The sequence below is a fragment of the Toxorhynchites rutilus genome, chromosome 3, assembly GCF_029784135.1.
Source record: "Toxorhynchites rutilus septentrionalis strain SRP chromosome 3, ASM2978413v1, whole genome shotgun sequence".
In the NCBI taxonomy this organism is placed as follows: domain Eukaryota; kingdom Metazoa; phylum Arthropoda; class Insecta; order Diptera; family Culicidae; genus Toxorhynchites; species Toxorhynchites rutilus.
Window position 1 is genome coordinate 243,322,307 of NC_073746.1, and position 118,858 is coordinate 243,441,164.

Sequence of the window (118,858 nt, forward strand, 5' to 3'; positions counted from 1 at the left end):
GACTACTCACAACATTGTGATTTGTCGAGTGTATGCTTGCCGTAAGCTTCCATCATTATTCTATGCCAGTGGTTTTCAACCTTTTTTGCTCCATTCCCTTCTTTACGAAAATTTACGAAAATCTGTAACATATCAGTAAAATAATGAAAGAATACAAACGGCTTTCATGTTTTATTCGCAACAAATATGATTTTGTACTTGTATCTGATTACAAAAAAGGTATATAGTCAGTATGGTACCTGCGCCTGAACGCCAAAATCGTAATTCTTGAGAACGTTGTCGAAAAGCACACCTCATGTCATCTCCGATATCCACTCTGTTACGGTGTTTTGTTTTCATCAGCTGCATTGTAGGAAATCCAGATTCACATAAATACTACTGTAAGGGGACCGGTTCTCGGGGTGCTGGACTGCATCCTCAATAATTCTTCTCCACAACCAAGTATTCCGGTGTTTGATTGAAAACACTCTTTTGATTATTACTTATTATTATTTATTACCCAAATTACAATAACATTTATCGGACTTATACTACACAATATAGAATTTTACAACCATGGCAACCTTTTGCCTTTGGTGGATGGATACAAAATAATCTTTTCTATAACATATATGGGTTTTCAGTCTTCCACAATACTTTTCATTTCTGATATCATTCTATTTCGCTCTCCTGCGCCGATGTTTTGTTATTTTCCCGTGTTGTTTACTAGAAGGTAGGCCCCTGCAGGATACCAAATTTACATCGAGGGAATCATCGATTCCTGATCACGTCCATGGCTGCTAGTACTACCTTCTACACCCAAACTAGCGTTGACAGAAAACATGTCATCTTTGGCAGAAATGATGCCATTTAGTGTGCTGGAGAGTCAAATGCGCAAATAATGAGCTGTTTTAAAAGCTTTAAAATGGTTTGTATGTGCAGACATCTCTTTCTGTTTTCTTTTCTCATTTCATTTGGGATTGTGCCAAAAAAATAGTCCATACGACGTCAATGGGGATCGAACCAAGGCCGGCTAGAATGCAAAGCTATTTTACACGACCACGCTAACCACATGGCTAATGATGCTTCAGCAGTTGTCCAGTAAATACGCGATAAGGAGGAGCATAAAGGAAAACAATATCTATCTCGGTCTGGGCCGTGTATGTGGCAAAGTATGTGGAAAGATTATTTGTCTTTTGTTTCGCTCGCTCGTATTAATCTTATATTGCTGTACCATGTATATTATACAAATGCTTACCAGTATTTGTGAGTCATGACATTTTCTGTTATGTTATGTCTCATTTAATATCATAAATCGGGATGACGAAACATGAGCTAAAAATCAATTTTGAGTGTAGTATCGAACAACTACACACAAGATAACAACACTCGTAACGCCTAATTCGCATATCAGGATAAAAATCGATCATTTGTAGATCGATGAGTTTGTTCTGAAATTGATCCGATACTTTCGTCACTGCCAGTCGGAAGAAATTTCAAACCATGTTCAAATCTTGTTCTTTGATATAAGGAAAATATGTTTCAAGTTTAACTTGTTGTAAAAATCTTGACAAATGCTGTACAATTTTCTTTTCCTGGTCTTCTGTACTGATTCGTCATCATCATTCACTGACGAAAGTCTCTCAAACTTTGTGAAGTTGTTCAATTGAACATTACATTTCAGATTTGGAAATGTTTGCCGGGGACCGCAAATTTTAGCGTATCCAATAAATTACTTTTTCTGGAAATTTTCGCTTATCATTGTCAAATTCAAAGCAAAGTAAATGTGCAATAGTCCCTTGCAGAATTCCCCCCTGACCGAATTCCCCTCTAGGGGGGAATTCCCCACCGGTTGAAAATCACTGTTCCATGCGAATCGGAAGCGATTTTTTTAGTTTATAGTTTATGACGATTGATATGACTTCGAACCTTTTACATTACTATGCCTGCTTCTTCTAAATGGAGCTATAGTTGCTAGAGGAACTTCGCCGTCTCAACGTAGTATTACTTGCTTCATTTCTATTAGTACTTAGTTGAGATGTCAATGCAAAATAACACGCCTTGAATTCATTCTGCCACGAGAGCACATTAGGACAATTCCTTTCTCGAGTTTTGCTCTTATCAACACATTCGGTGATCCGTTTTTATTTAGAAGAAAATATATGAGTGCGTTTTCTCACATTGAAAACCATTCCCACCATTCGAACAAAGATCAATTTCATTAACGCGAACAACAAATGGACTAACAACGCTTGTCATTATGTAATTGTAGAACATATGCGAATCGAATTTTCCGATTTTTTTTCCATTTTCCTTCAGAGTTTTCCGAAAATTTTAAATTGAAAAATTGAAATATTTGTATTATTTCTACGGAACCCCCTCTCCATTCCAGAGGAGGGAGGGTGTCATATCATCATAGAAACATTTCTCGTACCCAAAAACCCTCACATCCAAAATTTGGCTCGATTTGCTTGATTAGTTCTCGAGTTATGCAGAAGTTTGTGTTTCATTTGTATGGCAGCCACTTGCCCTTAGAGAGGGGGTAAGTGTGTCGAACCATCATAGAAACATTTATTGCTTCCTACAACCTCCATTATGCAACCTCCCCCTTTAAAATCTCCACATGCCAAATTTGGTTCCGTTTGCTTGATTGATTCTCGAGTAATGCAGCCCCCCCCCTTAGGGAAAGGGGAGGAGTATTAAACCAACATAGAAACATTTATTGCACTCTAAAATCTCCATATACCAAATTTGGTTCCATTTGCTTGATTAGTTCTTGAGTTATGCAGAAATTTGTGTTTCATTTGTATGGCAGCCCCCACTTAGAAAGGGGGAAGGAGTGTCGAACCACCGTTGAAACGTATATCGATCCCTAGAACCTCTATATGCCAAGTTTGATTCCAATTGCTTGATTAGTTCTCGAGTTATTCAGCCCCCTCCTGTAAATAATCGAGTCAAAAAAATAAATTTTTTTAATTTGTTTTTTATACTCATATTTTTCGTTTTTTGTATTGTAAGAGAAGAATCTAAATGTTATATAGGATACATCCAAATTAGTGGATTTAAATATTACTTCAGAGGTGAAAAACTTCGAAGTTTGTGGTTTTTAAGGTGTTTTTCTTAATTTTATTCAAAAAATACATCGTGAACATGAATATTTCTATTTGGTTAAGCTCTCTAACTACTCTACAATTTGTTCTTTGACACCCAACTTCTATCTTTTCTAATTTCGCTGTAATATCATTTGAAACAATTGCTGGTGAATATTCAACAAAAATCTACCAAAATTACGATTTTTACTCGTAATAGCCAATTTACTATCACTTTAACGTTGACCCATTTTATTTTCCTTTGAAATAAGTAATTTTTGTAATATTAAAAAAAATCGAAGTGTATATAATCGAGTCCAAAATTGTATATAATCGAACCATATATAATCGAGTCCGACGATTTGTTTGGGTTGCTTGTTGCATACTTTAGATAATTAGTTTGTCTCACCACAAATTGACAGTCTCGGTTTCAGGGGGCTGGGAACTTTACTGCAATCAAAGGTGGAAGGTGAAAAAATTGGGAACCCCTTATTTAAACCATTTTGTCTTCGACATTATGCAAACCGATGAATATAAATTTATGGATAGATAAGACCGAACACAAATTGAAAAAAAAACTTCATTGACAATCGATAGACACAACTATAATGGAGGATAAGTCGGTCATTGCTTCCCAATACCAAAAACTTATTGTTCCAATCATTTTAACATAAAGCACATAGTGCCGGAATCTGTATCCGTAATTTGGAAAACTCAGATAGAGTTTGCACTGACATTTTCTGCAAGCATTCGCAATATATTCTAACCTCATAGCGATAAAATAGTTCCATAATTTCAAATTGATCGTATATTTAGAAGATTTATTTGATGCTCAAATCTGACCCAATTAGACCCGATGTATGAATGGTCTAAATCTTCACCATCCCAAATAAAACGAACAAATGGCGAAACAGGCATTCCCACTTTTGCTATTTAGTTAATGACGAAGGCGTGTGAATCACCAACAGAAACATTTTTCCTCCGCCAACCGAACGATTGCGGAGTCTTGAGGGTAGATTCTATTTTTGAAATTGAAAAAAAAAAGATCTCAGTCTTTCAAAGTTGCGACAAAAACAAAATCGCGGCACGGTTTTGCAGAATTTCCACGAAATGAATGAAGTGACGATCATCAAAAATTCACAAATGGATAGTTTTAAACAGTTGAACGCATATTTTGAATTGATAGAAAAGGTAAGAATTTCACACGAACAGTTTTTCGTTTTCAGAACAATGTTCGATAGTACGAGTATAATTCTGCCAACGCTTGCACACTGCCTCTGTAGAGGGCCGGCGGGTGAAGACACCTTGATGGCCGCAATGATTCGCGCTCTATGGCATGAACCAAGAGCACTAGCGCAACCATGACGGGGACGATGCTTCGCCGGGTTCACATCTGTAACGCATTCGGAATGTCTTTATTTCCACCTCATCACGATTATGCTAGACTAACGGGTCAAACTGGGTGTGTAATGGCGTTTTCTGTTCTATTTTCTATATCTCCCTAGAAAACTGTTTTCAAAACAAAGCAAGTGGGTGCCGATTTTATCTCACATGAAACACAGAACACAAGTTGCTCCCGAATATTTCAGCAGAGTGTAGAAAATAAAACAGAAATGCGGAGTTATTTTTGAAACAGAACGCACGAGCCAAAGAAATGTCTGACTAAGATTTGATGTGGTTTGAATCGTTTCAGTACTGAAAAATAAATGACCGACAGAGGTCTGATGTGAAGGTTTTGCTAGAGAAGAAATGTTATGTTAAATCTGTTCGCAATATTTTTAAACAAAACCAAAATGGTTCTGCTCTTGCACAAATTGACATCCCTGCAGCTTACTAACGGTGCGATGGATTACCATTGCATTCTTTTGTTAATATGACCATCATATTTGTATAGAGAAAAAAAAACAGCATCAAACCATATCAGGAGGAACCAGTCAACATTAATTGTTTATCCTCGGAACAGGTGGCAAACCTTTCATTAATTGCATTTAGGCACTTCGACAGCAAATGTATTTTTTGCACCAATAATTCCAAGGCGGCCCTCACGAACATGAGAATCATGTCAGCGGTTGTAACGTTAGCCATTAATCAGCTGATACCGATATAGGTAGATCGTATGAGGTCGAATTTGAGGGTGCGGCTCTCCAAATTATGGATATTAAAGATAAACTCACAGGATTTAAAAGGCGTTCGCCTTAGTTTTGAGTGTGAAGTGATACTGTATTCAATAGAGCTTACTGAGATTTTTTGAGATAATGGTTTGGTTCACTGACATCGATATTGGTGGACAAAACTTCGCTTTAAACTATTATAATTATTGCAACCTCAACTTAGGTTCCATCCGAACAATCGTTTATGCATTTAGTGCACATTATCTTAATAAAAATGTTTTCCATCACTTTCTACAATTTCTTCCCATCTTTCTTACAACTGGGCAGCACCATCTCGATGAAACGATGTCGCTCCCGAAGCAATCCATACGTCCACCCACTCGCACTTTTCCAACATGTGTACCGCTCAACACGTGCGGCATCGATCTGAACAAGTGGTAATCAGCTATATTAGGTGAACACGAATGGCGAAGAAGAGTTTTCCATTCGAATGTTTACTTTTGTTATGGAACCGTGAAAGAGGATTAACTTGGGCCCATTTATGATATTTTTGGCAATAGATCATTATTCAATATGTTCAATTGACGTTTATAGACATTTGCAGTACAGTGATCATTCGATAACTGAACCTCGTTCAACTAGATTGCTCTTGACCAGGGCGAACGTTAACTGGTCGGTGTTTAGTCAGACCAGAAAATGTGACATTTTTATGATTTCAAGGAAAAACGAATATAAAGTTTCTTCTTCTTTTTGGCTTTAAGAGGGTTTAAACTTTTCAGTTCATTCGCCTCTAATATAAAGTGTAATGCTCTGCAATTTTCAAAGCATTTAATTTTTTCGTTCAATATTATTCTCAGAAATGTTAGCTACTCTCTGGCAATACTTTGACGTATGATAGTTGTAAAAAAACATCAAGCATCATATAAAAATGCAGTTATTTGGCTGCCTATACGTACATGGTCCACTCTGACTGAACAAAATGAAGCATTTTTTAAGAATTGGTTCACTATGACTGAACAATTTCGAAATATTTCTCAATCAATTAACAGTTGTGAGTCAAAGTGTGCCATTCTGATATGAAAATTAGAGCGAGAAGGATTCTGAGTTTGGAACTGCATACATATTTGTTTTCGTTCAGCATTATACTCTCTGTCATCTACTGCTGGCATGAATATGATTGCACGGCAAACATGTTATACTTATGACAGACATACAACTGTACTAGCGTTGTACTTCGAAAATTGTATGTATGTCACCATGTACAGCGCTAGAACCATGCAAGCAACTCGGTACAACCGCTGTAACTGTACCGATCTATTTTACCGCTGTACATAGCTACAGTTGTACTGTGCGCAGCGCCATAAACGGTTAGTGGTGGGATGCATGAACAAACCGAATCAAAACCCTCGGTATACATTTTTTTCATTGAGTTTCTCTTGAGTTAATAACTCAGATTGGAAACATATTTGTTGTGTTTGATAGCTTAGACGCTACATAAAAACCCTTTTCATTGAAATATTGGTGAAATTACAATGCAATAAATTCAAATTTCTGATTGTCAGTTTAACATGCGGTACAATGTACAACCAAAGTATGAGTGTCATGCTATCGTGGTACCTGTACAACACTGTACACGTACAACGCTAGTACAGTTGTCTGGCTTTGGTATTACCGCTGTACATGGCTACAGTTGTACTGTGCGCAGCGCCATAGACGCTTGGTGGTGGGTAGCATGAACAAACCGAATCAAAGCACTTGGTAAACGTTCTTTTCATTGATTTTCTCGTAAGTTGATGACTCAGATTGGAAGCTTGTTTGTTGTGTTTGATAGTTTAGACGCTAAACAAAACCCTTTTTCATTGAAATATGTGGTGAAAATGGGAAAATTTTCTGATTGTCAGTTTGACATACGGTACAATGTACAATCAAAGTATGTCTGTTATGGTACGATGGTACCTGTACAACTTTGTACACGTACAACGCTAGTACAGCTGTATATATGTCCATGATATTAAGCATAAACATCCAATTTTCAATCATCTTATACCAGGGACAGACATACAGCTTTACTAGCGTTGTACGTGTACAGCGTTGTACAGGTACCACCATAGCATGACACACAATCTTTGGTTGTACATTGTACCGCATGTCAAACTGACAATCAGAAATTTGACCACACACTTGAATACATATTTCAATGGAAATGGTTTTTATTTAGCGTCTAAACTATCAAACACAACAAACAAGCTTCCAATCTGAGTTATTAACTCAAGAGAAAATCAATGGAACGAATTTTACCGAGTGTTTTGTTTCGGTTTGTTCATGCTACCCACCACTACCCGTCTATGGCGCTGCGCACAGTTGGAATTGACAAGCTATAGCCATGTACAGCGGCAAAACAGGTCGGCGATTGTACCGAGTTGCTTGCATGTTTCTAGCGCTGTACATGGTGACAGACATACAATTTTCGAAGTACAGCTGTATGTTTGTCATAAGTATAAGACACTATTTCGGTAGGACTCATAATTTTTGAGATATAAATTATCAAAAATTTCTCTCACTTAAATCGATACGCTCTTTCCAAAAGTTACACTTGAGTCAAAAAACTCCTAAATGCTGTGGAAAACTCATATTTCCTCCAACCCAAACGGAACACAAACTTTAATTCGAATCAAAAATGCTCATGTTTTGTTATTTGTCGATTTCATTTGGAATTGCTCTTTAACCTCCTGTACTCGCGTGCAAAATCATAACACGTATACTCGCGCACGATGTCACAGACCGAAAATTGAACTTGTCTGTAATGTTGCCATTGTGTATTTTAGGCTTTATTGGCATTTATTTGAAGAAGAGGGTACAATTGAATGGAAAAGCCCCTAAAATATGTTTTATTCGTCTTTATTATGTTTTAATAGTCATCTAACTCAGCCTCCTCAAAACAGAGTAATTTTTGATACTCCAACACAAATATCGAAATTCGAATTTTTCACTGTTATTAATTAAAAGTAAGCAACTGAATATAATTCATGGAAGTATAAAGAGCTATAAAATAACATAAAAACGATTGTGGTTTCATTGAAGTAAGAATCAGAACATAGCATAACTGCATGCTCGAAACAAACATATTTTTCACATTTCATGCAGTTGTTTCGTGTTTTTCGGGTCTTTTATCGAAGAGAAGAATGTATAACGACCTTCTAGATAATTACTAGATGATAAAGGTTCTGGAATATAAAGTTGGCATATTTCTAATATTCTTTGTCTCTGTATTCTTGGTAAATTAAGAATTAAAACCTTTTTTAGATGGGGCATAAAAAGATAATATAAAAGGATTTATAGTAACTTCCTTTTATTTGTCTTGTTTTCTTGTCGATATTGTTTATTATAAAAAAAATATCCCCAAAACTGTAGTTGTTAAAAATTACCATAAACCACCGATTCGTTCATAGTTTACTGTTTACAATTCTTCCACAAGTGAAATTCTTTCACAAGAGTGTATATGTATGACCATTATATTTAGCGAATAACTATAGAAAGTCAAACATTTATATTTTAATTTGGAACGTATGAATCTAACGACGAATATATCGACGAATAGTTAATATATGGATCCGTTCAATCCAGGTACAAAAGGGACTGAAATCAAATAAGAATAGTCCGGTAATGATCTTATGCACTATATTCTATAAATATTCCACGCCACTAACATTAATTTATACATTTCATTTAACAATATTCTAGAATATGAAAAAAGCACTTGTCCAAAAAAGTTGCTCCTATTCTCGCGTCGGTGTGTCAGACCGAAAGTGTTAAAAAAGTGGCACACGTCCCCTTGGTACCAACACATGTGACACGCTAAACGATGACGAACGACGAATAACGAAGCTAAAGGGAATCGCAAAGTCGTAGTGTTGATCTGTTAGAGGCGAATGAACTGCAAAGTTAAAAACAGAGAAGAAGAAGAAGTAGTGTTGATATTTTCTGAGAAATTAACGAATTATTGATTTCTCGGTCTGAAAGACCAATGCGCGAGTATAGGAGTGTTAAGTAGACCGCAGAAAAATTTAGATCGGACTTTTCTGGAATCACTTTATGCGTCTTGTCAGATTCCTACAACTGGATTTCGAGTCTGGCAATCGGGCAACGCGTAACCATTTGGTCCGATGATCTCAATCTACCAAATTTTCAACGCAGAGCTGTACTGTTTGCGCAATTCCTCATTTCGCCGATATATTTACATTTCGCTCGACTCGAAAAACGTATGATTGAGTAATAAATGGAAGAAGCTCGGAATGTTACGGCGCTCCCAGCTTCTAAATGTTACGGGTATACCAGCGGGATCAGGTTCATCATTCGGAGATAGATTGAACGCAAACATAATAATCCTTCGGAGCAATAAAACACATGGAAGTCTTTTTGGGAGATTTCGGCAACTTTTTTCCTCTTTCCTCAACAATCAGTTAACGGAGAAATTGCAAAATACACATACATTCCTAGCTAAGAAGTTTAAACTTCTTTACATACTTCTGAACGTCTTCTTTCTTATAGGGTTTCAGGGCAATACAGGTGGCAAGATTTTCCGGTTGTTCTATCCACAGTTTATGCTTGATTTCGTTCTGCTGCAACACCTCACTCAAACTGTGCAACTTAGATGCATCCGCAGCCTAGAAACAGAGAGAAGAAACATATTGAAGAATCAGTGGTAGTTTTTTTTTGTTTCGTTTAATAATAGTTCGGGAAATTTTCATCTCGCGATCGGTTTTTTTTTCAAATTTCGCTAGATTCCGTCCTCACACAGTATAATAGATGCGCTTCAAACCGTTTGCCTATGGCTGTGGTTAGTAGTGGGTGTTAAACATTGTAGTGTGTGGGAGTGAAAGAATAACAAATTATTGCCCGCAGGCGAGAAATTGTAAATGTGGAACGCAACTTTTCGTTTTCTCTACTGTTGCGCTGATGTTGCGAACGGGATGCAATCGGGCGGTGGGCAAAATTAATATGAGCATGAAATGCCGAATGGTTTTAGCTGATGTAAAAATAGAAACAGACCAGATTTCATTGAATGAGATGTACGGTGTATTCAAGGCAATGGAAGTCATGGGCGGATTTTGGTTAACACGGATAACATCAAATGATTTCTGGAAGCTAACAATACATGTTCAAACAAGGACGCTGATTTGAACTGTTCCTAATTTTAAAGGCTGTATATGTATTATTCTTCAACCGAGTATATTACTGTTAACAAACAAAATAAAAGCAAACCGTTGATGATGGCTCACCTTATACCACTACAAAGGTTTGATCAGGACGATTTATCTTATAGATAATATTTATGCTTAAACATATCCAGAAACCAGTATTATAAAAAACAAAGCGAACTGGCCCTGTCGCAAGCATAGATTATTATTAATAGAATTGTGATAGACTGTGAAAAAAACAAACAATACTACTCCTATCCGTATTGACATTAACATAATCATAGTTCTCTACTTCCTATAACCTATTTAATATCTAAAAGTTTCACTCAGAACATAAAAGAGATCTGCTACAATTCAGAAATAATCGATGTATTCACCTGATGAAAGATAGGTTACGACAATTCTGAATGATCTATCTCAATTCTGGTTTCCACTTCAGACCCCACATAAAAATATCATTGTGTGTCAGTCTTCTGCTAATGCTCATTATTAACTTTGGTCCAGGCCCACCAAACCCACGAGAGGCTCAAACTTTTTTTTACACAGCGCTTGTTTTTTAACGATCTTCAATTCAACAAAAAAAACTATCATAATCATCGGTACGAACATGGCAGCTTGAGATACTTGTAAAAAAAAATTAATTTCAATTAATCCCCCTTATTCTATGCGGCGAATGACGTGAGATGGCTCAAGTGACAGCATTCCCGTAGGCGAATGGCGTGACTATAGTTCGTCACTAGGTGAGATTTGAAGTCGTGTCCTCATTTGTTATCGACTCGAGCCTCAAATAGGAGCTAAAAAGTAAAGTGGTTTCCAGAATAAAGTAGTGAACTTTGAAATCTCACGTCACTCGCCGCGCGGAATGAAGAAGAATATTAAACATAGATAAATCATTTAACGAAAAATTATGAGAACCTGTTTACAAAACTGATATAACGTGGGAAATACACATTCTCTTAAACTGTGTCATTATTGCCGCTCGTTTCATTCCTCTGGGCATCGAATTGAAAAATGTATTCATTATCAAATTTACACAGTATGTATTTTTATCAAATAATATCTAAACATTTGTCGGTACTGGTGCTGATCCATGACAATAGGCAAATTTTGGTATGTCGATAAACGTAGAGTAGATTTTTTATGACCAAATGTTAGAAGCGATCATTTTTACATCGCTAGCCATGTTTCCTCATTATGTTTGTATACTTTTTTTCTAGACTCAAAATTGTGATAACAACGAAAAAAGTCATTCGCAAAAATAAATGTTATGAAATGTTGTCTCGATAGTGTGAAGGGTTGTTTTAGATTTTGAACTCCGAGACCTTATTATCATTGAACTTGTGAGGGCACTAAAACCATACACTAGCTAACTGCATCGACTGTTTAATCGAACACCAAACGAAAAGAAATGCAAAAGCGAAGCACCCTTATACCAGCCAGTACATAATTCCGCTCACTTGACATAAAATACTTTTTTTGACGTGGGACTACGTCTAACCGGAGTATATGGGGGGTAAAATGGAAACCTAAACACAGAACATGCAGAAAAAAATGAAAGATTCCAAATGCTTATAACTCGAACATTTCTTACTGGATCGGAAAGATGTTTGCATCAATTGATACGAAATATTTCTACGCTTCTATCGCAATCAATAAAATGTTATTTTTCATTAGATAAACAATTGAATAACTGTGAAATGTCAAGCGTTATCTAAACGCCCTAACTGCCTCGTTTTGATTGGCCCGATTTACGGTTTCCCGAACACAGACTTCAAAATCATTGTACCTGTGGGAATCCACTTTGCAAATACATGAAAGTCGGGAGTATTTTTGTTCCGACTGAAATTTGTTTCCCTAACACAGACTTCAAATCCATGGAGCGTGCGGAAATTGGCATTGCAAATACATGCAAGCCGGGTGCATTTTTATTCCGATAGAAATGTGTTTCCCTAACACAGACTTCGAATCCATGGAGCGTGGGGAAATTGGTATTGCAAATACATGCAAGTCGGGGGCATTTTTACTCCGACTGAAATGTGTTTCCCCAACACAAACTTCAGAACCAAGGTGTCAGGGGAAATTGGCATTGCAAATTCATGCAGGTCGGGTGTATTTTTCTTCCGATTGAAATGTGTTTCTCTAACACAGACTTCAAATCGAAGGAGCGTGGGGAAATTGACATTGCAAATACATGCAATTCGGTTGAAATGTGTTTACTTATTACAGACTTCTAAACGAAAGTGTTTGGGGAACTCGGAATTGCAAATACATGCAAATCGGGGGCATTTTCGTTCCGACTGAAATGTGTTTGTCTAACAAAGATGTCATCATACCAAAAGTAAATGGACTGTCATTAAATTTACTTGTAACGAAGAACATAATCCATCCAAATGCATGAATTGATCTCACATGGCATTATACTTTTTACTCACAAAGCAAATATATTGAATTCAATTGAATTCGGAAATTGTTTCATTCAATCAAAAATTAAATCAATACAAATAAATGATTGCTAAGCTAAGGTAGTCCCACGTCAACCTTGCGGTTATATCATAGATATAACCCACCCATTTTTTTTTGGAGTTTTTCTCACTAGCTAGCTTATTTCTCCCGATAAATTATATTTGTGTATACTTGCTAAACTATAACTATTCGAAAAATTGGCAACCAGGTACAATTAGTTACGCTTAACTGTACAAATTTCAGCCAAATTTGGTCGTCGCACTGTCATTCACCATATTTGTTGTTTTCCTTAGCAAAGTGGCTAACATCATTATGCACTGTTGTTATCAATTTACAAAGTGTAAACGATTGAAAATCTCCGAGTGTTAGAGGCCTTAAAGCCTCTTCAAAACAAAGAAGAAGAAGAATCTCCGAGTGCAATAAAAACTTAAGGATACAGGTACAGTGCTTTGATTTTTAGTTTGTTAATATATTTTCATTTCTAATTCGATAAGTTATCACCAAAATAAACATGGCTGGAACAAGGATACCAATATTTCTACTTATTTTTTATTCTACCCAACGGATCTCATTCGGCCTGAGACTGCGTGGCGTGCGAGGTGAGATGACAATTGACACTTATGTCACGCAATTCCATCAGGCGTATGCCGTGAGAAATCTCACTTGAATGAACTCTCACCGTATTCCCGCTCTTAAATATACGTGACGATTGTCACATGAACTGGGATTTTTAGGTGACAATCGTCGATATGTCTTGAGGTGTCGACAGCGCATAAAAACAAATGAAAAATGGAAGAGGAATAATAAGTGTCGTTTCGGGTCGTATAGAATCGATAATAATGGTATTGTATGTTTCAATAAATTCAATTTATCATCAATTTTCACAGTGCGAGTGACGAATTGCAAGTAGTTTGAATTTTTTGTCAAAGCAGTAGTAAATCTGTTATCCCTCAATCAGACGAATAAGCACACCGGAATTGTTTACATTTCATGAAATCTTTTTATTTTCTCTAAAATATATCTACCACATGGACCTGTGTTTAATCTATCAAGCCGCGAGTCATCATCACCGAACAGGATACAGGATAGAATCACTAAATCTCAAATACCTGCAAATTCGGCATAATGTTCTGATACACAACGAAATTTTCATGCTAACAACAGGCCAAGTTAAATCAGATAGATACGGTACTGACTGTAGCAAAACAAATATCTGACCTCTCTGAGCGAAACAAATAAAATTCTGGGATGCCAGATGTTTTTTCTCAAATATATGCGATAAAAATCTGAAATGTTTGTAAATATGTGCTAATATCTGACATACTAGCCAGCTTCGTTTATCACTTGGAATCAATAATGTTTTGTCACTATTTTAAACAGCCTGCAGCAGGAATAAAAGGTTGTGACAAAAGTTAAATGTCTGCAAATTCGTGAACATATGTGCGAATGTGGCATCTCTGATCAGACTTGGCAACCAGCAGAATGAACGCCTTGTCACTGTAGGAATAGAGTGAGGAGAGTTGCGTGATGGTGATGTGACAATTGTCATCTCACCTCACACGCCGCGTAGAATCAGGCCGATTTGCTCTTTTGCGATGAATAAAAAAACGCCGGTCAGAAACGCGTGCAATATAATAGGTAGAATATATCAGACGCTGTTGAAATGGTGAAATCCGGATTTTCCGTTCGAAAGGCGGCCAAATTGCACGGAATTCCGTATTCAACACTGCGCGGGAAAGTATTCCAGACCCCGTCCTGGAAAAGCAACCGCCCTTCCCACAGAAGGACGAATAGTTGAATGGCTGTTAGCTAAATCAAGAGCTGGATTCCCCGTGAACACAAAGAGATTACTGCTAATCGAAACATATTAAGTGAGAAAATCAGCTCGTTCCAATCCATTTAAAAACGGGATACCGGCTGCTGCTGGGCTGCAGCAAGAATGGGATCAGGTTGGATGTCCCGGATTGTTCCTGTTTCTCAATTAAGTTTTTTACACTTGGCTTTGTCCAGCAGAGAATATCGTTCCCTATTACCTCTCTCAAAATGGACATAAAACACACGTCTTTTATGAAACGATGCTGCTATGCACGGAAAAAAACATAGAGCCTGATTCTCGAATACACTACGAATACACTTCACGGTGGAAACGGAATGAAACGTATTCGCGATGACAACGGTACGGTGTCGACATCTGGATACGAGATTAGTTTCCCACTAAACATATCATTATAATATTAAATTATCTTCAGATAAAATTTTTGTATAAGATTATTATACCACATGAAGAAAACAAAGTTTTGCACTCACATTAAACACTAGTTTGATACGAAGAAGTTAGTATTGAGTTTCCACCCACATTAAACACCAGTTTGATACGAAGAAGTTAATTTTCATTAATGATTTTTTATTTGAAAAGTGCTCATTCTGCCTGAAAACTCATCATTATCTTCAACACTTCACTAACTCGTAAAACGTAGTTCAATGGCGTGACGTTTATTTCGTTTCCACCGTGAAGTGTATTCGAGAATCAGGCCCATAATCCTGGTTTGTCTTCCACAAAAGTCCACTCAAATCATTTAGCTGCTGGACGTCAGCTTTTTCATACAACTCAAAAGCTGTGGATGGAATGACGAACCTATAATCGACATTGAACAACGGTTTCCGGCGATGTGAATTGTATCCGTTCGATCCTGATGCTGTTAATTCCTCAGATCTTATTGGAAAATCCAGTGAGCATCTTCATCACAAGCTGTGTTGCCAATAAACAAACGACATATTACTACAGTGGAACTCCGCTCATCCGCGAAAGCGAGTTCCATAGTAATTCTATAGTCTTTGAATATATTTGAAAAAAAATAACAATTCAATACTAAAGTAAAATGTATGAACGATATGTTCCGATGAACAATTGCAAATATAAATATATATAGAAGGTGTATTTGCACATGAAGTAAAATTCTGATTAAACGCGAGCGTAACATGAGCAAATTTATAGCACATGCGAATTGGGCCTCTTTTGGTATTAACGAGTTCTTCCGCATAGTAACTCGATGTTGATAATTCCTTAATATTTTCCTTCGTTGATCGTATTGTTTTCACATATTCACGAGAGCCTTAACCCTTCGTTGGCCGAGGCATTTTGATTGAATGTGAAAAGTATTACATTACGTTTACTGTATTTGAAAGCATAGGCAGCCGTGGTAGTGTTCCGAGCTCTGCAATACAATTTGCTTAACCAATGTTAGAGTTGCTATAACTTACGTTATATAACGTAAACATAATAATTTTATTGATATCAACACAATTTTTACGACGACAATCGTTCATTGTTGATACAGTAACCTTTGTAACAGCTTCAATATGACCGTTTTGAACACTAGGGAAACAACACGTGTACCTAAACCTCCTGCTAACCCAAGTGCTCTTGACCTCTCGCTTTGCTCGAATTCACTATCGTTAGATTGCAAGTGGAATGTAATTCAGGATCCCAACGGTAGTGATCATTTGCCAATCAAAATTTCCATCACCACTGGGTCGAGTTCTTCTGAATCTATAAACATGGCATATGACCTCACAAGACACATTGACTGGAAAAAATATGCGGACGCGATTACTCTAGCCATCAATTCCAGAGATGGTTTACCTCCATTGGAGGAGTATAACTTCCTTTCTCGTTTGATATATGACAGCGCGGTTCGCGCTCAAACGAAACCCATCCCAGGTTCCACTATTCGTCGAAGGCCTCCCAATCCATGGTGGGATAGCCAATGTTCCAAGCTTTATCAGGATAAATCAAATGCATTTAAAGCTTTTCGAAAACGTGGAACCCCTGAAAATTTTCAAACGTATTTAGCCCTTGAGAATCAGTTCAAAAATTTGATCAAAGGGAAAAAACGTGCTAATTGGCGAAATTTCGTGGGAGGTTTGTCACGAGAAACGTCAATGAAAAAATTATGGAAAGTGGCTCGAAACATGAGAAATCGCTCTTCAACGAATGAAAGCGAGGAATATTCACATCGATGGATTTTGAATTTTGCACGGAAGGTTTGTCCCGATTCCGTTCCCGTACAAAAAATTGTTCGAGATATTTCACAAGATAGGTGCGATCTTGATTCCGAGTTTTCGATGGTAGAATTCTCTCTTGCTCTCCATTCATGTAACAATTCTGCTCCGGGATCGGATAGAATTAAGTTCAACTTGCTGAAAAACCTCCCTGATGTGGCGAAACATCGCTTGTTGAATTTATTCAATCGGTTCCTGGAGCATAATATTGTTCCAGATGATTGGAGACAAGTACGAGTTATAGCTATTCAAAAACCCGGAAAACCCGCGTCCGACTTCAATTCGTACCGCCCAATAGCAATGCTGTCTTGTATACGGAAATTGTTGGAGAGAATGATCTTGTTTCGCCTTGATCGATGGGTTGAAACGAAAAGCCTACTCTCAGATACACAATATGGGTTCCGCAGGGGCAAGGGCACGAATGATTGTCTTGCGTTGCTTTCTTCAGAAATTCAAATGGCTTACGCCGAAAAAAAACAAATGGCTTCAGTATTCTTGGACATAAAGGGGGCCTTTGATTCTGTTTCAATAGAGGTTTTGTCAGACAAATTACACTCTCGGGGTCTGCCGCCTCTATTGAATAATATGTTATATAACTTGCTTTGTGAGAAACATTTGAACTTTTCTCTCGGAGATTCGGCAGTAAGTCGGTTCTCTTACATGGGCCTCCCCCAGGGCTCATGTTTAAGCCCCCTTTTGTACAACTTCTATGTAAGCGACATTGACAATTGCCTTACACAAAATTGCAGCCTAAGACAACTTGCAGATGATGGAGTGGTGTATGTCGTAGGATCTAACGAATCCGACCTGCAAGGACCCTTACAAGATACTTTGAACAATTTTTCAACCTGGGCCATTGGGCTAGGGATCGAATTCTCCACGGAGAAAACAGAGATGGTGGTTTTTTCTAGGAAGCATAGACCAGCAAAACCAAAGCTTCAACTTTTGGGTAAACCGATCACTCATGCTATGTCATTCAAGTATCTTGGGGTCTGGTTCGACTCCAAATGTACTTGGGGGGCCCATATTAGGTATCTGAGTAAAAAATGCCAACAAAGAATAAACTTTCTCCGTACAATTACCGGCACCTGGTGGGGAGCCCATCCCGAAGATCTTATAATGTTGTATCGAACAACTATTCTCTCAGTGATGGAGTATGGCAGTTTCTGTTTTCAATCAGCTGCCAAAACACACCTCATTAAACTCGAGCGAATTCAGTATCTTTGTCTCCGTATCGCGTTGGGATGTATGCCCTCAACGCATACCATGAGTCTCGAGGTTTTGGCAGGCCTACTCCCACTAAAAGATCGCTTCAATTTATTATCTCTTCGGTTCTTCATCCGGTGTAAGGTTATGAACCCATTGGTGATCGGAAATTTTGAGCAGCTGATCGAGCTAAATTTTCACTCCGGATTCATGAGTTCATATCATGAATTCATCTCCATGCAGGTTGATCCTTCTTCTTATATTCCCAACCGTGTTTGATTCCCTGACTACATCAATTCCTCTGTGCATTTTGATCTGTCCATGAAGCAAGATATCCATGGATATTCAGATTACCAACGAGCTCTGTCGAAGCTATCCGTTCAGTGAGGCCGGAAAAGCACTCGCCGTACTTCCTTGACAGAATACGAGAAATTTTGAGTGCTTTATCCAGACGCTGTTATGTCATTACCTTTGTCTGGGTCCCTTCACATTGCTCCATTCCGGGTAATGAGAGGGCTGACTCATTAGCAAAGGTAGGTGCGATTGAGGGCGACATTTATCAGCGTCAAATCGCCTTCAATGAATTTTATTCTTTAGTCCGTAAAAATACCATCGCTAATTGGCAACGCAAATGGAATGAAGATGAATTGGGCCGGTGGTTTCACTCAATTTCCCCTAAGGTTAGCCTCAAACCATGGTTCAAAAGTCTGGACTTGAGTCGGGACTTTATTCGCACCTTCTCCCGACTCATGTCCAATCACTGTTCGTTAGATGCGCTACTCTTTCGTTTCAATCTTGCCAGTAGCAATCTCTGTGTTTGTAACCAAGGTTACCACGACATCGAGCACGTTGTTTGGTCGTGCGAGGTGTATCTTGTTGCCAGATCGAATTTAGAAAACTCCCTTCGGACCCGAGGTAGACAGCCCAATGGTAGACTAAACTCGCGTTGACGAGATTGAACTTGAATTACGAATCGACAGCTATCGAACCACCAAACAAAGGCGGCGGCGAGGGCTCCAGAATGGGGTTCGAAGGTAGAAAATCCTCTCTCTTTCTTTCTCTCTCTCACTTTCTTTCTTTCTTTTTTTTTCTCTCTCTCCTTATCTCTAACTCACTTTCGTTCTCCCTCTCTCTCTTTCGCTCGCTCTCTCTCTCTCTCTCTCTCTCTCTCTCTGTCTCTCTCTTTCGCTCTCTCTCTCTCTCCCTCTCTCTCTTTCGCTCTCTCTCTCTCACTCTCTCTCTCTTTCGCTCTCTCTCTCTCTCTCTCTCTCTCTCTCTCTTTCGCTCTCTCTCTCTCTCCCTCTCTCTCTTTCGCTCTCTCTCTCACTCTCTCTCTCTTTCGCTCTCTCTCTCTTTCGCTCTCTCTCTCTCACTCTCTCTCTCTTTCGCTCTCTCTCTCTCTCTCTTTCGCTCATTCGCTCTTTCTTTTTCTCTCTATCTTTCCGTCTCTTTTATTTAGAAAAGATGGCGCAAGTGTGCACAGGATTGGAAGGGTAACGTTACGTCCAAGGTGTGGGCATTTTGCCTAGGGGAGGAGGTTGAATAATCCAACCTAGCAAAAACATAGCTAATATGTTTTTATTTATTCCTTGATAGTTTCATATATATCCGACATATAATAATTTTCTGAGTTTGGGGTGTTGCATTTTTTTTTTCGAGTACGGTTTTTGATTTCGCAAAACCTAACATTAAGAATTTTTGGTTGCTCGTTTTCGGCGAATTGTGTATGAATTTCCGACACGACTAGGAGACCCACCAGAAGGATATTTAGTGTGCGAAAATTTTTAAACTTTTAGTTTTTTTTAAAATTTGATTCACATTTCCTAGATGAAAAACCGGTGTTTTTAGGTTCTAATTTTGCATTTTAAAAATATCAGCAAATTCAAGTGCTTCAACACGGAGGAGCCTACAGGTCAACGCGCAACCGAGGTAGAAAAGCTGTTTGAAGATCGTTCCGTATAATCTTCAGGGGCTTCAAAGAGATTACGATTTGTGAAAATCGCCGGGGTGAAATTGATCAAACGTAGGGTATGGTGGGGCTAGTTGGTCATAGGGGTAAGTTGGTCAGTGACGATATCTTGGAATCTCAGCGTCCAAAAAATTAGCGATCTATGGATGAAAAATAGCAAATTGCTGATACAATAAAATAAGCAAATTGGAACAACTTTTTATTAAGTAGGTTAAAAAAACGGACATTGTTCCGATTTTGCCAAAAATCATTCACGGTTTGCGCATTAAAAAAAGTGTTCTAAAACTGGTTAATAACAATGAATAAAATCGACTCGAACGTAACACAAAAGTTTATTGTACGTATTAATTTTAAGTGTTAATGGAAATCGCTTTTAAAATTATTTTTATTGAATTTCCATGAATATTCTTTTTCATATATAGAGGGGCTAATTGGTCACACAAATTGCTCGTTTGAGAGCAACGCATATAAAATTTTGGGGTATGCCGTGTTTCATTACGCAAGCCATAAATAAATATAGAAAGCATATGGCCCGATTTACGGTTTCCCCAACACAGCCATCTAAACCTAGCAGCCTTAGGAAAATCGGCATTGAAAACACATGAGAGTATGGGGACTTTTGTTCTCACCAAAATGTGTTCCCTAACACAGACTTCAAAACCAAGCAGCGTAAGAGAAATCGGCATTGCAAATACATGAAAGTCGGGGGTATTTTTGTTCCGACTGGAATGTGTTTCCCTAACACAGACTTCAAATCCATGGAGCGTGGTGAAATTGGCATTGTAAATACATGCAAGTCAGGGGCATTTTTGTTCCGACTGAAATGTGTTTCCCCAGCACAGACTTCTGAACCAAGGTGACTAAGGAGATTGGGATTGCAAATTCTTTCTCTCCCTTTCTTTCTCTTTCATTTTCTATTTATCTTTTGCGTGGAAGTTATCGGCCCTGAGGTACTGTGTAGATAATGGAGGCTGGCCGACCTGTCAAGGCGCCCTAAACATTGTGATCGTGTGTTGAAATACACTCGGTCACAGGGGATTATATATTTGTCCCACCACCACCATTATTCCGCAATGTGTACACATTATTGGCCATCAAAATCCGCATTTTTCGTTATTTTTTTTTTAAATACACTATTATTGTGATTTTGTATGACATTTTACCTTGGGTGGTGTTCTGGCGTGTTGGTAGGGTTCTGGTTCTTGTTGATACATATAACCTGTAAACCGGATATTTCTTAGCGCACTTCGACAGTTTCACATGCTTAAAAATGTCTACCATATTTCCCTTCCGGTTGCATTCAAAACTCAAAACCCACGAATGAAGGAAGCTGCTTAGTGAAAGTGTAGTAGGCTAGAAATATTGTGGCGCGGGAAAAACATCATGGATATAAGACGGTCTGTGATACCGTGCGCGAGTATACGAGTTATGATTTTGCATCGGGCAAACATAATGCATAAGGCAAACGTATGTCGTCCGACGCTCGCTAAAACTCGGTAGGACCTAAAGGTTCGTATCCTATATTTCAAACTATCTGGGCAATCAGTGGAAAACAGATTCGCGTGCGAGACACCGCCACTTCCGACGGCGGGTCGGCGGATACACATACAACTTCACCGTCACCGTCCCGTCGACTATTCTCTTGGATTTATATTGCCGACGTCAAATTGGCCGGTGATTTCCATGGGATAATGTTTGACATTTTATTCTTTTACGATGACTTCACGATTACGGGACGTTGAATGTGTATCGCACTTAACCCGGATCGCGTCTCCTTGGCGCCTTGGGCCGCTCCGATTCATTATCCTCGTTAAATGGGGACTTCAGAATAAATTTGGGAAATGAAAAAAATAATTTATAACAGAAATCACGCTTTTTCCTGTGAGGTATGTATTTATACTCATAATGTTTTTCCCGCGCCACATTATTTCTAGTCTTCTACACTTTTTCTGAGCTGTCGTTTCTGTTACTATTATTTTCTGGAACTATTTATTCCGGTCACGGTTGTCACGGCTTGTGAGAAACTCACAAGCGTTTACATATGTTGAATTTTTTCAAGTTATATATACCTCGAATGTGCTCCCGTGGCCGAGTGGTTAGCGTCATAACTAACATGCCGGGTGTTCGGGTTCGATTCCCGTTCTGGTCGGGGGAATTTTTCGTCAAAGAAATTTCCTCCGACTTGCACTGTGATCACGCGTATTCTAGAGCTTGCCACTCAGAATGCATTCAAGGCGTGTTATTTGGCATAGAAATCTCAACTAAGTACTAATAAAAATGACGCAAGTAATACTACGTTGAGACGACGAATTTCCTCTAGGAACGTTAGTGCCATTGAAGAAGAAAGAAGATATACCTCGAATAAGTGTATCATATTTATTCTCACCCGTTTACACCTATTTTCACGTGAATAAATCCATCTATAGCTATAGATCTCCTCAATGTAAACCCGCCATAACACGTAGTCGACTGCGACTCAGATATTCAAAATTCACATGCTACAAATATCGTAACGGAATCCTACATCGACTTGCAGTCATGTCTCGGACACAACCTTTCAAATTTCTGTCCCCAAATTGATGATGCATCCACCTTTCACGTGAGCCATAGCTCTGAGGCCAGCTGCAAAAGAATCCCCAATATGCACATCCAGTAACTCTTAACCTTCCCTACTCACTGGTTTGGTTCTGGGTGTCCACACTCTGGTATCTATTGGTACTGATCTTAGCATGCAAGATATTCAAAATGGAGAACCCGGTGGATTTATATCCGGGGATCGATCGAATGCTGGGAATTATACCTTCACGTTTGTACTCCCTCCTGTAGAACATGGTATTGCGTTTAATCGCCAAACATCCTATCCCATCCAATCACACCAATTTTAAGATGACCATCACTGATACATTGAAGGTTTTCAATCAGATCGAACTGAGTAAAATAATTATAATTTCTAGTATCGAACTCAAAGTTCGAAACTGTGTAGTTTTAGTAACTTCCAATCATTTCACCAATTGTTTTTCTACAGCTCTGAGTCTATCTTTAACAAGGTCGTGTAATGGTATTACAGTTAACTTTCCCTAACTCGATGTTCTGTATCTCGATATTTTCCCTAACTCGATGGATTGCATGGCACTTTCAATTGATTTTACAAGCATTTTCCTCTCCATAACTCGATGGTCCCCTCAAGTTAGTATGTACTGTATTACGAAAGTAATATGTGTATTAAAGTTAGTATTAGACTGTATTACGAAAAAAAAACTGTTTAAGTTCAATCAAGGACATGGCTATGTGTATTTGGTCCACTCTAACTGAACCAAAACATTACAACAAAATAATCATTACACAAAATAATCGATTAGTATGTATTTTCCAATATAATTCTTGATTTTCTAAAAGAAAATATATTTCAACAACAAATGGCTGAATCATTCAAACTATTGCAATTATCAGCCACATAAATGATGGATGAAGGTGGGGGGTCTTTTAATATGGAGATCTCCTTCGATGACTCCCTTTCCGTTGCACAAAAAGGTGCCGGAAAGTCGCTTAAGCGCGTTCCGTGTGATACAGAAGAGTCGTCGATTAAAAAGCCCCCCTCTAAGAAATCCACAAACCTCGCCACTCATCCCCCGAACCCCCCCCGTTTTAACTCAACCATCGACCTCGCATTCCTCATCTGTTGTCCCTGATCCCTCTCAACCATCCACCTCATCTCCCCCCTCTACCGTCCCCGTTCCCGCCCAAACCTCGTCCTCGTCTTCTTCTTCTGTTTTGTCCTCTCCCCGTGTCAAGGTTTATCCAGAGGATGCACCTGGAAATGGTCCATGGGTTGTTTTCTTCCGGCCCAAACCCAACGGGAAATCGCTGAACGTCATTCAGATTATGAAAGATCTGACAAAAAATTATTCCTCCGTGGTCGAAATGAGAAAGGTTAGACCGAACAAACTGCGTGTTGTCGTGGCTGATCGGAAGCAAGCTAACGAAATTGTTGTCGACAATAGATTCATCCTAGAATATCGCGCCTATGTGCCCTGCCATAACGTAGAAATTTCGGGGGTGATTACAGAAACGGGTCTGACGAGCGAATTTATAAAAAAGGGAGATGGCAGATTTAAAAAGCTTCCTCGGTCGATAGTTAAAATTTTGGACTGCCAACAGTTAGGAAAAGTGTCCCAGGAAGAGGGAAAAACAAAATTCACGCCGTCCGACTCGTTTCGAGTAACTTTTGCTGGTTCCGCCCTCCCTGACTACGTTATGGTAGACAAATTGAGGCTACCACTGCGACTCTTCGTGCCAAAGCCCATGACTTGCAACAAATGCAAGTCAGTTGGTCACACAGCAGATTATTGTGCCAACAAGGAGCGCTGTGCCACTTGCGGAGAGCAACATGTGGGGAAATCCTGCAGTGCGACTGAGCATAAGTGTCCATATTGCGGAGGATCCCCACACGTGCTCTCAGCTTGTGAAACTTACAAGAGTCGCTGGGAGAAGCAGAAGCGCTCTTTAAAGGAACGCTCGAAACGTACTTTTGCGGAAATTTTAAAGGGCGCTTCTCCACTGGCTCAACAACAACAACCAATCTCAACACACAATACCTTTTCCGCGTTGCCAGTTGATGAAATGGAAGCGGACACAGCTAGCGAGGGCACACCGTTTATTTTCAAAGGGAATCCCCGGCGCAAAAATGTGACCACTCCCAAAGTTCAAGAACAAGTCCCCACGGTTATATCCTCTGTTAGCTTGCCTAAAAAATCGAGTGCAGCGGACAAGCAAAATCAGGTTCCTCCTGGCTTCCGTGGGAATATTTCATCTTCGAACGACCCAGCACTCGAGGGGACATCAAAAACCCCAACTGTCCCTATTTTTCCGTCCAGTTCAACTTCCCAATCGGGATTTATAAAGTTGTCTGACCTTTTGGATCAAATCTTCAAGTGTTTTAATGTTTCCGACTCCATCAGAACCATTGTCATCTCAATGCTTCCAGTATTAAAGACAATTTTGCAACAATTGATGCAAACATGGCCCCTCCTTGCAATGATTATCTCTCTTGATGTCTAATTCAAATAGAGAGGTCGGAGATATCACTGTTTTACAGTGGAATTGTCGTAGTCTTATCCCTAAATTGGATACATTCAAATTTTTAATTCATAACTTCAATTGTGATGTTTTTGCTCTGTCCGAAACTTGGCTTTCTTCGCGAGATGATATCTCTTTCCACGATTTTAATATTATACGCTTGGACCGTGATGATAGATACGGAGGGGTGCTTTTGGGGATCAATAAGAGCCACTCATTTTTTAGAATTGACCTTCCAACTATTGGAGGGATCGAAGCTGTTGCTTGTCATGCAAACATCAGAGGCAAAGACCTCTGTATTGTCAGCTTGTATTGGCCTCCGAGAGCTGCGGTTAGCCGCAAACAACTTGATGATATGTGCTCACTCCTTCCTGAGCCACGATTGATCTTGGGAGACTTCAACTCTCACGGAACTGCCTGGGGGGAACAGTACGACGACAATCGTTCATTGTTGATATATGACCTTTGTAACAGCTTCAATATGTCCATTTTGAACACTGGGGAAACAACACGTGTACCTAAACCTCCTGCTAACCCTAGTGCTCTTGACCTCTCGCTTTGCTCGAATTCACTATCGTTAGATTGCAAGTGGAATGTAATCCAGAACCCCAACGGTAGTGATCACTTGCCAATCAAAATTTCCATCACCATTGGGTCGAATTCTTCTGAATCTATAAACATGGCATATGACCTCACAAGACACATTGACTGGAAAAAATATGCGGACGCGATTGCTCTAGCCATCAATTCCAGAGATGGTTTACCTCCATTGGAGGAGTATAACTTCCTTTCTCGTTTGATATATGACAGCGCGGTTCGCGCTCAAACGAAACCCATCCCAGGTTCCACCATTCGCCGAAGGCCTCCCAATCCATGGTGGGATAGCCAATGTTCCAAGCTTTATGTAGAAAAATCGAATGCATTTAAAGCTTTTCGGAAACGTGGAACCCCTGAAAATTTTCAAATGTATTTAGCCCTTGAGAATCAGTTCAAAAATTTGATCAAAGGGAAAAAACGTGCTTATTGGCGAAATTTCGTGGGAGGTTTGTCACGAGAAACGTCAATGAAAAAATTATGGAAAGTGGCTCGAAACATGCGAAATCGCTCATCAACGAATGAAAGCGAAGAATATTCACATCGATGGATTTTTAATTTTGCACGGAAGGTTTGTCCTGATTCCGCTCCTGTGCAAAAAATTGTTCGAGACATACCACAAGATAGGTGCGATCTTGATTCCGAGTTTTCGATGGTAGAATTCTCTCTTGCTCTCCTTTCTTGTAACAATTCGGCTCCAGGATCGGATAGAATTAAGTTCAACTTGTTGAAAAACCTCCCTGGTGTGGCGAAACATCGCTTGTTGAATTTATTCAATCGGTTTCTGGAACATAATATTGTTCCAGATGATTGGAGACAAGTACGAGTTATAGCTATTCAAAAACCTGGAAAGCCCGCGTCCGACTTCAATTCGTACCGCCCAATAGCAATGCTGTCTTGTATACGGAAATTGTTGGAGAAAATGATCTTGTTTCGCCTTGATCGATGGGTTGAAACGAATGGCCTACTCTCAGATACACAATATGGGTTCCGCAGGGGCAATGGGACGAATGATTGTCTTGCGTTGCTTTCTTCAGAAATTCAAATGGCTTACGCCGAAAAAAAACAAATGGCTTCAGTATTCTTGGACATAAAGGGGGCCTTTGATTCAGTTTCAATAGAGGTCCTGTCAGACAAATTACACTCTCGGGGTCTGCCGCCTCTATTGAATAATATGTTATATAACTTGCTTTGTGAGAAACATTTGAATTTTTCTCATGGAGATTCGGCAGTGAGTCGGATCTCTTACATGGGCCTCCCCCAGGGCTCATGTTTAAGCCCCCTTTTGTACAACTTCTATGTAAGCGACATCGACAATTGCCTTACACAAAATTGCAACCTAAGACAACTTGCAGATGATGGAGTGGTGTCTGTCGTAGGATCAAACGAATCCGACCTGCAAGGACCCTTACAAGATACTTTGAACAATTTTTCAACCTGGGCCATTGGGCTAGGGATCGAATTCTCCACGGAGAAAACAGAGATGGTGGTTTTTTCTAGGAAGCATAGACCAGCAAAACCAAAGCTTCAACTTTTGGGTAAACCGATCACTCATGCTATGTCATTCAAGTATCTTGGGGTCTGGTTCGACTCCAAATGTACTTGGGGGGCCCATATTAGGTATCTGAGTAAAAAATGTCAACAAAGAATAAACTTTCTCCGTACAATTACCGGCACCTGGTGGGGAGCCCATCCCGAAGATCTTATAATGTTGTATCGAACAACTATTCTCTCAGTGATGGAGTATGGCAGTTTCTGCTTTCAATCAGCTGCCAAAACACACCTCATTAAACTCGAGCGAATTCAGTATCTTTGTCTCCGTATTGCGTTGGGATGTATGCCCTCAACGCATACCATGAGTCTCGAGGTTTTGGCAGGCCTACTCCCACTAAAAGATCGCTTCAATTTATTATCTCTTCGGTTCCTCATCCGGTGTAAGGTTATGAACCCATTGGTGATCGGAAATTTTGAGCAGCTTATCGAGCTAAATTTTCATTCTGGATTCATGAGCTCATATCATGAATTCATCACCATGCAGGTTGATCCTTCTTCGTATATTCCCAACCGTGTTTGTTTTTCTGACTACATCAATTCCTCTGTACATTTTGATCTGTTCATGAAGGAGAAAATCCATGAAATTCCAGATTATCTTCGATCGAGGATCGCTCCTACGATCTTCAAAGCAAAGTATGGGCGTGTCAATTGTGATAATATGTACTTTACTGATGGGTCCTCTATGAATGAGTCCACAGGATTTGGGGTGTTCAACGAATTTTTTAGCACCTCACACAGTCTTTAGAATCCTTGCTCAGTGTATATTGCTGAATTGGCAGCGATACACTGGGCGCTGGACAGCGTCGCCTCACGACCTGTTGAACACTATTACATTGTAACGGATAGTCTTAGCTCTGTCGAAGCTATCCGTTCAGTGAGGCCGGAAAAGCACTCGCCGTACTTCCTTGAGAGAATACGAGAAATTTTGAGTGCTTTATCCAGACGCTGTTATGTCATTACCTTTGTCTGGGTCCCTTCACATTGCTCCATTTCGGGTAATGAGAGGGCTGACTCATTAGCAAAGGTAGGTGCAATTGAAGGCGATATTTATCAGCGTCAAATCGCCTTCAATGAATTTTATTCTTTAGTTCGTAAAAATACCATCGCTAACTGGCAACGCAAGTGGAACGAAGATGAATTGGGCCGGTGGTTCCACTCGATTATCCCTAAGGTTAGCCTCAAACCATGGTTCAAAAGTCTGGACTTGAGTCGGGACTTTATTCGGACCTTCTCCCGACTCATGTCCAATCACTGTTCTTTAGATGCGCTGCTTTTTCGTTTCAAGCTTGCCGACAGCAATCTCTGCGTTTGTGGCCATGGTTACCACGACATCGAACACGTTGTTTGGTCGTGCGAGCTATATTTTGTCGCCAGATCGAATTTAGAAAACTCCCTTCGGGCTCGAGGAAGGCAGCCCAATGTGCCGGTGAGAGATGTGTTGGCTCGGTTAGACCTTGATTACATGTCCCAAATATATGTTTTCCTTAAAGATATCGATCTTCGAGTGTGATTGTTCTTACATCCTTTCCCCCCCATTTTCTCCTCCTTTTCGTCCTTCGCGAGCTATCGGTTCCCTAACATTAGAATAAGTTAAATTGTTAATACATATTAGATGTGAGGATAGTTTAAGAATTCAGTGTGATGTGTGAGTATGAATGTGAAAGTGAGTGTGAGTGTGAGTGTGAACATGGTTACAATCTCCTTACATCCCATCCTTTTCCTAAAGAAAATGTGTCACCCTTCTAAACTCGAGTCGACCGCGAGTAATCGGTTTCCTATTTCATTAACCGTAGAATTAAGAAAACATGTTAATAGTAAAAGTATAGTTGAGAGTTTGGCTTCTTTAAACCTATGTAACTGAGCCTGTACAAATAAACGAATTATAAAAAAAAAAAAAAAAAAAACAAATGGCTAAGAGTGATTTTGAAAAAGAGTACTCGCAATCAATGAAAGACAACGGAATTGAAATCGATCATGAAAAATTTTGTATTTTACTCTTTACTCTGTATGAACAAGATATAATAATATATTCGATCAACTTTTCAATAGCTATAAATTGCCTCAAAAGCATATACATTTTGTTTCAATATGAGTAACTTTCCCGTGTTCTTTGCAGGACAAAGGGAACAAACTTAGTTGTTTGCAACATAAATTTGATTTAATAAAAGGAGAATGTAGGTGTTATTAGGCGTGTTATTTGGCATATAAATTTCAAGTACTGAGCGAAGTTCCTCTTGGGAAATTAGTGTCATCAAAGAAAAATAATGAAGATAGGTAAAGAGAGTAAAAGAAGAAGAATTAAGGTAAAGAAATAGAAGAAAATAAAACATAGAAGATATAAGATAGAAAAAGAAGAAAGGAAGAAGAAGGTTTATACGAAACTCCGCGGGCAGACTATTTTTTTTATTTGAGAGATTTTTATCCTCCTGGGCTGGTTCGCCTCTTTATCGACGGCATTGCCGCAAGGTTTCGTTGGGAACAGATTGCACATGAAATTATCACATAAATATCGGACGTAAAAATTTAACACATATAAATCCTTTTGCGAAACATAACTTAACGAGGAACTTGCTGTTTGCTTCTTGGACCAGATGGCAAGGATGTCCTCGACCCATGGCTCCAGGCCAGTGGAGAGGAAGCCGTGCCGTTGAAGATGCCGAAGTGTTCTTATTCCCCTTCATCGTGGAGGGGAAGGAACAACTTCTTGTCTGATCCATTGTTCAGACGCTAGATCTTAAAAAATAGTTCGGCATCTTTTAGGTAGGAGACAAGCGCTGCTACTCTTGCTGGATCGTCCCTCAAGATGTCTCTTACACTCCCGCTGATTCCATGAAGGTTTCGCAGGTCATCTAATTTCGGGCAACTACACAAGAAGTGCTCGACGGAGTTGTGGATTTGGCAGAGGTCGCAGAGTAGGTGGAAGGGTCCTCCTGAATCCGTGTGAGACCGAGCAGTGACCGGTCCTAAGTCTGGACAGGATTCGTTGTTCTCTCATTCCTTTAACATCGTCAAACCTGACAATCGTGCCCTTGACTTTTCTGAGGAACTGCCCCCTCTCTGCGAACCACCTTTCGGTCCAAAAGGTGCGGAAAGAGTTGGTGATCCACAACTTTACATCGTCAAGCGGCACATCCCGAGTGAAGAACGGTCTGGTGTGACCGATTCCGGCAAACCGGTCGGCCGCTTCATTCCCTGTGATGCCGTTGTGTCCGGGGACCCACATGAGCACAATGTCGGGCAATATGTACTTCCTGTTGGCCTGTACCCATGGATGTTTGGACCTGGTCGCACCGATGGCATCAATGGCTCTTGCCGAATCGGAGACGACCAACAACGGCGTTGTAGTTGCCTCGAAGATGCCGGCCACTTCGACCGAGAAGACCTGGCAGATGTCCGCGAGTTTCTTGCTGGAAATCAGACTATTATTATTATCGCTTACCCCAAATCCAACTCCCGATGGTCCTTTTGAGCCGTTCGATGGTCCTTTTGAGCCGTCTATGATGGCATTGTAATATTCTAGCAGACCGATCGAGCTCGCCCCGGCTCGTAAGTTGTCCCTAATACCGTTCTCGACGAGAACAGTTGGGAACCTCCAGGTTCAAAGGTTCGGCGTGTGGCGAAGTTCTTGATGAAGTGCAGTAATTTTCCGTCAACGCCCCAATCTGCCAGAGTTTTCAGCACTAACAGGATCCATGTTCTGTTGTATGCCTTTTCCAGGTCCAGTGCTACCATCTCCATGTGCTGACGGTTCCTGTTGGCTTCGGCTATCACGTCTCCGAGGGTTGCGAAGTAGCTGTTGGTGCCCATACCTGGTCGGAAGACGAACTGTCGATAGTCCAATTTTCTATTTTCGGTTAGAAAGGTGACCAGGCGTCTATTCGCCATTCTTTCCAGGATCTTGGATGAACAGGAGGTTAAGGAAATTGGACGGTAGCCTTTCACGTTGTTGCTGCTTTGACCGACCTTCGGTATAGCTATTACTAGGCTGTGTCTCCAACCCTCGGGAAATTCGTGTGTATTCCACAGGTCGTTAAAGATGCTGAGAAGGGTGGACTGTCCGAACTGGGACAACTGTTTCAGCATCTTATAGCCGATACCGTCAGGCGCTCCCTGTCGACGGATGAAATTGGGCTCATATTCGGAGATCGAGAACAATCTCGCGAAATATTCACCGAGCGTGTTCGAAGTATCAACCGGATCGCTGAAGGTTATACCATCCACTTGTAGAATGGGGTTGTGTGGCCTTCTCTTCCCATTTAGTGCATTTACTCTGCGCCAAAGATCCGCAGAGGACTGGTTTTCGTTGATAGACTCTAGAAAACCAATCCAACTGTCTAACTTCGCCTTCCGTATTAACCGCCGTACTCTGATGTATGGCGCTCGATACCTGTTCATGGCAGCTTCCTTCATTGGGTCTCCCCACCAATGCAGCGCTTTTTTCCCCGGAGTGGTTTTCGTTCTTGGGATGGAGGCTTCGGCCGCCTCCATAATTGTTTTGTTGTAAGTGGCAATGGTGGTTGGGTTGTCTATAGATATCAAGAAGTCGGAAGATGTTTGAAAAGCTGTCTAGTCAGCTCTTTCGAAGATCCATCTTGGTCTGCGAGTTGTGAGTTATGATGGTGATGGTCGCTGCCATGAAGGTTGTCGGCTTTGTTCCATTCTAACCTATCCACCAAGTTGAGACTAGCTGCTGAAATATCAATGGCTGTGTTGCTCGTACCTCTACAGAAAGTGTCAGTGCCGTCATTTAAGACCGAGAGCTCCATCGCCTCCAAGAGGTCGACGATGATATTCCCTCTGACGTCTGGTGTTTGCATTCCCCAGTTGCGGTGATGAGCATTGAAGTCCCCCAAGATGATTTTTGGGGCCTCCAAGCCTACTAACGCCTCAAGCAGCTTCCGTCGTAGTTCTGGGATGCCACACGGCAGGTATATACAAATGATGGTCACCGGAATCGGGGCCACGATTCGGACTGCTATTATTGGTAGGTCAGTGGATATTTGTTTTCGCGAATGGGAAATGTTTCTCCGGACACCCAAAGCAACGGAGTGTTGCAAAACGGAGCAACGCTTAGTGTGCCAGTGGAATTTACCCCCGACAATTTTCTGTATGTTTGTTGGGGAAACCCGAATTATCTCTTGGAGTGCGATGATGGACGAACATAGCTCACGGTCAAGGTTCTCCAGTTCTCCCAAGTTGTTGTACAGTCCATTGATGTTCCATTGCAGAGCGAGGTTGGTGGATATACTTTCCTGGTGATGAGCGGTGTGGTGGGGAATCAGATGTGTAGTAGTACTGGATGTGATGATTTCCGGTGGAACTCCACCGACGATAACAGGTTGGGCAGCCATTCCACTCGGAAGCAGCCGAGGAAAGATGGTGAGGTTCGTTGGGGAGCTGGAACTCCCGGCCATAGCTTGCGTGAGATCTCCTCGGTTACGTCTCCATGCATCATAGATATTGGCATCGGACCTCGCTTCGGCTGGCACAGGCGAGGCAGACCTGGAACGAGCTTCCAGTGGAGTGGTTGTGGCGGCCGGCATCGACGTTGGTTTGTTTCTTCGTCCACAGGCTGCAGAGGTTGTCCAGTAGTTCCGGTGGGGGTGTAACATCCGCACTGCTGGGGCGCTGCATACCTGGGGCTCTACTGCTTCGGTCAGCGACAGTTCGCGGCGAGGGATGCCGGAGGTTGTCCGTCGATTCCGGTGGGGCTGTAGCGTCCGCATCTACGGGGCCCCGACTGTCCCTACCGGAGAGCTGACTGGTTGAGTAGTGGTTGGCGACAGGTGACACTATTTGGGCTGACGGTCCTTACCACTAGTCGGCGGTGGGTATGGAGAGTCTGATCGCTGATTGGATCGAGGGTTAACTTGAGGCAAGGCGGGTTGCTTGCCTACTGTTGACGATCTCTGACGAATGTCCTTCGGTGGTTGTGTAAGCGGAGATTCGGGTTTTCTTTTATTCGAGGGCGTTGCATTTGTAGTTCGATCTCCAGGCTGGGCGGTAAGAAGTACTGGTGTAGACGGAGATGGTGTTTTCGTAAGCGTGTCATCTAGTTCGTTGGATTCTATGTCAGAGTCGGAGTAGATAACCAAGCTGGAGTTTTGTGGTAAAATATACTTGTGGATTTGGCCGGTCGGGAGGATGTAGGGGTGTTTAACAAGGAGGAAGGACTGAAATGGGTGACTTTTGTTACTCTGGATGTTTCGGCACTTTTTGTTTGGGGCAATAATGACCTGGCTTTAGATATCTCCTTCTGTTGCAGAGTGATGATTTTGTCCTTCTGGGTCAATCGTTGCTCCATGGCCGCTAGTGTGTTGGCCATCTGATCAATTTTATCCACCAGAGACTTCATCATCTCCGTGTTTTTTAACGCCTCGATGCGTTGTAACTCCATTGAAGCGGCCATGTTCCCGATGGTAAGATCTTTTTCTTCTATTTTTTTCACCAGGTCATTTATTCTACGATTCGGGATTCCCTTCTTATTTGGTATGTGGTCGGATACTCTGTCTTCTCGGACAGCTTGGGCATAGCTTACCGACCGACCATTCTCTGCCTCAAAGATTAATCTAGCCATTTTGTAATCGACGTCCCTGTCCACTTTAAGCTTTTGTATGGTATTCTCCTTCCGGTATTCCGGACAAGAACGGAAAGCAAGATTGTAATCTGCGGAATTGCATCTGCTGCAGAACGAGGGCTGCTGGCATTTGGGACCTTCCGCCGGAATCACATGGTTTACGGAACAATTCCCACAGGTTGGCGTATTTTGTCTACATTTTGTTTTTGTGTGACCGAATGCCCAGCAGTTAAAGCATTACATGGGCGACGGGTAATACGGCCTAATTCTTACTCGCAGATAGCCAAAATAGATGAATTCAGGTGTACATGTACCATTCACTGTCAGGATTAACGCAGGAGTGTTTTCTATCGCGTCTGGACCGGTCCGTCGTTTGAGTCTTCTAGCCGCTGTCACTTTTTGGTCTTTGAGGCAGTCCACAATGTCCTCCTCCGACATATTAATTGTTTGTGCGCAACTGACAACACACTTGGTGCTGTTCAAGTGTTTGTGGTAGGTGACCTTGAAGTTTGTACCATCAGATAATTGTGTCAGCTGTAACTGAGCCTCCGCTTTTTTTTATTACGAACTTTAAGAGCATAAGCCGCACCATTGCTCCCTGGGAAGGCGCCCTCGATTTTCTTAACACAGCTCTCAATAGATTGGCGAATGAGAAAAGGGACGGGGGAGGGTCTTATCTTTACCATCATCGCCAACACCAGTAATGCGCAGTACAATAAGCTCACCGTGTTCACCAGCCGGATCCATATGTTCTGGTAACGTTGCTCCCGAATAACTGCCTTGAATATTACGGTAGATCCCACCGCCTTTATGGCCCCACACCGTGAGTGCGGGGCCGGGGACATCCGCCATGGCGGCGGCCCAGCAGCTACTCAATCACTGCCAGACACCACTAAAATGTTTTTTATTATCACGTAATACGGGGGAGACTCGACCCCTACCCGATGAACGGTATGGCTTCTATGTCCACAAACAGCACGAGAATTATTTGTTTTGTACAATTAAAAAGTATTACAAATTATACACAAAACAAGATAACACAAACGATATGTCCAAAAACTTGTGTACGGCGCTGTACCCGCACCAGCGCTAGCTACTCAAAGTACGTAAACAATTGTTAACAATACTGCTGGTACACAGGATATTCGCGGCGGAAAAACGGGCGGTACGGACACAACTAACTAACGACGGTAAAACTAACTTCTACGGCCTGCGTGGTGCCCCGTTAAATTTACACGTACAATTATTGCAATGTTAGACAAAATAAACGTAAACAACGATTATTCGCAGCGGGAGAAAAATCTATGTCTACTCGCTTGCAATATAACAATGGCGATGATGACGGGCGAATTCGTGTGAAAAAAATATGTGATTAGATTTATAGAAATCACATCAACCGTTTACACTAGCGCGAACTTATATAATGAATATATTCATATTTTCGGTGAATTTATCACCTGAAGTAGAACTGTATCCAACTTTAGTGATTTCTCACCAGTGAGAAATTCACCATCGTTTACATATGCCTGAATTTATTCTATACATTCTATACATATATATGTACCTCGAAGGTGTATTATATATATTCTCACCCGTTTACATCTATTTTCGGGTGAATAAAACCATCTATAGCTATAGATCTCCCTAATGTAAACTCGCCATAAGATATAAGCAGAAGCATCTGCATGAAGTATTTCCTTGAATCCACATCAACCATATAATGACCACATAACGTAACCAGTCGAGATGGAAAATGGAAGGTGGGAAGATTTTTTTAATCTGTGACGATTTTGTTTATGTATGTTACTTTTCTTATAATAGTCCACTACATAGGAAAAGTGTTGTTATTAAAAGTAAAAATAAGCAGATGAAATGAACGAACTAGATTTTTTGTTCCTACATCAATGCTAGCATTCAAAATCATAAGGGCCTGACATTTTAACAGAAACTGAAATTCAGTATTTTTGAAGTGTTCTAAATATAATTTCAATTCAATTTTACTTCTCGTTACGTCGACCAAAAACGTAAACGAACAAAGTCAGTGTCACACAATCTTTTGTTCTTTTAACGGATAAATATTTGACAGTGCATGGGAAAAAAGGTTGGAAGTTTTTTCATGTAAAATCAACTTGAAAAATAAATTTAATTGACTCCGTATGACTTAGATTGAGACGAAAAGTTTTCCGCTTGAGTCTTAGTTTTAGACGACCGAAGTTTTCAGCACCCTAATTGTGAAAAAAATTATTCCAATTGCTGACAAAAGTCAAACTTCCATGAAGTTGCTCTAGAATCCAAACATAGTAGACATTAGAATACTATTTCTGAAATCGAAGAGAAAAATAAACATTTTAGTTCGTATTAGTATATGTTATTTTTTTTTTCATATTGCGAAAAATATTATTTGGAAATCTGTAATTAGCTTCTATATATCCTCTTTCAACGTTATTCGTTGACACATTCGATTTTGTACCATTTGAGTAACTGACTGGTATACCTGATATGTGAACTTCCCATCTTCCTGGCTACTAACACAATCAAAGTTTAACACAACTAAAGCCCGTGAATCTTCCCACCTTCTATTTTTCATCTCGGTAACCGGTGGCCTCGTTATTTATAACGAAGACTCGACAGATCAGAGAAATTTGCTACATCGACATCAAGAGTATGCTGAAAGTTGTGTGAATTTGGCGCAAACCGAGTATCAACTCAAGTGCGATCCACGTAAAGTGAAGACAGGAAATTTTCTGAATACTGTTGAAGGCGCTGAAGGTCTTGATCGTAAACAAACAGACAAGACGTTCAAGCTAAACTGACATTCAGAAGTAGAGCATTCTAAACATTTACACAATTCCATAGCTTAAAGTGACCAGATGGTCAGAGGTCTAACGCGGGAGACAAAAAACAGAACGTTATGTATATACGTTATGTGAACATAAACCTTAGTTTAGCGAGGCTAAACTGATCAGTATTACTTCTTACTGAGTACCGGCACTCAGTTGTGATTTTTCGGTGGTTTAGATTTTGTTTACGCCCGAAAATCACTCGCTCAATCAGAGTATTTACGCCTGGCAAGCACGATTCAAATTCTACAATTTTCTTCAAATTACAGAATGGAATGCTCGAAAATTCCAATTCATTTTTCATCGATTTTAGTGTTACGGTAGGAATTCGAAATAATTGAATAATTTCGGATGGCGATGGCAATCAATCAGAAGGAGTAGCTTGCGATGCTGGTGAAAAACTTCTTTCCGGTGAAAGAAGCGAAAAACTTCTTTTCGTACTCATAATGAAAGGCGAGACGTTCTTGATGCTAGAATTCAACAAATGGCAGGGGACCGGGTACTTTACAGTAAGCGATGACGTCAAATATATTATTCACATCAAGTTCTCGAAGAAGGTCCTTCTCTGACAGACGTGAAGGGAATGTCCAAGCCGTTCTTCTTTCGCGTCATATGGTGAACGGGGAGATATATAGTACGAAGTGCTTGCCGGAATTGGGAAGGTGGTGTGGTCTTTATGCCGAATTTGGGATCAGCCCATTATGCCAAAAGATCACTGGAGAATGGATCGGCTGGAGATAAACTTTGTCGCGAAGACCTCCAACCTTCCCAACATTCCCCAGCTGCGCCCTATAGAAAACTTTTGGGCGAATGGCCAAAATAGAGAGACAGACGACCACCAAAGCCACGAAAAGGTAAAATAACACGCCGATATACATCTTTTCATCGAGCATGTTTCAGGTTCCGGCCAACTTCCGTAGGACCGCCCAGCGCTTCATTTACGATACTTCATCAAACAACTCTGCCTCTTCCTATCGAGTATACACTAGTTCTTCCGAAACGTTAAGCCCTGACCAAGCTAGGAGACCTAACATGAACTTTTCGTCTGACTCACGTTGGTCCCTGCGGATCAATAGGGGACTTTTATAAAAATCATTTTCCAATTTTGTTGCTGTCGCTTCCAGTTGACACTCTCTAAACAAAAAGCCCAATGTCGGTGCGATGAAACCAGCTCAACGTATTAATCTTTGAATGCATTAGAAGCGCTCTTGAACAGTCTGCCAAATAAAAGTTTTTTTTGAGGTTCATCCATTTATGAAAATCAACATGATCAAATTGTGATATTGAAATATATTGATATCGCGGGACATTTTCGTATAGTTTGCCAAATGCGGGACATTTTGTTGAAATGCGGGACTGTCCCGTGTAATGCAGGACGTCTGGTCAGTTTACCATAGCTTATTTGTCAATAACCAATGCCCTAAATTCAACATAATCAATCATAGCCAAGTATCTATCTTCGAGTGAACAGAAAAAAAACACCAGAAAGCTGATGATCCGAATGATGCATCCAGGTTTCATTTACCTCAAGCACCACTTTGTGCATGTTGTCCAAATCTTGGAAATATTCGATCGTGTCCACATCAGATGAATATAAATGCGATATGGCACTAACCGCATGACAACATTGTGCTATCACCGCTCCCTTAGGCCATGTCTTGGCGATTTCACCATTAACTACAACATACTGAACCAGTCTTGAAGCGTTGGACATTCTTTTTCCTATTAATGGTAAATAATGAATATTATTGGGAAACTATTAGTTTTCGAAAAGTGTTTATCACTGACCAATCGAAAACGCGCTGTGTAAACGGTGTAAACAAATTTGACAGTGCTTCGACTGTTGCTGCCCAACATACATAAACAGTTACCCAGGTATGCTCTGATGAAATTCGTGCGAAATGCGTATAAATTTTCTCATTTTGTGTTGAGACTCCCCCTATGCTCCACATCAGATGCTACAAATGGTTTCATCTGAGCAAAAAACAATATTTTACGATGGAAAAAAATTCTAGCTCAATTCTGGATTAATATAGTTATTACTGTTTATTGGTTCTTTTCGGCGAGTTATCCGAACAATATTTTAAAAAATATATAAATGTTTTCGATGCTTTATTCAATTTATGAGAACATTTTCGCAACAGTTTGAAAATTTCTTTAATATTTTATAGAAAGTTAATTGATTTCTCAAAAACTTGTTTTAAGCGGGCAGCAGATTTCAGAGCAATGATTTTTTGGAAAAATGAAACAAATTTAAAAAAAAATGGAGAGGATCGGGGCAGTGGCTGATTGACTTGGCGTTGAATTACTCTCTTGTAAATTGTTCGAACTTAACAAGTAGTGCTTTAATACGGATTTTGCGGAGAAAATCAAAATAACATAAACGGAATTTGGAAGAAACTAAAGAGCAATACAAATAACATTTCGGGCAAGGTTAGTATAAAATAATCAATAATTTCTGTGCCTACCTCCGAGCACCATATAAATATCTTGCGACGGGTCCGACCTCATAAGAAGGACGTTGGTGCTGAACGTCAGTGAAAGAACGTGGGTGTGTGCGTAATGGGCACCTTACACGATCAAACTGATTGTCAATAAGTGTCTTCAATATCGTGACAGCTAGGCCTTCAACATCCGATCTAACCTCAATCAATATTTTGCCACCTTACACGGTCAATATCGCCATCAACCCGAGACAACGAAAATATCCGCGATGGCTAGTGGCGACATTCGAGTTTGGGATCCAAACTATTCTCCATCAGTTTAGAAGGCTCAAAGGCAATTTTCAATTGGTAAAATTTGAATGAAAATACTACTTGGTATTATTTAATTAGTTGAAGCGCGTAGTCCTAACTCTAACTTAACCTATTTTCTATGAATTTTCAGATATTCCTACTAAAATTTATTATTATTATATAACGTCAGTTTCAGATAGAATTTTTGTATGGGATTTTCTCACCACTTGCAGAAAAAAAGTGATTCGCATTCATATAGAATACTAATTTGATTTGGAAAAGTTAATTTTCATTCATAATTTACACTTTAGAACTCGTTTTTCCTTCTCAAAAACACATCATAATACTCACTTCACAAATACAGACTGATCCTTTCAGTTTAAGGGATGCCAGATTATTTTAGATTGCGAAAATATATGCAAATTATATTATCTGCAAGCAAATGTTTTTATTCGATAAATAAGACTATGACATTAGAACCCCGATTATCTCCCAGCAAACATTAAATCGTATAATTTTGCACGTACCAAGTCTTACAAGAAATCCGAATAAATCATAATCGCATATAATATCAATCAAAGTATGTATCGTGTATATTTTAAATCGCATAAATTGTAAAAACTAGATTTTATATACCCTTATCAAATTAAGTCGCAATTCGGTATAATGAACATCAATTTTATGATGTACATTGTCGTAAAATATATTTAATCCGCATCATATGCGTATATTACGCTGATGCAGTTTGTGTGTCGTATAAGCGTATAATTTAAATCGATTTAGTACTGTAGTAAATCATGTTGCATGCTGAAGGAAATCATGGAACAGTAAATCATATTTGATCCCAATAAAGAACATATTACATCATATTGAAATGTCAATGAAATGCTGATGCACTCGAAAGTTTTAACCGCTGTTGAATTTCAGATAGTCGCGCGAGATAGCTGGTGGATGATAATTCAGACGACCGGAGTTCGAACCCACATCGGAACAGTTTTCACCAAACATAAATCTGTGCCATTTTAAACATTCATATTCCACTCCCAACACAAGTCAATCAAACAATTATTATTTCTACAAACATAAATTCGCATATATAAAAATGGCGATTCGTGAGGCTATAACAAACATTTTACGAAAAAAATTTGCGCCATTTGTTTTTTTTCTATGTCTGTAATAAATCATATATGAGTATGGCAAAAGTCGTATTTGGTGCTTTGACAATTAATGAATATATTCATATTAGATCGCAATTCAGTTTCAACATAATAGCTATTATAGCCTGTCAAAGTTGCATATTCATCCAAACAAATTAGGTAAGCATTTGGCATGTATGTATATGGCCTCCACTTTTGCATGCATATGCCAGTTAGGCGCATTATATGCCAACCAAATTTTAGGGCATATGCTGTTATACATACGCTTGTTATGCGATTTAATGTTTGCTGGGCTGTATTTGTATCTGTACCCCGATTATCTGTATCTGTATCTATTTCTGTATTGATAAAACATAGTTTCTATGATTAAACATCATCCCGACTATTCGCGGATAATCGGGAATTAACACGTGATGTTTTTTCACCTGTGATTTTCCCAGATCTTCTCATTCCCCAAATTTTATAGCGGAGTGTGAAGAAACACACAACTTAGACTAAAGTGGCTGCCCCGCTCGCTAGCGCAGAGAATGACCGAGTTCAATGTTAAAAAATTCCTAAGACGTTGTTAATTTTCATTCACTCTCTCACCATTACATTGTCAGTTTACTTTGAGGTTTTGATTTGTATCGCGAAAAGTACTGTATTTTGCTATTTTAGGTACAGTAATTTACATTTAATGCGACATTTTTCTAATTGGACAGACATGTATGCGACACGTTTAGTTAGACATTTTTGTGAACATCGAGTTCGGGCCCAAATTATGGCCCCACATTGAAATTCGCCGCCAGACGTCGACGCTGTACCACTCTCATCTTCAATGTCCAATTACAGGTCAAATCGCCTCCAATGCGACACTGAGTGGTTCTCCGGCATGCCGCATAGAATGTAAATTACTGTATGAGTTCTCCAAACCAAAAGCTTTCATTTATGATTCCTACAATTTCAGAAGTTTATAAATTTTAATTGCAAGCGCAAAAAAGGCTAACAAACATTAAATGTCCGCTTGCAAATCTGGCAACTCAGTCTGGAAGTCCGTGAGGTAAAACGTCATCAACATGCATCCATATGAAATGTCACGATATTGATGCCCGAAAATCAGAAAATCCGGATTTCTGCGTTGTCGGCCATGTTCAGCTGTCATTATGCTCTTAAATGTCATCATATTGTCAATAAATTTGACCGTGTAAGGTCCGCTTAAGAAATTTATAAACAAAAATAAATTGTAATGGCTGAATATAATTGGATTGCTATTGCTAAGTGAATTAGAAAGTTAAGAGTGAAAAATTAGATTGGAACAGATTTGTGGAGAGACGCAGAATTTAAGAGCTACGAAGAAGTTGTAGTCGTAGAAGTGTAGAAGCGTAAGGTAAAAAAAATACAGGGTTGGTTTATTTTGAAACATTTATTGAAAATCAGAAAATTTATAGCTGTCTGGAATCGCGAGCGCCATAGCTGACCTGAAAATAAAGAAAAGAAAGGATTAGGTGAAAAAACTATAAATGTAAGTAAAAAGATGAACCTGAAAAGAAATAGAAAGTAATAAAAAATATTTCAATTTAAAGCTGCTAACAACAAAACGCTGCTGTTGAAATTGGTGTTCTAGGTTGGTCCGAACAATTTCTGATGTAGTTTTACCCCGCGAGCACTTTGGAATCTATCTAGACCCATCTCAATGCAGAATGGTCGATAAGCAGTTAAAAAATAAAAAAAACGATAGATTGAACATATTCATAATACGCTATTAGTACCCTTTGAAAAATCCTCGAACTATTGCGGAAAGGTTTCGTATTGCGTTGACGACTAAAAGTGAATCGAATGTGTAAATGAGCCCACATTTCCTGTGACCGATCGTATTCCCGAGTGGGCAAAGAACTACAATTGACATAAAGAATAGAGGACCAAAATGATACATCTAAAGTATGTTTTGAGTGATTTTCGAAACGCTATAAATCTGTTATAAAATAATGCATTCGTCAAAGCATTATGGTCCTTGGTCCTTGCATAGAATATTTTCAAGTTTGTAGCGGTCAGTGGGCTGTTTTGACCATCGATTTGCTGTCCGTTCATTATTTTATAAAATATTCTTTATTCAAAGTTGAAGGATAATTTTTCATTCAATAGAGAATACTTCTGTAGTAAAAAGTTCTATTGAAACTTTCTATGAATTTCTATGGAAATGAAATAATCATGTTGATTGGATTATTATTGGGAATATATTTCTGAGATCTACAGAAACTTTGAAAGCAAACCAAAAACGTTTTATTTTTTTCTTGCAGTGTCTTTTGTCTACAACGCAACGCATTCCTAAACTAGAAATTTGTGGCTTGAAAATGTTGTATTTGTATCTTATTGTCGTCATTAATATCGAAGCTACACTGTTCCGAAATTGCTTAAAAATTTTGACCCTTTACTCCTAAATCCTTTGTTAATTGCAGCTCTATAGATATCAGTGCCTGCTTCCTACTTTATCTTTTCATTTCTTGAAATTCTTTTTTATTAATAAAAAATAATCTATGCATATGAAATTGTTCGTTTGTGTGCGCTTCAAAAACTCTGAAAGTTCGGAACTGATGAATCTCATATTATGACATAATATACAATCCACTTCAAGGATTGTTGTTGTTACTGCCAATACCTCAGGATTTTTGAAGATTATCAGATTGAATAAGTACAATGCTGAAATAAATCTGTGAACGTTAATTGAGGAGCTCAGAATGCAAGGGGTGTAAGTGACTTGATCGATTTCTCTTCATCAACTTTTTATTTAGTTAATAACTCAACTGCAAAAACGTTCCAATTCAAGTTTGCTATAGAATACGATAGATGAGGCTCTGGCCTATCTTCCACATTGTCAAATACAGCTGGGAATGTATTTGCAGCTAAGTTATGACCAAAAGAGGGAGTCGATGAAGAAAAATCGATTAAATCACTTACACCCCTTTCATTCTAGTATTGAATATGTTGATCAAGATCAATTTTTGGAATTGTGTGCTTCACATTCGGTTGCGGATTGTTCAACTGTATATTGGGCGTTTCTGTATTGGCAACCCAGCAAACATTAAATCGCATAACAAGCGTATATATAACATCATATGCCCTAAAATTTGGTTGGCATATAACGCGCCTAACTGGCATATGCATGGAGGCCATATACATACATGGCAAATGCTTACCGAATTTGTTTGGATGAATATGCAACTTTGACCGGCTATAATAGCGATTATGTTGAAATTGAACTAATATGAATATATTCATGAATAGTCAAAGCACCAAATACGACATTTGCCATACTCATATACGATTTATTACAGACATGGAAAAAAAACAAATGACGCCAAATATTTTCGTGAAATGTTTATTATAGCCTCACGAATCGCCATTTTTATATATGAGTATTTATGTTTGTAGAAATAATAATTGTTTGATTGACTTGTGTTGGGAGTAGAATATGAATGTTTAAAATGACACAGATTGATGTTTGGTGAAAACTGCTCCGATGTGGGTTCGAACTCCGGTCGTCTGGATTATCATCCACCAGCTATCTCGCGCGGCTATCTGAAATTTAATTCAACAGCGATTAAAACTTTCGAGTGCATCAGCATTTCATTGACATTTCAATATTATGTAATATGTTCTTTATAAGGATCTAATATGATTTACTGTTTCATGATTTTCTTCAGCATGCAACACGATTTACTACAGTACTGAATCGATTTAAATTATACGCTTATACGACACACAAACTGCATCAGCGTAATATACGCATATGATGCGGATTAAATATGTTTTACGACAATGTACATCATAAAATTGATGTTTGTTATACCGCTATGTGATTTAATTTGATAATGGTATATAAAATTGAGTTTTTTACATTTTATGCGATTTCAAATATACACGAAACATACTTTGATTGATATTATATGCGATTATGATTTATTCGGATTTCTTGTAAGACTTGGCACGTGCAAAATTATACGATTTAATGTTTGCTGGGAAACCAGATACTCTTTATTGTGCGATTCACATAGACAGACAAACCCCAACGAACCGTCCCTCTCCGTCAATTATTCTTTTCTGCAAATCCTGCCGGTCGTTTTCGTTGAACGTATACTGACGGGTCGTTACGTTGCCGGTGTTTGTGAATATTTTCATAAGAATTGCATGGTAGAATAACTGACGTAACGTGACATGACGGGACGTGAACGTGAAGTGGATGTTGTATGTGAATCGCACTTATATAAGCGTGGCAGCGTAGAGCTAATAAAATTTAAAACAAAATAAACATAGATAGAATTAAAATTTAATTCATGCGTAATTCACTTATTTGCTCAATTGTTCTAATAAAATAAGGAAAAATATCCACGTGGACAACAGGGAGAGGGGTATGAAAATGTCCACACTTGTCCACTGAGAGGGAGGAGGGAGTCTAAAATCATGCTTTTTCTGTTCACGTGGTATGTGGATAACTCCAAATGACGACAGTATTTTTCGTGAACGAACACAAATATACTTCACATATTTCCTCACCACCTCCATCTCGATGCGCACTGGTGTAAACATCTTAGGTGTAAACAATCCCCAAAAACTCACCAACACAATCCTGTTGGATGGACGATGTTCATTCGAAGAAACTGATCCTTGCCTTCGCGCGCCGGTTTTTTTTTCTGTGTCTTTGTTTTGATCGGTAGTTTATCGAATATATGTAGGGAATCTTGCTTTTAGTTCGTGGATTTCAAGAAATCTCTCTCGAATTATTATCGATATTTTTATTAAGTCATAGCAGAAGTGTCTATCGAAACAATGGAGAAAGAAGCCACATCTTCCAAGCATGAGAAAAATAAATCCGATCTCATGTGGGAAACATTGATTACAACGTTGACTGACATCGTTCGAAATCAAGGTTCAAACTTGGAGAAAATTCTCAACATGATCAAACAGGATCTTACCTATGATGATCCGGGACTGTTTCCATCCACCCTACTCGCCCTTCAAGAGGAGCGGGATCCAGTAAAAGCAAGCAATTTTTGGCTTCTAAATCAATTGCTACAAATTGCATCGATGGAAAGTTATTTCGGGTAGCCTTTTTGGATTTATGAATAACGTGACGATGAAATGTAATAAAGGATTTCCTTGTTTATGTCGTCTTCAGGATTCGAAAAAGTAATACAGAATTACAGCAAGCAATTCTATCGGCAAGTTTCGTCAAACAAACGTGGTTTTTCTATGAATCAGCAAACAAATATTTGGATTTGATGGAGCGGCTAAACGCTTTCACACCTGGAACGGAAGTGCAGCTGAATGCATTCCACATGCCGGCACATTACTTCGGACACCTAGAGTGTCCGTGCTCTTTCGCAGCGATCGGGGTGAAAGACAATATAACAAAGAGAACTCTAACGGAAAACTGCCTTCACGTGTTGGGCCAGGCTATCAGTCTGGTCGATGAAAAAGCGAATGCGGGGCTACGGAAGCGATGTTCCCGATTGATTCTCGTTACTTTAAACCAAGGTTCGCTAGATGAGAAAACGTTGAGTCTTATGTTTTTCGCCAAATTCCTTAAGCTAGCCACAGAACTTTCCCCGAATTTGGAGCATTTGGTGGTGGAAATACTAACAATCGTTAAAAGCTCCTTGGAACGGTTCGATCGGTGGCTTAGCAGTGGACTCACACGACTGAAATCTCTCGAGCAGTTCAAAACTGTTTTAACGGATTTTTACATTAAGCTGAACGGAGTGCCCTTCGCCAATTATTTCACCGAATACCGACAAAAATTATTGCAGCTATCGATCGGTATAATCAAAACGTTATTATCAATGAACAAAGACGGAGAGGAACTTAAGCTTAAACTTATAGAGCAGATAAAAAAGTTTCTGAGAGTGCTTTTCAACCGAGATGGTTCCGAGGCCATCAAAAGTGGATACGAAGATATTTTTTCCTTGGGGCATCAGTTTCCAGAATTGCTGGAACTTCTAGAAGTGCCAATTACAAATGAAATTATAGCGAATAGCGATTTGCACGATGCAGATATCTTCGAAGATAGTAATGCCTGGAAAAGTGTGATGGGTATTTTGAAGGACAGTAAGGATAAACTGAAACCTGTACAAGATGTTGACATTAGACAGAGGATCATACATCTAGCGGTAAATGTTGGTCACAATTACTCCTTATGGAAACAGAAAAATGATGCAAGAGAAAAGACACTGCAGACTTTTGATAACAATATACAACAATTCGTGCAGGAGATGTTTGAAAAAATCTTGGTTATTAACCTGTACAGCGAAGTATATTTGACTGTTTTGGAAATTTGTGCTTATTTGGTCAATTTAGAAGATTTTCGGCTATTGGATGATAATTTCCAAAAGAAGGTTTGTTCGTGGTTCTTTATACCGTTTGTAGGAAGAGCTGATATTACGCTTATATCTGAGCATTTATTGAAAATTGATGTCGCTAATTCACAATCCGAGGCAAATCTGAGAACATTACAAATGCGCTCGATGGATCAGCTTTGCGCACTCAGCTGCGACTACATCTCCGACTCAGTATCGATCGCATTGAAATCGAATCTATGGACAGTCCTCGGTTATATCATGGACTCTGACCAAGTTGAGAGAAAGAAAACTATACTCAATTTCTACCAGAATCTTTTGCTTTCGTTGAAATTCCATCCGGAGCGACTAGCGAAAAGAATCCTGCTACCGAGCCTCCCAGTACCAGAACTACAACTCGCTGCGGCCAGAAATCTCAATGCGCACATTTGTTTGAAATCATGCAATTTCCAGCTGTTCCAGGTGAAGGGTGAAACCACTCCTTTGAAACGTAAATTTCGCTGTTTTGTGTGCAGACCCAGCGCAGACGAGAATGACATTATCACCACCCAAATTTCTTCCTCGCAATTCCGTCAGCGTTTCGCACCCAGTCAAGGTGTGCTTGTTGTCACACGCAACTCGGAGGAATTTGCTCAGTTTGAGATCTCCGTCGATGAACTTGAACAAATATATCGATCACAACACGGCGAGACGCGAACAACAGCTGTGAGTTTACTCACGGTTTTACTGAAGCACACCGAAATGGTTCTCGATGAGAAAATGGTTCCAGCATGGAGCGATCTAATCCCCGGTGGTTCGATTGAAGTGTGTACAACATTCGCGAAGACTTTCAGCGTCTTGATGGAGTATGTTGAGGTATTTATTTATTTATTTCTCGTCAATCTAAGTAGAACAATACATTCTTAACAATACTAAATACTTCTTACTTAGAACTAAATTAAGAAAGCTGAATGATCAATACATTTTATTCAGAAGACGAATTTAACAAGTTACATAATCGAAATATTTATTTATTGCGTTAAACCAGTGTAGACTACAGATGTTGCTGAAATATAATAATGACGATAAACTTTATTATATATCATTCTATTCAGAAAGTCTTTAAGCATTGACCTTGACATGGTTATATCAATTATTTCACTGTGTTCTTTACAGAGGCTCATCAATTTGATAGGACTATATTTGGCGTAATTTGTTCCTCGGTAATCTATGTAGAAAGTATTAATGCTTCTTAGATGCCTAAGGGTGCCCATACGAGTTCGGCAGAAAAGTTCATATGGTTGACGTCTAGATGGCGCCTCTTGCAAAAATCTACTTGACTATCACAAAGCACCGTCTTTCAATGGATACGTGTCAAAATTTGACAGCTATCGGTCGATTGGTTCGTGAGTTACAGCATTGAGAGTGAAGCAACTTTTGTTATTATGAAAAAAATCCGAATTTCGGGTGTTGATAAAGCATTGCTTTTTGATGTAAAAAATACAGTGCAAACCAAAGCATGGCTTGACAAACGTTATCCGGACTCTGCTGCAGCAGATTCAAAAAGTTTTGACCACAAAGAGTCGGCGTGTGCCGAAGTGCTTAATGTAGTGAAGTAGTTTATCGTCAACGCCCTAAACTCCCACAATTTTCAACACTAACGGGATCCATGTTCTGTTGTACGCCTTTTCCAGATCCAGTACTACCATCGCCATATGCTGACGGTTTCTGTTGAGTTCGGCTATCATGTCTCCGAGGGTCGCGAAGCAGTTGTTGGTACCCATACCCGGCCGGAAGCTGAACTGCCGATAGTCCAATTTCCTGTTTTCGAACAAAAAGGTGACCTAACGTGTGTTCGCCATTCTTTCCAAGATTTTGAATGACCAGAAGGTCAAAAGAATTGGACAGTAGCCCTTTACATTGTTGTTGCTCTGGCCTACCTTATGTATGGCTACGGCTACCTTATTACTAGGCTGTGAGATACACACGATTACAAGGGGAAATCGTGTGTACCTCACAGGTCGTTAAATGTGCTGAGAAGAAGGGAATTCAAGGGATTGCCGTGCCGGCCTAGAATAGCACTTCGGGTCTTGGTCCCTGTCCCTGTCGTAGAAGGCGACTGATTGGGAGACTACGTGGTAAGGGCGTGGTAAAACTTATGAAGACTGTGCGGGGGAAAAAACCGTGTACAGGAGCAACGAATGGAGTGCCTGGTACATCAGGATCGACGCCAGTTAGATCCTGATTACGTACATGGTGAGGGAATAATTTACATTAGACGTTGTAGGCTAACTGTCATGCTATCCTGTTCCTTGAGTAAGGAAGGGTGACATCTTCCAGAAACTGCATTTGGCAAGCCTTCGGGTACGTTCGATGCTCATCTAGGCTTAGGCACTAGGTACTAGGATCAGATGTCACATTTTTGACTTGCGCTGATCTGGCTCTGAACACGGTCTCCATGAAGGACCGTGTCAACCCTTGCATGGCCTCACTGCTTGCATAGATAACCTTGGGATCACTGATAGCGACTATGTATAATGAGTGAAGATAGCGGCCCCGAGTTGGGACCCAAAAAATATTGATTACTTTAGACCAACCAACGATGCGTTCACGATAAGAGAAAAATTACAGAGATCACCTTCTCGAGTGGCCGCCAGCAGTAAAAAACTACGAGGAGAGCAGCAAGCACTCCAGGAGGAACTTGTAACAAGGAGGAACTTTCGGAATATAATCAGAACTTATTTTTGTTCTGATTATATTCCGAAAAAATCGCTCGACAGTTGCCGAGGAGTGACGCATAATGAGAACGTTACAAACAAGCCATCGATGCGCTGAAAAGGCGAGCGAAACGTCAATTCTTTTGAGGCATCCAATTTTTGTCCACCAACCCTGCTCGTTTTCTGAAATTGTGATTTCCTTACGAAGTAATTCGCAGCATCGTTGTGAAGATTCGCCGAGAAGATTGGATCCGACGAATAAACGACGCCCATTATACTGGTGGAACGAGACACTCAGCATCCTCCACGCTAACTGTCTACGAGCCAGAAGAAGAGTCCAGAGGGCAAAAACCGACGTAGAAAGAGATGAGCAGACGCGCGTCGTTCCGTGCGACCAGAACCGCCATGAAACGAGAGATACGTAGGAACAAATCAAACTGCTACAGGGAGCTGTGTCGAGACGTCGACGCTAATCCTTGAGGTGGAGCATATCGAATACTGATGGCGAAATTCCGTGGTTCAACGACTCCCAATGAATTATGTCCGGATAAACTCGAGGTTATTTTGTAAGGACTCTTTCCGCGGCACGACCCACCGATGTGGCCAGCCACACTGTACGGTGAGGACGAAGCCGAGAACGCACGAGATACCAATGAAGAACTCATCGCGGTGACAAAAGGTCCCGATGGAATTCCCAACGTGGCTTTGAAATGGGTGTTCAGGATGGTGCTGCAGAAATGCCTGGATGACGATCACGGTGATGGACGGTGATTTTGATCGACGTGAAGAACGCTTTCTATAATGCCAACTGGAGCTTGAAGACCCCTGGCTATCTGTATAGAAGGCTGAGGAGTTCTTCCAGAATCGGATCCTGGTATACAACACAGACAGAAGACACCTACTGAAGAACATCTCAGCGGGAGTTTCACAAGGTTCAACGCTTTGGAACACGATGTACGACGGTGTACTAACGCTGAAGCTACCCAAAGGTGTGGAGATCGTAGGATTCGCGTACGACATCGTAACAACGGTTATCGGCGAGACGCTCCAAGAAATGGAAATGTTGGCGACTGAGGCAGTAGACACGATCGGTAGCTCGATGGACAGTGTCAAGCTTCAGATGACACACCACAAAACCGAGGTGCTGTTATTGAGCAATCGGAAGGCAGTTCTGCGGGCAGAAGTCTCGATCGGAGGACATACCATCGTTTCGAGGCGGGCAGTGAAATATCTCGGAGTTATGATCGACGACCGGCTAAATTTCAACCAGCACGTCGACTATGCATGTGGGAAGGCGACAACGGCCATCAACGTAGTGACGAGGATCATACCAAATAGTGAGTGTGAGTGTAATCGTCGGGATGATTCCCATCTGCATCACTCTGGCGGAGGACAACAAGTGCTACAAGCGACGGGAAACCAGAGGTATCCGGAAATTGATAAGTGCAGAGTCGATAGACAGATGGCAGCTTGGATGGAATATGGCTGGAAACGTACAGGCTGACACCGGTACTATCGACCTGGTTGAACAGGAAGCACTGTGAGGTTATCTTCTACTTAACGCAGTTCCTGTCTGGTTATGGCTGCTCCAGGCAATATCTATCGGTTTGGGCACGCAATGTAACCTCTTTGTCCGGATTCTAGAGACATGAAGGAAACAGCAGAGCACGTTGTTTTTCACCGCAAGGCACGAGGAGCTGCATGCGCTTCATGTTGGGAATATTGTAGAGGAGATATGTCGCGACGAGCGGATCTGGAATGCTGTGAACAGTGCAATCACACAAATCATGTTGGAGTTGCAGAGAAATTGGAGGACCGACCAACGTGCTGACAACGCTTGACGGTGAAGAGGGGACACAGCGACGGCTGTATCAACGGATGATACCCCACGAGAGTAGCTGTGACGAAGTGCTCCTTACGTTGGAGGGAGCCTCCTAATCGGTTCACATCTCGACAGGTGAGAAACCCCGCGGGGATAGCTGTAATGGGTAGCGCGTCAACTTGAGAGGCAATTCCTAATCGGTACACGTCTCGACGGGTAAACGGATTCTAGCGAGCTGGAATATGAGCGGTGTGGAGTACAACAAAATGCAGGCTGGCAACGTTGGATCGTGGAATGAAAAGTGTAACATTATGAGGGTCTTTTCGACGGAGTGAACGTCAAGGAGTGCGTCTTCAAACCGGAGCATACCCCACGAGAGTAGCTGTGACGGAGTGCACGTGATGGAGGGCACTACCTGATTTGCGCTCCGTTGGGAAGAGAAACCCCGCGAGGGTAGCAGTGACGGGTTGCGGGACATGTTGGAGGCCAATTCCTAATCGGTACACGTCTCGACGGGTGTTGGAATAATTGAAATGGCACGAAAAAAAAGAGTAATAGCCGATGAGGTAGTAGTAGCCTAGATGTGGTCCCGGGGGATTATGGTTTTAGTGGGCCCACCTCAACGTCTGGGTTAACCCTAGCCCAGATAAGGCGGGTAGAGTGTTCCTCACCTCAAAAAAAAAAAGAAGGGACTGTCCGAGCAAGGACAACTATTTCAACATCTTATAGCCAGGGCCAGTTGATTCACCTTTGACGGAACGTAGGGCGACGGAAAGTTCCTCGATGGTGATGTTTCGACTTAGAGAATTATTACTCTCCGGGTCCACGAAGTTGCTGACCAAAGTAATATCCGCTTCCCTATCGATGAATGAAATCGGGGTTAAATTCGGAGGTGGGGGACAATCCCCCAAAATATTTTCCGAGCATGTTCGAATTGCCGAATTTCTAGTATTATAAAACTGCGGTCTTCATAGCCGCTAATTCACGCCCGAAAGTTGAGTAATTTTTTTGTGAGTCTCCAAATTTCTCCCAAATTTCTCAGAATAAATTGTTGGAGTAGACCCTCCACTTCTGGTTTACCCAGAGATTCTCGATGGGACGCAGCTGTTGAGTTGGCGAATTTCGGAGCAACATCTCTCTGAAATAAAGATATGTTAAAAATGCCTATTACTATTACTATTACTAATTTTTCGCATTCTCTGATGAGTTCCTCTGGTTTGTGGTGCGAGCTACTTCGCGATTCAAAATAAATTGAATGTCACACTTCTTCTTTTTATTTGTATTTAAGAGGCTTTAACTTTTGCATTTTATTCTCCTTTAGTCGTGAATGTTCCTTACTGCCAAACCCTGACTTCTATACAGTACTGATTCGGCTTGAAAAGACCAATTTGGAAAACTCAAACTAAAGGCGAATTAACTTTCCGAGTTCAAAGTCTGTAGCAACAATCAAAACCACAACTTAAACTAAACTCTCGGCCTTCAGAAACATATGATAAGTGTGACGCACATCACCAGAAAATCAAGCTGATACGCATATTTTATTGCATAGTTTCGTGTCCTTTTTCTACAGAGCGCAGGATGCACTGGATGTGAGAATAAAGATTGCTTTGCGAATCGACCAATCAGAACGGAAGATTTTAATTTAGATAATGCTTTTGTGATTTTTCGATGGTTCGAAATAAAATATATTATTTTCTTCATTGTAATAAATTGATGTGGAGTGCCCTAATCAATTGATGCAAAATTCTCGTAAACCCACCAGGATATGACTGAGCAATAAGCGTTCGAAATTGGTGAATTCCATTTGTCCTCCTGATATGTTACCGAAAGACGCAATCCTATGTCAAAATAGCAGATAAACTTAATGTTATCTAGTTTTTCGTATAATTTTTAAACTATTAGGTTGTCAGATTCAGTGTGAATGTGTTCATCACAAAATTTTCTCCGTTTTCCAATCCGGAACAATAGTTTCAAGCTTATGATGTAATGATGTTACAAAGTTAGTATTTTTCCAGGACTCATCTCTTACTTCCCAGGAGAAAGACAAAATAACCCAAACCTGCCTGGACAAGCTGCTGCAGGCAGTTCGACTGTGTTTAAAAAAGTCCGACTACAACTACCAGTCGGCCGTTATGAATATGGTGCTACATTTTGCCGTTTGTAAGGGCGTAAACGAGGAACGGCTCATGCACTGCATTCGGATGATGTTGTTCTTTCTGATGATTCGCGAGTCGGAGGTCACTCGCGAGGCTACCCTCGCCGTGGAAGAGATGTGTGAACTGCGCGGTGTAACGCCACGAGACATGCTCAACTGGTATCGTCATGATATCATCAAACTGATCGTTGCTATCAGCGCCACCAACTTCTATTGCTACGAGATTCCACTGTACAAATCGCTCGTTCACGTTAGTGTTGATTCACCTTTTTTTGTGGGATTATATCTTTCAAATGTGGATGTTTTAGGTGAGCAAAACTTTTCTATTCAGCGGTTCAGTCGAGTTCGTCACGAAGCATTACAAGATCATTCTAGCGTTATTGTTGCCATGGTGTGTCAAGGTAGGTTACAGCGTCAACTGGATAGTTCCAATTTCATGCGTTTTTCTCTGCAGCGTCCAAAATGCGAGAGTTTGGTACAAGAGCTGTCCGATATAATTCGAAAAGATAAAATTTTTGTTCTGTCGGCATCGTTTCTAACCATCTACCCGTATCTGTTCATTAACGAACCGGCGAACATCACCAATGAATGCATTGATTACATAATGACAAACACAGGAAACACGTTGGTCCATCTACTACATTCCGATATAAAGGTAAGGTACTAATTTAACTGATGTGGTGTTTAACTTTTCTATCTCATCCCTTAGAAAACTGTATCCGAAATTTTGATTTTCTACCATATTAACGCAAAATGTGTGCTCCACGCGTTCCGAAGTCTCCTGGCTAAGGAGGACGCCCAGGATATTACGACCGCACAGATGGCCGAGTACATCTCCGGAAGGTTTCTGGGAGTGCTTACATTTTTCGAAGCATCGTTAATAAATCCCGAGAACGAGAAGGCCTTGAAGCGTGAAGCGCTCCTCAGTTTCGGGGAGATCATTCGCTTGCTCGGTGGCCATCACATAACCCCCTTTCGGTTCAAGATCATTGCATTACTCAAAACAACATTGGCTCTAGAAGAGCCGAACCTGCAGGATAAATGCATTAAGGTTTGGCGTATTTTCATTTGCACGGTAGACGTCCAACAGCTGGGGCCACTTCTCAGCACTATATTCGTTTCGTTAGAGCAGTTTATCGACCGATTCCCGGAAGATATCAACTATATTTTTCACTACCTTGTGGTTCAGAACAATAGTCTTCTTAGTCAACACATACCGGACTTGTTTTTCTTGGATGACACAAAAGTTGACATGAAAATTAAGAAGGTGGTTTCGGTACAAACTGGCAAAATCGACCGAGAGCGGGATCAATTCCCGCTAAAATTCAAAGAGCTCGTGAAACAAGTTAACCATGAAAATCTTTCGGTGAGAATGTATGGATTGAAATATCTCAAGCAACTGTTTGCGGAAAATCGTAGCAAATTGAATGATGCTTTAATTGGACAGCTCACCTTCAACCCACTCGTGCAAAACTTATTGGACAATTTGATAAGAAGTTGCAGTGATGCTGATGTCAATTATCGTTTGATAGCTTCAGAATGTATCGGGGAGCTTGGAGCACTGGCGCCTAGTTTCTTACCGCCGAATTATGCACCCCAGGATAGTTTCGCACTAAGCATCCATTCGGATGCATTTGCTTCGATGGCTTTGGCAGAACTATGTAGGGCATACCAGTTTCAGAAAGACACCAAGTTCGTAGATAGTTTTTCTCTAGCAATCCAGGAAATTTTACTTGAACGAGGCGTGTCACCGACCGCAGGTAAGAAGCTAGAAGTTTGGGAAGCTATACCGGAACGATTGCGTCCGATCATGGAGCCGCTGCTTACGTCCTGCTATACAGGTCTAACCCGAACAGCAACAACCGAGTGTCATCCTATTTTCGGGAACTCAAAGGCTCAGACCTGTCAGGAGTGGGCTTACCTCTGGGCATCGCAAATGATAGAGAAACTCGAAACTGAGCTGTCACAAAATTTGCTAAAGTCTTTCAAACCAAGCATACGGTGCGACATCAGTACTATGACCATGTTTTTGCCATACATCCTGCTACATGCGTTACAAGGAAGCAACGAAAGTAACCGAACGATGATAGCTGAGGAGATGCAGTTTGTATTTAACGCTATAATGAACAATAATCCAGAAGTGGACAGCCCCGATCAGCAGGAGCAATATGTACGAGGCCTCCGCACGATGCATTTTGTGCCGAAAGAGCGTAAACTACATAACCCGGACACAGAAACCACGGATATGTCCTTTGAATGTGCGAAAATCGCATTCAGTTTGCTAGATTTCCTGGAAAGATGGAAACGACAGTGGCGAAAAGTGTATCAAATTGACTCCAGCAAGACTGATTACCACAATGTTTGTGAGTTTCTCAAAGAATTTGACCACGAAATGTTGGCTAATATTAATTTCAAATGCAACGAATATGCTCGCGCCCTAATGTGTATAGAAACCTTCATCGAAGAGAACCCTTCGCGATTCCAGCAGCACCTTTCGTTTTTAGCCCGAATATTCACCCGCCTCAATGATCCGGATTCGGTGGAAGGGGTCATGTGTCTCAAGACAACCGAGCCCACACTAGCCGAGCAGATTCTCCTGTATAACGCTACCGGTCGCCTCCACCAAACAGCCGCTTGCTACGAACGAATGCTGCAGGTTGGAAATGTCAGCCCTTGTGACATCCACAATATGGTGGAATGTTATCTCAGCTTGGATCAACCGGAAACGGCTTTGCTACTTTCGGAGAGTTTACTGAACAAATATTACGAATATAATGAGCAGTCGTTGCTGCAGGAAATCAAAGCGGAGCCGTTGTACCGGTTGGGACGTTTTGACGAGCTGGAGGAATTGTTAGAGTCTCCGATGGTCCATGAAAGGGATAGTTGGGGTGTAATCTGTGGGACGCTGATGGCAAGCTATAGGAAGAATGAGCACGAGCTGTTTGTGCAGAAGCTCGTACAAGCCAGGCTGGCCGTTTTGAAGATACTTCGCAATTCGGACTTGAAGATCAGCGCCTATGAAAAGGGCTACGAACAGGTAAGCAAACACATTTTATTGATTTGATCAGAGCTCTGCATAGTCATAGTCAACTGATGATAGTCAGCTGATTATCTGACTGACTATATCCATAATCAGTTAGTAATGACTTTTGGCTTCTTCACGCAGTTTCTCCGCCAAAACGACTGAACAGTCAGTCTAGTGTTTAGTCGCTATCTCCCTCTACCGACTCGACTATATCATTTCATTCTTCCCAGGCAAATTGTCCTCATTGCACTTTGAATTGACTTCCCCAAAAACGAATTCGTTCTTCTCTTTCGTTCTCCCATGTACACGTGCATGCATCGATTTTTGAGTTCAACGTGGTTTGACATACGCTACAGGTGAGCTAGATTCTTTTGTATCTTACACGAAAATTACTTACACGTATAAAATAACGTGCAGTGTGTGTGCGCTATTTTGCACGCCTAATACTAACTAATACTAACGCGAGGATCTTTATAGCATCTATATATATAAAAATGGAGTGATGTCTGTCTGTCTGTCTGATTCATATAGACTCGGAAACTATTGAATCGATCGACATGAAAATTGGTATGTAGGGGTTTTTGGGGCCGGGGAAGGTTTTCGTGATATTTTGAGACCCCTCCCCCCTCTCTAAGGGGGGGCTGCCATACAAATGAAACACAAATTTCTGCATTACTCGGAAGTTAACCAAGCAAACGAAACCAAAGTTGGCATGTGAAAGTTTTAGGGTGCAATAAATGTTTATATGATGGTTAGACAGTCCTTCCCCCACTCAAAGGGGGGGCTGCCATACAAATGAAACACAAATTTCTGCATTACTCGAGAATTAATCAAGCAAATGAAACCAAATTTGGCATGTGGAGGTTTTAGGATGCAATAAATGTTTCTATGGTGATAAGATACTCCTTCCCCCTCTCTTAGAGGGGGCTGCCATACAAATGAAACACAATTTTTTGCATTACTCGGAAATTAATCAATCAAACGAAACCAAAGTTGGCATGTGAAAGTTTTAGGGTGCAATAAATGTTTCTATGATGGTTAGACAGTCCTTCCCCCACCCAAAGGTGGGGCTGCCATACAAATGAAACACAAATTTCTGCATTACTCGAGAATTAATCAAGCAAATGAAACCAAATTTGGCATGTGGAGGTTTTAGGATGCAATAAATGTTTCTATGGTGATAAGATACTCCTTCCCCCTCTCTTAGAGGGGGCTGCCATACAAATGAAACACAATTTTTTGCATTACTCGGAATTTAATCAATCAAACGAAACCAAAGTTGGCATGTAAAAGTTTTAGGGTGCAATAAATGTTTCTATGATGGTTAGACAGTCCTTCCCCCACTCAAAGGGGGGGCTGCCATATAAATGAAACACAAATTTCTGCATTACTCGAGAATTAATCAAGCAAATGAAACCAAATTTGGCATGTGGAGGTTTTAGGATGCAATAAATGTTTCTATGGTGTTAAGATACTCCTTCCCCCTCTCTTAGTGGGGGCTGCCGTACAAATGAAACACAAATTTTTGCATTACCCGAGAATTAATCAAGCAAATTAAACCAAATTAGGCATATGAAAACTTTAGGGTGCAATGAATGTTTCTATGGTGGTTAGATACCCCTCCCCCCTCTCTTAGGGGTGGCTGCCATACATATAAAACACAAATTTCTGCATTACTCGAGAATTAATCAAGTAAATGGGCGGGACGAAGTTTGCCGGGTTAGCTAGTACTTGATAAATGTCTAAGTTCGTTGGTTTGAGTTCACGATGGGTAGACAATAAATCGTCCATTGATGGGGTAACTTCTTTTTTGCATCATAAATCATGTTTTCGTTCCTCTTTATATGGACGTAAAAATAATATTCCGTACGCGGGTATGAATTAGTGTCAGGGGGAAATGGAAGTGTGGATTGAAGTCGGTTGAAAGAAGAGGCAGATTTGTATTCATTAGATGCGATTCACATACAACATACACGTCACGTTCACGTCCCGTCACGTCACGATACGTCAATGATTCTACCATGCAATTCACATGAAAACATTCACATACACCAGCAACGTAACGACCCGTCAGCATACGTTCAACGAAAACGACCGGCAGGGTTTGTAGAAAAGAATAATTGACGGAGACGGACGGCTCGTTTGGTTTTTGTCTGGGCTTTATGTCTCGGCTTTTGTTTTGATTTGGTTGTACAGTAATTTACATCCACATCGACATTAAGCTAATTGAACAGATCTGTGATGCAACACGTTTAATTAGACATTTTTACCTCTAGTTGGACATTTTTGTAAACATTGAGTTCGGGGCCCAAATTATGGCCCCACATTGAAAGTGGCCACCAGTCGCAAATGTTCAATTACTGGTCAAAGCCGACTCCAATGCGACACTGAGTGGTGCCTCAACATATCGCTTTATAAGTAACTTACTGTACTTTTTATGCCAACATATCTCTTAGCTCCAAATTTCGGAGTGAAAATCATTCGCGACTAGTTGGAAGAATTATTCTATTTATTATTATTGTTGCATAATGGTCGGACTACGGGGTTTAAGCATTTAAATAATTGAATTCAATGATTCTCATTGATTTTTTCAAAATTTAGAACTGATTCTAGGCATGCTGATTTGAAAGAGGGCATTGCAATTTAAAATTGTTGTAGGTGGCGACACCATGAATAAAATTAAATAAATCATTCGTTTGGCATTTGACGTGTCGGTGCTGGTGGAAGCATTGACTGCATGTGTGAATTGGTGGAGACGTTGACGGAACGTAGATGTTCTTCTCCGTAACGTGCTATGTGAATCGCACATTAGTCGAGCCAGTTAAAATAACCACTGACTGGGCTAGTTCACCAGTCATAAGAAACTAGCTGACCCGGCAAACGTTGTTCTGCCATATAATTTATTTCTGGAGAATATTTTTGGTTAGCAAAAAATAACGAATATATTTCAAAAGTGTTTGTATGTAATCGTTCAGATCTGTAAAATTGATCTGAATGATGATTTTCACTGCGAAACATACATTAGCGTACTTCTTATTTCCGAATTTTCCCTTTTTATTATAAATATTCTTCTGTTACATATGAAGAAACGCATAGTCAATTTTTTCTAATCATCTTAAATATTTTTCAAAGTAGTCTATTAATCTAATTTGGGTGAAGACAAACTCACAAAATATATGAAAGACACAGATCTGATCAGCCGTTCCCCTGTGATGATATTTTACACGTACGTAAAATGACCACCTTTGTACATCGACTGGTATCCAAAAACTCGTATAAAATAATACGAAAGAAAGGCTCATGTTTAAGGAGGAAAAAATCTATAAAATATAAATTTTTTGATGCCTGGTGCATTACGTTTGCCCGTCATTCACATTTCAAAGCAAAAATTATCCGGACAAACGTATGCCGTCCTTACTAAACTAAACCGAGCCTAACTAAAGAATCGTCTCCTATGTTTCAAACTTACCGGGCAATCAGTGAAGCACAGGTTTGCTTGCAAGAGGCCGCCGCAACCGACGGCGGGTCGGCGGCCGACTCGGATTGCGCCACCTCGGCGACTTGGGGCCGCCTTGTTGCTCTCTCATGTTGTATTGATTTAATCTTATTTACCATCAGGACATTCGACAAAACTCATAATCTGGATTGTCGGAATTTTTCATTCGGGCCAGCGTTACATTCGGGTAAATGTTGCATTCGGGTATTTGTTACATTTGGGTGAATTTCATTCGTGTATTTGTTGAATTCGGGAAAATGTGCTCCGGGTAAACGTCTTTCGGGTGAATTGCATTCGGGTAAATATTACACAACCGTGCGTTTGCGTCTCCGATGACGATCTTGATGTCATGTTTTAAGCACTATCGGCGCATATACATTGATTAAGCTGTAATTAAACAATCTTGTACCCTCTATCGGGTCTTCAGCCCGTATGCCAGGGTATGACCAGCGCACTACTTGGATGGCCGCAACCTACCCATTCATCTTCCGCAATTCTTTCGCTAGAATGCTCACGCGTGCTGCTTCGAGTAGTCCTCACATTTCATGTACAGAGTTTCCAATCGTTGTTCCTTTTCATTCGCTTAGGTCAATTCCGATTATTGCGTTTCGATTTTTTTTCTGTAGATTTCGCATAGGAAATTCGATGTTTCGGTATGTTGTCTGACTAGGCTAGTATGACCTATATAAGTCAGTCGTCTGTCCCGGATCAGATGTACGCTGCCCTAACATGGAAAATAGACGCGTGCAGTCCCTCTTCTCAGACTGTACACAAACAAAGATTCCACCGGGGTTCAAACCCGATCTTAACTAAGGTTACTCGTACCCCGGTTGACATCACGGGGAGGTTGAGATAGGAGTTGTTGGACAGAGGTGAATGACCGCGGAGGGCTTGAGGTTACACATAAACAACGTTTACCAACCTATCTTTCTTTTCCCACAGGTTCTTAAACTACACATGATCACCGAGTTCGAGAAATGTGAAAAAATCCTCGATGATGTACGGTCCGTTGATGGATTACACAGATGCCACCACAATATCGAAAATCTGTTGGCAGACTTCGAAGCTCGACTGAAGCTGCTGCAACCCAACGCTGCAACCCTTGAGCCAATCATTAGCCTGCGGCGGATTCTATTGAACGAGACAAAAGTGTTAATCAATAGCCTGGCCACAAGTGCAGGTGCGGATAATTTGGTGACAGAAATCAACGAAACCATAGACAGCCATATTGGCGAACTTTGGATAAAGAGCACAGAGCTCGCGTCGAAGGCGAAATTATTCGAGCAAGCTCATTTGTACATTCTACACGCTGAATCCTATAAACCGAAGGAACTTTTCATCAGGAAAGCCCAACTGCTCTGGGAAAAACGTGACATGTCCAATGTTTTTAAGGTGCTGGAAAGAGGTCTGGCAGAGATCCTGGAAAAAGCGCACGTTCATGAGGTGAAACAATTACCCAAGCAAGAAAAACAGATCTACGCCCAAGGGAAATTGCTCATCGCAATTTATAACGCGGAGGCCTCCAATGTCTCGACGAGCGTTAACCAAAAGTGTTTCAAGGAAGCAGTGTTGGCCAATCCAGAGTCAGAGAAAAGCTTGGTTCATCTGGCGCAGTATTTGGACAAGTTGTTTGCAAATCTAACCAACGAGGACCAAGAGTCTCTCAAGGGTTGGGAATTGCTGCAGGATGTGATGACCTATTACGGCAAATCTATGATGTATGGTTCAACCTATATTTACCAGTCTATGCCACGAGTTCTCAGCATATGGCTAGATTTCACTACGAAAGGAATGAATAATGATTCCTACAGGAAGGTATGCTCAAATATGAATAAGCTCGCGTTGAAATTTAGCGAAAGTTTGTCGCCATACTTCTTCTTCACCGCTTTCTCCCAGCTAATCAGCAGAGTGGCACATCCGTCCGTTGAGGTATATCAAGTGCTCAAAGCAATCATAATCAAATTGATTCTGAACTACCCACAGCAATCGCTTTGGATGTTGCTTAGCGTATACAAATCCTCTTATGCGAATCGAGTAAAACGATGTCACGAAATTTTCAACGACAAAAAACTAGCGAAAACGTCGGTGCAAAAAATGATTTCCGATTTCAACGCCCTGGCAGAGAAGTTCATTGAACTTACCAACAAAGACTTGGGACATCTGAGGCCAACGAAAGACACAAAGGTAACGGTATCATCGATCGTTAAATCACTTCCGAAGCTGTTTGGTGCAGGCGTATTGTCGGATATAATGATGCCGATACAGAAGTGCATGCAATTGGTTCTTGACACAAGCTCAACCACGTTCTCTCCATACCCAATGAATTTAGTGTACATTCACGGGATACGGGAAGAGGTATTATAATTCTGTTTAAATTTTGAACATTTTCGTCGATAACTTATGACTTTCTCCAAGGTTACTATCCTGCAATCGCTTCAGAAGCCAAGGAAAATCACTCTTGTAGGGCACGATGGACGAGAATACGTTATGATGATGAAGCCGAAGGATGACCTACGTAAAGACTTCCGGCTGATGGAGTTCAACGCGGTTGTAAAACAATACCTTCATCAAGATCCGGATGCCAAGCACCGACGATTGAATATCAGAACTTATGCCGTGCTTCCACTTAACGAAGAGTGCGGTATTATCGAGTGGGTGGAAAATCTTAACACGTTCCGCAGTATCATCTGCACGTACTACAAACAGCGCGGTCTCGGAATGCCAGCGAAAGAGCTACGAAATCACAACTACAAACGGCATGACCCTTTGCAGAAGAAACGGGATGCGTATCTGAATGTACTTTTGCCCAATCATCCGGCTGTTTTCGGAGAATGGTTTCGGGATCGATTTTCTAACCCACATAACTGGTTCCAAGCCCGGAGTTCATACATTCGCACCACTGCAGTCATCTCTATCGCCGGATATATACTCGGTTTGGGAGATCGTCATGGTGAAAACATACTTTTCGACGCCACCAATGGTGATACGGTGCATGTGGATTTCAACTGTCTGTTCAACAAAGGTGAAACTTTTGAAATACCTGAGCTCGTTCCATTCCGCCTCACTCACAATATGGTGAAGGCAATGGGTCCACTTGGGGTGGAAGGTCTTTATCGCAAGTGCTGTGAGATCACTTTGAGGGTTCTACAAAACCAAACGCCCACCTTGATGTCTGTGCTCAAGCCATTCGTGTACGATCCGCTGGTTTCGTGGAATAAAATAACAAAACACGATGGTACAACGGAAAGGACGGATCCCGAAGCAATGAATAACGTTCGACATATTGAAGAGCGTTTGAAAGGGTATGTTCGGATACAGGGGAAGACGTCCCATATGCCGCTGTCCGTAGAAGGCCATGTTAATCATCTGATCAGTGAGGCAACCAATCAGGATAATTTGGCGCAAATGTACATCGGATGGGCGGGATACATGTGAACAAGGAATCAGTTATTCTTTGCAAACCGAAAATAGAACTATTGTTACAATTTTTGCTGAAAAAAACTTCCCATAGTTTTCTGTTATAGGGAAAACATAAATATTTTGTCTTATTTTGTTTTAGTGATGACATTATTTGGTGCTTATGTATTTAATTCATGGTTTTATCTAGATAGAGTTTGTCTTAACAGCGGTTCTCAAATATCAGTAATCAGCAAGTGACCAGATGGCAGCGGCAGCGAGGGTTTCCGAATAACCTTTCTCAAAGCCGAATGTTCAGTTCAGTTTCACGGATTTTCTTTTCAAATTATTCAGACATTATTTTCAAAATTCACCCCCACTAGAACGTCTTTAGAATATTTTCATCTATCACACATACACATTGGTTTTATGGTGGCAGCTTTCTGCTATACTATTTCATAGTATATTAGGGTAAATGATGTTGATTTATCCAATTTTGTATGTGTTCACGCAACTAGTAAATGGAAATCGATATCTCTTCATGAAAATCACATGTAATTAAGACGTTTGGGTTGTTAAAAAGCCCCAAATCTCTAGTTGTTAATAATACCATAAAGCGTTCAAATTTTGATGTTTTTTAACGATTTTCTTCAAAAAGAAATGATGATCATGGTTTGTCTGAAAAATGATCATAGTTTGTCCGGTTTTAGAAACCACAACGGAGCAACGGATTTAAACAGTCAGTATCAAGTTTGATGGATCTTAGTCAGGTATTTTTCAACCAGGAATTTTGGTGGAGGCTCGTGCATGGTTTGGGACGGACGCTGTGTAACCGGAAGGCTCAAGATAGCTTTCACATCATTTAAGGATTACATACATGTTCAGAAATCCTCTCTCCTACCGTTTTTGCGTGAATATCGTCACAAAAAATTCACATTCCAGCAAAGTAATGCTACTATTCATACCAGCAAGGAAACTAAGCAATTGATTAAGGACCAAAAACTTATGTTTTGGATTGACTGGTTCGCTCTCCAGACTTGAATCCTGTTGACAAATTTTAGGGGGATCATTCTACGCAGAATCTACACTGAAGGAAAGCGGTACACCACGATTGAAGAGCTCAAGGTCGCAATTTTGTAAAAATATCGAGAAATCCGTTCAGAAAAATTTGGTAAATAGTAGATCAAGAAGAAGACCATTCAATAAATAGTATCGTATATCGGTCTGGCTGTTGTCAAGCCACAAGTAGCGCGACAATGCCATCGATGCTTTCTCATGTTTGCCTATATATAATGATTACTGATTGGCTAAGAAAATACATGCTGACTCCACATGCCTCAGTAGATTTAGAAGGAAATGAATAAAGAACATTAACGCTTTAACCACCAACGTGACAAGTTGTCGAAATCTATAGATCCGAAAATCCGATCCTAACATATATGATGCATATAACTGGCATATACACGCAAAAGAGGAGGCGATTATGTACATGCCATATTTTATAGGCATAAAAGCCGTTACTAGGCGTACCAACCTTCAAAAACTTCTTGTGTTCGACCTATTAAATGGAAATCTTGACTCCATCATTATTAAACATTGTTTCGTGCCATCTAGACAACTACGTAAGCGTGATTTATTGTTTGTTAGTCGCCACATGACTTCTTATGGATTTTCACTCTCAAAGTGGTCGATACCCCTTGGGGTCCATGTCGGTTTCCCAGGGGTCGACGAAAACGAAAACTGATTTTGGAGGTCGACGAAGTCTAAAAAAAGACCCTTATCAATTAACACAGGCTCTTATTAGAAACTTTCAAGAGTATACTACACTTGGCAAAACAAATAGAGGAACAGAGTGCAATATCAATAAATTTTGAGTGATTTTTGACATGCTGTAACTTCGTGAAAAACCAGCGCGTACAGATGCAATACACATCATTTTAAGGTATCTGGTATTGGAATATTTTACGTAAATATTTTTATCTTGGTGTGTGTAGGTGTAGTAGGGAACAATATCGAAAAGTTATACAAAATCGGTTTTTGAGGTTTTTTCAAAGACTTTGTGGACTAACATTTTTTTGTTAACCAACTCAATGGCCTTATCAACCTTATCAACCAGCTTTCATTTGGTTCCTTGAACATTCCTTTTCCATAGAGAAATATTTCATGAAAACGAAAATTAAGAATCGTTCATTCTGAGAGTCGTGTAGCATTTTGTACCTCTAACACGATTAGCGATCAAGTGTTCCTCTAATTTACTCCAAACTTTGAAAAATCGGCTAAAGAAAACGGCTGAACGTGTCAATATAAAACGTTCACAGGTGTTTTGAGGATACATTAGGCTAAAAATTTGCCTGCAAGCATTTGAACTTCCTGTAACATTTGCAAAATAACACTACAAACACCTGTTTTGGCACTTTTTTGAAACCGATGCGAAAAATTTGAATATGTTTTTTCGTCAATGCAATAATATAATAATATAACAGAAATATCTCTGTTTGCAAAGATCCTACAGGAATGTTCAAGAAACCAAATGAAAGCTGGTTGATGATATGGTTAATTATTTTTCCTATTGAGTTGATTAGTAAAAAATTGTGTCAGTCCACAAAATCTTTGGAGTCAAAGTAATGTTACATCCCCTTTGATGAAACCATGCTGTTCGAATGTATCGACTTGGTCCGTCAGTTTGGGATAACAGCAACTCGACGATACAAGCTGAGTGATCTGCAGTTCCTTTTACACATGATCCATCCCCAGATTAAATCGGCTTAGTCAGGATTCGTAATTTCAATAGGAAATCACCCTTTGTACATGATGATTGATTGGAGTGGATTAAAGAGATGACCTCGGTTTTTGGTTACATCCAATTATCCTTAAAGTATCGACGAGTGCATGGTTGATGGGGTGGAATGTAGGTTGTGATAGATTCTAAATGATGTCTAAACACTACAACATAAACGAGTACCTTTATCGTATTCTCGTAGCAGCCAATCTATGAGATAGAGGCGGTAGCTACCACGACATTGGGCATATTATGGGGTCGTATATCCGGGCTGCTCGCTGCTGCTCTTTTCCAGAGCATTGATGGCATCGAAATTACCCTTCCGGGATACCTTAGCTAGCCGCGATCCTGATCTTCTGCCCCATCTATACCTTTTCTCCTAAAACGCCGATGACGCTTGTAACCCGCAACGCCGGGTAAACGCGCGAGTTCGTCGCGACCGGAGGGTTTTCCGCAGGTAAGCGGTTGGCTTAAGCGCCACTCCCGCGAGGGAGACCAACCGCCGTGTTCTTGCTTTGCCCGGCAATGAGACACCCAACACCTGAGGGCGGATTTGTCCTTTGTTTCCAAACCCCGGTTTGTTCCGCGACTTACACCTGCGCTAAGAAGGACCCGCGACACCGTTTGTCCGCGTTCCACAATTCAATCAACAGAGGCACTACGGTTGTTTCCAATGAACGCCGTTTATGCCAAACTTCTCATCATTGGACCTATGCAATGATGTTAAACCCATCCACCTTGAAGCTTCGGAGAACGAGGTACGGGGGTTGATAAATTGTCAGCAACAGAGAAGAGGAGCCCCAACCCTGGGCTCGTGACCTGAAAATTAATCGGGTTTTTAGGCTACACCGCTGCTAGCCAGTAAATGGCACAAAGTTTCGTCAATTTTACATTACACTTAATCACGGCAACAATTTATTCAATTAATTCACACATATCATATATTCCCACAAATCTATATAATTAAACATCTAACTTATATACGGTATCATTACATCCAACGAAAAATAATGACTATTAAATTTATTTTATTTTATTCAATGCGGTATTCGAACCTCGGACCCGTGAATTCAAGTCCAGCGATCTTCCTATTGATTGCGTGTGGCATTGTTGTGTGGCGTTGTTAGTTGTGTGTGGTTTTATTCTTTGGATTCATATCCATGCGCATGTTAAACTCAGGGTTGAAAATAGATTTCTACTCACACTATCTAGGTTTTACGTGGAGAATTTACCTTACCGTCGTTCCACGCCAGGCGATGAATGGTGAGTCCGTAGGTGTAGGTAGTGATCCGCCTCCGTTGAGCGCGCATACGACGTGTAGTGGTGCCGTGCTGCGTCTTCCCTTGATGCGCGAGTGACGATTCGCGCTTCACGCGGCAACTTGGATTTGACGGACGTAGTGGCGAAGCTCCATTTTGGAGCTTCGCCAGGGGATACGTCCTCCTTCCTTTGATTTCGCTTAAGGGGGACACAAGCGGGAAATTAGTTTCTCCCGATTTCTTGGGAAAACTTTAAATAATTTAATTTAACTTCTTACCGTCCACTCGCGATGCAAAAAAAAACCCTGCCTCTGCCTCTTCCACGGTCGATTGACGCAACTTGACGTGAAGGAACGTGAACGTGACGTGGATGTTGTATGTGAATCGCACTATATACGGGAGAGAAAGTTTAGTAAACGCAACTACCAAATATTTAGTAATCAAAACTTTGGTAAAATTTTTAGTACATATTACCAAAACTTTGTAAAAATTATGTGAAATGCAATGTTCTCCCCTACCAACGATTCGTACATTTTACTTCATAGCTCAAGTAACCATGTTTATATATTTGGTAAATGTGCAGTGCGTACTTCGCGATCGCTTTTTCTTTTTGAAGCGGAAGGATTCGGAGGTAAATATTCTGTTTTGTTCGGATATTGTGATATATTACTTGACCCTGAACCGTAAAATATGAATATGTGGCTTACACACCGCGGTTACTACACATCTCGTGGCGTCGTAAGGCAAAAGGAGGATGAAAAACAGTCGATGGAAGCCAGGGCAAGCAGTGAGACAAGGTGAAGTTTATACTAAAGATTTATTTTCAAGTTCTAACGTTAGAAAACAGTGGACAACTTTATTAAAAAAGCAATTTTTAACTTGGAGGTAAGCATTTAATTTTTATGTCGCATTTAAATATACATCTATCTAACATACATTTGTTTCATAACTACATATTCATCGGCTTTCTTTGATATATTTGTATTTTTTCATCAAGATATAGGAGACCAATGTTTACGAACGATGTATGCTGCATCCTGATGCCATCGATCGCCTGCTAATGAGCTGTCCCTGTCCCTAAATGGCGAAAAGCATTGCGGTGCAGTAGGAAAAGGAACAGAATCATGACCAAGCCCTCAACCCATTGGAAGTAGTGTATGAAATCAATGTGGTAGAGGCTGCGATCAGAGCTGCCCGCTTTCACACTGCTTGTAGAATTATTACCATGAAAATTAATGTTATTTGTATATAGTTATTATTGTAGAGTTATTGCAATTATATATAGAATAAGTTATTAGTAATGTATTCTAGATATATAGAATAAATGAAAATATTCAGAAGAATATCGTTACTATCACTGATTGATATTTATCATTAATATTAAACCAATGATGCTAACCGAAGTGCCAAAGGTTGAATCGCTCATGACAACTCTACACGAGCTCATAATTGCGCCGGCTAGTGATCATTCTATCCTGGATTCCTCGAGTCGAGAAGACGCACCACGCTAGATATGGGATACGACTAGGGGGTGTTGCTGAATAATGGCCAGCTGCATCCCAATAGGAAGTATCCCGTGTCGGGCACACGTACAGAGCATTGGAGACAGCAACATCCCAATCACGAGAACACTTGTAATACTAACCTCGAGCCGACCGCGAGTAATCGGTTACATATTACTAACATAGATGATAAGAAAAACTGTCAAAATATTGAACTTCCGGCCCCGTCAGGCTAACGCCATATGAGCCTTGATAAAATATGTATTTTGGAAAAAAAAAAGATGCGAACCATTATTGAACCAACACTAGACCCACAAATCGTAGTTTTGTTGGACAATTGCGCTTACCCTTTTTTTTCGTAAGATGTACCAATAATTAGTAGGGTAGAACATGACTAGTGAATTATTGGTAAACATATACCAAAGAATTCGTCATATTTACTATATATTTCTCTCAGTGTAGAAACGCTTTGATTGCAGCTAGATTTTGATACAGAGTACGACTGTGTGATTGGACCTTAAATTCAATTCTGAACGGGTGAGTGAACTGAATGAATTTTTGTATGTTTACCTGGATTATATATGGGTAAACAAAATAAGCGACTATCACTACCCATCACTGCAATTTGAAACCAAAACAATTTGGCTGATCAATAGTTTCCATCGAAAGTGTATTGCTGCTCTATTGATTAAAAGAGTAATAATCAGTTCAAATATGCCACCCAAATTGAAGTTTACTGAAGGTGATTATTTTTTAACTGAGCTTATATCGAAATATTTCTAATTAACCGATTTATTTAGGGGAGAAAGTTCTTTGCTTTCATGGTCCTCTTATCTATGAGGCTAAAATGCTCAAGAGTATGGTAATGAAGGACAAACAAGTGAAATATTTTATTCACTATGCTGGATGGAATAAAAAGTGAGTAAATTGCTTTTGTCTGTATGAATTGTGCCATGAACGCCTTAACATTTATTTTAGCTGGGACGAGTGGGTTCCGGAGAATCGCGTCCTCAAGTACAACGAGGCTAACGTGCAGCGACAGAAGGAAGTCACAAAGCTGCACTCCTCACTGGCAGCAAAAAACAAGAAGGTCAATGTGAAAGCTAAGAAATCGGATACCGGAGCAGGATCGAACAAAGATAGTGACTCGCGAGCATCTACTCCATCGAAAGAGATTGCAAAAGAGAAAGAACCGACAGCGAGCACTTCTGGAAACGTTACACCAACGGCGTCCGGTTCCAGTACGGCATCCAGCACGAATTCCACCAGCCGCAGTCGATCGTCCGCTAAAGCTCCAACGTCGGCGGGATCTACTAAAGATAAATCCGAGGAAAATGAAACACCAACAGAGAAACGTAAATCTGAAGATACGCCGGATGTTAATCCTTCGACGAGGAAGAAACGAGGTCGCAGCGATACAAATTCGTCGAATGTTGAATCGGAGGACCAGTTCCTCTCTAAAGTAGAGGTGAAGATAAAAATCCCTGATGAATTGAAACCCTGGCTAGTCGATGATTGGGATGCAATATCCCGGCAAAACAAACTAGTCGAACTCCCGGCCAAATCGACTGTCCATGAAATTGTGGACAATTATGTTCAATATAAGAAGTCCAGCAAAGTTTCCACGGCGACGAAAGAAAACGCCGTCCAGGATATAGCCAACGGTATTATCGAGTACTTCAACGTAATGCTGGGATCCCAACTTCTCTACAAGTTTGAGCGGCCACAATACGCGGAAATTATACAGAACCATCCGGGCGTTCCGATGTCGAAAATTTACGGTGCTTTCCATCTGCTACGACTTTTTGTGAAACTCGGGTCGATGCTGGCTTTCACAGCGCTGGATGAGAAGTCGATTCAAACGCTGATTGGTCATATCCAGGATTTCCTGAAGTATTTGGTGAAGAACAGCAGCACTCTATACAGCATGCAGCAGTATGTCAACACCAGCCCGGAGTACCATCGCAAGGCGCAATGACTCCTTCTACTGACGCTTCGTTTAAGAAGAACTATTAATATTATTGGATTTAAATTTACTTTCATTGTACGTTAGAAACGTACCGTGTAGAAACCCATTTTTATTTTGAATCAAGAAATATAGATTTGGGTTTGGACTAAATGTTCTAATATTTTGAAGATTTCCTACGAAACCACTAAAATTAATAGCCGAAACTTTGCTTGTGAAGAGCATTTGATATACAACTATACAATGTACAACTGAGACAGTTTTTCAACTCATGTTATAAACAAGTTAAGTTATAAGGAAATGTATTTAATTGGAAAAAAGTGTTTGGAACGTAAATAGAAATATTTTTTTTGTTCTATAACAGTTCATTCTCTCATGTATGAACAGAATCATCATAATAAACTGGATTAGTAAACTGGTAAACTCAACTGAATTGAATCATTAAAAAAACATTCACTACTTTGCTATGTAACAACAGAAATTGGTACATTGGTATTCCACATTTTCCCCTCTTATATTAACCTTGAAAACGATAATTTATTATCGTTAACACAACGCTATTTTCTGGCCGATAACGTTTCACGCTGCAGCAGCTTTGCAGGAGCTTGCGTTCACATATCCATCCATGCACAGCCAGAAGCGTCCTCTTTGGTGAGCTTTTTTCAAGTGTCACACGCAGAGATGGAGCTAAATTTTTAGTAGAAATTTTTCAAACAATGAAAAGTGCGGAAATAGGGCAAATTTACTGTGAAAAGTTCTACCAAGATTGAAACCAACTACAATAGATTACCGATTGACTGCAGAATTTAAGTGATATATGTGATTACTTGCTGAAATCGTAATGATATGAGTGCTTATTGACCTGAACGGAGAGAATAACAAATCAGTGACATCATGCGGATGTGACTCAATTAGGTGTGATGTATGGGATGCTGGTGAGTTAAGATAACTTTTCACAAAGATCTAAATGCTAATAGTAATGAGAAAACTAATTAGCAAACTGGCCGAAAACATTGAAATATGATGCTTGAAAATAATTATTCTAATTATTTCTATAATCTACGCTTGCTGTCAAGTTGGTGTTCATCCGCAAATTCAGTTGAGTGAACATCAACAAAGTTACACTGATAGTAAAATGTTTTTTCTCGGGTTGGATCGGGATTTTGCTTCTAATTCGACATATAGCTAATTGGACAGACCTGTAATGCGACACGAATAGTTGTACATTTTTGAAAATATCCTTTGTGCAAGTTTCTACAACACGATAATTTTTAGGAGTGTTTTCAACCTAGATTATGTATTTTGCACAAGCTTCTAATTTAAATAACCGGCAACTACAATTAGTTGAACAACGTAACGTCAATACTCAGTCTAATTAAGTCGTTTTTTATGCCACCCTCCCACACACAAAGATGCTCACGAAATATACATGGAATCTTCGTCAAACCCAAGATGTGTGGATTAAAGGTGTGAGACACGGTGCGCGAGGGGAAACGGTATAAATATACAAAGGACTGCGGAAAGGGATTTGACTGCAGATAGAGATGTCTAAAATTTTCGTTTATTCGATTGTCGATTAATCGTGGGGTCATTTTTAAATATTCGATTCATTCGAATAATTGTCTTTTAGTATCCGATTAATCGAGCGAACATTTATTTCTTGTAATCAAAAAGAACAGACATTCATGATAAAAAATATGATGGTATAATTTTAAAAGTTACTTTAAATAGAATTTTGTAATAAACATGGTGCAGAATAATGGTTTTTGAATGAAATAGTATTTCAGTATATTGATAAGTTTACCATTTCATGATTTGTTGAGGACGATTGAAAAAAGAGCACACCATGAGAATGATACACAATATTTTTATTACATCAACATAATTTTTTGACGTAGGACTACGTCTAACCGGAAGATATAGGGGGTGAAATGGAAATCTAGGCACTACAAGTAGGAAAAAATGCAAGATTTGGAACGCTTATAACTCGAGCATTTCTCAATAGATCGCAAAGGTTTTTGCATCAATTGATAGGAAATATATCCACGCATCTATCATAACGAATAACATTTCATTTTTCTTGAGATAAATAATTGAATAATTGTGAAATATCAAGCATTGTCAAAATGCACTATGTGCCCATTTTTGATTGGTCCATTTTGTGCTCCTCAAATCGTACCGACCAAAACGGGCAACCAGAGCAGCAGCGACATAGAATGAAGCACGATTGGAAAGGAAAAAGAAAAAAATTAACGAAACATTGGTCGCAGTCTCACACATGGGTAATTCTCGAGCCAGCCAGTCAGCTTAAAAATCCCCGCTCCGCTGCCGTAACGATCATTCTCATTCAAACCGTACACCACATCGTTTCGCATCACAACACATCAACAAACCAACCCAAGCAGCCATGTCTGGACATGGTAAAGGAGGAAAAGTGAAGGGAAAGGCCAAATCCCGCTCGAACCGTGTTTATCTGGAGTTCCCCGCAAGGGTAGCTAGGCCGAGCGCGTTAGTACCAGTGCACCAGTCCACCTAGCCGGCGTTATATAGTTTCGGCCCCCGAAGTGATCGAGTTAGCTGGCAAAGCTGCTCGCGACGATAAGAAAACCCGCATTCAGAACAGAACACATTCGGTTCGGTGGACATCAAGACAACAGGCAGTTTCAACGTGTGGCGAGTGGCAAACGCAATCGCAAAACGGCATCAGGTAGCAGAAGAAAAAAGTTTGTTCTTTATACAAACTGCTTTGGTGGCAAATCCAGGGCGTTCGAAATGGTTTTTTTTTCAAAACCACGAGTACTAAGTTTTCTAAATTGGAACCATTCCATAAAATAAGGCGCTTTTCAGGGCCATTAAACCTTCTAAAAAAGAGTTTAGGAAATACAGTTCAATGCTTTCTAAAACATTATCCAAAATAATAATAAAACACAAATTGATTTTTTCATAATTTGTTTTCCAGGATATGATGAGTATGTGAATTTGGCAGTTGTTCTGAGCTTATTGATTTTCACCAATTCTTAAATTGCTTCTAGATTGAAAGTACAGTAATTTACACTTATCTCGACATTTAGCTAATTGGACGGACTTGTAATGCGACATATTTAGTTGGACATTTTTGTAAACATAGAGTTCGGGGTCCAAATTATGACCCCACATTGAAAGTCGACACTGTACCACTGTCATCGCAAATGTTCAATTACAGGTTAAAATTACCTCCAATCCGATACTGAGTGGTGGTAATGCGACGTGCCATTGAATGTAATTTACTGTAAAATATGTCACAAGCTGGATGGGAAGAAATTTACCAACTGTGAAAGCTGTGGCGAGTGGCAAATGCAATCGCTAAACAGAAAGGCTTAGCCGAACAAGATGGGGATATCGAGTGATAACAAAACAATAAACTCTTTAGATTGAAGATAATTTTGTGATCCTGAAAAGGACCCTTTTTAGCCTGCATGTGAATCCAACGAGCGAACAAATCGTAATGAATGTATTTTTTGCCATCGCTCCCTTTTAACGCCCATTCGTTCGTCTCGTTGGACTTGTGAGTTGGGACTGTGAGTGTGTACCGCTAGAGTATAAAACACGCGGACCCCAAAAAAATATCTTATTTTCTTTCAAACCGTAAACCCGTGTGGTTGTACGGCATCGGCATCGTGGACGTAACAAAGGAGGACAAGTTAAGGGAAAGGCAAAGTCTCACTCGAACCGTGCAGGTTTCTAGTTCCCTGTTGGTCGCATTCACTGATTGCTCCGCAAGGCTAACTAGGCCGAAAGGATTGGTGCCGGAGCACCAGTATACCTAACAGCGATTATAGAGTTTCGGCCGTCGGAGTGCTCGAGTTGGCTTGCAAAGCTGCTCACGATAATCAGAAAACCCGCATCAAGAACAGAGCAGCTTCGGTTCGGCGCTCATCAAGGCAACAATTAGTTTCAGTGAGTGGCAAAGTGTTTCTCCGGCACGTCGCATTAAATGTAATTTACTGAACAACATGTCACAAGCTGGATGGGAAGAAATTTTCCAACTGTGAAAGCTGTGGCGAGTGGCAAACGCAATAGCTAAACAGGAAGGTTTAACCGAACAAGATGGGAATATCGAGTGATAACAAAAACACAACACCAAAGGTTCTTTTCAGAACCATCAACATATTCATAAAGAGTAAACAATAAACTAATCCATTTTTCAGGTAGCATTAAGTTTTTGTTAACCAAGAACACAGGAACAAAGAATATTAGATATAGGAAAACTTGAAATTCCAGAACCCTTATCATCTAGTTGCCAGATGATTCTAGATTCTAGAAGGTCGTTATACATGGTTTTCCATTTCGGGCTTCCGAAAGTATACAGCCCTGCGCTGACAACCGTTTGACATACCTGTCAACAAAAGCGTCATATCGTTAGTTGAATGTCGGCCATTTTACAATATGGATCGTTTTAGCATCGCACAACGTGTTAATTTTGTTAAACTATACTATAAAAATGATGAAAAACCGGCAAATGTTTTTCGAGCATTACGGACGGATTTTGGTCGCCATGGACGGCCTACAGAGCACACAATCGCTAATGTAGTGCGTAAATTCGAACAAACTGGATCCGTAGCGGATATTGTGAAACCTGTGCATCATCGTAATGTGCGTTCGGCCGAAAATATTGCTGCTGTTGCTGCCAGTGTGGAGGATGACCCGAATGTTTCGATTCCACGGCGTGCTCAGCAATTGGGCTTGTCGAACACATCATTGGGGCGAATTTCGCATTTGGACTTGCACCTACATCCATATAAAGTCCAACTGGTACAAAAATTAGAGCGTGGTGACCATGGAATGCGTCGGGCATATGTCGATTGGGTGAACGAACAACAGCAGCAAAATGCTGAATTTTCGCATCAAAATTTCTTCAGTGATGAGGCACATTTCGAGCTCGGTGGCTATGTGAACACCCAAAATTTCCGTATATGGCGAGTGGCCATATACGGAAATTTTGAAAAAATCAGAAAATCCACACGTGATTGTTGAGAGGCCATTGCATCCGCGAAAAGTCACTGTTTGGTGCGCGTTATGGTCTGGTGGAGTCATCGGGCCGTATTTCTTCAAAAATGAGGACGGCGAGACGGTAACTGTGAATGGTGAGCGCTATGGCCGCATGTTAACCGATTTTTTTTGCCACAAATTGAAGATATGGATACGGATGACATGCGGTTTCAGCAGGACGGCGCCACGTGCCACACAACACGACCGAACATGGCCATATTGCGAACGAAATTTGAGGGACGCATAATTTCGTGTTTTGGTGATGCCAATTGGCCATCCAGATCATTCGATTTGAACTCGCTAGACTTTTTTTTTGTGGGGTTATGCGAAAGACCGTGTCTATGCCAACTCTCCGCAAACTCTTGAACATTTAAAAGACAACATTCGTGAAGTTATGACCGAGATACCGCCCCATATGTGCCGAAAAGTGATCGAAAATTACCTGTTCCGGATCAAGGTGTGCGAGGAAGCCCTAGGTGGACATTTGAATGATGTTGTATTTCGCACATAATGGCATAAACCAAACTTTAATTTGAATTCTAAGTGTGTTTTATTTCAATTTACTTTCGGAATTTAAAATTGGAAAACCCTGTACATTATTCTCTTCAAAAAAGACCTTAAAAACACGCCGTTATGGTATGCTCTAATTCTTTTACTAATGAAATCTAAATCGATTAATACGTTTTTATGTTATATCATAGCTCTTTATACTTTCATGACTTATATTCAGTCGCTTACTTTCAATTAATAACAGGAAAAAAAGTCGAATTTCGTTATTTGTGTTGAAGTATCAAAAATTTCTCTGTTTTGAAGAGGCTGAATTAGATGACTTTTAAAACTGAATGAAGAAGATGAAAACATCTTCTGGACATTTTTCATTCAATTATACGCTCTTCTTCAAATAAATACCAATAAAGCTAAAAAAATATACAATAGCAATATAACGAAGAAGTTCAACTTTCGATCTGTGACACCGTGCGCGAGTATATGTGTTATGATTTTGCACGCAAGTACAGGAAGATTAAACAAATTTTGCACTGATTTTTTTTGAAAAAATGGTTCCGTTTTTCATTAATCGCGATTACTTTGATAATTATTCGATGTATTCATATTTTGATTTTTCATTATTCGATACAAAATTCCTCGAATAAAATTGCAAATATTCGATTTTTTGAATCTATCGAACGATTAACCGACGTTTCTAACTGCAAAATGCGGGAAAAATATCTCCATCACCAACCGACACCGAGAGTCGATTTATTCTCTTGAGCTGAAACATATAATAAGAGAGAGTATATTACAAACCTAACTCACATTTATACTTTTCGATGCTCTTATTGTCACCAAAACCATTCCACACACAAAGAGCAAAAAAAAATATTGCAAAATATTGCTGATTGTTTACATACAAAATCCAAGATGGCTGAAAGAACTTTCTTATGAGTCGCGCTACCGTATTGTATTTATCGTGGTCAAACCAGCACCAACACTTGAACACTCTGACAGATCGCAAACGACTAGTGCGATCACCGCTGATATAAATGAGCTGGTAATCTATTACCAAAACGTCGGTATGAATTCCACTATATCGGATTATTTTAAAGCTTGTTCTGGTGTTTTTTATGACTTTTTTGAGCTCACTGAAACATGGCTTAATAGCAATACACTCGCCACCGCTTATTTTCTCAATCACAGCCGAGTCGATCTGTTACAACTTCAACAAAGCTGACTTTTTATCTATTAATAGATTTCTTCTGAACATTGATTGGAACGTCATTTTATATGTAGATGATTTTGACTCTGGTTCGCTTGCTTTGTCTAATGTGTTGCTCTATGCAATTGCCCAGTTTGTCCCGAAGAAAAGAATCCTTAACATCCAGCATCCACCGTGGTCTAAACGTAATTTTAAACGTTTGAAAGCAGCGAAGAGATCTACCTTGAAGAAATTGACTAGATCTCACTCCTATTTTTGGAAAACCCGCTACGCATTAGCCAACAACAATTTCAGACGTCTCAACAAAGTTTTATTTGCCAGATATCAAGACCGCGTGCAATCCACTTTAAAGTGGAACAAAAAAAAAATCTGAATATTTGTCAATAATCAAAAGGGAGAGTCCGGTCCACCGACCGTGATGACATGTGGCAATGTAGTTGCTTCCAGCAGAGAAAGCATCTGTGAGCTATTCTGGTGCCAATTCCAGAGTGTTTTTGTCAATGAGTGTCTTGATCATGAGCAAATTGCCTCCGCGACTGATAATATACCTCATCTTGCAACGACTGGATCGTCACCTATAATTAACCAGAACATCGTTGAAGACGCCTGCTATAAACTGAAACATTCTTCCAACTCTAGACCGGACCGGAGGATATGCTGAATGTGCTGAAAGTTTGTCTTATCCGTTGAGTCTACTTGTCAACCGCTCCTTAAATTCTGGCATATTTCCCCAAGTATGGAAGAAAGCCTATGTCTTTCCAGTTTTTAAGAAAGGCTGTAAGAAAGAGGTCCAGAATTACAGAGGGATCGCTTGTTTATGTGCAATATCCAAATTATTCGAACTCATCGTCTTGGAATATATTTGAAGAACATGGATTTATTCCGAAATGATCCACGACCTACCTAGTTTTCTATACATCGTTTATTGCCCGTGCTCTACAGTCGTGTCATCAAATAGATGCAGTTTACACCGATTTTTCGGCGGCTTTCGATACCATCAATCACCAGATAATCATTGCAAAACTTAATCGTCTTGGTTTCAACGGCTCCTTTCTTAGTTGGCTCCAATACTATTTGGTAAATCGGCAGATGTCCGTAAAAATCGGTGACTCTATCATTGATGGAAAATTGATTTTTATCGTTCTTTTTTCGAGCGAACCGATTTTTTTTCTATTATAGTGACTTTCAACACATTTCGGTTGGGTCGTCACTTTTACTTTCATTTTTGGAAGAATGTCGGGAGTGAGAATTGAACTCGTGATCTCTGCGTGAGAGGTATGGATGTTGCGCCAGATCGCCTCCACGAGAACCGAAAATGCCAGTCATTTCACACTTAACCCATTACTGCCCAGGTGTACAAGAACTTGATCCAAATGGCATGAAACTTTCTAGTCCATCTAGGTTTGTCCCGAAACGGAGGGGAAATGCGATATTTTGGTTTGGAGTTCTTTGGAAGTTGAGATATCTGACGTATGATATTTCATACGCTGAGCCGATACAGTATCAAAAATGGAAATCATTTGAATATCGAACAAAACGGTTTTATTTCATAAAATTCAACTTCAACAACCATTTTCATGGTCTATTAGCACTTTCGTGTACTGCCGCATAATTGTCCCACGGTTCATAGGGATTGCATAGAACATAGTACAGTTATGCATAGAACGGCAGTGTATCGGATTTAGTATCACTGAGTATGGTACCGGAAAAAGCACTACGAAGGGTGCAAATCCATATCACACTTCAAGCAAATATACGTCGTACATCGGATGCAATACGCACACCTTCGTTGTGTACCAGTTGGATTCGTATTAATGAAATGATTTATTATTTATTTCATACTCTCAAAAGTAAACATAGATTTTTTTGCGGTTTCATAATTTTCTTCGGATTTCTTCGCTAGAAATCATTATTTACACTCGTCTAGTAGTGTTGTGTCACAGATTTGAGCAATTTAGAATCCTTCAAGAGGTAAAATTTTGTAAAATTTATGTTTACTTTTGCGACTCGATTAAACTCGAGCTTTGCATGCTCCAATACACTAGAGATGGGCAAACCGTTCATGAACTGTTCATGAACTGTTCAAAAGAACTAGTTCACCAAAAAGAGTGAACAAACGGTCGTTCTTTTTTACTGGGCAACAGTTCACATGAACTGCTTACCCAGTTCAGAACGAACTGTGTACGAAGACCGCTGGCTGAACTGTGTATACAGTTCAATTCAGAACGAACTGTTCACGATGACCACTGGAGGAACTGTGTATACAGTTCAGAACGAACAGACCGCTGGCGGAACTGTGTTTACAGTTCAGAACGAACTGTGAATGGTGATCGGTGTATAAGGGGGTTTAGACTAGTGATATATTCATGTGAAGAAATATGATGAGATTTATAGAAATCGCATCAACCGTTTACACTAGCGTGAACTTCTATAATGAATATATTCATATTTTCGGTGAATTTATACATCTAAAGTAGAACTGCATCCAACTTTAGTGATTTCTCACCAGTGAGAAATTCACAAGCGTTTACATATGCTGAATTTATTCAAGTTATATATACCTCGAATAAGTATATTATATTTATTCTCTCCCGTTTACACCTATTTTCACGTGAATAAATCCATCTATAGCTATAGATCGCGCCCGCCATAAGAGGAAGGCGAGCGAACGAGTGATAGACAAATACTGCTGCAAAGCAAATAGTCCTCAAATTAACGAATGGAAACAAACGATGAAATAACAAAAATAAGATGTCGGTATTGTCGTTTTCATAATAAAATGCAATATTTAAGAATACGATGGTTCTTAAATTGGATTGTTCGATTATTTATCAAATAAAGTTTTAATTTGAGGATAAATATTTCAGTGAGATATGCAAATCTACCTCACAAAAAATTACAGTTGAAAGCGAAACGATTCAAACAGTTATTTTCAGCAGTAAATAAAATTTTGTGTCGCTGATATGAAAATTTTTTATATTATACCATATTGTGCTCGATAATTTCGAGAAAGTCTTTCGCGTTTTGGTACAGTTTTGCTATAGCAGTTATTGCAAAACATTGAAAAAAAGGCAGCGCAACGCTAGTTTGTGCTGAAAAGAATGTATCACGACTCAAGCTAAATCAAAATTTCAAAATCATAGTTTGGTTCTCTATTCTGCTAAGATATTTTTAACAAAATTCGGACATCTAATTATTGATAACAAACAGCATTTTATGAATGAAAAGAACAGTCCTACATAATATCTCACACTTTTAATACTTGCTCTGGCATATCCCTCTAATGTACGAAAGAGTGAGTGAACTGCTCAAAAGAACTAGTTCACTTAAGTGAACGCTTGGTCACTGAACGGTTCATTAAAGTGAACCGTTTTGCCCATCTCTACAATACACAACAAAACAACAAAAATGATAGATAAAATGACACTGACACAAAAAAACACTCTTAAATTGTAATGTGGTATCATTGAAAATCGGCTTACCACTTTAGTTTGGTCAAAAACGGACATTTTTGCGTATTAAATTTCATACGCTGGGCACTAATGGGTTAACTTATCAAAAGGACCTATCTGTTTTGATCGATTCTCTTCATTGATTTTCTCTTTAGATAACCAGGCCTATTTTGTATTCCGACGGATTTACATTTCGATCGAAACCGTTATTTCGTTCGAGTTATAATTTCGCATTCCCTATTTCGAACGTTTTGCCCATCCAATGTACCAAGAGAAAAAGATCGAACGAAATGCAAAAACAACTCAAACGGAATACAGAATGGAGTTTTATCAAATCATTCGAAATATTTCGAATGACACGTGGCAATGTAGTTGCTTCCAGCAGAGAAAGCATCTGTGAGCTATTCTGGTGCCAATTCCAGAGTGCTTTTGTCAATGAGTGTCTTGATTATGAGCAAATTGCCTCCGCGACTGATAATATACCTCATCTTGCAACGACTGGATCGTCACCTATAATTAACCAGAACATCGTTGAAGACGCCTGCTATAAACTGAAACATTCTTCCAACTCTAGACCGGACCGGAGGATATGCTGAATGTGCTGAAAGTTTGTCTTATCCGTTGAGTCTAATTGTCAACCGCTCCTTAAATTCTGGCATATTTCCCCAAGTATGGAAGAAAGCCTATGTCTTTCCAGTTTTTAAGAAAGGCTGTAAGAAAGAGGTCCAGAATTACAGAGGGATCGCTTGTTTATGTGCAATATCCAAATTATTCGAACTCATCGTCTTGGAATATATCTGAAGAACATGGATTTATTCCGAAATGATCCACGACCTACCTAGTTTTCTATACATCGTTTATTGCTCGTGCTCTACAGTCGTGTCATCAAATAGATGCAGTTTACACCGATTTTTCGGCGGCTTTCGATACCATCAATCACCAGATAATCATTGCAAAACTTAATCGTCTTGGTTTCAACGGCTCCTTTCTTAGCTGGCTCCAATACTATTTGGTAAATCGGCAGATGTCCGTAAAAATCGGTGACTCTATCATTGATGGAAAATTGATTTTTATCGTTCTTTTTTCGAGCGAACCGATTTTTTTTCTATTATAGTGACTTTCAACACATTTCGGCTGGGTCGTCACTTTTACTTTCATTTTTGGAAGAATGTCGGGAGTGAGAATTGAACTCGTGATCTCTGCGTGAGAGGTATGAATGTTGCGCCAGATCGCCTCCACGAGAACCGAAAATGCCAGTCATTTCACACTTAACCCATTACTGCCCAGGTGTACAAGAACTTGATCCAAATGGCATGAAACTTTCTAGTCCATCTAGGTTTGTCCCGAAACGGAGGGAAAATGCGATATTTTGGTTTGGAGTTCTTTGGAAGTTGAGATATCTGACGTATGATATTTCATACGCTGAGCCGATACAGTATCAAAAATGGAAATCATTTGAATATCGAACAAAACGATTTTATTTCATAAAATTCAACTTCAACAACCATTTTCATGGTCTATTAGCACTTTCGTGTACTGCCGCATAATTGTCCCACGGTTCATAGGGATTGCATAGAACATAGTACAGTTATGCATAGAACGGCAGTGTATCGGATTTAGTATCACTGAGTATGGTACCGGAAAAAGCACTCCGAAGGGTGCAAATCCATATCACACTTCAAGCAAATATACGTCGTACATCGGTTGCAATACGCACACCTTCGTTGTGTACCAGTTGGATTCGTATTAATGAAATGATTTATTATTTATTTCATACTCTCAAAAGTAAACATAGATTTTTTTGCGGTTTCATAATTTTCTTCGGATTTTTTCGCTAGATATCATTTTTTACACTCGTCTAGTAGTGTTGTGTCACAGATTTGAGCAATTTAGAATCCTTCAAGAGGTAAAATTTTGTTAAATTTATGTTTACTTTTGCGACTCGATTAAACTCGAGCTTTGCATGCTCCAATACACTAGAGATGGGCAAACCGTTCATGAACTGTTCAAAAGAACTAGTTCACCAAAAAGAGTGAACGAACGGTCGTTCTTTTTTACTGGGCAACAGTTCACATGAACTGCTTACCCAGTTCAGAACGAAATGTGTACGAAGACCGCTGGCTGAACTGTGTATACAGTTCAATTCAGAACGAACTGTTCACGATGACCGCTGGAGGAACTGTGTATACAGTTCAGAACGAACAGACCGCTGGCGGAACTGTGTTTACAGTTCAGAACGAACTGTGAATGGTGATCGGTGTATAAGGGGGTTTAGACTAGTGATATATTCATGTGAAGAAATATGATGAGATTTATAGAAATCGCATCAACCGTTTACACTAGCGTGAACTTCTATAATGAATATATTCATATTTTCGGTGAATTTATTCACCTAAAGTAGAACTGCATCCAACTTTAGTGATTTCTCACCAGTGAGAAATTCACAAGCGTTTACATATGCTGAATTTATTCAAGTTATATATACCTCGAATAAGTGTATTATATTTATTCTCTCCCGTTTACACCTATTTTCACGTGAATAAATCCATCTATAGCTATAGATCTCCCTAATGTAAACCCGCCATAAGAGGAAGGCGAGCGAACGAGTGATAGACAAATACTGCTGCAAAGCAAATAGTCCTCAAATTAACGAATGGAAACAAACGATGAAATAACAAAAATAAGATGTTGGTATTGTCGTTTTCATAATAAAATGCAATATTTAAGAATACGATGGTTCTTAAATTGGATTGTTCGATTATTTATCAAATAAAGTTTTAATTTGAGGATAAATATTTCAGTGAGATATGCAAATCTACCTCACAAAAAATTACAGTTGAAAGCGAAACGATTCAAACAGTTATTTTCAGCAGTAAATAAAATTTTGTGTCGCTGATATGAAAATTTTTTATATTATACCATATTGTGCTCGATAATTTCGAGAAAGTCTTTCGCGTTTTGGTACAGTTTTGCTATAGCAGTTATTGCAAAACATTGAAAAAAAGGCAGCGCAACGCTAGTTTGTGCTGAAAAGAATGTATCACGACTCAAGCTAAATCAAAATTTCAAAATCATAGTTTGGTTCTCTATTCTGCTAAGATATTTTTAACAAAATTCGGACATCTAATTATTGATAACAAACAGCATTTTATGAATGAAAAGAACAGTCCTACATAATATCTCACACTTTTAATACTTGCTCTGGCATATCCCTCTAATGTACGAAAGAGTGAGTGAACTGCTCAAAAGAACTAGTTCACTTAAGTGAACGCTTGGTCACTGAACGGTTCATTAAAGTGAACCGTTTTGCCCATCTCTACGATACACAACAAAACAACAAAAATGACAGATAAAATGACACTGACACAAAAAAACACTCTTAAATTGTAATGTGGTATCATTGAAAATAGGCTTACCACTTTAGTTTGGTCAAAACGGACATTTTTGCGTATTAAATTTCATACGCTGGGCACTAATGGGTTAACTTATCAAAAGGACCTATCTGTTTTGATCGATTCTCTTCATTGATTTTCTCTTTAGATAACCAGGCCTATTTTGTATTCCGACGGATTTACATTTCGATCGAAACCGTTATTTCGTTCGAGTTATAATTTCGCATTCCCTATTTCGAACGTTTTGCCCATCCAATGTTCCAAGAGAAAAAGATCGAACGAAATGCAAAAACAACTCAAACGGAATACAGAATGGAGTTTTATCAAATCATTCGAAATATTTCGAATTGATCGAAATACAGAATAGAGGTGAACAACTGCTTTGTAGATGATTTACGCGGTATTTTTTGTTGGGTAGTTGGATAAACGAGGTTCTCTTCTAGAATCCAGATTATCGAACACATCAGGAAATGCTTTTATCGCTGTGTTATTAACGATAGAGAATGTCATGAAGAGAATCGGTTAAAAGCTATTCTATTGAAATAATGATAGATTAGATAGATTTCTATTATTTCAACCCATTTTTGTGAACAAATGACGAATAAATGAGAATGAGAATTACGATCAAACTGTTTGGATTTGAAAAATCACTGAATTCGTTCAGTTAATAATGCAAACCGCACCCACATCCACCTATCGAACAATGGTGAATAATTCACGTACATCAAAAATTGATAAGGTTATCTAAATCGCCTGTAAAATTTTCAAATTTTGATTTTTTTCCTGAAAAATTTCACTTGCACATATTTACCTATTAATTTTTTTCATAGAACCACCCTAACTAACAAACGGTAAAAATAGTAAATAATTTGTTGATTCACAAACATAGCTGAAATGGAACGATAACAAGTTACAAACGTTTTGTAGCAAAGCTGGAAAGCTCCACATCAGCAACAATTTCTCTCTTGCTTTCCTCTCTCTTCTCCGGCTTTCTGCCGATCGATACGAACTTGCAGCCAACATATTGGGCAGCGAGAGCTTTCGTTCCTTATTTCCTACGCAACAAACAAGCCCCGAGTCGAGCGACATTGCCACACGTAACACTTTGCAGCGGCCATTCATTGAAAGTCGTCGCCATCTTAGATCTGGCAGAAAGTTTAGCCGAGCTCGCGACGGTGTAGCGCAAAAAGTGGTGTGTGGACATTATATTTCGAATTCGGGAGCCACAAACGCATATCGAAGGTGGACTAGACTCCGTGTCCTGCCGTTTTGCAATCGAATCCTGTGCTGACGGTTGGGATAAGGCGCGTCGAAATTGGCTAACATAAATTTTGTTCCGAGTGCGTCGTCGAGTTTAGTGGAATTTTAAAGGGCAATTTCGGGATTAATGTTTTGCCCGACTGTGTTAGTGATGTGCTAAAAGTAGTTTCTCGATCTTCGCGGAGGTTGCTTGTTGGCGTATGAAGGGAGCGAATGTGGTTCGAGTTATAACCAGCTGGTTCCAAATGTAGTTTTTTTTGGAATCAGCTCAGTGAATCTAGGTAATGCCCTGTTAATTTGACGGGAACTTGTCTCGCGGCATCAGCATTGGTAGCATTTTGTTTTCTATGTTGTGGGTCGTGTGTGGTAGTGGTGCAGTGCATTTCGTAGTGTACGAGCGTCGCTTCCCAAAGCATCATAACATTGCATGTAAATTCGTGAGCGGTTTCCGTATTTCAATGAAATCCGAATTTAATTCGAATAAAAAAAAAAGTAATTCAAAGGTTTTGTTGATGTTTTGATTGAACGTCAGTTTGCCGCTTTTTGCGTACAAAATGTCAAAATAATTTGAAATCTGGACATTGGGTTACACTGGAAGAAATTTCCATTTGGATTGTGTGTCTTATAAGAATAAAGAATTTTGTGATATAAAAAGGACTAATGATTTTTCTTCTCTCTTTCAGGCTTGATGTGAATTATAAAATTGTGTTACTAAATAGACGAGATAAGGATAAAAGTGAACCAAGTGAAACAAGGCACAAAAATGACAAGAATAACCGAAACCAAGTCTGTCAAAGTGGACAATTGGGGAGTGTTCTTCCTGCAGAAGCTGCAGAACTTCTTCAACAAGACGGACCACTGCGATTTGACCTTACAGTTCAACGATAACTCCCAACTGAAGGTCCATCGGTTGGTGTTGAGTGCCTGCACCGACTATTTCAACATGTTGGAGAACACTTGCGAAGTGTACGACGATGTGCTCATAATGCCACTGGATCTACAAGCGGATGTTATTGTACCTATTGTGAATTTCATGTATACTGGGACGCTTGAATTCCAGTACAATATGTATGAGAAGCTGTTGAAAACAGCCAGAGATATGAACATGACGGTACTGTTGAAACTGCTAGAAGCACACAAACAAACCACGAGAATGGTGCAAGGGACCAGGCAACCTGTTGTTTTGAACAAGCAGGCTCCTACGAGGCCAAGGCCAGAGGCTCAAAGCAACGTCAGCTTTCAAATGCAGCCAGCGTCGCGAAACTATGGCATGGCGAAACAGTCTGCGCGAACAATAGCACCGAGGGGTCCCCAGATTTCAAAACAAATATCAACTTCAGCGTCCGGTTATTCGGCGAATACTACCATGAGCGTATCGGAACCACACACTCTGGTTTCAAAGTATGCTACTGTCAAGGATAACAAGCCGGGTCCTTCGAGGTTTGATGAAAATTCATTGTCTGAAGCGTTCGAAGGATCTTTTGATAACATCTCCTATGAAAGCAAACCATTGGTGACGGCTGATCAGATCAAAAAAGAAGACGATACTTCACCGTTCGAAAAGTTGAGGAAAGGTTATACCAACGTAAACGTCGTTAAGCGCCCGGCTCCATCAATAAGTGCAGCTCCTCTGGCTAAAAAACCAAACCTAGATGAGGTTAAAGAATTTACGGAGGCAGCCAGATTGAGGAGTCAAATGGTCAACGAAGATGATGATTCTCCTGGAATGGCGGACGACACTCGATTCGACGACGAGGAGGAAGAGGAGGAACAACAACAAACCCCCATTAAACAAAGTCCGAAATCGTACGGCTTTAGCCCGAGTGCAACGAAACAGGTCGTCGTGAAACAGGAACCGAAATCAACGCCTCACGTGGGAGCGGTAAAACAAATCACTGTAAAGGATGAGTCGGGCAGCGTTGATCATGCGAAGATTATAAGTGAGGTGCTGAAGAAATACCCCCATCTAGTGAAGAAGAATAAAAACATCAAATTGAAAATCATGCAGAAAACTAATCCCACGAACATTTCGACACAAGGCCAGGCACAGACACCGGCCGCTCCGGTCAAAATGGAAGTTCGCACAGCGACGCCTTTGAAGACGGACATTTCGATGGTACGAAAAGCGACTGAAGGTATCCGCCAGGGTCCGATAGCATCTTCCACTCCTGCCCCGAAAAAGATCGACTCCAAGACGATGCATGCTTTGATTGCGAAAGGCGCCGAAAATATGACTGGTCCATGGCTTTGTCTACGGTGCGGAATTGATGGTCGCCCGATAAGTATCCCTAGCTATAAGGCATTCCGCAATCACCTGATTGTTAAGCACAAGGAACGAATCGATGCACGCATTTGTGAACACTGCGGTTGGAAGGCGGAGGTTCGCAATCCGAATTTGTTCTACCATTGGTTGACGGAGCACAACATAAAATCCTCCATCAAGTTCCCCCGTTGCGATGAGTGTGGACACGTTGCCATGAATTTGAGCAAACTCCAGAAGCACGAGGAGGAAAACCATCAGAAAGTTGATCTTCAGCAGTGCATTTACTGCAACAAGGTATTCGCTAAAGAGATGGATCTCTACGAGCACATGAAAAGTCTGCACAAGCAGAAGGCTCGCGAAGACGGCGTTATAGATTTCTCCGAAGATGAATATCAAGTTGACGAAGCGGAGGAACATTGTGTGAACAGCAGCCAGGAGAATAAAATCAAAATCCTCTCCAACATTAGCTTCACCAACAATGCCGCCATACCCTTCGTAATAGACACTAGCCAGGCGCAGACGGTGTCCCAAATCGGGGGCAAATCCCAACTTCATCTGCAGCAGATCACCCTGGAACCCTCGTCGGAAGCCGAAGCGCTGAGTAATGTGGCGTCGGGGATTGCAACCAGCCTGGGTCTGGTGGACAACGCAAGTGTCGTGATCGGGGAATCCACTTTTCAGGGACAGTTCATCGAGCACCAGTTGGCGACGGTTCACGGGGAAACCGCAACCACAACGACGGTAACATCGGCCGTTGCACCCGATCAGCTGACCAAGTTGATCACCGAGGATGGCACCGAACTGCAGCTTACTCAGAGCCAGAAGGACGAAATTTTCTCCCAGCTGCAGAACAGCGAAAATGGTAACGGTTTTTTGTCTGTATTGTAATTGTGAGATTCCGACTTAAGGGAGAGTAGCGTGTTTCCCATTTGCTTAACGTACTAATGTATTTTTAATCATCCTGTTGCTTGTTCATTTGTAGAACATAACACGTAATTTATGTTTTTAGTTTTTGACAATTCAATATCTTGTTTCTTGTTCAGAGATATTTCCGTTTATTTGATTGAGGTTCTTCAGGTTCATGTTTATTTTATCAATACATATGATAAATTACACAATATCACCTTTTTTGGCATAAGTGTGTTCCTTGTTTCACTTGAACCGTACAGCAGGATATTTGATATCAGGTGTTATTAATTGCACAAGTAGTCCGAATTTTTTTTTCTGTTGCGAGTAGTAGAGCGTGTGTGGACGGAGTGAGGCTGGATCTCCATAACCCGATGATTTTTGCGTGGACGTGTTTTTTTATCATAACAAACACAGATGATCAATTGAGGGCTCTGAGTTTTGAATTTAGGATCGTTCGCTAGTAACACTCCTGTGGTCGTGTGGTTAGCGTCACGCATTATAATGCCGGGGATTCGATTCCCGTTCTGATCGGGGGAATTTTTTACCGAAGAAATTCTTCCGACATGCACTGTTGTCAAGTGTATTCTAGAGCTTGCCACTCAAAATAAATTCGTGGAGTACAGAAATCTCAACCATGTACAGTCAACAACAGTCAAGTTTGTGCGATTTTATTATTGTTAGTGATTGGTTTGTGTGATTCTAGTGCCGATTAACTCATTAGGACCAAAAAATTATTTTGTAAAAATGTAAAAATGATTTTTTTGACGAAAGCCACTGGTGTAATTTTGATTATTGGTGTTATAGAACCCCAATCTTCAAGAATTATTTTTTCCGGTCTTCCGTTTTCCTGAAAAAGACAAAAAATCGGAAAATCGTCTTTCCTACATCACAATGTGTGATATTTTATCAAAGTAATACTGTAGCAAAATTTTACTTTTTAAAAATTTTATAAGGTTTTGTTTTTTGTTAGGTTATGTAAGTATATATATATTCCGCACATAGTTGCTTTAAACCGAATTTATTGTCCGATAAAGTTATACAAAATTGTTATCAAGCTATCATTTGATGCCAAAAACCTAGCATATGGTTGCTTTCCAAAGCTATTATCAAAGTTACTGTTCGATTTTTCGAACGCTTGAAATAAAATGAGTTAAGTGCTAAAATCTCACAAAAGAGGGGCACGAATAAGGAATCGGATAAGAAAAGGATCGCACAAAAACAGATTTGCCTGTATTCTAGAGGCGAATGAACTGAAAAGTTTAAACCCTCTTAAAGCCAAAAAGAAGAAGAAGAAGAAGAAGAGAGAAGAGTTAAAAATGAGTTAATACCTACGTTTAGACGAGCTAAGAGTTCCTCCGTTCAAGACACGTTGGTTGGTAAGCGGGCAAGCAATACATTTGGCTACACAAATCTTCAGGGATATATCAATCTAAGTGTTCCGTTTTTGGCTCAATAATATCAAAATGTAACAATTTTCTATCAATATCGTAGCATTGAATCGTATATCATTGATGGCGGGGTGAATATTGTATTCCTATTGAATTCCTATTACGCCATATCAGCGTAAACTGTAGAGTCCACAACCCTCGATGGAACAATGCTGGAACACCTTGGAAGCGGCAATTCGCAGCACAGCAGCGACCGTCATCGGGTATGAGCAACGAGGACAACGGAACGAATGGTTTGACGACGAGTGCTGAGCGCTTCTGCACGAGAAGGATGCATTACGCGCAGCTATGTTGCAACGAGCGACTCGATAAAACGTGCAACGAAACATACTAAAGCGAACACATCTCTCTCGGGAAAAATCACCGCCTGGAAGAGAAATAGTGTGGGGAGATGGCGCTGCTTTATTGTTCTCGATAATCTCTGAAGTTCTTCAAGAAACTAAACGCCTCGCACAAAGCCTTTGTGTCGCGGGCTGAAATGTGTAGGAGCAAGGAAGAAGGCATCTTGACGAACGAACGCGAAGTGACCGAAAGGTGAAGGCGAACAACGAACAACGATGTAGCACCTCCTACGATGGGTGATGTTAAGGGACGGGGAAAACTTAGTAGATAGTAAGCCAATAGTAAGTAGATTTGTGTGAAGTTATCCTGTCGGATTTATGCCCGGTTGCTCGACAACTGATTACAGCTGCGGCAGATTTCAAAAGTGCCGCGAGTATTTGGTCACCACGCACCACATTCTCTCCATTTTCAATGCGGCACATAATACTATCGATCGACGACAGCTATGGAATATCATGGACGAACACAGCTTTTCCCGAAAGCTGACAAGACTGATTCAGGCAAAGATGAACGATGTGCGGTGTAGTTTGCGGATCTCAGGTGATCTTTTGGAATCGTTTGAGACTCTAAGGGGACTTCTACAAGGTGAAGTCCCCCCTTTTTCTCGATTTTCAACAAATATACTTAATTTATCTGCTTCGCATAATCGGAAGAACACGTGGCGGACTTCTATACCCGACTGAAACACGAAGCAGGGCTGGTTGGGCTTGCGATCAATGCGTCTAAACGACACATTCGAGTACTGGCTTTATGGATTTATGACCAACGAAAATTCCATCAGGACGCAATAAAAGGTGATATTTGCGGCATGAAGATTCACTGACATCGAGATTGAACTGAGAATTTCTATCGGTGGAACGAAGACTATTTCAAAACAAACGTGATGGTGTACCAGCAGCCAAATCGTCATAGGCACCGTGATGGAAAGAGGTGAAGAGTGTCGGAGAAGATATTTTGCTCTGACAAAATTTCAAAATTTGCTTTTCGATTTCAACATGTTCTTTCGAAATTTTGCCTCCCTGCTCACAAGCACTTGGGTTCGCCGTAGAGTTGCGCCAGTTTGTGATTCATTCACCAGCGTATATTGTTCTATGCACTCGGCGTTCGAAAACACCAACATCCAGAATGTCGCCAAGACTGGACCAGTGTGATGGGCAGGGCTTTTTCCAAGATTTCCGGACAGTAGCCCTGCAAAGATGGTGTTCGTATTGAATCCGGTAGGAATAAGAAGGAAAGGAACCCAGCAAGCGGGGTAGGTGGACTAGGTGGAGCAGGAGCTGGCAAGAATCGGTCCGGCCGGGAGTTGGAGAACTCCAGCTATGAACTGAGTACATTGGCGGAACAATGTTGTAAATCTCTTCAAAGGATGTAGTATCATTGTAAATAAATAGACTCCACATAGCCCCACAAAAAAGGCAAACGGAGATACGCGATATTATTCATTCGTCAAACGTTACTTTCAATAAATAAGTTGTGGGAAGCACGGGGTAGCATGTTGCACCACAGCTCCCTTACATTAAGAGCATTTAATTGTTGTACAAAAAAAGGTGGTGATCGTGGCACTGTAGCGGCCACCATTAACTCTTGTTCTGACCGGCATTATTTTTGGAGAAAAGCAAGGCGGCCAAAATACGATCCCGGAAATTGTAAACGACAATGCTGACGAAGTTCGATTGCGGTGCGGTAATGGACGACGAAGCTTACATCAAGAAATACTTCAAACACGAGTTCTATACGATAACCGAAAGGTAGATTTTTTTCAAGCATTTTGAGTGGTTTGACAGGGTATTTGAGACTTGAAAACTTGTGACTTGAAATTGTTCCGTGCTGTTGCGACTAGATTTGGCATGTTACTGTTTCGTAACAAAGGCTATGGTGTGGTATGCCACCAACAACGTGAAGGAGGTGGTGCCCAAGAACAAGAACCCTTCCAACAATATTGAACTATCGCCAAGTGGAACCTGAAGAAGATCTACAAAGTACTGTTGAAAATGAGAAGCATTTTGAGGCTGACTGGCATTCTGCGGCGACTAAAGTGGATGAGGTGACTGTACAGGAATCTGATAGTAGGAGTTCAGCGAAAGATCTCAGAACTGGAATTCGATCAACCAAGAGCTTAACTGGATATTTTTGAAAAAAGACTTCGTCTTTCATTTCTGTACCGAGGTGTGAGTCCATAGTTTCGAAAACGAGAGCGTTACACTTGGAGCGCAAGTTTTTGAACGTTAGTACTTTTGCAGACTGAACGGAATGGTATGATAATCACTTCAGTCGCAAGATAAAGTGTCCAAGAGTTATATGCTTGTTAATGATTGATCTGAAAATTTGTTTCAATAGGTTAAAAATTGCTTTAAAAACAAGTTATTGAAAGAACACAAACCTGTATATAAACTGGCGCCCGTTCGGAAATCCATTTAGTTCAGATTACGAAGTGATTGGAGAATGGTATCACCCACTTTGATCTGGAAACTGGAGCGGTGTTGCTAGTAAAACTGCGGTCTATATGAATATATATTTCAAGGGATAGCAGCATTAAAAATGGAAAACATAATCTGACTACCCTTCCCTTAGCCTCTATCGAGCTAAATAATCATATAGTTTGCACTCTCTGAGACTTAAAAACCAGGATCTGCTAAATTAGTTGAATATGAATCATTCGCTTTGCGTAGTCCGTATGAAAGCGATTTTTTCAGTAAATGGATCAATTGGCAAACACTGGTGAGAAATAACATTTCTTTCGACTAAATCATACGCCAGCTTCCGGAATTCCCTCGTCATAACACCGTTAAACCGTTGTTCCATAGCGAGAATATAATCTATAAGCTCTTTCTCTTGCTCCGTAGTAAAAACATTCTCAATTGATCCGAGCAGCTGGAGCTGCAAAGGATCTGCACAACGTAAATAATGTTTAGTGTTTCCGCGGGACAAATGCACTAAGGCTGCATGTCGCACTGACGTACCACTCTTCACTGTTTTGATAGCCGCGCTCAAGCTGGTCTGTGACCACTTATTACTATCGGATGTTCTGGTATCATTCCGCAACATGATTCCACATCTAGCTAGTTCCAAGTTTGTTTACAAATTTTTACAACTGTATTTACAGGTTATGTTGAAAAAATACCTGGTCATACTGCACCAAGCAGGTATGCCCATTCCGCTCCGTACATTTATGCTCAATAAAAATTAACTGATCTTTGCTGACCAGTACGAATTGATATCAACATCAGAGTCATAAATTTCAGTATGGTGGGTACAGAGCTTGTTTTGTTAACTGCCTACCTGTGATATAACCGCATAGTTGGACTTCCGTTGGTTTAGTAATCAATTGTATTTCTTCAAGAAAATTATAATCCCACCCCGGATGTTCCTCATTGGGTACCATTCGCCGCTGCGCAGAGCTATATTTTGTGTGTTGATTAAATTATTGATTAAACTGGTGAATGAATTAAACTATAAATTCGTAAATAGTTTAATTCATTCATTGCAAACAAATCCCAATTTAAGTCAATTCATGCATTATGGTAGTAGTTATCGCAGCAAATAGTTATTAACATTTTGCCTAATCATCAAACGGTATGCGTATATGTAGCTGGCGACATGAAGAGATATCTTCCAATGCAGTCTTGAATAATCGAGCCAAAGCGTTGCATTTGTACCCACTTTTATAGACCGTGTTAGCAAAACGAATTCCGGAGTGTAAAAATGCATGGGGGTATTAAAATATTGCAGACCTGAATGTATCTGCAAATCCCGATTTTCCCAACTTCTTGGTTTCAGAATCTGTATTGGGAAAACACATTCCGGTTTGCAAAAATGCAAGCGAGTACAAAATTACCCGTAATTTGCATTTATTTTACTATGCCAATTTCCCCAGGCTCCATGGTTTTGAAGTCTATGTTAGGGAAACATCCATGCATTCCAACGATCGTACCTCAATCGTTGCGCAATCATAACTGAGTGGATTTCCGAGCGGCACTCGCTTATATACCGATTGGTGTGATTTCAACAGCCTGTTTTATTTTAAAAGCAATTTTAGGGCTATTGAAACAAGTTTTTGGATCTAAAAGTACCAAGCATATAACGCGTAGACATTTTATCCTTCGAATGAAGTGTTTATCATACCATTTCGTTCAGTTGTTTAGGAGCTATTAACGCTGAAAATCTCGTTCTTCGGCGTAACGCTTTCGTTTTCGAAACTTTGAACTTACACCCCAGTCTAGAAATGAAAGACGTAGTCCTACGTCAACAATTGAATTTGAATACGGTTTTTACGGAGATTCTTAATAAGAGTATTTCTAACACAATTGTTGGAAAATATGTGTTTTTGGTTCAATAACAAGCCGAAACGAAGGGTGGCCCATTTTGTCCCGCCTGGTCATATTGCCCCTATCTACCCTACATGCCATTTTCGGTCTTTAAGGACCGTTATGAACGGAAATTGGTATCCGAATACATTATTCGGCTGGTGATGCTCTTTCTCTCTATGTCACAATTGTTGGGGTTTCCATCATGATTGGTCATTCAGAGCCTTTACCAGCAAAACGGAAATGGAAACATAATTATATTCGACTTCCGCTCGTTTGTTATCTCTACTCATTACCTATATAATTCGAGGTGTACGTTATTTTCGGTCAATTAGGAGTGAATTCGCTGCAAAAAATGGGGTATCGGTTTAGGATCATTATTTTCAAACATGTCGTAAAAATTGACTTCCGGTTTTGCCTTTGTTTTCCCATGTTTACACTCATGAAACATACTGAATGGTTTAAAACATAGGTAAAAAGTTATTCTATGCAATTCAATACCAAAGCCTCCAAAAAATGATCATATTAGGTGTTGATCGACCGTTGCAAATTAGTGGTCCGGTTAGGATCACCTTCTCCTATATTATTGAATTTCTGTCTCTTAGAGTGCGTTGAGTGATTTCTTTATGGTCAGTCCCGATGGAATGTTGAAACACGCTCTTTGGAGGGCTGGCATTATTTTTCCAATATCCGTTTAACAAAGCGTCACTTTTCGAGCTGGACAGTAAAAGCAATGCATCAAAATTGTGTTTCACTGCAACATAAGCTCTTCTTCGCTCTTACGGCACGAGTGGGAAAGTAAATAAGTGCATAAAACGAATGTATGGGGGAAATTACAAGCTCTAGTCTTAATGCTATTTTAACAAATTGACTACAAAAAAAAAGTTGAAATAGATTGTTAATTGTAGATTGTTAAGGAGTGTCGATTGGCGTAAACATCTTCTAAGGCAATCAAATAAATGAGCATCGAGTGTTCGATATTTCATAATTTTCCGTGATGCGATTTATTTCTGATTTTTTAATTTATATGCATTCCTTCGTGGAAAACACCCATTAGAATATAATAAGCAATTTTAAGTGGAACATGTTTTCAGTTTGCATATTATAATTGGTTTTAATTATCATTTATTTTTGATTTTATTCTGAAATCGCAGGTTAACTTTTTTTTTCAAATTTCAAGAGCTTACGAATATTATTTCTTTTTAATTATTAGTTTAACGTGTAACAATTTTTTATTGATAATAAATAAAATTCCAGTAGATCATAATTTTATTTTCTAATATGCTGTCTCCATGTTCCGTCTTTTTTTATTGCGCACATATACATATAGCATGCCATAAAATGCCCGCTCATTAATTCAAAAGCGAAAAAATCGCCCAATTTTATACTATTTATGCTCTATTTTTGCAACATTGGCTACATACCTGAAGAGTATCGTATGTTACGAACGGATAGTGTCGCATGTTTCATTAGATAGTGTATGTCGACTGATATCTTAATGAGACTAAAATATTCCGCGAGTTGTTAGCAGTTATTTTTTTTCTTACTACGCTTTCATTGATACTTCATTGACTTTGTTACTCATCATTTCGATTATTGTATATCCACAGGCGGCAATGTCGTGATGGTTTTAAATGATGGGAACTTCATCAGCGGTGGCGGTTTGCAGCTCGAGGATGGCACCCAGATAATCAACACGACCGGGACAACCGTGCAGGACTCGAACATTGTGGTCATGTATAGCCAAGCGGGCGAGGAGCTGATTACCCACAGCAGCACAGCACTCGCAAAGGATGCCGGCCCCATTAGCAGCAGTGAACAGCAACAGCAGCAGGTGGTGTCGATGGAGGCCGACCAGCAGCCAGCTAGCGTAACGCCAGTTCACGAGGACGAAACATCGCAGGCATCGACGCAACCATCGGAAAAAACTTGCGAACGAGAGACGGAAGATGGTAGCCATCAGATGGAGGTCGACGAAGGTGACAGCCAGGAAGTGCCCGAGGAGGAGAGAACCGAAGAAGAGACGAAGGAAGAGGATCATTCCGCCGATTTGAGTGGGTCGTCCGAAGTGCTGCAGCAAATCGTGCAACAAGATGAAGAAGAGGATTCGAAGCAGGGAGATGATAGCGAAAAGGCAGTTAAGGAAAGGGAGAAATTAAAGTTAATTTCTGAACTGGAAGGCGACTGGTCGGAGGATACAGAAGATCATCCGAGTGTACTCGTGGAAAAACCAGAAGCTAAATCAGTTGAACCCGCATCTGATCCCCCATCGGGGGTAGCACCAACCTCGGAAGAAAGTAAATTCAGTGAGGAGAAAAAAGAACCACAACGAGATAAAGATGAGGGCAAATTGAACGAGAGTGAGATCAGCGAGCTGCTGGATGATTGGAACAATGAAACGAAGTTTACGGAATCGGATTCTGACGCGGATCTAGAGAAGAAGTTAGAAAAGGTCGTGGGAGAAAAGAAAGAAGAATCGACTAACATTGAAAGCAAAGAAGATGATGCAGTTGAAGCATCGACTGCCGATAATACCGTTGACAGTGTAGATGATGGTGCAAATGACACACAGGTGGTGATAATGCCCGCGGAAAGTGAAACCGATATATCTGTAAAAGAGGAGGAAGCCGACAAAGAACATGATGAAAAATCCACCACTCCGAAGGTGAAGGAACAGGACGACGTTGAAGAAGCCGAGAAGGCAGATGAAAAGGATGCGTCTAAGGATGAAGAGACCAAGGCCAAGTCGAAGGAAGTTGTTAGTTCACTGCTTGGAGATTGGGATGAGGATGAGGATGATGATTTATAAGATTGTTATAAAAAAAGATAAAAGAACCATGTCAAATCACTGTTGGGACACCTTTTATGTGCTAATATTATCGATAGCATTCAATGTCTGAAACAAACATTATAATGTTACTCATTTTCCAGAATAAACTGATTGTGTTACAAAATACAGTGAACAAAGTGACGTAAAACATTGAAATATTTATAATGGTTTTTTTTTTCTCGAATTTTTCAATAGGTGATAGTTTCGTTGTTGATGCTTCTGTGAATAGGTGCTTGTGAATGGGCAATCTATATCTTCTATTCACAAGATCATCGGAAAAGGGAAAATGGATAGAATGAAACTGCCACATATTGATTTTATGCATGTTTGTGGTGGCTAAAGTCACGACTTATTGTCTACATGAAACAAAATTTGTGTTTTTCCTCTCCTCACATAAATTTTCTCGGTAATTTGACAATTCTTTAAGTTCTCCTCGTTTCTAATTTTAAGTGATTAAGGGAATTATGTGACACTGGAAGTACTAATCTTTAAAGAATGCTTAGATGTTAGGGACTGGATCACAATAATAGCCGATATACTTATTAGCTCTGAATTACATTCGTTCTTTATGTTGAAAAATCGTTGTAAAGAAACGGAAATAAATAAAATAATTTGTATTTTTTATGGCATAGATATATTATAATCCGAAACTGAAAATAGGTCTTACGGTGTTCTTTAGTTTTGATGTTTTTTAACGCTGTTTTTTGTGACACCTACCTACTTACGAAGTTAAAGATTTTTGTACAGTGAGAAACCAATAATAATTTCATCCAGGTTAAAAATTTGATGAAGAACAAAAGTGTATATTTATTTATTTACAACTAACTGACCCGGCAAACTTCGTCCCGCCCAAAATTAGTTTTTTATTATCAATACCTTCAAACATTCACGTTTTCTTACTAAGCGCAAGTTCATGAGTCCAATCGCAGAAGTTCTCGAGTTATGCAGAAATTTGTGTTTCATTTGTATGACAGCCTCCCCTTAAAGAGGGGGGTGGAGTGTCTATCCACCATAGAAACATTTATTGCACCCTAAAACCTCCATATGCGTAACTTGGTTTCATTTGCTTGATTAATTCTCGAGTAATGCAAAAATTTGTGTTTCATTTGTATGGCAATTCTATTCTATTTGAATTTATTCTATTCAAAGTGGTTATATATATCTCGAAGAAATGTATCATATATGAGGGGCTTATAATGAAAGGGGTGTAAGTGATTTGATCGATTTCTCTACATCGACTCTCTCTTTGGGTCATAACTTAGCTGCAAATACATTCCCAGCTGTATTTACCAATGTGGAAAATAGGTCGGAACCTCATCTATCGGATTCTATAGCAAACTTAAATTGGAAAGTTTTTGCAGTTGAGCTATTAACTAAATAAAAAGTTGATGAAGAGAAATCGATTAAGTCACTTACACCCCTTGCATTCTGAGCCCCTCATATATTCTCAACAGTATTTTCGCGTGAATAAATCCATCTATAGTTATAGATCTTCCTAATGTAAACCCGCCATTAGACGGATTGATCCCAGGCCCAATCAACCCCGCTTCTCTGCTTCGTGTTTCAGTCGGGTATAGAAGTCCGCTATCGTCGCATGTGTACTTCCGATTATGTCAACGTCGTCGGCGAAGCAGATGAACGGACTAGACTTGTTAAAACCCGTGCCCCGCATGTTGAAAATATCCACGCTTGTCCACGGAGAGGGGGGGAGGGGCTACAGACATAATCCACGTGGACAGAAAGAACAAATATATATTTTAAATACAATCACCTATACATTCAAAATTAAATTTCTAAGAATTTCAAAACTCTCCGTATTTATCAATAAATGAATTGAGCCGTCTGAGAGTGCAGCCCAGTCAAACGTTCATAATTTTTTCTCATATCATTGAACTTTTTCAGTAGAATCTATATTCTAAAAATATCTCATGTAATGTCATGTTCCTTTGATCGAACTTTCATAGTTACGGAGTATGCATAGACACCCATACCCCAAAACTATAAAAAATAAACGATTCCAAGGGATTGAGATTGAGATTTCATAGTATGCGTAGATGGTTTTTCATGCGATATAACTTTCTATACATGTTTTGACGTAGAACTACGTCTTTCATTAAGGGTGCCAAATCAGAAAACAGGTCACGTTTTTATGAAATAAAGTTAACGTTAATAACTATTTTTGCCGCGAACGGATTATGGCGATTTACATACTAAACGAATCGGAAATTCCGTAAGATTTGTTTATTATGCTATACATTAGAATCCCCTGGTTTGTAAATGGTTAAAATTCATGGAAACTTTAAGCGTTTCCATTTTCCCATACATTTGTTCTGTCCATTTGTGTGCTTTCCCGAACAGAGCTGTCAATAACGAGCAACTTATCGACGACCAACGGAGGGAAAATCGTAGGATTTAAAGTCTCCGTGAACAAAGGAAAAGTAGAAGAATGAAGGGGAATACTTGCCTAGAGTATAAACAGTGGATCTCGCTGAGGCAAACTGTTAGAGGCGAATGAACTACAAAGTTTAAAGCCTCTTAAAAACAAAGAAGAAGAAGAAGATGAGGCAAACTTTCATTCGGCATTGGACTGTTGAGCAATCCAGTTCACTTTGCTTTCGCTGCGCTTCGATCTAAGATTGGACCCCACCAGTGGTAATTCAACTTGGATAGCATCGTTTGGTTATTCTGTTCGTTTTTCGCGTTATTCGTATCTTGTGTTGTGTATCCCGCGTCATAAATTGGACGCTTCGCGTAGTGTGTGATGAGCAAGAAGAAGAGGCAGGCTCGAGCCCTGCAAAAAACGAACGCATTGCCAGGGGCAATAAAATGTCGAGGCAAGCGTCATCTAATGATGCACGCGATGTTGGTGCAGTGAAAAGTAGAGATGGGCAAATCAGCTCATCATGGTGAGCGGCTCAGAGCCGTTCAGCTCATACAAGTGAGCTGCTCATTTGGAACAGCTCTTCAGCTCAGTTGAATTTTGCAGTTGTCCACACAATTGCATATGAAACGTAATCACCATGGGACATTGCATAGTGTGCATTTTTTTAATAGACGGAAAGCAAAAAAATAAACGAATTTAATTCGTAATTGTACACAAACTAAAACTGATATGAATTCTAAGAATATAATATACAACAAATACTTAATGCTGAAATCCAACATAGAAGATGCTTAGGATATGCTGAACTTAAACAACAGAAAAAGCAGCAGTAGCCAAATAGAATGCCTCCAGGAATATTGGCCGAGACAACGTTTTTGACGTAGGACTACGTCTAACCGGAAGATATAGGGGGTGAAATGGAAATTTAGGCACTGAACAAGTAGGAACTGAACAAAAATGCAAGATTTGGAACGCTTATAACTCGAGCATTTCTCAATAGATCGCAAAGGTTTTTGCATCAATTGATAGGAAATATATCTACGCATCTATCATAACGAATAACATTTCATTTTTCATGAGATAAATAATTGAATAATTGTGAAATATCAAGCATTGTCAAAATGCCCTATGTGCCCATTTTTGATTGGTCCATTTTGTGCTCCTCAAATCGTACCGACCAAAACGGGCAACCAGAGTAGCAGCGAAATAGAATAAAGCACGATTGGAAAGGAAAAAGAAAAAAATGAACGAAACATTGGTCGCAGTCTCACACATGCGTAATTCTCGAGCCAGCCAGTCAGCTTAAAAATCCCCGCTCCGCTGCCGTAACGATCATTCTCATTCAAACCGTACACTACATCGGTTCGCATCACAACACATCAACAAACCAACCCAAGCAGCCATGTCTGGACATGGTAAAGGAAGAAAAGTGAAGGGAAAGGCAAAATCCCGCTCAAACCGTGTTGATCTGGAGTTCCCCGCAAGGGTAGCTAGGGCGAGCGCGTTAGTACCAGTGCACCAGTCCACCTAGCCGGCGTTATATAGTTTCTGCCGCCGAAGTGATCGAGTTAGCTGGCAAAGCTGCTCGCGACGATAAGAAAACCCGCATTCGGAACAGAACACATTCGGTTCGGTGGACAACAAGACAACAGGCAGTTGCAGCGAGTGGCAAACGCAATCGCAAAATGGCATCAGGTAGCAGAAGAAAAAAGTTTGTTCTTTATACAAACTGCTTTGGTGGCAAATCCAGAACAAGGCGGCATCGAGGGCGTTCGAAATGGTTTTTTTTTTCAAAACCACGAGTACTAAGTTTTCTAAATTGGAACCATTCCATAAAACAAGGCGCTTTTCAGGGCCATTCAACCTTCCATAAAAGAGTTTAGGAAATACAGTTCAATGCTTTCTAAAACATTATCCAAAATAATAATAAAACACAAATTGATTTTTTCATAATTTGTTAGCCAGGATCTGATGAGTATGTGAATTTGGCAGTTGTTCTGAGCTTATTGATAGTTGGGGACTTTCCTGATTATTCAATTTTCACCAATTCTTAAATTGTTTCCAGATTGAACGTACAGTAATTTACAATTAGTTCGACATTTAGCTAATTGGACGGACATGTAATGCGACTTATTTAGTTGGACATTTTTGTAAACATAGAGATCAAAATTATGACCCCACATTGAAAGTCGAAACTGTACCATTGTCATCGCAAATGTTCAATTACAGGTTAAAATCGCCTCCAATGCGACACTGAGTGGTGCTTCGGCACGTCGCATTGAATGTAATTTACTGTACAACATGTCACAAAGCTGGATGGGAAGAAATTTTCTAACTGTGAAAGCTGTGGCGAGTGGCAACAAATCGCTAAACAGGAAGGTTTAGCCAAACAAGATGGGGATATCGGGTGATAACAAAACAATAAACTCTTTAGATTGAAGATAATTTTGTGATCCTCAAAAGGACCCTTTTTAGCCTGCATGTGAATCCAACGAGCGAACAAATCGTAATGAATGTATTTTTTTGCCATCGCTCCCTTTTAACGCTCATTTGTTCGTCTCGTTGGACTCGCCCTTCTGGCTGAGTCTGCCGATTTGTCTCTATCCTGTGAGTGTGTACCGCTAGAGTATAAAACACGCGGACCCTAAAAAAATATCTTATTTTCTTTCAAACCGTAAACCCGTGTGGTTGTACGGCATCGGCATCGTAGACGTAACAAGGGAGGACGAGTTAAGGGAAAGGCAAAGTCTCACTCGAACCGTGCAGGTCTCCAGTTCCCTGTTGGTCGCATTCACTGATTGCTCCGCAAGGGTAATTAGGCCGAACGGATTGGTGCCGGAGCACCAGTATACCTAACAGCGATTATAGAGTTTCGGCCGTCGGAGTGCTCGAGTTGGCTTGCAAAGCTGCTCACGACAATCAGAAAACCCGCATCAAGAACAGAGCAGCTTCGGTTCGGCGCTCATCAAGGCAACAATTAGTTGCAGTGAGTGGCAAAGTGTTTCTCCGGCACGTCGCATTAAATGTAATTTACTGAACAACATGTCACAAACTGGATGGGAAGAAATTTTCCAACTGTGAAAGCTGTGGCGAGTGGCAAACGCAATAGCTAAACAGGAAGGTTTAACCGAACAAGATGGGAATATCGAGTGATAACAAAAACACAACACCAAAGGTTCTTTTCAGAACCATCAACATATTCATAAAGAGTAATCAGTAAACTAATCCATTTTTCAGGTGGATAGGTAGGTATTCACGTAGGAGAAGAAAATAAAACAATATATTTAAAATATATATTTAACAAAAGCTGTCCCCTTTGTATAGTCCTACGTCACTCCGGTTATGTCCCCGACATTACCCACCCGTCTTTTTTGAAAAAAACCATCGAGATTTTTTTTGCATCCGAGGATATAAAAATAAATCCACTAATAGGTGCAACGAGAAATAATTATTCGCGATCACAAACGTAACAAAAGGACCAGTTCAATAATCAACATTTATGCCAGGTGGTTTTCTGAATTGTTTTGATTCAGCACGCGGAAATAAATGTATGCGTTTCCACAGTAATGTTTAAATTACAATGTAATATATTAAATTTATTTACAAGCATATAATAATGTGTATTATTTTGTTTGGCCATATAAGAAAAGTTTAATGAAGTAACGAACGATTGAATATCTTCAAAATAAAAACCTTTTTTTCCTATCTGGCATCTCTGCTAAAGCTAAAGTACGAAGAGGGATACACGAAAACAAACTGACGTCATGCCATGAAGCGCGGGAGACGAAAAATCCTTTCGCGTCTCGCAATTCACACTCTTTGCAGCTTTTGCGCTTCACAGCTATGCAGCTCAACAGCTCAACTGCTCAGCAGCTCAACAGCTCTTCAGCTCAGCAGCTCAATAGCTCATCAGCTCAACAGCTCATCAGCTCAGCAGCTCAACAGCTCAACAGCTCAACAGCTCAACAGCTCATCAACTCCAGCTCCGTAATGAGCTGATGAGCTGCGTTTTTTTGAATGCGAGCCGATCCGAATCCGCTCACTATGATGAAGCGATTCGAATGAACAGCTCATAAGCGGATGGCTCATCTCTAGTGAAAAGCTACAACAGCGAAGTAGGCGACTTCGGCGCGTCGGTCGAAAATGTAAACGCCGTTACCCAGGCAGCAACCAAAATCAAGCTCCCCCAGCAGGTGGTGAAGGCGGTCGCTCTTGACAAACTCATCAGCGAATTCGCATCGATGGGTGTTACAGCAGAGAACAAGCTGTGTGGCATAGTCTTTTTCAAAGCAGTTAACATTGTTTGCTTCCCGTCATCATAAGGGCTTCGTTGGTGCCTTTGAGAATGCATCAATGCATTAAACTGACGTTATGGCGAAGCAGGCGTTAAGGTTGTGCGCCAAAAAATTATTTGGGGAATACCAAGCATCTTGAATGTCTTACTGGAATGTTATAAGTTATTTTGGGTTCGCGTGCCAGTCGCAAAACTGCCTTCAACTAGGATTGCATTTGCGCTAATATTGATCATAATGAAGCATTGCTACTGTTTACGAGGTTGTTATTAACAAAAAGAGTTTATTTCGCTTGTTTAATCACCAAGAAAGTAAATGTCGTTCTGGAATTTTGTATGTGATTAGGTTTCACTTGCCAGTAGCAAAACTTCCCCCACTAAGGGTGACAGCTGCGCTTCTCTCGAGCATGAGAAAGTAATGCAACTTTTTTCGAGGCCAGTAATATTAACAGAAGCGTTTCTTTTGAGAATAGCGCGAAATGATGAGAAGTGTTTATATTCCTTTGAGGCAATCCTAAATAACATGTAGCATTATATTTGATACTTGCAAGTGTTGACATTTTTGTTGTTTCCATGCGGTGCCAAAGATATATTGATGTAGTCATGAAATGTGGAATAATGGTGCTGGTGCAACATGTATATAATCGACTGTAGCCGAGTCTATGTCAATTGCGAAAAAGGCCACCGGAATAGCGTTCGAGGTAAATTCTCAATGCATTGACATGAAATAAATTGCGACATACGATTGTTTTGCGAGGGCAAGAATGAATCATCAATCAATTATTGTCAACTGATTCTACAATGAAAAAATCATTTCAGAGATTATTCTACTAAGCAGTTGTTTCTAAAATTTCACAGCATTATAGAATAATATCCGAAGGTATAAATAAGCGACTTATATAAAATTACAGCGTAGTTCTACGTCAACGATGCGGTCGTATCTTGGACACAACCTCCTATAATTTTTTGTTTTCTCCATCTATATTATTTTTCAAACATCGCCATTCAGGAAGGAAGATACTGTCTCAACACAACAATCTGGCAGCCACGAATTGCCTATGAAGGATCCCATAGAAGCTCGCTCGTCTGGAAGTGCATTGCCGGATGACGGAGAACCTTTCGCAAAGCGTCGTAACACACGGCAGATCAGAAGACCTCAGAGATTTCTTAATGTAATAAAAAAAGCCGACGAATGAATATGATTCAATAGTGTTCTGTTATCATTAATTTCAATGTGAGGGGAGGATGTGGTATCCTGATTTGAATGTGTAGTGTATAGTGCGTCGACAGTCCTGGTGGGTTGGTATTTTCTACATGGAATAAAAATGAATGTTGTTCTTTGTACATTTAATGGTGTTGTGCATAATTATTTACCGAGATATCACACCACCTTCGAACGATCATTGGATGCATTCCCATTTCCCCATACATTTGTTTTGTCCATTCGTGTGCTTTCCCGAACAGAGCTGTCAATAACGGCAAATTATGCAGCTGCTAGAATAGAAACAACGAAGGGGGATAGCGGAATACTTAGTGCAATGCGTGCATTGATATAAAGAAACAAATTGCCACGTATGACCAATTAGTCTATTGTTCTCGCAAAGGCAAAAAAAAATCGTTGTTCCTCGAAATGATTCTACCAAACCACGCAAGCCATTAAACCTTTTCAGGGTCCCGAAACTTTTTACTAAAGAGTTATTTATGAAATTTCGACGTATTCGCAAATGATAAACCAACAGATTTAAAAAAAAGAAAGATTGCGTAGTTCTACGATCTAAGCGGTCGTGTCTCGGATACAACCTCTCTTTCATTTACAATTTTAACAGAAAGCCAGCTAGGTGTACACAGTAAGCTTCAAAGGTATTGATATACTGTATTGCAAGTTTGTACATTACTAAAATTTAAAATAAAAATGTAATTTGTCAATTATACAGGGGTGTCCGTCTTTCCTACCATGTCAGTCTTTTCCGACTTTCCCCAATCAAAATAATTTCTGGATATTTTCACTATAACTTCATTATTTCACTTTTCGCATACCGGCAGCCGAATATTCGACTCTTTATTGACGAATACGAAACAGATACATGCGTACATGAAGTAAATAAAGATTTAAATTTCAGGGAGAAAAAAACACATCTTTAACCCTTTCGCTACGAGTGTCGTCTATAGACGACATCAGGATAATACTGCACATCGATCACACCACACGTGGATTTGAGTTATTTTCTTGGGGGAAACTTTTTTTAAGCGGTCCCTATCTACCGCACAAAAAAGTTTTTTTTTTAAATGTGTACCGAACACGATTTTTTAAAAGCTGCTGGTGAAGTTTTGCATGATTTGTTTAATGCAAAAATTAAATTAATTAAGTATTTTTCAAGCGTTGTGACTATTTGAGTATTGACATAATTTTGCCGATCCAGACATCGTCTTCCCCCTGTATGTATATTTTCACTGAAAAAGCATAGTTTGCTCTTCACTGAAAAAGCATAGTTTGCTCTTCACTGAAAAAGCATAGTTTGCCTACCGACCAGGAGTATCACTAACATACCGTTTTGAATCATATTTCGGATGCTTAAGGCATATGATGCAGAAAACAGGTCTAAACATTATGTACAGGTATTATTTGGTTGATATTTTTAATAAATTAGTTCAATATACTTTTAAGTACCTATTTGATTGAAAACATAAAGAAATCATTGAATAAAATGCTTTTCCAATGAAGCGAGTAAAAATCAAATTTCGGACACTTTATTTTGTAATTTTTTGAACGAAAATTACATTACACTTGGTTATATTTTTAACTGTTAACGATGATGAGAACTGATGAAACATGGGAGAAATTTAAATATTGATGAACGGGTAAATTCTACGTGCTCACGCTAAGCAAAAGTCAAACACAAACGATATTGAGTAGTGTTGATAGATTTTTGCCGATTATGTTATAATTTAATGTAGTTCTCATATGAAATGATAGTGAAACCAAGGACTTTACAGAAGCAATTGTAATATCAATTTTATAGTTATATCATCAGTGCATTAAGCATTTCAAGATATTAGAACAAAGTGTCCGAAATATGATTCAGAACGGTACATACTCAACATATTCCCATCAATAGGAAATTCTAAATGTGAAGGGCAGTCCCTTCACAATAATGTTGACGAAACATTCCAAAGACGTTAATTTTTTTGAGTCATTTTAATTCTAGGAACAAAGCCTAGAAAGGTTACATAAATTAACAATAGACAGGGTTTTATCCATAGCCGTTAAAATTTTGATCAGTGTATAAACACCATTTGCCTATCAATAAGGAGTATCACTAATGGTGCTCATACACTGTTTGACCGAAGCCAAATATTTGACTCTTTTTGACAGATAAAATTTGGTCGACGTGTACTGATCAAATATATGCTACACAAAACACAACAAGCAAATATTCAATTTTTGGATGCCTCGAATACTTATTTAGTCTGTTCTTCGAACCTGTCGGTACATGGTTAGGTTACCTTGAATATTTCAGTCGATTTTATCCATGTTCGGTGTTTGACATTGTTTAACACTGTTGAATATTTAAGAGTGGCAAACAAAATAGTGTTTGTACAAATATCAAATCAAACTTTATCTGTCAAAATATATCAAATATTTGACCTCCGGGCAAACAGTGTACGGCCACCTTAACAAACATACCCATCGTATTGCCAACATTGCTGATTTTTCCCACAGGAAATTCTAAATGTGAAGGGTCTTGCTTTGCGCCTTCAATACTATTGACAGATATTCCAAATAACATCCTTTTATCCTTTTATAAGGCTGTGGAAACTAGGAAATGAATCGACTCCAACTTGAGAGAACATAATCCATACATATTTATCATTGGGAAAAAATTTAACTATCGAACCAGTTGAAAAAAATGGTGGCGATTTGGCGGGCGGACTCGTTTATATACAGTCTCGATATATAATATAATTGTTGGTTGTTTTATGTATTTATCTTTCGTTTTTCGAATATAAAAGGAGAATTTAATACAGGATATAGCAGCGGAACATCTAAATTAGTGAATTTGAATAACACTTTGGAAGTGAAAAACTAAATAGGTCAACAATTAAACAATTAAATTAAAAATCTCTAACTGCTCTACACATTGTTCTTTGACACCCAACTTCTATCTATCTTAATTTCGCTACAACATCGATATTAATAATTCCAAGTGAAAATTCAAGCAAAATCTTAAAAAATCAAGATTTTTACCCCGCTGTACATATCATAGTCACTTAAATTTCACATTAACGATGAAAGGTTTATTTTTTTTTCTTGAAATAAGTCATATTTGAAACATTAAAGTTGTTTTTATTGCGCCTCTGGTTAAACAACCAATTTTAGGTAAAAAATCGACTCCATTGATAATTGGTTCGATTCTAATCAAAAGTTTATTCATCAAAAATCAAATTGTCCTTTTCAAAATTCAACGACGATTTCAGAGTGCCGGCAGAAAATTCTTTTTAAATTCGTTGAAAATACAGTTCTTGAGATGAGATTTGAAAAGGACAATTTGAATTTTGATAAATAAACTTTTGATTAGAATCAATTCAATAATCAATATGTTACTCGTTAGACGAAAGAATGAGGCGGGTTCCGTATAATTAATATTGTATTGTTGTCGCCGCACGGATCATGCCTTTAGAGCGTGATTCATGGCGAGAACGATAGAGCGGATGCTTAGATCGCGCTCTATCCTAAATACACAGAATAGCTTGCGCAGTGGCTTTATCGTAACTAATGAGGTTTTTCCGAAGTGCGATTATTGCTAGCTGAAAACCTAAATATCATAAAACTCCTCCGGCCAGCGATAACCCGCCGGGAAGGAGAACAAAACAAAAATAAGCAAAACGACGTAATGTGTTTACGATCAGAGCCTATCTCCGATCGTAAATACCGAAGGACGGGAGAAATCCCAAAAAGAGAGCACTATGGGTGCTATAAACGGAGCCTATCTCCGAGCTAGGACAATAAGTAATAAAACGGAGAGGAAAAGATAACACGCCTGCGAGCGTGTTAATAATCATCCCTCGTTCGCCCGTCTGGCTTAGAATAAATAATTGTAATTTTCTCTCTCTTATGCTACGCCCTTCTGGGGTAGATAAGAAGGCAATGTCTGTATATAAGAGAAAACTTGAACAGAATAAACGCACTCTCAACTGGACACTCTCAACCATACCACGGACGTAGGAGCGTCGTGGCGAAGTACCGAACCCCTTTTTTTTGTCATAAACGTATCACAACCCTGGACATCGCCCGAGCATCCTGGACACCATCGGGAGCACCCTGGACATCATCGCCGGCAGATCCCAGCGCAACAAGCGCTGGTAAGTATTGAACACCCCTCCTCCAAAGATCCGAAATTCCAACCACCCTTCCTCTCCCTTTTCCTTCCCTTGGCTCCGCCCGGCCAAACTCCCAAGTGACGCGGTACTACCGGATCGCACCAGTAGGCGCATACTCGTTATGCGCTCTACGTGATCTGGCCTACCACATAGCGTCCAGTAAAGGGCTTTCCCTTCGTGTCATCAGCACGATCTCGAACTGCAGCCACATTTGGTGGCTCCAGAGAGGATCTTTCCTCCAGCGTAATCAGCACGATACCCTGCAGCCACATTTGGTGGCTCCAGAGAGGAGTCTTTTCCTAAAGACACTGTACGAACTCACAACACGCTCGGTTGAGTTGAGAATCCTGTTAAATTGATTTGCGCCCGTCGTTGAACGGAGAGGTTCGGTCTTGTAAAGACGAACAAGGTGAGGTTGTCTGTGGACATCACCATTTAGCCAAGAGGCAAATTGCGCATTTCAAGAAACAGAAATTGGGTCCTGAAAGACGGACAAATTAGGCCGTAGAAATCGGCATCTTGTTGAAACAAGTCCAGCTTTATAAGCAAACCGATCGCCAGTCAGGCATAGTTGGACGAAGGCAACCAGGCGCCTCGTCAACATCAACTGTAATCCGGTCACGAGGGCCGGAAGACGAACATTGATCAACGTTTGAAGTACTAAATCAGCGTAGGCAACTAGGCGCCACGCTTGGTTTGAGACAAGGCTAAGGCAACCAGGCGCCTCGCCACTTGCGCATCATAAGACAGTTTAAACATCGAGAGACGGCAACCAGGCGCCTCACAAACAAAATGACATCAAGCTTCACGAAATCATCACGCCCATGCTGTGAGGCATGTGGCAAGAAAATTGAACCAGACAATCTGGTCCAATGCAGAAAGTGCAAAAGGAATTATCATTATTCCTGTGCGGGTCATACACCCACCGAAGAAGAAACCTATTTAATATGCTTGCTTTGTTCCCCTACCAAAACAAACGAAAGTGAGGGAAAGGCACAGGCATTAGCAGCACCTCATCCCTCAACTAAAACCAGGGAACAGAAACAAATAGAAGATCTGACGAGTCTAGTTACACAACTAACAGAGATGCATGTTAGCGAACGCAACAACATGCTAAATCTAAGAGGTGAAATAGCAACATTGCAGGCTTCATTCAACACTTTAGTCGTGGGTACGACGACAATAGCAACACAGCAACAAACAGAATTACCATGCTCTCCGGCACAAGCGCAGTCAACTGAACCCCTAATCAATATTTCCGGGCAACACCGCGATCGAGCAACGATGCAAACTCCACTTCCACTGAGATCCGGTCCATCAATTGGCTGGGAGCAGAGTGCAATGATGCCAGCTCCTCAGCACGGAGACTTTACGATTCTAATGAAGAGGCAAGCTTTGACTCCCTTGCCAAAATTCAGCGGGTCGCCCAAAGATTGGGCTAAATTCAAAAGGATCTACGAAGTCAGCACGAGAGAATGTGCGTTTTCCAATCATGAAAATCTCTCCAGACTTGAAGCTGCCCTTGAAGGACGCGCAGCTAGAAGCGTGCAGCAACTATTTATAAACTCGGAAAATGTTCCGAGTATAATAGAGAGACTAGAGGAAAATTTCGGAAACCCTAAATTCATATATGAGGAACTACTGCACGATCTACAGAAGCTTAAAAGAGAAAGTAGATCAATAATAATCGAAATGTCAGATGCTTTAGAAAATATGGTGGCAAACATGACGATCATAAATCAAAGAGGTTACCTACTAGATGCGAGGTTAATAGAAGACCTAGTTAAGAGACTACCTTACAACCTGCAAATAGAATGGACACGCCATAGAATGATGACTGGTGATGCCCCATCTTTAGAAGAAATGAGTAACTGGCTGAAACCTCACGCCAAAATAATGAGGAATATGGCTTCTCCTCTACCTTCTACAGTTAGAAGCCAGATACACGTCCATCAAGAAATGCCACGCATGAAGTGTCCGGTTTGCTCGAATATACATAAAATCTTCGATTGCACGGAATTTAAGAAATCAAACATCCAGAAGAGATGTCGATTGGCAGTACAATGTAAAATATGTTTCGGATGTCTAGGCACCGGACATATGGTTAAAGATTGCAGACGATCCAGGAGGTGCGGCTTGAGTGGATGTAACAAACACCACCACAGAATGTTACACTCGAATCCAGACATGGAACCAACACCTCGTAATACGTCCGCTACAGTTCCGCTTGAAGCCAACTGCCACATCCATAAGTCCTTAGCAAATGAGAAGTACTATCAAGTCATTCCGGTAACACTTCAGAATGGAAGCCATTCAATTGATACATATGCCTTCCTGGACACAGGGTCCTCCCTGACATTGCTGGATGAGGAAATGGCAAACTCCTTAGACCTTCACGGAAGAGAAGAACCCCTTCAACTGAAATGGACACAGGACGTGTCTCGAAACGAAATTAACAGCAGAATAGTCCAAGTTCGCATTCAAGGGTCTTCCAGAAAGTCGTATCGACTTGACGGTGTAAGAACCATTAAGAACCTACAACTGCCGACTCAAACACTGGACTACAAGGCAATGGCTACGAAATATCCTCACTTGAAAGACCTTCCAATAGAAGACTATGAGCTTGCAAAGCCAACAATTCTCATAGGGCTAAATCAAAGCCACTTACTCACCGCGATGGAAACAAGGAAGGGAGGAACCAGGGAACCAATAGCTATCCGAAGTAAGCTTGGATGGTTTATATTCGGAACCACAGGTTCAAGCAGTCAGAACGAACATGTATTATTACATCACGATGAAATCCTAAGAAATATGTTAAAAAATTATCTCTCCACTGAAGATTTTGGAGTCAAGATCGTAGAGGAACTTCCGGAAGGGAAGGAGAAGAAGCGTTCCAAACAAATTCTAATTGAAACACTAAAACGGAAGGAAGGCAGATACGAAGTTGGACTACTATGGAAGGACGATCAATTCTCTTTCCCAGATAGTTATGCCAATGCATTCAATAGACTACGAACAATGGAGAAATCGCTAGAGAGAAACAAGCAAACGAAAGAATGGGCAATTAATACATTCAACGACTATCTTAGTAAGGGATATATAAGAAAGCTGTCGCAAGCAGAGCTAGCGGAACCACGACAAACAATATATTATTTGCCGCACTTTATAGTTACGAATAAAAATAAGAATCCTCCTAAGCATCGATTAGTTTTCGACGCTGCCGCAAAGACGCAAGGTGTGTCATTAAACTCTGCATTACTATCAGGGCCGGATGCCACGACATCCTTATACGGGATACTTCTACGCTTTAGAGAAAAAAAAAATCGCTATATGTGGAGATATTAAAGAAATGTTCCACCAAGTGAGAATACGGCCCGAAGACCAGCATGCTCAAAGGTTTCTATGGAGAAATTGTGAGACCAATCGAGATCCCGACATATATCTTATGCAAGTAATGACCTTCGGCTCCACGTGTTCTCCGTCCTGTGCTCAAGCAGCGAAAAATTCGAATGCAGATGATTTTCAAGAACGCTATCCAGAGGCAGCGTATGTTATAACTAACCAACATTACGTTGACGATTGCGTTGAGAGTTTCGACAACACTGCAACCGCGATAAAGGTGATAAACGAAGTCATATCAATTCATGAAAGGGGTGGATTCCACATAAGGAACTTCATTTCTAACAGCAACACGCTGCTACGAGGATTGCCGTCCGATAGGGTTTTGACAAGTGAAGTAAAACTCTTTAATGGAAAAGACGACCAAACAGAAAAGGTGCTTGGAGTGTACTGGAACACGAACACCGACACCATAGGATACATGGTAAACATGAATAAATTGGAAGCAGAAGTGTTGCAAAATCTAAGACGGCCCACATGGCGCGAAGTAATGGCATTTGTATTGAGTGTTTACGATCCTCTCGGACTGATCGCTCACATTACCATACAAGGGAAAACAATACTACAAGAGGTACACAAAACCACCACTAATTGGGACGAGGAAATTCCCCACACACGACTTCCTGCGTGGAACTCTTGGTTAGAGAAACTAAAACAGGCAGAAAATATAAGCATTCCTAGGTACGTCCAGGTAGACAACGCAGTACATACCGAGCTTCATGTTTTTGTCGACGCTTCTGAGCTCGCATACAGTGCCTGTGTATATATAAAAAGTGTAGGCACTAGCACCAAAATCAGTCTGCTAACGGCTAAATCACGCGTCGCTCCCATAAAGGCACTCTCTATACCTCGTCTCGAACTACAGGCTGCGGTCCTAGGAACAAGATTGCTCGACACGGTCAAACGTGAGCTAAGAATATCAATAAATCGAAGCGTTCTGTGGAGCGACTCCCAGACAGTATTATCGTGGATTCAATCCAATCATAGAGATTACAAGGTATTCGTAGCTCACAGGGTTGGAGAAATATTAAGCTCAACGACTACGGACCAGTGGAGATACGTGCCCACGAAACTAAATCCAGCAGACGCCGCTACTAAACCCTCGTCAGGAAATACAAACTGGTTAAGTGGACCACAGTTTTTGAACGACCCTGAGAAAATGTGGCCCCAACAAATGACACGGAAACGAACCAATGAGGAGATAAGAAATTTCATACTCTTGCATACCAATCCCGTCACGCATTGGTTCTTCCGTGAAAACTATTATAGCTCATGGTGGAGATTACTGTCTCACCTATGTATACTGAATAGAGTAGCCGAGAAATATTGGTTTAAAAAATTAGGACGCCCTCTACCTTCGTCCTGGATAACTGTTGAGGACAGAACATCGGTCGAAAACGCCTTATATCGAAAGGCGCAATGGGATTCATTTCCTGACGAAATGGCATGCCTTCTGAGAGGACGCCTTATTCCTCAAACTAGTAAATTAGCACCGCTAATGCCATATCTCGACGATTACGGCGTAATAAGGTCCAGAAGCCGTTTAGTCTACGGCTCCGAGTTACTTGAAACCATGAGGAAACCGATTATCTTACCGCCCACCCATAGAATTACACAGCTACTGGTGCGGGACGCGCACGAGCGGTATCATCACACAGCGTTCAACGTAGTCATGGGCGTACTACAAGAAAGGTACCATATAACGCGCCTTAGAGGTGTACTAAATAACGTTCTTAAGAAATGCCAACAATGCGCGAACCAACGAGCCCAACCTCAGGCACCAGAGATGGCGCCCCTCCCAGACAGCCGAATAACACCACATCTACCAACCTTTACGCATTGCGGTGTGGACTATTTTGGCCCATATGAAGTAGCTATACGGAGGAAATCCATCGAAAAACGGTGGGGTGTAATCTTCACTTGTTTGGCCTCCAGAGCAGTGCATATAGAAATGGTCGAGAAGCTAGACTCAGACTGCTTCATCCGCTGCTTCCAGGATTTCACCAGCAGAAGGGGACAAGTAACACACTTGTACAGCGACAACGGGACGAACTTCGTAGGCGCCGAGAAAGAAATGAAAATTCAGCTGGATAAAATTAACGTCAAACTGGGACCACTCGAAGCCGCGAAACTCAAAATTAAATGGACGTTCAATCCACCCAATGCACCACACTTTGGTGGAGCATGGGAAAGACTTATCGGAATTATTAAGAACGCATTAAAACACATGCTTACATATTGGGTGAACAGACCCTCACCTGAGGTGTTGAGATCAGCTTTAATACGAGCTGAATTTATCCTAAATTCGAGACCTCTCACCGATATTCCGATCAACGAGACAGAAGAAGGTCCCCTAACGCCGTTCCACTTCCTACTGGGCCGGCCGGGCGAAAGTACGCCCCCATATGACATAGAACCGTCGCCGTACACCGCAAAAACTTACGTAAAAATCCAACAAGCTGCGAAGTATTTTTGGGATAGATGGAAAAATGAGTACCTACCAACTCAAATCAAAAGGTCAAAATGGACCAAGGACGTTATTCCATTGAAGGTAGACGACATCGTCGTGACCGCCCTCGACAATAAGATAACCGGAAGGTGGCTCAAGGGTCGGGTTACAGAGGTATTCACCGGAAAAGATAACAGGGTACGATCTGTTAAGATCAACACAATACAGGGAGACTTCACACGCCCGGTAGTAAAAGTCGCCAAATTGGACCTGGAACCTAAGGATCTGGACGCGCAAGAATCCACAGACGATTTGGCACTTAAGGAACGCCTTCGTATCAAGGATCGACGAACAATACCAGAACCGACAGCGCATGCATCAAACACCAGACGTGTTAGTAAAAGACAGCAGATACTCGCCGACGCATCCGTCAATTTCGGGAAAAGGAGATCTCTGGACATCGACCGAATTCAGGAATTAGCCAGGAAAGTCAACGTCACCACGAAGAAAAGGCGTAAAACAGGAACCTTTATCCCAATAAAACCTAAAATACAGAAGAAGCTTTAACCCGTCGTAGTATTTAACAATAACGGATTAAATTATATAGCTTAAGGCTAGGGAATGATATTATATGAATGATTCGTAATAAAGACGAATGAAGTGTAGCACAAACCTATAAATGATTAAACACAGAATAGGAATAAATTGATTTGCATTTGAAATAGCAAGGATGAATCTGAAGGCAGAGTGGCCAATAGATTGTAACGAATCGAACGAATTTATAACAAACCATGTATGAAGAATAAACGGAAGTCATCCGCTCATAGCAAACGAATTGCATTGTATAACTTCAGGTTAGGAAATTGAATGTAAGAAAAACATAATATTGAAAAGAGAATATAAGATGAAACAATTGCGAATTATACAGTAATAAAAGATACAGCATCAGAAGCATAGAAGAAAAAATTATTAGAAACAGATGCGGCGTAGCTCAATTGGTAAATCTGCCTTACGCGATTTACGAGGGCCGGTATGTCGCCGCACGGATCATGCCTTTAGAGCGTGATTCATGGCGAGAACGATAGAGCGGATGCTTAGATCGCGCTCTATCCTAAATACACAGAATAGCTTGCGCAGTGGCTTTATCGTAACTAATGAGGTTTTTCCGAAGTGCGATTATTGCTAGCTGAAAACCTAAATATCATAAAACTCCTCCGGCCAGCGATAACCCGCCGGGAAGGAGAACAAAACAAAAATAAGCAAAACGACGTAATGTGTTTACGATCAGAGCCTATCTCCGATCGTAAATACCGAAGGACGGGAGAAATCCCAAAAAGAGAGCACTATGGGTGCTATAAACGGAGCCTATCTCCGAGCTAGGACAATAAGTAATAAAACGGAGAGGAAAAGATAACACGCCTGCGAGCGTGTTAATAATCATCCCTCGTTCGCCCGTCTGGCTTAGAATAAATAATTGTAATTTTCTCTCTCTTATGCTACGCCCTTCTGGGGTAGATAAGAAGGCAATGTCTGTATATAAGAGAAAACTTGAACAGAATAAACGCACTCTCAACTGGACACTCTCAACCATACCACGGACGTAGGAGCGTCGTGGCGAAGTACCGAACCCCTTTTTTTTGTCATAAACGTATCACAACCCTGGACATCGCCCGAGCATCCTGGACACCATCGGGAGCACCCTGGACATCATCGCCGGCAGATCCCAGCGCAACAAGCGCTGGTAAGTATTGAACACCCCTCCTCCAAAGATCCGAAATTCCAACCACCCTTCCTCTCCCTTTTCCTTCCCTTGGCTCCGCCCGGCCAAACTCCCAAGTGACGCGGTACTACCGGATCGCACCAGTAGGCGCATACTCGTTATGCGCTCTACGTGATCTGGCCTACCACATAGCGTCCAGTAAAGGGCTTTCCCTTCGTGTCATCAGCACGATCTCGAACTGCAGCCACATTTGGTGGCTCCAGAGAGGATCTTTCCTCCAGCGTAATCAGCACGATACCCTGCAGCCACAATTGTATTCACAAAATTAAAAATTTCCTGCAGACAACAATTCATATTATTCTCCCTGAAACAACTTCATTCTGTCTCTATTTTTCTCCTCTTCATAATTTCTTATAATCGTTGCATTCTAATTCAATAATAATATAATTTTCTTCAGGTAATGGATAGTAATGGCAAAATCGTGACAATGATATTTTTTCACCTTGACGTTTCAAACTCTCCCAATGGCTGCACGATCCAGATTGCTTCGATGAGGAGCGCCGACCGATAGGGATGTGACACAATAATTATGATAACGTATGGGGTCGATTTTTTTTTGTATAAAATTGATTGTTTTATTATCCGTGTCTTATCAAGCAATGTGTCATGATTCTATTTTTGCCCATTTGAAAAGTTTTCCGATATCACTAAAATTTTTTCCCATGACTGATACGTTGTTGATTTTTCCTTTTTTGAACTCAGCTGAATCGTTCTCTACTTTGCTCGATGGAGCAAAGCTCGAGGATTTTTTTTGACGTAGGACTACGTCTAACCGGAAGATATAGGGGGTGAAATGAAAATTTAGGCACTGAACAAGTAAGAAAAAATGCAAGATTTGGAACGCTTATAACTCGAGCATTTCTCAACAGATCGCAAAGGTTTTTGCATCAATTGATAGGAAATATATCTACGCATCTATCATAACGAATAACATTTCATTATTCTTGAGATAAATAATTGAATAATTGTGAAATATCAAGCATTGTCCAAATGCAGTATGTGCCCATTTTTGATTGGTCCATTTTGTGCTCCTCAAAACGTACCGACCAAAACGGACAACCACAGCAGCAGCGAAATACAATGAAGCAAGATTGGAAAGGAAAAAGAAAAAAAATGAACGAAACATTGGTCGCAGTCTCACACATGCGTAATTCTCGAGCCTGCCAGTCAGCTTAAAAATCCCCGCTCCGCTGCCGTAAC

At 40.2% G+C, this 118,858-nt stretch overlaps 5 protein-coding genes and 2 pseudogenes across 6 annotated transcripts; 6 read left to right on the forward strand and 1 right to left on the reverse strand.

Annotated features, from left to right (window-relative positions):
• Nucleotides 1-9,590: 9,590 nt before the first annotated feature.
• LOC129778415 (putative peptidyl-tRNA hydrolase PTRHD1) lies at nt 9,591-38,553 on the reverse strand. Its single transcript, XM_055785305.1, has 3 exons — nt 38,507-38,553; nt 38,244-38,440; nt 9,591-9,843 (listed from the first exon to the last, which is right to left on the reverse strand). The coding sequence occupies exons 2-3, from the start codon at nt 38,430-38,432 to the stop codon at nt 9,673-9,675; spliced, it is 360 nt and encodes a 119-aa protein (XP_055641280.1). The 5' UTR covers nt 38,433-38,440; nt 38,507-38,553; the 3' UTR covers nt 9,591-9,672.
• A 6,645-nt stretch (nt 38,554-45,198) lies between these two features.
• On the forward strand, nt 45,199-63,669 carry LOC129777685 (serine/threonine-protein kinase ATR-like). The gene is made up of 8 exons (XM_055784109.1): nt 45,199-45,688; nt 45,763-47,794; nt 53,473-53,862; nt 53,921-54,013; nt 54,067-54,267; nt 54,322-56,649; nt 61,076-62,488; nt 62,549-63,669. Exons 1-8 carry the CDS (start codon nt 45,414-45,416, stop codon nt 63,566-63,568), a joined length of 7,752 nt encoding a protein of 2,583 aa, XP_055640084.1. The 5' UTR covers nt 45,199-45,413; the 3' UTR covers nt 63,569-63,669.
• A 5,958-nt stretch (nt 63,670-69,627) lies between these two features.
• On the forward strand, nt 69,628-71,188 carry LOC129776818 (mortality factor 4-like protein 1). The gene is made up of 3 exons (XM_055782686.1): nt 69,628-69,811; nt 69,870-69,987; nt 70,048-71,188. The coding sequence occupies exons 1-3, from the start codon at nt 69,784-69,786 to the stop codon at nt 71,045-71,047; spliced, it is 1,146 nt and encodes a 381-aa protein (XP_055638661.1). The 5' UTR covers nt 69,628-69,783; the 3' UTR covers nt 71,048-71,188.
• Nucleotides 71,189-71,684: 496 nt separating this feature from the next.
• Nucleotides 71,685-98,599, forward strand: LOC129776817 (centrosome-associated zinc finger protein CP190). 2 transcript variants are annotated; one of them, XM_055782685.1, is made up of 3 exons: nt 71,685-71,970; nt 86,565-89,006; nt 96,758-98,599. In XM_055782685.1, exons 2-3 carry the CDS (start codon nt 86,645-86,647, stop codon nt 97,954-97,956), a joined length of 3,561 nt encoding a protein of 1,186 aa, XP_055638660.1. In that variant the 5' UTR covers nt 71,685-71,970; nt 86,565-86,644; the 3' UTR covers nt 97,957-98,599. The 2 variants fall into 2 exon arrangements, with proteins under 2 accessions (XP_055638660.1, XP_055638658.1); XM_055782683.1 differs by lacking the exon at nt 71,685-71,970 and adding an exon at nt 85,708-86,162.
• A 10,797-nt stretch (nt 98,600-109,396) lies between these two features.
• Nucleotides 109,397-109,525, forward strand: LOC129780813 (U4 spliceosomal RNA; annotated as a pseudogene).
• Nucleotides 109,526-113,484: 3,959 nt separating this feature from the next.
• On the forward strand, nt 113,485-116,445 carry LOC129774074 (uncharacterized). The gene has a single exon (XM_055777772.1). It carries the CDS (start codon nt 113,485-113,487, stop codon nt 116,443-116,445), a length of 2,961 nt encoding a protein of 986 aa, XP_055633747.1.
• A 558-nt stretch (nt 116,446-117,003) lies between these two features.
• LOC129780814 (U4 spliceosomal RNA) lies at nt 117,004-117,132 on the forward strand (annotated as a pseudogene).
• Nucleotides 117,133-118,858: the final 1,726 nt, after the last annotated feature.

Bases quoted from the DNA above. Each gene is read 5' to 3' on its own strand.
- LOC129778415 (XM_055785305.1), bottom strand. From the start codon at position 38,432: ATGTCCAACGCTTCAAGACTGGTTCAGTATGTTGTAGTTAATGGTGAA. The intron at 9,844-38,243 runs GTAAATGAAACC...CTCTGTTTCTAG, and splicing joins TGCACAAAGTGGTGCTTGAG to GCTGCGGATGCATCTAAGTT.
- LOC129777685 (XM_055784109.1), top strand. From the start codon at position 45,414: ATGGAGAAAGAAGCCACATCTTCCAAGCATGAGAAAAATAAATCCGAT. The intron at 54,268-54,321 runs GTAAGGTACTAA...CTCATCCCTTAG, and splicing joins TACTACATTCCGATATAAAG to AAAACTGTATCCGAAATTTT. The intron at 62,489-62,548 runs GTATTATAATTC...ACTTTCTCCAAG, and splicing joins TTCACGGGATACGGGAAGAG to GTTACTATCCTGCAATCGCT.
- LOC129774074 (XM_055777772.1), top strand. From the start codon at position 113,485: ATGACCTTCGGCTCCACGTGTTCTCCGTCCTGTGCTCAAGCAGCGAAA.
- LOC129776817 (XM_055782685.1), top strand. From the start codon at position 86,645: ATGACAAGAATAACCGAAACCAAGTCTGTCAAAGTGGACAATTGGGGA. The intron at 89,007-96,757 runs GTAACGGTTTTT...GTATATCCACAG, and splicing joins GCTGCAGAACAGCGAAAATG to GCGGCAATGTCGTGATGGTT.
- LOC129776818 (XM_055782686.1), top strand. From the start codon at position 69,784: ATGCCACCCAAATTGAAGTTTACTGAAG. The intron at 69,812-69,869 runs GTGATTATTTTT...CGATTTATTTAG, and splicing joins CAAATTGAAGTTTACTGAAG to GGGAGAAAGTTCTTTGCTTT. The intron at 69,988-70,047 runs GTGAGTAAATTG...CATTTATTTTAG, and splicing joins TATGCTGGATGGAATAAAAA to CTGGGACGAGTGGGTTCCGG.